General features: G+C 44.8%; 2 protein-coding genes across 3 annotated transcripts; both read left to right on the top strand.

Moving 5' to 3' along the window:
- Positions 1–24,676: 24,676 nt before the first annotated feature.
- SLC22A15 (solute carrier family 22 member 15) lies at positions 24,677–68,572 on the top strand. Its single transcript, XM_075106944.1, has 12 exons — positions 24,677–25,011; positions 37,866–38,078; positions 41,143–41,275; positions 42,277–42,441; positions 43,455–43,584; positions 45,351–45,566; positions 46,871–47,011; positions 47,826–47,911; positions 51,577–51,697; positions 52,652–52,724; positions 56,050–56,238; positions 59,297–68,572. Exons 1-12 carry the CDS (start codon positions 24,925–24,927, stop codon positions 59,381–59,383), a joined length of 1,641 nt encoding a protein of 546 aa, XP_074963045.1. The 5' UTR covers positions 24,677–24,924; the 3' UTR covers positions 59,384–68,572.
- A 7,446-nt stretch (positions 68,573–76,018) lies between these two features.
- MAB21L3 (mab-21 like 3) lies at positions 76,019–104,016 on the top strand. Of its 2 annotated transcripts, XM_075106957.1 has the most exons (7): positions 76,019–81,351; positions 90,274–90,414; positions 92,540–92,611; positions 95,210–95,501; positions 98,471–98,652; positions 99,437–99,631; positions 102,776–104,016. In XM_075106957.1, the coding sequence occupies exons 1-7, from the start codon at positions 81,304–81,306 to the stop codon at positions 103,007–103,009; spliced, it is 1,164 nt and encodes a 387-aa protein (XP_074963058.1). In that variant the 5' UTR covers positions 76,019–81,303; the 3' UTR covers positions 103,010–104,016. The 2 variants fall into 2 exon arrangements, with proteins under 2 accessions (XP_074963058.1, XP_074963067.1); XM_075106966.1 differs by lacking the exon at positions 92,540–92,611.
- The last annotated feature ends 39,289 nt before the right edge of the window (positions 104,017–143,305 follow it).

The raw sequence follows: 143,305 nt of genomic DNA on the forward strand, positions 1-143,305 counted from the left end.
TCATTCTGGGGACTGCAACTTGCTAGTTCCTCGTGACCACTCGAAGGTGGATTTATCTGGGAAAGAAGAACCCAGGCCATTCAGCAGCTCTGTAGAAGGAGATATTTCTCTCATCTTGGTGATTAGGGGAATGAGGCTGAGATGGCAGGAAGGCATCCCTCAGGGAGAAGAGGACCCTTAACTGACAAGGGGGTGTTGCCAGCCTCCTGTCCCCCGGCTTGTGCCATCCCCACACTGCGGCTCAGGACTCACTGCCAGGATCAGCGTTTCTGGCTCCACAGGCAGAAGACAGGGAGACGGCATGTGCCACAAATACCCGAAGGGATGAGACTCAGATCTTCATGCATGTGGGAAGTGTGTGGGAGCATGGGGATGGGGTCCAGGATGGGGTTGTGACAGGAGGGTGGAGAAGGCGTGGATCAAGGGGGAAAGGCTGGTTAAGGTGGGACAGGGTAGGCTGAGAGGGTGGAGGGACACAGTCCCTCCAATATGCTCCTTCCATCAGGAAGAGGGTCTTCTCCAAGTGATGTGGGACAGGAGCAAACAAGGGAAGCCTTACCTGGAAACATTTTGAATGAAGAAAGAGAAGAAAGCAAAGCCCTTTATACTGCATGGAGTATGGAGTAAGACACTATACACCTGCCTAATACCCTCTGAAAGAGCTGATACACCCAGAGAAGCACCCTTGGTTCAAGAGCTCAACGCTTTCCATGAAAGACAGATTTGTGTTTGTTAGGACCACGAGGAATCTCAAAGCTCATGCACTCACAACAGTGGGACAGTCAGTATTAAACCCTGTTCCCGAGGTGAATTCAAAGCCTGTAGACCCTCCCACACTAACGTGATGTCTCTCAGTCCTCACTTCCCCACCTTTGCTTCACTTCTTTACTCCCAGGTACATCAAGATCTTCCAGAAATGTGTCCACAGCCCATCCTTTCCCCCTTGTCCCTGCTCTGTCTCCCACAATGTCCTGGAAGCACCTCAGCGTGACTCCCATCCCTGGCACTTCCCGGCACTACTGCACCACCCAAGAGCTCCTGAGGCTGGGAGCTAAAAGCAACATGGAAGGAGTGATGAAAAGAGACAGTGCTGGGAGGAAGAATGAGCAATTCTCCTGCATTACATGCAAAAACTAAAAGTAAAGCAGTTTTCCATGTTACAGACAGCCACGGGAAAACTGGTTACCAGTTAGCAGCAGTAAGATTTTTCAGGGGATGTTGGGAGTGAGCGCAGGGCTCAGCTATCCTTCTCATCTCAGTATCCCCAGCTTGGGAGGGAAACATGCCCCGGCTGTCACTTAAGTGCAGGTGAATGAAGAGCAAGGGCAGCCTCAGCCCAGGTCTTGTTTCTGAATAAATGAAACGTGTATCTTCCACATGGTCAGCTGGGAGGGGGAAGCCTGTCTCAGGAGTGACGGCAGGTGCTGCCGAGCTATTTCCATTTTCCAGCTCTGCAACCTCAGGAACCTCTTTAATCCAAACCACCCACCAAGCTCCATTCACTGGCACTGAAGATCAGCCAGTGTTTTTGCATTCATTTTTAAGTCTGTCTTTAATTTTCTGAAGTACCTTGCTGGTGGATTTTTGGTCCCACCTGTGACTCCAGATGAGATTTGCAAATCTCATTCTCAATTTTTCAGTCATTTACAGGGACACATCACACCAAGAATTTAGGCTCTGCTTTTAATAGAGGGAACATGGGGTAAAGGGGTATGAAAAGAAAACCAGGATGCACAGAAATGCTTTGGCGGATTTGTTAGAAATGAAAATATTCTTTATCTGATTTCTGCATTCCCTGGGGCAGTGAGGGGAACCCATATGCAATTGCACTGAAGTAATATATGAGAATCAGAGAGTGAATTTGACAAGAAGCTTCTCCAAACTCACCTAGAAGCTCAGTGAAGTGCAAAATGTAAACCTAGCAGAGTAAAGAATGGCGTAGCTCAGGGGCAGGATTTCAGTTACCATGTTTTAAGGCATTAGTAACAGGAATAGAGCTAGGAAAATCACAGAAGATACAACATAGGGTAATTTTGCTTGGGGCTTATGTTCCACAGTGTTGAAATCTATTGATAGATGTCAAAGGTAGATAGTTATTTTTTTTTCAATCATGGTTTTAGTCAATCATGCAATTTTTTAGTGAATACGTGCTTCACAAGCACCTATGCACGCATACACGCACAGACACTTGTGCGCAGCTACTGGTCCAAGTGCTTTCTGGTGTCTAGCTTGCTGAAATGCTTTCAATTACGGTTTGGAAAAGGTTGACTCAGTCAGCCTATGCGACACTTGCCAAAGACAAAATTAGTTTTAGTCACTGCTGTTTTCCTTCCAAAAAGACAAAGCCCCACTCTCCCTTTCTCTATTTCCCTTATATTAAGTAGAGAGTATTTCTCAGATAGGTGTTTAGCTGATTTTTAATGTCATGGAAACTTCATCTGCAAATTCGTTAGAAACTCTTTTAGTAAAGCAGCCTAGTAAAACAGATGATTAATATTGGTAAGCTCCTCATTTGCATATTAATTAGTCTCTGTACTCAACTAATTAAAACAGGGCTGCCTGTTTGTAGACTTTCTGAATTCCAGATTGTTGCTATTGCTCCCATGTAAGTGCATTTAGCACAGCTAAGGCAGGCCATTGATATTACAAACCAGCCACTCCAAGCAGTGGTAGCAACATTTTAAGGCATTTGAGGCTATAAGGGAGGTACTTTCAGCATTTTCTTCAGAGAAACAAGACCGATGCTTGAAATGGCAGGATGTAATGATTAAGCAGTGCTCCTGTTTCCCTGTGATGCTCTTGGGGAGCAGGACAACCACAGAAACCAGTCAAATCCAAGGCCAGAGGGAGAAGAACATTGCAGGGCACAAACAAGCCCAGGCTGAGCTGCCCTTAAGCCTTGTGGTACTTGCTTTTGTCCAGAGATGCAGCCTAAAATCAAAGCTCAGCCTGATGACTCAAGCCATGGAGATTCAAGGTTAACTCTGACCTGTGTTGCTCTGGCAGAGCTCTGTTCAGCCTTCCCAGGCTGGGGGTAGAACTGGGACTTGGAGACCCCTGCACGTCAGCCAGAGCTGCACTTGCAAGCCCACCTCGTGGCCCCACATGCTCTGCAGAGATGCCACGGAAGCCAGGCACTGGCTGAACTTTCATAGGTAAAGAGCTACCCTTCCCCTAGCCCTCATTTCCCTGCCAGCACTGGCTGGGTAGATGAATTACAAAGAAATTCCTCTGGTGGTTCCTTGCCTTCAAGCTTTAGCACACAAAAGGCAGCCCTCCGATCACCCGCAAAGACCTCCTCAATCACAGAGCCAGCCAGCACCGGCCTCTCCAACAGCATCCTGCATCCTCCTCCCTTTGCCTGGCTGAGGACACACTGTTGCCCCCTCTTCCATCCAGGCCACAAGGCAGCCCCCTCATGTGCTTCTCAGCCAACACACCTGTGGTGGCCATGACCCTCCTCTGTCCTCCTACCACCCCTTCTAGCTCCTCCTGCTGTTCTTGCTTCTGGACCTGCTCCTTGGCTCTTTTTCCTTCTCCTTCCCCTCCCCATGCACCTGTTTTCCATTCCTCCCAGCTGTCAGCATTCCCCACTTTGCCATCCCTGCAGTAGTGCAGGTTTCCTGTAGAAATGCAGGAACTGAGGATAAAACGCTGTAGGCTGAGTGGCACTCTATGAATGTATATTTACTGCTGGAAAATATTTTGCATGGCAGTGACAAGTAGGTTTTCTCAAACTGTCTGTGCACAAAGGGTTTTTCCTCACCCTAGCTGCCAATAGCAGTTTGACAGGTTTTATTATACTCCATTATTCACAACAAGCCAGGTCGCTGTGCCATATGCTGTCCAGCCCTGCTAAAGCTAACCATGTGCCCATGTTGGCTGCAGATGAAGGCTGCTTAAAACCTGCTCCTTTTTTGCATGCTATTTGTTTGGAAAGAACTGGAGGCAAGGAGTTCAGGTCAGGTGCTCCAGTGTGTCTTATCACACAGTTGTGCTCACCCTCAGCAGCCCAAAAGCTGATTTAGTTGGAAAATCCGGGGTCCTGGTATGGTTTGGACCTGAGGTTCTTCTAGAAACTTGCCTTGTCCTGGGGCTGATGTAGTTTGAGGCAGCAGGAGAGCCTTAAATCTCTCTGGGGCCACTGGCAGTCAATTCAACCTGGAGTACAGCTTTGAGATGATTTCATGCACTGTTTAGAAGGACACACAGCAAGGAACAGTGCAACATTTCTAAGACTAAACCTCTGCTTCACTGGAAACAGCTGTTTTAGAGGCATTGCAGCTACAGCAGGCGTTGTACCTCCATGTAGCTAGACAGACATCCCAGGGCATCCTCCAAACTCTAGTCTCCTCCAAGCCTGTGCTTACTGCTCCATGGCCCATGCACCTTGCTATTACCTCCCTTTTAACTGCTTTGGTTGCTCTGTTTTGTTTGAATGTTTGCTGGCTTGCCATACCCTGTGGTTACCAGTGCAGAGCCCCATGTAGAAAGAACATTTATTACTGCCTTTCAAGTTTGCCAGACTTTGAATCCCTCTCTTACCCTTTTTTTTTTTTTCACACTGTTGCTGTTCTCAGGGGCCCAGTTTCCTTCCTCTTGCTGCATCCACTTTGCTGATCCTTCTTGCTGCTCCCACAGCTTTTTCTTCCCAACTCTCCTATGCCAAGCAAGCTCACAGAAAAGGCTACTTGTAAGTACTCCATTTCTGGATATGGCTCTTTTTTCTTTGGGTGTGCTGTCTGCTGCTTCTTTTCTATTGCCTTTGGTTGGTGTTTACCCCTCTGTCCTGAGACTACAGCTACCCTAGCACTTAGATCTCACTATAGCTCAAATTGTTGCCTGCCGCACACCCTTCATGTCACTACTTGGTATCTGAAGCAGACCTACTCCTGAGCACAGTCTCAGACTCTTTTGCTGTACTGCTGGCCTGCCTATCTTGATAGCCCTTTCAACAGTTCTGCAACCCACATGTCATTCCTGCCATGGGTTGCAGGAGACTACTTTCAGGTGAATAAGTGTTGCTCTTCTGGCCACTAAGTCTTTACACTGGGTGATTCTGTTATGTGAGGATGTTGTCCCGTGATGGTCTGGCTTGGCGTTCATCCCTTTCTATTCCCTTTGCTTTCACCGTCTGTTGCTTGGCTGCCTTCACTATTGACCCTACCTTCCCACAGATTGCTGCGTTTGAAAGGGAGAGCATCTGGAGCAGGGGTTCCCAATTAGTGCTGATCAGTCATGTCTTGCACTACTTTCTGAGTAGTGAGTAAGGCGGGTCTGGTACGCCAGCCCTTGCAAAACTTACTGTCAACTTCCTGATCATGGTACTTGCTTGAGTAACTTTTCATGATCCTGTTACTGAAGAGTGAACAGCCCCTCTGAACCTTTTTAGAGATGGGTTGGGGTTTTCAAGTCTACGTAGAGTCTCCTTCTCTTGCTAGTTGTTACACTCTTCACTCAGTTTACACATCTCACAAGTATGGCCACCCTGGATCAGATGAAACTGTACTCCAAGCCCAGTGTCCTGCCTTCAGCAGTGGCCAGCAGCAGTTGGCTAGGGAAGAATGTAAAAACCAAGACAAAAGAAAGAGGGACTGCTTCCAGTGTCACTACTTTAGGGATCTCTTAAATAAAAGTCCCAGAAATCGTAGCATTTCAAGTTTGATTCCTTCCACATGATTTCCTTTCAAAAGTGTTTTTGCAGCTCCCTGGCTATTCTCACACTGCTTCACTGATTATGTCTATGTATTTTTGGGAAATGAGCAAAAACTCATTCTCCTCACCATGCCCCATGCATGTACAGCACCAGCCTGTGACTCCACTGATCATGTTGTTGTAAGGACATTCCAACCTTGGGCCACCTGCGAATCCCAGGGGTCATTTGTGGTGTGTGGCACTGTAAGGAGCAAACAGAAGTCTTGCCTGCCCAACACTGTCCATGTGATATCACTGATATCACTGTGATGGTACATATGAGTCATGGTGGCAGCCTCAGGCTGGAAACAGTATATCCCCCATTGCCCACACTGAAGGCAGATGCGGCTTAGGTGTGTGCTGCCAACATGAGGTAAGTTTGATTTTAAGTGTATACCCAGATTTGCACTTGAAATACAGTAGATGCACCTACAGTATGTGGCCTGATTCAGAGGCTTGTACACTTCTCAGTGGTGTAGGCAGAATCTATTAATCTCTTCTCATAAGTTCCTGGATTCCCATCACATCCTTGTATGTATCTCAGTTTCTAAGGGTCCAGTCATTCATGGAAATTATCATTTTAATGCTGTGTATGGTCATGAACTCTAGGCATGTCTGTGGTGGACTGCATACTCCATTTTCACTATAAGACCAAGGCTTGTCTTGCTACTGGCTTTTCCTTTTTGTGTTGGCATAAACAGCCTATAGATGTGGCTCTGTTCTTCGTTGTTTGCTGGACTGACAGTTAAGGCCAGCAGAACTCCATGTTTCAGTAGCCTCACAGGTGGCACAAAGGTGTCAACATCTGACTTTATCTTAGCCTCACAGGGCTTTCACCTTCTTGAAATATTTTGCTGCAGTGCTGGATAAGATTTACAGCAACATCTCCATCCTTACACACAGGTGAGGATGTTCTGGCATTCCACCATGGTCCTATATCATAAACTAAGCAATAGCATCTCTTGTTTCCTGAGGTTTTAAAACTGAAAGTTTTAATTACTCACTGCTTGAATAAGGGTGTTTCTGTGTGCTATTAGGGCCTTGAGAGCACCAATTAACTTTAAATGCCCTGCCCAGCCCCTATTAGGCTCTCCACCAGCACACCCTCTGCCCATAGGACCAAGGACTCTATATAAGCTCAGGGCACAGGTGCCCACATCTATCCTGAGCTGCGTCCTCCTGTCTTACTGGCTGGTTTTTCAAGGCTGGGTGCCAGACTTGTGTTGTAAGCAAATTTGTTCCAAGTCCTGGCTCTGACCCTGTCTCCTGCTGCTCCTGATTGGGCTCCCTGACCTGACCCATTGCTTCTCCTTGTCTGGGACTGTCACTGCTCTGCCCTGCTCAGGTACTGTGGGACTGTGCTGTGTTGGTGAAGGTGCTGCTCTGCTTGTGCTGAGGTTCGCCTCAGCTCCCTGCCTGCCCTCCCTCGCAGTGTAGCTCTTATCATGCTGCTCCTGGTCAGGTGCCACATTGGTTCTGTCAGACGTCCTGCCTGGTCAACTCCATGGCAATAAAAGGCAGTCAACTTTCTGGTCCTTTCTGGGAGAAATGGCTGAATTGCTGTGACAGATCTAGAGAGGCAAGGAAGTTGTCATGCCTACAACCTTCAGGGAGATGTTGGCACCCAGATAAGCTTGCTTTAGTACACTGCACACATCAATACTGAAATTCTTCCCACTGTTGTGGTTTTGTTCCTGACTTTTGAGGTGTGGTTGTGGCCTCCTTTGAATTCTTCCTGAGAGCAGAATGTTTTTAACTGTCTGAGGCACATAGCTGGTTGCTGTTTCTTGTCAGAATAATGCATTTCCTCCTATGAATTGCATTTGCCCTGCACTGGACAATGCATTATCATCAACACATGGATGTATTTCTCCCAGCATATTTTCCTGCTTATCATTCTTGCTAGTATTACACAGCAGCTGGGTCTGCAGTCCAGCAGAAATCAAATTGGTCGTTGGTCTTGGAGCAGGGTTACTACAATGGTAGTTGAATGGCTAGCAGTCTTCAGAGATGTGCCTAGCATGTGTGAATCTCCCTGGCTCTGTTAGCATGCTACAGATATCATCTTCACTGGAGGTTCTGTATCATGTACCAACCACCCATTACGCAGCTGTGCTTTCCTTCTGCAGAGACTAACCCACTGGGAGGTGAAATGGTGCTCTTTCTCCAACATCTTCCACACCTGTTCATGACCTGTATGCTATCTACCTTGTCTCTTGAATTGTTTCTGTGGGGTGTGCACTGGACTATGATTTATTAGTCTGCTTTTCTGCTTCATGAAAACTGTTAGCTGGGGCAAATATGCTTGTTCTACTGTAGCAGCCATTGTTTTGATGCTGTCTTTGGTTCAGTTTAGCCCTCCTTGCTACTCTTTCCCTAGACCTGGGTCTGTGTGTCTGAACAAACTGGAGTTCTCTCAGTTCAGAGGTGGGATCACTTACAGGGATCTTCAGTAAGTCTCAATGCCAGTGGTGGTGTTGCTGTAAGTATATGTTTCTACTTCTGTGTATGTTTCTTCTGCATTATATGTCTGTATAAGTGCCAACACATTGTAACTTCCCCGAAAGCAGCACTCCAAACTCTCATTTCCCTGGGATCACTGTACTCACCAAATACATTGCAGGTTTACCTATGTGGATGTGGGGGTGTTTACCCACAAAAAGTGTATCTCTCTCACTACTTAACCTTCTCCAGTGAGATGTGAAAGGGGTAGCTTTAACTTTTGTGCCCATGTGCCCCTTGACCAACAGTGTTAGCACCAAAGCAGGAACATTGCTCTGCAGGCTTGGGCACAGGGTTTTGAGACTGGATATAGAGCCTCCCTGCACCATTTCAGCAAGTTACTCTCCTTCCATGTAGTCTCATTCTTGCTGTGGGTCTCGCAGAACTGCAGACAGTCGTCATCATCTGTATTGCCACATGGTCACTGGGTAAGAAAGGGCTCCATCTATTAAAGTCTCCTTAGGGATGAAGATGTCTCTTTATAATGATACGGTAACCAGCATTAAAATAAATGTGTCTAGACTGACTTACTAGTTCCCCCAATATTTCCTTCCCACTCCAATACAGACTCAGAAAATTCACCTTTTGCTGGATCCTCAAAATCACTGCAAATGAAGTCCAAGGAACTGTGAGCCCTGAGCCCCAAACAATAGATGGGTAGGTTTCAAAGGCTGGAGTCTCTACTTTGTTTACTAGTCACTTTGTTAGTGCTGAGCAGATGATGGTTTTGCACACACCTGTTGGAGTCAGTGTCTTTAATCCTGATAGCTAACTATTCATCTGTGGAAGGAGTCAACAGCCCGGGTCTAATAACTCTGAGACAAATCAATGGCTTTGGTATATCACTTGACAGACAGAAATAAGATGTTGGCAGCTTCTTGAAGATATCCTAGGCCACAGAAACTGAAATCTTAAATATCTGACCCTCAAAGACAGCCCCTGAGGATGAATGCTGCAGCACACTTTTGTAGCAGGATCTGAAGATGAACTTGCTGATTAAGCAGATCATAGAAATGTGCCCTGAAGCCTCCTGATTCCTGACTTTTGTTTGACCGTAAATGCCGTTCCTCTTGCCCAGCCATGGGAAGTAGTTTGTGAGAAGCAGCAGGATTGACTTTCCCTGCCTTCCCACGTGATGCGGTGCACTTGGATGAGGAGCACTGCTGAAAGCTAACGGGATTCTCTGCGTGTGGCACCTCTTCTCAGCCAGAAACAAAGAAATGTCTCTCATGGCTGGTGTGATTCCAGAGTGGCAATTCAGACTCGGGGACTATACCTCTGTCCTGATTTGACAAGCAACATTACAGGGTGTGAGATGCAAAGAGCTAGCTGAGTCTCGCATATAGGTCAGTGCTTTTGTTTAGACATTCAACATGCTTCTTCCAACTGCCTGGCAAAAGGAATGTTTTCAGAGGTGTAAATGATTTTGACAATTCAAGTGCTGTGTGTTAATATGCTGATCGAAATGCTGAGAATTTTCAGGTCAGGGCGCATCTGTTCATCTCGGTGATCTTGTTAAGAGGTAAACTCGTACAGCCTAGGAGACACTGAGGAAATGTTGCAGGATTTTTCCATCTGGCAGGATTCTTTTCCAGTTTTAACTAGTGCTGCATCTTCACCACAGAAAGGCTCCCATTAGAGTCCTGAACATTAAACAGAGACCTTGGCAGATCAGTGTTAAACCAAATGGGACCTAAAAGGCCAGAAGTGCCTCCACACTTTCCCAGCATCAGCACTGACAAATGGCCAAAGCTGACAACCATTCATCAACACAACTAAATGAATGCAAGGAGTTTAGATGTTGTTAAAAGAAGGAGCAGAGTCATGGAGCCAATCTGCAGGGCTACTGTCATTCATGTGAGGTTTGGGTCAGTTCCCTGCCCATACTACTGATTCATTAGGTAAATCTGGGCACTTCTGAGGCCAATGGGAGGTTTCCTGTTTTCTTCCAGGAGTTTGGCTTTATATTGTCTTTACCTCCTCTTCCCTACTTAGAAAATAAGGATACTTTGGGAAGGAGCTTCCCTGGTGAGCAGTCCTGCACTGCCTGAGATGTAACAAAGCTAGATGTCCTGTGGCTATTAAACTTCCTAGGGTGCTAGCCCCACTGCCTGGGTGCAGTGCATCTTGCCTGTCAAGAAATGTCCCTGAGATTAAATACTTTTGGTGAGTTGCTACACTTCATTCCTAACACAGGAGAACAACATCCATTGCAAGTTGGTTGTTTTAGAAGACAATAGGTGAAATCTGGAGCCTGACACTTGGCTTTTGCTATCTGTTTTCTGTGGGAATATTGCCAGCCAAAGAACTGGCTGAAGATGGCATAAGATGCACTAGTAGTAACACAGTGCATTTCTACGGTGCTATTTGTCCAAAGACTTCAGAGTGTATTTATTAACTAAGGTAAAACCCAGGGAAATCAGATTAAATCTCTGCATTGACCTTAAGCAGCTTTTGGATCAGTGCCAAAATAAGGAAATATGCAGGTTCTGGAAAATCCTGGCATGTAGGCAAGACAAAGAATCAATTTCCTTTTGTGGGACTGGGGGCAATGGAGGCACAGAGGTGAAGTGGCTTGTCTGGTGCTGCTTGGATAATCTGAGATTGACACTAGGTCAATAGATATGTTTTAGGAAGTACTGACCATCGGCTGAGGATGTTCAGTTGATGTGAAATGGGCTAAACTTCAAAGTGCAAATTCAAACTGCTTCAAGACACATTTCAATTTAAAAAAAAAAAAAGAAACCAAAGACTCATATGGATTTGGTATAGCATGAATTAAGGACAAACTTCTTTTAATTGAATCCAAAAAGCTCCCTCGACTGTTCTGTCTTCATTTCTGTCTTCTCCATCCTTTGGTGTCTGTGTAGCAGTTATGTTTTATTTACAGATATATGGAAATGGAATAGAAACTCATTCAGTGAGTCCAACTGGAACTCCAGAGAAATTGGCAATTAATAAATGTATACTTAAAAGTTTTGCTTAGAGGCAATGATGATGGATGGATGGGGTGGCAGCAGGTACATTCTGGCACACGGGGTGAAAATACCTTAGACTATCCAAATCTGGCCCCAGCTTTTCCTGGCTTAGCGAAAAGCTGGATCCTCCAACCTAAAACCTAGGAACTGACTTCCTCAGGTGCTGTGGTTTCTGCATAAGACTGACCTGGCTATGATCACAGCTCTCAGTTTACTCAATTGGCAAGTCTCTATTGACCTTCAAATAGCTGAAAAACTAGGTCCCCATGTGAATTGTGGAGTGTGGTTCCTATTTTTGTATTAGGAATATAACTTAACTAGTGGTCAAGATGGGCCAGAAGGGAACATAGGACTACTAAAATCACAGCAGGTTTTGAAGAAGGGGCTGTTCAGTTCCGCCTCCAGTCTTGCATTTCCTTTCCCAGAAGCTGTATCACCTATGCTGGTTGATGGCTAGTTCTTCTCTCCTCCCCATGGTCAAATCTGGGGGTCCCACCTCTTGACTGATTCCTTGCAAGTCTAGCAGCGCATCCCTGCCAAAAAAAAGCCTCCATTTCCATTTTGACTTTCCCCCCTTCAGTCTACATAGACATATATGCATGTTTTCCACTTCTTTATTAGCCAATATTAAACTATAGAGAAGTTTGGTTTGCAGTCCATACGGTGCCTATGATAAAGTTGTTCTAAGTAGCACTGTGGACTAATAATTTCCCAACTATTCTCCACTCATGAGGAGCAAAAGCTGTCTTGCCTGTATTCTTAGCAAATCTTTCCTTGCTTGTATTGGCAATGTTTCTGTTTTGGCAGCAAACTGTCAAGTTTAGAGCTGGCAACCACAGGGGCTTTTTTGCGTTCTCAGATGAAACGTAGGCAACATGTTTTCTCTGAAAACACCCTTCCTACTCTTCATTACTGCTTCCAATGTTATTGTTCTTGGTACAGAAAGCAAACACTAGTAGCTTTTCCTCTCCTACCACTGTACCTTGAACTGAACTGACATGAGTTTTTGACTAGGAAAAAATGTCCCATGAATAAATAAGCCCCTCTCAGCAAGCCCAGAATGGCTAAATCTGCCAGACAAGAGGGTGTCAAGGTCTAGAGTTGTAAGCTGGTTTGAATGAGCTGGTAGGTCCATGATTTGCTATGCAGAAATACTTGATTTAGGGTACTGGAAATGCTATGGCATGGTAGCATCCATGTACCATGCTCCATTCATGTCCCATGCTTCTCTTTCAGCTCCATAAACTGACCCTTAGAAACACATTACACAGGAAGCAAAGCAAGTCAAGTCCAAGAAGTCGGTTTTCTTTTTCCGCTCTATAAAAATCATAGCATGCATATGAGGCATCAATTGGATCAGGATTGTCTTTGCTTGAGCTTGTCCCTACAATCCCTGTTTAAAACCCTTCTGGCTTCCTGTGCATCTCATAGATTATTTAAAATCCAATCTAGGGTGGGATTCAGATCCTGATACCCACACATGAAGATCTTAAAAATAAACTCTTGAGGCAGTGAGGAAGTTAATCTCTGCTGAGAAACTTGGAGCCCTTTCTCTTGCCCACCCTGGGGTTAGGATGGATATCCCAGCCCCAATGAAGAGTAATGCAGCTGTTCACACTTGCGCTTTCTTTATCCCTCCTAATGGAGTCTCTGCCCCCTTGAAACAACTCACTTCAGTGACTGCAATCATTAAAGGCATTGGAAATAGGGTCTGAGACTTATGCAAACTCTTGCCTCAGGTGTCATGACCAATGAAGTGATCAAAAATGCCAGCTCCTCTTAGAGTGCCATCCCTGATTTCATACCCGATGGCAGATCTGTCACACAGTAGCCAAACATGTTAATACAGCTGAAGCCTTTAGGTGCACTTGTACCCTCAAAACTCAGTGGAGTTGCTGTCATCCTCCAACTGTTCAGTGGCCTAGATGAAATTAGTTAGAAGTCTAAATGCAGCTGCTAATAAAGATACTGTCTTTCTGCCTCAGAAAAGGCACCAGCTCTCTCTGCTACCAGATGTCCTCTTTGGCAGTTTGAGTCAATGAGGAGCTAAGTGATGAAGAATGAACCTCGTCTCCAAGAGGAGGCCTCGGGCCCTGAGTGGCAGTGGTGGAAACAGCAGAAGGGAACTTCTCTATTGCTGCTGCCTACTGGGGCTTGGAGTTGAAGTCAGCTCCTGCTAATGTTGCTTGTCACCAGCATCCAATAGAGCTGCTTGTGTGAACTGTCTCCTGCTCAGACTTCTTCCCTTTGCTCCACACAGGTCTCCTGGAGACAGGTCTGGGAGTGGTTGGACAGAGGGATCCCAGGAAGAACTGCAGGGTCTGGCCCCAGCTGACAAGTACAGCTTGTGGATGTACAGATTTTTGCCTGCTTGCTACTATCAGACAGTATTAGACGGGGAAACCAAACTTGGTTGGATGGACTACCCTTACAATCCAGAGCTCCCAGAAGGAGGAAATGGAGCAGGAGCACTGCTTGCAACCTTCACTGATAAGTCGGTAGATATGAAGGGTATGTGTAGCTTGAATTCGGCACCACCGCCGCCTCTGGCAGCAAAAGTGCTCTCCAGCTTTCATTTCATTTATAGCAACAGTCCTAAATCAGATTTCTCCAAATGGCCAGCTCTGGACTGAGCAAAGTACTGTGGGAACTGGTCACAGAAAATCACACATCTGAGAACCTCTTATGCGCTTTTTCCCCTACGTTTCCAGCTAAGGAGTTTTCCCCAGGAAGTTCTTCTGCACACTGTCCTAGAAGAATAGTGGGAGATCTAGCAGTGCTCATGAAAGTTTATAAAGCTACAAGTGGCATGGAGGCTGTGAACTCTCCTCCATGTCACCAAATGAAGAACATGACATTGGCAGGTGGTGGGTCCTAGGATAACAAAAGGAGGTCCTCTTTCATAGTCACACAGTGGAAATCCTTGCCACAGGACACAGTGAACAAAACAGTTGGCGGGACTTCCAAAGGGGTTTGGGCAATGGAAGAAAACCTGCCTGGACCTACGAAGCATAAAGGAATCAGCTGTGGCGGAACCAACCACGTGTTGCAAGATGACTGGGAAAGGGGGCTGGGAAGTCTTGGGGTATACTTTCTCTTTTTCCTTGATACCTGCAACTGGTTAGTGGTGGAGACAGTTCTGTTCTTCGGTCAGACCCAGTACAGCTACTTTTGTATGAAGTACATACCGATGATACTGGTAAAGGTGAATAGGACTAGGCAGGTCCTAGAAGGAGCTCATTTCAAAGTCAAATAGCCCACCCTGGCTAACATGGATAGAGTATGCCTTCCCTGTGGCCATAAGGCATTCACAGGATCAGAAGTGCAGGCTTTCATGACTTTTGACTCTGGATTGAGTGGGATGTTCAAACTTATTCCCATGGAGCTGTGTAAAAACTTTTAGTGAAATCCACCCAGAACAGCAACACTAAGTTTTGGAGAGACCATCCATGTTTTCAGCAGACCTACTGAGAACAGAATCTGGCCTGGAATGTGTGTAGCAGAGTCGCCAAGTTGTTTCAGGGAATCACCACCATTTTCTAGGATAAAAATATTAGTGGAATTAAGATCTCCCTTTTCTTTATCATACAAATCCAGAAGGACCAGAAATTTGGCTGCCTCTTGCTGAATGTATTTTAAATTCCTCTAGAATGCATTCTACCAGAAAAGCATGTATTTTTAATGCGGAGATATCCTTCTCCTTTTGGAGGACAAGGATGACTCTCTCAGATTTCAGCATCATCCAGTTTTTCCAAAAAGTTTTTGAATTTGCTGCACAAGACTTGGTTTCCCCCATTCCAGTTTTCTGGGAGGATTTCTCTCATTTAGCCTAAGCTAACTCAAAGAAGACAAATTTGCTTTTGTGCGGTAGCCCAGAAGCTAAAAACACAGCATGCATTTACTTACAGGAATCCAACTATGTGATTTAGACTTGGAAGAGCCATGTTCTCCCTCTGTCCCTTTCCTAGGTTTTGCCATCCTAAACAAATTTTGCAGATATTCTGTACCTGCTATGGTAATTTAATATTTCCCAGCAGTCTGGAAATGTGACTATCATGGCCGAGTGACCAATATGCTGGGAAGCTTGGTACTTAACATTGCCATGTCGAGTAAGTTAATCCTCTGTAGAGCAGCTGCTTCTCTCATCTCCGGTAGAAACATGTTCTTTGGCTTTTGTTGTGTATTATAGCTCTCTGCCTGTACAGCGTGGTACAGTGATGGGCATGGTGATTGATAGTAATAGCAATTAAGAACTAGATGTTTACAAGTCAATGGCAAAATTGTGTACCTTTTGACAGAAACATCTGACGAAACTGCCTTCATATTCTGACAAAGATTATCCAGGCTACAGCATTCAAAGGCAGATTTCAGACATGCCAACATTGTCATATTTAAATAGCGTATTTAAGCAGGAAGATGTGAAAGTTGTTGTAATGCCCTATGCGACTCCTGCTTCAGGAGATGTGCCAAGAGGACTGATGCTTGAATACTGCTGCACATAAGCAGTTTGCAACCAACACTCGTGTGGCCGCAGAACTAATTTCCAGTGATTAAATAAAACGCGTAGTGAATTGGAGTTCCTCCTCGCTCCCCACTGTGTTTTCCGAAGTTCAGGGTTGAACTCGGACACGTGCAAAAAACGTGCCGGCTGAGGGAGAAAACCTCTCCCGGGGATATTGGGGACGTTTAATACCCTCAATGATCCTCCCGACCGCCACAGGGCCCGGGCCGGCTGCCAGCGGGGGGCGCCGGGGCCCGAACCCGGATCCCAGCCCCAAACCCCGGTCCCGGCCTCGAACCCGGTGGCCGCCCCGGCCCCGCGGGCGCGGCAGCGCTCGGCTGCCCCCTGCTGGCCCCGGCCGTCGCCGCAGGCGCTCTTTGTTCCCCAGCGCGGAGGGACCCAAACACAGCAGTTCGTTTATTTCTTTTCCCCTCCTGAAAAGTGATTTAGACATCATCTTCCGTTCCTCTGTCCGGCCCCTTTGCTGGTGGAAGGATTCCGCCCTCCCGCGTCTGTTTCACCTGCAAGCCTCGGGGCTGGGAGGGAGCCTCGCCCCCACCTCGGCGGGCAAGGCTTTGCTTTCTGCCTGCCCAGGTCTTTTTTCAGAAGTGTGAATTGCTGAGGATGCTGACCAGGAACATGAGAAACTGCCCTGTACAAAAAACGACACTTACCCTGCCTAGCTGAGTTGCAAAGCCCTGTTCTTGGGCCTGTCTTAGGAATTACTTCAATGGTTATGCTCAACTTTGGCGTTTGGGTGATTTGAGCTTGTGTTAAACCTGGTTGTAACTGCACAGTAAAAAAGAGGTGAGACCGAAGCATTTTGAATCCAGAAGTTCCTTCCCAGGCTCAACAAATGGCTACTAACGTTCAGACTATGAGCAGTGGGACAGCCAGCCTTGGTACAGATCTGACCTTCTCCAAAATTCAGATGTAGCCACGCTGTTTCTTCGTACAGCCAGCTGAAAGTTTTGATCCCAACTGGATGTCCATCCCATTGCAGTTGGTTTGCAGGTTGTCCTGAACCAAATGTACTGGAAGGCCCCAGCTGAGACCTCCACGCTTCCTGAAGTCCTCAGCAGATATAGGCAGCCAAGCATCTTTCCTGCTGTAATATCAGCTGTCACGCCGTCTGCACTTTCATATCCAGGATATGTAACAGCCCCTGCCATTGCCTCTGATGGAGAAACCCCATATAGTCCAAATTCACTCCATTTGAAAGCCTTCCTCAGGACCTTTGTCCACTTGAGTGCCTGTGGAAATCCGCCAGCTTCTATTAGCTGTAATGGGCAGTTCAGCGCCAGCGTATTTATCTCATTTGTAGTGTACCGTTTCCCTAGGTGGGTGCTAAAATCCATTGCCCCATGTTTTCTGTGTCCAGGTAACTTGTGTATTCAGGTGGGTTCACATTACTGCCTCCCTCTTTCACTGTCCCTCATCGCTCTCATTGGCTCATGTCTTGCACCGGACTCTAAATTTCTGAGGCAACAATCAACTCTGGAAAATAAAAACTAGATTTGTGGATGGCTGAGAGATCCTTCTGACTGTCGGTGTCCAGGAGCTGCAGGGCAAAGCCAGCTGTTTCTCTTGGATGCTGTGCTGGATAAGGGGTTTGTTGTCTGTCTTTTCCCCACATACCAGCTGGAATGTCTGAACACAAATGATGACTTGAATCCTCCTCTTTCCTTGGTTAATGGGAAGCACCTGAAAGTCTCCTTTTCCTCTGCCTAGCTGCACAAGCTTTGAAAGTGTTCTTTGCTGTGAAACCCTGATTGTGTGCACTGTCCCTTCCTGGTATTATTGGGTGAGGGTCTTCCCTTGCAGACATCCTTTGTAGATGCTCCTACATGATCCCAAGATCACTTTGAGAACTACAGCTCTTTGGAGAAGTAAAGTCCACAGGATCTTTGTGTCTTGGGAACTGCCCCAAGGTGCAAACCTGTTTGCTGGAGAAATGCCCTACTACTACCTACAGAAAACCTCTGTGTGGCATCCTGATTATTGACATAATGAGTATCCCCTGCCTCCCACGTCTAGAGCTAAAAACGCAGAATCCCATCACCCATGGATGCTTTCTCTTCTTGTGCAGAAGCCTGAAGGTATGTCTGTACAGGTCAGCAGATGATACTTCAGACAGCCCTGAGCTAGTGCCAGCCAGTGCCTGGCAGTCCACGCAGCACAGCTGGTGCAAACCCATCAGGTCAGACAAGTAGGGCCTCATGAGACTTTCCGTGTTGCTGCCACGGTGCTCTCAGGTCTCCAAATTTCTGCTACTTTTGCGTGTGAGCTTCTACCTGACACCCAGCAGCACCTGTCTGATGTCTGGCTGTCTTTACACCTTAATTTCTGAGGGGTTTTCCTAAGTTATCTCACTTCTTTTGCAAGGGCAGGACAGGGCCAAAAGCCTTATTTTGCAGTTTGGAGTTGCTGTTGAAGGAGGAGTTATTCCTGTGATAACCTGCAGCAGCAGCAATTAAGAAATTTAATGGGGGACAAACATACTGAGCAGAGTACCAGTACTGCCCTACCTGGCACACCTGGGGTAGGAAGAGCTGCTGAAATCCATGTGGTTGTCCTTGTTAAGAGCTTTTTTGCATTTTGAGGGCACTGTGAGGAAGCTACCACTGCCAAGGGCTGCCCTCCAAATCCTCCAAATGCCTCCAAATCCAGAGTGCTGTTGCTTCTGGCAGACAAACCACCTCTGTGTACTTCCACGGGATCTTCATCAGTCTCCAGAGTGAGAGATGGTTCAAACAAGTCTTCTGTATGCTGGTGATGAGGCAAAGAATGAAGGGTATAAATATCAAGATTATGAGCACTAGTCCAGCCAAATGAGGACTGCTTGGAAAGAGAAGAGCCTATGCAGAACACAAGGGTTCTCTCAAAGGCAGTGCGGCACAACTGTTCAAGAGAACCATTTTGAGATACAAGCACTCAGCTTTATGTTCAGCATTGTCACTGCCGGGAGACCACAATGGCCAATCCTGCCTCTTAGGACTACATTAGTTTTCTTTTTTCTTCTTTTTTTTTTTTAATCTCTAAGTTTTTAGTATGTTTGAGCACAAAAAGTGTGGTTCATAAACTCCTTTGATCAGCCTGAAACCCATGAAGGTGTTTGTGGTGAAACCAGAGCCCCTACCCCAGGGTGGACACTGCAGGTAATGTCTAAGTGATGGGAAGCTGAGCAAGATCAGGACAGTGGTTACAGACGCTGTTGGCCAAGAAGGGTGTTGGATGAAGGTGTGCACCTTGGGACATGATGAGGGGAGATGTCTGGAGAGTGACTGTCCACTGTCAGAGGTATGTGATGTGTGAGGAAGCTCAGATCTCTCTGGAACCTGAACTGGAGCTGGTTTGCAACAGACAACTGTCCACCTAGCAAGGGTTAGGGAATCAGCTTGTAACATCATTCACAGTAAAGACAGAAATTCAGCATCCCCAAGTCTCATCTAAAATCGGAAAGTGCCTCCAAAGGAATTGTTTGTTGCTTTGTTTGCAAAAAGTGCAAATGGCACATCAGAGAAGCAAAAATGCCTTGGTGGATTGTTTGGCTGAAGACTTAGTCAGGGTATATTGTAATGAGCCATATGCTAGCTTTGCATAGTATTATCGGGTAAGCCAGCTGCAACGTGCAGCTGATTAGTCTGGTTGGAAAAATCTTCATTTTCCATAACAGGAGGTCAGAAAAGCTGAGCATTCTGGCAGGTACCATCAACTCCTCTGATGGCTCCTGTCATCTTGCTGTGGATCAGATCAAGCTGGGAGAGCAAGAGAACCTCTGCTTTGTTTTCGTCCTAAAGGAGGGACTGTCCTTTAGCCCTAGGTTTGTTTAATAGTAACTGCTTTTATGAACCATAACCCTTTCATTTTCCTGACGGAAGAGGTTTCTACTACCTCTCCCTGTGGCTACCATTCTCGTTGCCTCAGTCAGAGCTCGGTCATTCAGCTTAGCTGATACGCTGGAAACTTCCTGAGGTAACGGGATGGAGGTCAGGAGGCGATGGGAACCTGATGAAGTGCGAGATCACAAAAGTGGCTGTGCAGCATGGGAGCAAACGTCCTTTTTGCCCCAAATCCCATCTCCTGTTGGGGCCAAAAGCCAATGCCCAGGCAAGAATATAAGAAGAGAGAGGGTAAGTAATTCCTCCAGGTATCAGCTTTGAACAATTTGTGTCTCAGGGACGTTTTGGAGCCAGAGGTGTTTCCTCTTTGCATTTGATAAATGTCAGTGGACTTTCCTTTTGTGTACTTTTCCAGCCTTCCCTTGAATCCCCTTGATCTTCTGGCATCCGCAGCGGCCTGGGCTAAGGAGTTTCACAGCTTGCTCACAACATCCGCCACTGGACAAGCTGAAACTTCCTCCATCAGGAACAGGTCTTTAGATCTCGTCTGCATTAAGTGCTGAACCAAGGACTTGCGTGGCCACCCTTTGAATGGGTGAGAAATCCCCACCTAGAAGGTGAGAACTTCAATAGTTCTTTTAAGACCTTTTTTTTCAAACTGTTATTTGATGTGTTTCCAAGGCAAAATTAACAGCCGTGTCAAAATCTGCTACAAATGAATACAACAAGCCTGGAAACACAATGCCAATGAACCAGAATGAGTTTTTAGCTCAAAGATATCTGATTTAACTTTTTTTTGAGAGAAACTTAGCTTAGGGTTATCCCTTTGCATTTACATATATATAGTGCTTAGAATGCTCTGGGTCATCATTACCTACAGACAGAAAGGGGCTGAACATATATGGAACTATTATTTCAGAAAGGCTGAGAAAGAAGCCATGCAGCTGCCTCGGGTTTGGGGTGCCCATGTGAATTTGACATGTAAGCCTCTAAAAAGCAACAAAACCACAAAGCAGTAGTAACAGAGTGGGGGTTGGGAGCGATGTGGGAAAACCTAGGGGATACCATATTTTTGTCTGAGTAAGAAGCTTGAATCCGTCTCATCAAAAAGAAAAATTCCCCACAGACAGGATTGTTAAGGCTATTCTTATTTGACATGGTTATTAATGAGGAGGAGGAGGGAGCAAATTGCACGTTAATGAACTTCACAGGCAATAATATTCTGGGAAGGTCTGAGGGCTCCAGTGAGGAGAGATCAATCAGCCAAGTGGAGTGCAGCGCTGTCATTGTGTCGACAAAACGCCAAAACCTCTGAACGTTGCATCCAATACTTTCCAAAACCACTGGCCTCACAGGGCAGACACCTTTCATTGTCAGTGAAAATCAGGAAGATGAAAAAGCCTGCTTTCCTCTAAATACACCGTATGGTCATTGCAGAAGGTGACATGAGGTAACATGCACGGTTGGGATTTAGGGTGACCGTTAATGGGCATTTTTACTTCACGCAGCCAGTTCTTCCTCTCTGCCCTCTACACTCCACCCGGGTTCCTTGCTTCACGCCTCTGGTCAGCATCCCACGGGTATGCTCTTTGCACCCATTCTTGCCAAGTCCCATCCTTCAGGCTGACCCTGAAACATGACCTTTCTGCCAACACTCAGGTTTTACTTCAAAAAAGGAAGAGCCAAATGCCTACTAATATCAGGCTGTTTTGGTGGTGTGACCAAAATCTGTCAGGTTTAGAATTAAGTGGAAATAATGAGAGACGCAGTCATAGCCAGGATGTGCTAGCTAGAGAATCACAAGGTGGCTGAGGTTGGAAGTGACCTCTGGAGATGACCTAGTCCAACCCACCTGCTCAAGCAGGGTCAGGTACAGCAGGTTGCCCACAACCATGTCCACTTGGGTGTTGAACATCTCTGCAAATAGACTCCATAACCTGTCTGGGCAACCTGCTCTAGTGTTTGATCACCCTCACAGTAAAAAAACAAAACCAAACAAACAATTTTAAAACTATTCTATTCAGATTGAGTTTAATGCTTTTTTTTAAAAAAAAATTGTGCCCATTGCCTCCTGCCCTGTCAGTAGGCACCACTAAGAAGAGTCTGCCCCCTCCTCTTTGTTCCCTCCCATCAGGAGGGAACATCAGGAAATTCCTCCCTGAGCTTTTTCTGCTCCACGATGAACAGTCCCAGCTCCTCTCAGCCTCTCCTCTCACAACAGATACTCCAGTCCCTTCATTATCATCATGGTCCTCTGCTGGACTCTGTTTGGGAACCCCCATATGAGAAGACAGCTCCCCGATAGCTGTTCTCCCCAGGCATAGTGCGTTGCTGCCTGGTATGAACATACTGAGATCCAACCCGGTAACTTTGGTACAGTCAGGACCGGAGGCTGCGGGAGGCGGAGGTGCCATCCCAGCAGAGCCATGACAGGAGCAGAGCGAGAGCATCGTCTGGAAGGCAGCACCACACGGAGGTGAAGACAGCAGAGAGCTGCCAGCTCTGACTGCTGCCCAAGCAGTGGGCAGAGCCTGTAGATTAGGTGGCTGTAAGGAAGTGGAAGGAAAGAAGGAAAGGAAAGGAAGGAAAACTCTGAGGCAGGGGTGCTTGAGGTCCCAAGCGAGTGAGAGGAAAAGAGCCTGGAGGCTGAAGGGGGCGCAGCAATTTGGGAGGCAGTATCCTCCTAAGGGGGAGCAAGTTCCATCCCCTTCCCCTAACTCTGCTCACCTCGACCCCAGAGTCGAGGAGGGGCTGAGAGCTGATGGCACAGGCAACAGCCCTCCCTGGCGTTGGGCAAGTTGGAATGAAGCTGCAGTTGCCCTGGAGTGCGGCTGAACTGACTGGGAGGGCAGGAAGGGCGCAGGGGAGAGGAACGTAGAGTGTCCTGAGCACCAGGACACCTCCTCTGCATCTTAGCCGAGTAATAAAATGAGACAAGTGCGGTTGGATGAACACCAGAAAGGTCCTGACATTTCAGAAATCCTTTGCTGTTTTGCCTTTAATCAATCTGCACTAAGCCTCAAATATGAAAAGAAGTGCTTAGGGCAAAGGTGACTTTCGTATTAAGAGTAAATTGCTTTGATGCTTGTCAATTTGCCAAGATTTTTACAGCAAGGAAATGGTATTATTTCCCAGGCTCCTGGCATGGTCCTAAAGGTCACATGTCTTCCTTTTTCTCCAGCTGTTGTTCACACAATAAAAGCCACAAGCATAAAGATGTTGCTGCTGCTTTTTGGTACCACCAGGTAAAAAAGTCTAAATGATCTAAGTTATTTCATGTTCTTGGAGCTTTATTGTAAAGGCGGAATGAAAATGGACCGTGAAAAGTTCATGACCACTTTGCATGAATATTATTATTTCACAGACATATTTATCTCCCTTCCCTTCCCGCTCAGTAGAGCTCACATTCCTTCACAAACCAGCCTCATTATTTCTAAGTGAGAACTTCTACCACGCGTTCACAATGAAGGCTTTCTAAATAAATGGCAAATACTTTTCATAAAACACATGACAAGCATTAGAGTTTTATGAAGACAGCTGTAAAAGAGAGAGGCATGTCCTCACTAGGGATTAAACCACGAACAGCAAGATTTATGTAGGTCCAGAACTGAACTCTAGTGGCACCTACCTAACAGTATCATGCCAAATTTTTTTTCTTCAACTACCAGCAGGTATGCTATGAAATATGATTACAGAATATTCCACAGTTGAGGCAAGTCAGCATTTAGGGGTCCTGCATGAATTTACAGAACTTAAGCAGCATGTACTATGTGGGTACAGCTTCCCAGAAACAGGGCTAACACTGTTCAACGAAGGTACAAACCCACTGAGCACAGACTCTGACTTATGATGAAACTGGATCAGAGCTAAGCTGCTGCACGGAGAATGCCATAAAACCCAGAACCACCTTGCTAGCACGGACCCAGAGCTGCCTTCTTGCCAAGCCCGCAGGGCCAGTGCACTGCCTTGCCCTAAACAAGGTCCAGGGTTAATACCTCTTTACCCCTCCCCTGCTAAACAACTGTAAGGACTTCTGTAAGGCCTTTGACACGGTCCCCCACAGCATCCTTCTTTCTAAACTGGGGAGATACGGATTTGATCCTTGTGGGTCCCTTCCAACTCAGGATGTTTCATGATTCTGTTCTATGATTCTATTAAGGGCTCAAGAGCAGCCCTGTGGAGAAGGACTTGGGGGTACCAGTGGATGAAAAGCTGGACATGAGCAAATGATGTGTGCTTGCAGCCCAGGCGGCCAACCGTATCCTGGGCTGCATCAAAAGAAGCGTAGCCAGCAGGTAGAGGGAGGTGATTCTGCCCCGCTACTCCGCTCTGGTGAGACCCCACCTGCAGTGCTGCGTCCAGCTCTGGAGCCCTCAGCACAGGAAGGACATGGAACTGTTGGAGCAGATCCAGAGGAGGGCCACAGAAATGATCCAAGGGCCAGAGCACCTCTCCTATGAGGACAGGCTGAGAGTTGGGGTTGTTCTGCCTGGAGAAGAGAAGGCTGCGGGGAGACTTTATTGCTGCATTCCAGTACTTAAAGGGGGACTATAGGAAAGATGGGGGCAACCTCTTTAGCAATGCCAGTTGTGACAGGAGAAGGCGTAATGGTTTTAAACTAAAGGAGGGTAGATTTAGACTGGATATAAGGAAAAAATTTTTTACAATGAGGCTGGTGAAACACTGGAACAGGTTGCCCAGAGAAGTGGTAGATGCCTCATCCCTGGAAACATTCAAGGTCAGGTTGGACGGGGCTCTGAGCAACCTGATCTAGTTGAAAATGTCCCTGCTCACTGCAGGGGGGTTGGCCTAGATGACCTCTAAAGGTCCCTTCTAACCTAAACCATTCTATGATTCTATGACTGGAGTTGCTCCACCTCATGAGGACACCACCCCCCTCTGCCTAGAGCCCATCTCCCCAGTCCTGTGCCCGCTTGCTGGAAGCAACCTGGCCGCTTAAGGCACCTGTGCTGCCTCCCAGACACCCCTCACACATCCCCTCGACCCTCTCGCACACCTCTCTCACAATCCCCCTCCCCGCCGGCAGCCAATGGCAGACCGAGGAGCGCGCGAGCCTCCCTTCCCCCTCGACCCAGTTTAAACCAGGATCGTGCGCATGCGCTAACGCTCGTAACGACAGTAACGGCGGCAGTTACGTTTCCGCTTCCCTGGCGGGTGCCGGGAAAACGCTGCGCGTGCGTCCCTGGACGGGTCGCTTTCCAGCTGCTCGTCCTGGCGCCTGCGCGGCGCCTCCCGCCTCCCGCCCTTTCCTCCTCCTCCTCTCAGCCTCCGCCGCCGCGAGGGCCCGGCCGCTGCTCGGCGCCCCGCCCCGCCCCGCCCCGCCCCGGGCCGGGGATGCGCTGCTCGGCGGCCGCCCGTAGGAGCTGCGCGGCGGGCGGGGAGCGGGATGGAGGTGGAGGAGGCGTTCCCGCTGGTGGGGCAGATGGGACCCTACCAGGTGTACCTGTGCGTCCTGCTGGCCGTGCTCCTCCAGGTGAGAGGTCGCCTCCCTTTGCCAGGGTTGGGGGCGGGTGGTGGGTGCGGCGCCCTGACTGGTGTGGGAGCACCCGTGGGAAAGGCAGTGCCGGGATGGGGGTGTCCCCGCCCGGACGATTCGGGTGCTGTGGGCAGTTGCCTTCTGGGGTGGTTGGGATGTGCCTGCCTGGTGCGAAGGGTGGTGTTGGAGGTCTTCTGCTGAGGGCCACCGCTGGTGGTAACCGGTCATCTGCTCTGGATTTAGCCTGCAGCAGTTTGCTGTGCTGCCGGGGCAAAGGTGACCTCTGTCCAAAGGCAGAGCGAACTTCTGCAGAGTGAATTTGGGGCAAATGGTTGATGCTATCTGTGCCACGTTGCCTGAGGAGGTATATGCCTTGTGTCACTCAGTGAGCAAATTGGGAGTATTCAGTTTTTTTCAGGTGAAGGGGTGGCAGAAGTGAAATTAAACTGAGATTTCTATGAGCCAGGCTGGAAGGTGGTGAGTTCTGTCAGAGGCTTTGCTGGGGATCCTACCCAACCTAGAGTTGATGGCCTACGCTAGTGATTTCTAGGTTGCATGTGGCTTGTTTGAGGTGGAAATGTTTGAAAAGCTACAGGTGATTGCTGACACCTCTGTGTGCAAAAAGCTCTCATCTAGTCAGCTGATAGGCTAAGATTGCTTATGGTACTTTGATTTGTCTTGACCTAACTCTTAGAATGTAGAGGGAGTATCTCTGTATTAGGTATTTAGCCTAGGTATTAGGCTCTGCATTTTTGGGTACTCAAGTTTGTATTTGGTGAGATAGAAGACTGGAACTCTCTTAAGTTTCATGATAAAAACTGAGTCCAAAGTAACAGTGGAGTGCTAAACACCATTCAGAGACTGCATGACCAAGTGATGTGCTCTGCAGCCGGGTTTATCATCTTTACTTCTTGCTTTGCTTCATCTTTGTACCTGTTCACATGGGGGTGAGGAGGGGAGGTGAGGATAATATGTGCACCTTCACAGTCAGGCCTAGGCGTAAAGTATAGTTTGAATCAGACAGAAGTTTTGTTTACTCCACGTTAACTCTTCAAAAACTTAATTCTAGTGAATTCAACTAGGCTGACAAATGCTGGCTTACTGCCACTGTGGAAACTTACCAGCTGCAGGAGGGAAGAGGGGAACTTGTGTCATCCCTCCTGCCTCTGCTGACCAGTATTTTGTAGTAAAGAGCTTAGTTGTGAGCCATGAGGCTAAGGATGTCTTCTCCTGGAGGCTAAGGGGATGACAGAAGTATTAAGAACCATTGTAAGATGACCAAAGAAAATTCAGATGCCCAGTCCTGTCAGCTGGAAGCTCTCTACTTGATTACAAAGCTATGACAATGAACAAAAAAAGCTTTGTAGGCTTCTGTTTCCTTGTACTGTTTCTCTCTTTTTTTTTTTTTTTAACTGATTTAGCGGAATAATCCTTTAAAATTAGATGTTGCTTAGAGCTTGTTCTGCTGGCTGACTGGCTAGAAAATTTGTATGCTCACTGAAGATTAGGGATTAAGGAAGCTATAGTTATTTTTCTTTCCAGTGTGGGTCATGTTCTGGAACAAACTGCAACCATGACAAGTGCTCTGTATTCCCAGAGTTTTAAGTAGTATGGGTCAGCTGTTCTGTAATGCTTTTGTGTGTTCATTTTAGTTTTTAATAGATTAACTTGCATTTCTCATGGGAGAACTAAACAGGAATATCTTTACAAATCCTGGAACTAATTCAGAATAACTAAAGAAAAAAGGTAGCAGGTTTGCAGGTCTGTTTTTTCTTCTCATGTTATCTTTAATCCTTCAACTTTACCAAAAGGGATCGTACACAGACTGATGTATCTTCTTTGCTTCGGATTGTGCAGGCACAGGAGTTTGTAAGGGATTTAGATCTGAAGCTTGTTGTCTTTCAGTCTGTGAATAGATTGGACTTATACAACTGATTCCTGCTTGGGAGGTTGATTGCTTTCTGTGTTCCTTTATTGGTGCCAAGTTATGTAATGTGTCACTGGAATGTGCAAGAGTAAGATTGAAGGCGGGTGCCACAATTGGCATTAATCTTTTGTCTGGTTTATCATCAGCCTTTGGAGGATGGACCCAAAGGTAAGTAATGTATCCAGTGTGTGTGCTGTAGATTTAGGTAATAATGGGCTCCTTTAGTGGATTAGATGCAGCATCTGGCTGCAGAATGACAACTCCTGTTAGTCTATATTACAGGCTCTGCCATGGGCTTATTCCATTTTATGGCTTTTTTTTTTCCTCCCCCGTCTCTTCCCATGTGCTCTTTCAGTTAGCTTGTATTTTCACATTGGCCTGTGGGTATAAAAAATATTTCTACATTCTTAAAGATAAGAATACCAGAGGGCAAACTCTGTTTTTCTCTTTGCTGTGTCAAGTGCCTTCATCTCTGATGCAAATATACTGAGCTTAAACACTCTGCTTTCCCTGCCCTGTAGTATTCCCAGCAGATGTTCTTGCTTTCCTTGTAGGCTTTTGTGCTTTTTCATCTCTGCATGCTTCTGACCTCTTGAGTTTCATACTTTATAGGTGTTTTTCCCTCATCTTAGTGTTTTCCTTCTCATACAAATTTCTACGGTGAACTACTACTACCATGTAGTGTTACTGATGTGCCAATGTATCTGGTCTCTGAATTCTAATTACATAGTTTAGCTCACAGAACTTCTTTGAGGCAAGTTGAACCAAACACTTATGGCTGTATGAGTGAGACTTTCCATGTGGTAGTCAGTTTTCATGAGGCCATGAGTGACCTGGCACTCAACCTGTGGAATGAGCTTACTGACACTGCCAAAAAACCTTCAGGTTGCTTGTAGTCCGAAAAACATTTTTGTATGTCCTCAGTGTAACACTAGATTAAGTGTAAGTGTCGTGGACTGCTTCTTTCATCATCTTCACTTCTTCACTGATTTGTATTATTCTTTTGCTACCTGCTGCTGTTATTCATTAACTTGTTGAGCTGTTAATGTATTAAGGTGTGCCTGGCTTATTCACTACCAATTTAACAGGACTTTGGAAGACTTTTAAGGATGTTCTGTAGCAGTGGTTGCTAATTTTATAATGGAGTGATGCCAGCTAATGTAGAGAAACATTTTTTTGCAAAATTTTTGGGATTGCCCAAAGACCAAACTTACCTGAAGAATGCAGGGATAGATGAATGATGTGAATTTGAGGCTGAATTAGTCTTGCATTTCCAGTGTATTTTTAAGAGAGTGAGGGAGGAATAAAGGGAGCTGATAATTCTTAAAGTATTTAGGACTTTACTTTGAACTAAAAGTAATTGCTTGACACCAACTGATTACTAGAAAGGTGCTCACTACCTTTTGAAGAAATTATATTGGAGCATTAATAAAGAATTGTGTCTTTTGGTGTTTGTTTAGTGCGTGTAGCAACACCAGCCAAAACCTCACATTTTGATCCAATGCTTGAGAGCATACAAGCATATTAAAAAGAAAAAAAAAGTTTCTTGGTCCCTTGTGGCTCAACATACGTGGTTGAAAGAGGTTTGCCCTTGCCAGTGAATCTGAGCTACAGGATTGCCCAAGTCCAAGCTGAACCTGCAGAAGTCTGAGAATGCAAGCATGTTGCTACTATATCTCTATTAAAAGGCTTTTTAAAACATGTTTGAGTTTAAAAGGGAGGTCTTTTTTGCACAGCTGAAAAAGGCTTTGCCTAAATTTGGGTAATGTGCATTGCACAGCAGCATGGATAATTAACAAGGGTGGTGTTTCCCTCCATCTTAGGGACTTACTACTAATTGAAGGGAAGATGGAAAAACAATTAAGATAGTAACATTAAGTTCCTTGAATAGTAGTTTATTTTAAGGAGAGGCATAATGAGTGGTGCTGCTGTCTCTTGGCCGTTGGCAGCAAGATCATGTATGACTTGTACCATTAGACTATCCCAATGAAGAAAGCTGCTCTTCAATCAGCCCATCTGTGCAAATGTTTTGAGGGGAAGCAGATTCTGGGACATGTGGCTTAAGTAAGGCAGGCTCATTCCAAATCTTTAGAAAATTCAAATGTAGCGTCTTCCTTCAGATAGGATACAGATGTGATTCCATACATAACCTTGTTTAACTCTGTTTCTTGACATCTCTCTACCCCGTGTACACATCCTACCTCTTCAATGGCATGAGACATCACACTCTAGTTGTAATGACAGAAATGAAATACTTTGACAGAGAATCTTCTTTATAATACTTGTTTGCTTGAGTCTATTAAGCTGTTCTTTGAACTGGCCAGAACTGATCATAAATTGGGCAGCTTACCCCCAGTCCTTGGTGAGGTGTGCTATTAGGACTTTATCTGAATAGAAAGTGCAAAACAGATCTGCAATATAACAAACAATTTAAAATGAAGGAAGGAGATAGGTATTACACACATTGCACTACAATCGCTGGTATGGGGTGCTGAAGGTGTTCCAGGGCCTTCATGACAGGTATGCTGTTTACCCAGTTACTTGCGCTTACTTAGACGTAGTTCAACTCTAAGTATCTGTAAGGTACGTAAGCAAGGTGGCAGGTATGAAAAGGATTTATGGAATTGTTGTGTAACCTTTCTTCACTTTGATTACCTCACTGTTTGGCTTTTTTCTATGTCTGTGGGAGAAGTAAGAGTTTTAAGTCCCTCTGATTCTTAAAAAAGCAGTTGCAGAATGTGTGTCAGACATGTGCAGCCACTTACATGGAGCAGTGGTTTCAAATGTGGCATGAATACAAACATAAAAAGTAGAGGCCCAAATTCTTATTTCGTGAAGTAAGCTTACTCCCACATATTTGCCTGCATTGTATCTTACTCAGAACATGCTTATGCTGAAGGATAGTATTGCTTTCCTTTTAGAAGTGATGAAGGCTTTTAGAGTAGTTGCATCACTAAATAAAAGTCATTGTTCTGTTATAGCTTATTCCTGCCTGGGAATAAAAATAAACTAGGTGGGTGTAAGTATGTAAATTAATCACAGAGAAAGATATGCTGCTACTCACTTAGCTAAGAATATTTCTGCCTGAAAGTTGGTGGAACTTCTAAGTGAAGACCGATCCTACCATTTGCTCCAGTTGGGTGGGGGGAATCTTTTAAGGAAAAAAAAAGTAGTTCTTTGGTCACATGTTACATTTCATTTCAGTGATTTAAATGCTAACCAAGACTCCTTGATCCTTTAGCAGCCTTCTGTAAATAAAACATAGCTGCTAGAAGAATCAGAAATATAGTCAAGGCCCAGTGTTGTCTGTCTTTCTGTAATTACTTCTTTCAGATCCTTAACTGTTCCTTAAAAGAAATAATCACTTATCTTTTCTGATATTATAAGTATAATCTTAAAAACGTGAATGTAGATAATGCAGACATTGGGCTATGTTCTGCAGAAAACCTGAAAAAATAGCACCGAGTTGTGACGTGATTCATTAGTGGTGGGGTCCTTAACTCTCAGATATAACACAGAAGTCTAAATTTGAATAACTGCTTCCTTGCCGATTACTTTTGAATAGCCAACTTGCTATCGTGTTTTCCAAAAATAATCTTAAGTGGAGGGGAGTCATGAGTACCTTATCAGCTGCCTACATCTCTGTTTTCCCTCAAAATTATGTTGTGTCTTAATCCAAACCAATGCATCATTCATACAGCTAAGATTTAAATTTATGCTTGTGTGCAGGGGAAAAGTATGGTCAGAGCAAGCTTGAGGTATAGAAGAAACATGAGCTGTAGCTTTGAGACCTTCCATTCTTTAGCTGCATCTGCACTGCAAAGCATGTGTCACTGAGCTCATATTTAGGTGGCTCTAAGTGTCATTCACAATTACCAGGTCTTCTTGCTCTTCTAATGATCACAACACTTACTCTGACACTGAAACCATGTATTCTGTGTTCATGTATCCATATAAAAACATCTAGTCAGCTTTTGCAATTTAACTTACAAGGCTGACTTCAACTTCTGTGCAGTTCAGTCCTAGGAGATGCCTGTTCAATGTGCTGTTGTAAAGACCTTAACAGAACTATTGCTGATGGGCGTAGCAAGAAGCATGAGTTTTAGGAAAAGCACAGAGAATTAGACATTCTGAAGGCCTAGCAACAGAGGGAAGGAAGCAGGTTGTCCTGCCTATTTAAAAAAAAAAACCCAAACCAAACAAAAAAAAAATGCAAAAAACCCAACAAAAACCTAAACAACTTTTTTAAAAAAAGTGAAGGCTACATGCTGTGTAAAGAGCGAAGTTGTCAGAAGGAACTTGCTCTGGGGCTCTTTACTGCAGCTGTGGCTGAATGCCTTGCTTATTGCAACGTCTTTTTAACAACTGGGAATGGAACGTGCCTGGGAGGCACTGTGTCAGTGGTGACTGGCATCTTTATATGGACTGTGGGTAAAAGTTATGGGGAGATGTTTTCAGATTAACGATAAAGTTATTGTTACATAGAATATTTTGTGCAATGGGATGGTATTTGAATTTGGTGGGAGATAAAGCAATGCCATCTTCTGCTGTAAATCAAGATGGCATTCAGCCTGGCAAATTCTGTTGGAACAATCCATCTAGCCAGTCTGTCCTCTGAGTACCCTCAGAAGGTGAGCCTGGGAGTTGACAGGCATCATTCTACTGGATAGCAAAGACTGGATTAAAAATACTTGTATTATGACACATTATTTCCCTTTCTTTCTTCCCTGACTGTGTGTACACAGTTTCTAACTTCCCATGTTTTGTAGGCAATAAATTACCTGTATTTTTCCATTAGCAAGCCACATCAACTGGGTTCTCCTCACTGACATGTCCCCCATTTTAGAGACTTTTAATTTCCTTCTCTCTCAGGTGGTAGAACTGGTAGGTGTGTAATTGAACTCAGAATAATTGTTTCCAGCTTGCATGTGATTCTTGCTCTTTATTTCTGACCCAAATTTTTGTGCTCTCACATGACTTTTTTTTTAGCTGGAGTAGTTAATATAGCTATTTCTATTTGTAGGTAGTGTAGTGTTCCATCTGTGTTATATGCATTAAGTAAAACCTCTGCTTGCTTTTTGTAAGTACCAGCCCGGTGGGACTGGAGACCCTCTGGAGCAATCCCATCTGTTTTTGAGGTCTTGTCTGTTAACAATATGATCTCTGACTAAGTTTGGGACTTAACCTGGTGAAACATTGTATTTGTGTTCACCTGGTCATTTTCCTAATCCTGGTGGGCTTGGGAGGAAAGGGTGTTAAGAATTTGCCTTGGAAGGCACAGTGAAGCTTTTGAGATCCTCAGGTAAGGAAAGCTGGAGAGAGTTGTATGTATAGCTTATTCCAGCTTACTGTTTGTGTTAAGCTGTCCAGTTATTGGTGTCTTAAAATATATATAAAGACAGACCAGAACTCTTCAATACCTTCCAATTTGCAGACCCCCTACAGACTTCCCACTGAATATCTTGAATCCCTGTACAGTAAATTTAAGACTGCTGACAGCCTTGTGTTTCTTAACTATTTTCCCCCAGAACTTTAAGAAGTAATTCAGGGAATTCTGAGTCCTGTAGGCTGTAAGTTGAAAAAATCACTGATTTAGCAAGTTCCACCACAAAATTGGAGAAATCTGTTCTTTCAGTTCTGGAGCATCATTTTGCTCTGAAATAGCAGTAAACCCAAGGCTTTTTTAATTAAAACCAAAACACCCTTCCCTCCCCCCCCCCAGTAGATCCAATTGCTTATCCTCAAGCAAGTCCTTGAAATGAGTAAATGAAGGAAAGCAGCTTATTCAAACGTGAGCAATGTCTTAGTCTGGATACTTCAATAGCAGAAACATCTGAAGTAATCAGTGTATGCCTTTATTGCATATTTTTACTGAGTTAAATGCTTTAGTCATTTGGTAGTGAGGAAGTCCAGGCACAGCTGAGAATGTGCTCATCTCATAGCCTTAGCAGAACTCCTTCTGCAAGACCAAGAAACTCACCCAATATCCATTGGCAGTGTCCCAAACAAGTGTGCTAAGGTGTGAACTTTTACCTCTTACAATACTGGCTGTGACTCAGATACATTGATAACCAAAGCAGGCTGGAAGGTACAGAGAGAAAGAGGAACAAAGATGAAATGCAGACTCTGACATACACTCTGTCTTAAGTTCATCGACAATAACTGAGAAATCTAGAAAGGTATCAATTTACCTAGAAATACTGGATCTCTAGGATGGCATGAGTGATAAAAGTGCAGAGCTGAAAGTATTTCACTAAATTTTGCTGGTAAAGATCACTTCTGCATGTTGGCAGAAAAAGGATAGATTCATTTTTTTGTGATAGACTACAAAATAGTTGTTAAAGCAACTCAAACTGAGGAGGTAAGAGCCTAGGTATGCATCCTGCAGTCCTATCACCAATGCTGTAACTGATTTTGGCATCATTAAGTAGGCAGGAGTACAGGTACAAGGTGTGTGCTGTGTTCCCATGGCCCTGTCAGGCAAAGGTATGTATGTACGCAGGAGTTGGCTGCTATTTGGACTGTCTTTGCAGAAAACGTGTGCAAGGAAGTTATTTGCTCTTGAGACTCAAATGTTTGCTTGTGTTGATGGGAAGTTAAGGAGGCTTTCCCTGTGCCTGTGCTGTTTGATTGCAGCTGTCACCTGACTAGTGGGCACACATGTTGGCTGGCAGTCTGAGCAGAAAGAGCACCAAGCCCCTGCCACTGCCATTGCCCACCAAAATGATACTGAGCATGAAACAGAGTTGAGAGGTGTGTGTTTTGGATGTATGGAACAGACAAGAAGGGGAAGGGGATGTTTTCCACAAACCTGTAGGAGATAAGGCTCTGAGTTGTGGTGTAGTGTTAGATTTCAATGTAGATGATGAAGAATTTCTAGAACAAAGTTATGTATGGGTTTGGACAGACTGGACTTTTTTCTGTGGATTTTGCAGGCCTGCATTTTAAGGTTGAAAAACTGAAATTGCGCAGGTTTTCTCAGTTTCTCTACAGAAAGTTCCTTCGAGTGTGTGGTTGCACAGGTACTAATCAGCAGTGGTTACATTCTTCATGGGGAATATTTTCTGTCGGAGTGGGGTTGGGGTTGTTAAGTGTCTGAGAGATTATATCATGTTCTTCTGCACATGGTGATTCTTTGTAACTACAGTAGCCTTTCCTTCTGTCTCTCTTACTGTACTATCAAGGGAGGAAATGCTTTGGTGGAAAAGCATGTTGTCGGCAGCAGATAATTCTGCAGTAGAAAAGTTTTAGGGCTTTTCTACATAGAAGAGTTACTGAGGGGAAAAATCATGTGAATTTAAAGGCAAGTCATCCTTCTGAAATAACTGAGAGCAGATGAGATCATCAGACTTTCAAAAATAATGTGGCCCTCCAGCTTTGCAGCTGCTTGTCATGTGTTCAGTAGAAATTACTCTAACCCTAAAATGTAGCCGTCTCTTCATCATAGGCTTCTGCCAGAGCAAGGTCAGTCATTGTTCTTCCTTAATTTCTGTCTTTCCTCAAGGTGCACTTTTGATGTTTCTGCATTTGAAAGGTCAGATGTTAGTGGCTTACTCATTATTTTGTTCAGATGTGAATGCTTCAGCTGGTACTTGTCCAGAATGACCAGTCTGGTTGTGAACAGTTGATGAGCTGATTAGAAAGATTGAAAGCACTTCTTAGTAGAAATTAGTCTTGCTTCCCTCTTTCATTTGTGCTTCATAGTGGGTAAATCATGAGGTCTAAAAGAGTTTCTTAAGATATTTTTGTGTGTGTGTTTTCATTATACACAAATGAAACTATTGAAATTCTTCCTCCCCCTCCCTTGCTAGTCGTACTAGAGATTCTCCATTTTTCTTGGAAGTAATGTATTATGAAAATGAACATCAAGAAAGCTGGTCAAGACATTCCAGGCATTTTTAGTAATTTTAAAATGTTAATTTTAAGTTAATTTCAAAACCTGTTAATGAAATAGCTATAAATAGCTAACTAAAATTCCTTCTACTTAGCAGAGAAAGTGAAAGCTTACAGGTTAAGGTGTTGCCTTTTAGTAAATCTCCTTACACCATAGGCTTCTAATCTAGACAGACTATAAAATTTTAAGGTACACAGAATATAAACAAACAGGAGCAACTTCACACTAACAAAACTCTCAGCATTTCATCATCAGTCACTATGAGCTTCTGCCTCTTTCTCCTGTGCTTGGTATTCATCTTGATTAATACAGATCAGTTCAGGGAGTTTGGTAGGGAACTGTTAACATCCACATAAAGCCAATATAAATGTTTTATGAATAGGAGGTGTACATTAAATGACAAATTTGACTTGACTTGGGTTACAGAACAAATTAAAAATGAAGGGCTTTGTTTGCCACAGTGCATATGATGTAGCCGTTTTATACCTTGTAAAGTTGTTATATTTCTATTTGTTTTGATAGTGCTTTATATTGATCACCAGTCTATACAACTATGTTACTGCTAAGTGCAAGCATTTAGAATTCATGTGGGGGAGTATCCAGATTCATTAATGAATTCCTGCCTCTTGCTTGAATAATAAAAACTGTATTTTGAATTTCTTTAAGTCTAGAGATTACCTCATTATGTTTAAGACCGCTTCTAGAAAATGGTTCTGGTCTTCAGAATAGTAAATGAATTTTGGAGAGGGGTTTTGTTGTTGGTTTTTTTGTTTGTTTTCTTTTTGCAATGAAACCAAGAAGGTTTACCATACCTGTTACCCAAAGTACAAGGCAGATGATCACTGGGAAAAAGTCTTGTGTCAGCAGTGACTCCAGTGAACTTGAATATAGAACAATATTATTTGATAACATCAAAACATGTCTCCATTTTCATACATTTTTCTGATTCAACAGGTGAATTGAAAATATTTCTGTCTTTGCTATATCCTTGCTTGCTGCAGCCATTAGGATGCTTAAGGCTGATTTTTTTCTTTTTTTAAAAAAATATCTTTAGTGTTTCTTTGTGTGCCTGCAATCACTTATTTTTTCAATTTAGTTTTCTGTAGCTGGGATGGGCTTCACCTAGAGCAAAAATGAAAAGTGTTATGCTTTCTTTCTCTAAACCAAATGCCTTGAGGATGTTATTTCCTGAACTACTTCAAAAATGTTTATTATTTCACAAGACAAAAGCAAAAATTTACCACTTAGTCCTGACGCGGAATTGTCTGAGTGAGTCAGTGTACAAGGATGTACCGCAGATCATGACCTGTAATTCTCATTTCTCAGTAATTTCAAACTGTTCTTGAGTACCGTATCCACATATCCCTAGCAACGTGGCCACTCAGCTTTAACGCCTCTTTCCCCATGTAATCTTAGTCATTGCCTTCTTCCCCAGATGAGGCCTGTTACTTTTCATTGTTGTCTATGTAGAAGTTGTTGTTTAGCTTAAGTAATGACATAGTTAACAGATTGTGGTTTTTTCCCAAATTCCTTTTGATATTCAACAATTTTATATTTAAAAAATGGAGAAAGAATGATTTCTTAAAAATATTTATTTACTGCCTGCCACTATAGTATAGTTGGTCATGTAGAATACAAAAAGGAGCTGATAGAAAGAAAATGCTTTCAGGTAATAACTCGGGGTCTCTGTGTTAATTCAGTAGTAATTCTGATTTAGTTCTGGGTGTAACTCCCAAATGCTCAGCTGTTGTGCAGAACAGAATAGGATTACCTGGTGTTGCTTGCATCACGATTTGGAAGTCCTCACACTTATTTTTTTTTGTGCCTATCTAGGGTCTTCCCAGTTCTGAGAATCACTTGTGTAGCAGCCTTCTGAGAGCACTTCCTGTGGCTATGTTCTTCCCAAGAACATAGGGAGGAGAACCTGGGAGCAGAGCAAGGACTGTATTCAGGAGGTGGCTGAAGCAGGGTTTGAGGAATGAGGTGGCATGGCTGAGTGTTTGGTGTGTTTTTGGTTTTTTTTATGGAGGAAGTAGTATGCAGGAGAAGCAATAGGATCCTTTTTTATTGTCTTGTCAGGAGGTACTGTGCTGAGTTACTGTTCCCTCAGTGAGGGCTTGAGACGAGGCAATTTTATTTGGAGGATTGGGGGTGGTCTTTGTGGGGTTATCAGCAACTTTTTTGTGTCTCAGAGTTTATCATCTGTCTTCTATTGCAGAACTTGTAGCAGGTCTATGTTCAAACAGGTCTAAAACCACTGGGTTTTAAGATGGAGTTGTAATGTAGACTGTTAAAGCACTGGCCTGTGAATGTTATTCTGGGCAAGCAGCAGTGTCCCAGCTCTAGACCAGGCTTGAAATATCTGTGTTTCCTGCAGTTTTATTTATTATTTCCTAATCAAAGCAAGGTGTTAATCACTGAATCTAGACCTTCTGTGTCTGTATAAATGTGTAGATATATAGAAAAATGCATATATACTTTCACAGGTGTGCCTCTTCTTTTTTTTTTTAAGGGTAAAAGAGGTTCACAGAAGATTAAAATATAGGAAAGAATTTTGGTAAAACTGGGGACGATTAGATATGTAACAGCGAGGAGGAAATTTATTCCAAGTATTGAATTAGAGGAACGAACAACACAGGTGGAAGGAGAGGATATAATAATGTACTTGCATTAAATAATAGTTTTATTTTGTCTCTTTAGTACTACTAAAAACTTTTCATGCATCCAGGAAGCGTACTTGTGTATGTGTATGTGTGGGAGTTGGGGGCCTCTGACTGAAGGAAGGGTGCCAGGAGGAGAACTTCTTTTCTCTCAAATAACCAACAGATAAAGTGCAAGAACCACCGTGTTGAAGTTGGGGTTCTCTAGTGTGTGATATGTGGTAGATGAGCGCTATACATGGCACCTTATAGTGATAGAAGGCAACTATAAAATAGGAATATCTTTTAATACTGATTTGATCCAACTGCAGAGGAAGCATTGTTTGGACGTATGTTTAGCATCTTTGATGTTTTTCATCTTTCATGCCAGCTGTATGTGGCCACTGAAGCCATCCTGATTGCATTGGTGGGCGCAACTCCTCCCTACCACTGGGATCTCCAAGACCTCTCAGCTAATCAGAGCCATAGCAACCAGTCAGTGAGTGAGCAGAGAGCTTTTGGGGAATGGCTTCTAACCGCCAATGGCAGCGAGGTGCATAAGCATGTACACTTCAACAGCAGTTTCACATCAATAGTCTCTGAGGTAAGTCTGAAACATGTTTTCGCTGCCTTGGATGTGAGTAGTAAATCTTATTGAGTCAGTTGCAGGGGCCTGGTTGTACTGCTTCTTTCTTCCGTACTAATACATGTTTTGATTGGCAAATGAAACAGGTACTACCTTCAGGTAGAGAACAGGTAATCATATCTCTACTGGCAACAAGAACCAGCTTTATTTTGCTATTCAGATCCTGACCGAAGTTCTGCTCCAAAACTTCCCACCTTTTCTATGTGGAAGTTACGTATTGGATCCTGTAGCCTGGTTCCACAACTGAGCTGGAGTCATGTCATTCACTGTAACAATGTGCTAAAATCCTTTATGGACCCTGAGCTCTTTCAGGCCGCCACTTGTGATTCTCTTGCGAAGGTCAAATGTGTGTAGTGCATCCATCATGCGGTGGAGGAACTGGAGTGGAAGTGGCTCCTGCAGTGTTTGCAACTCCAGATATGAGGGAAGGCATGAGCAGTGGGGAGTGAGGTGGACAAAGCAACTCCCCCGTTCTATCCCAAAACAAGATGTAGCTTTATTGGTGTGGCCTCTGTTTTGCAAGTGTCGTCTTTTATGGTCTAGCTACAGCCCCTACAGAAATTATTCCAGACTCCACACTGATGTGTACAACACCTGTCCTTTCTGGGCCTTCAGTATTTGTTAATGTCAAATTGTTCTGTGCAAGAGCCCTATCCAAATGCATCTGTTACAAGAATTGAATTTAGAGCTACACAGTTGAGTCAAGTGTAGTACCACTTGATAATTAATGGCTATTGTCCAGAGGCATTAATGCTATCTGATTTAGTCCTGTAAAGCACTTAACTTTATTGGTTATGAGCATATTAATAAAAATGGCCAGCTTTGGAATAGTACCAAGCAGTGTTGTATAGGAGGCATGCTGCTTATTCTGGTAATAAAGAAGATACGCCTCTTTAGGAAAAGTGGCATACTTATGCCACTATTTAAATTGAAATCCTAATGGTCAGTGGATTTTTTTTTTAGCATTATTTAAAGCTCAATAAGGTTTTCAAACTTTATCTGGGCTTTTTCTTTTTTGCTTTTTAATTTATTCAAGGATCTTTTATTCTCTTAAACTTGACAAGCCAGACATATTTGTAGAGCCTAGCAGTGTTTTAGGATATAAATTTTATAAAGATTCTTATGCATTTTAGTTGCATAGATAAGAAATGCAGGTAAAGAATGAGGTTCACTTGAAAAAAAATACAAAATTTAAAAAAAGGCAGCTTGTATAGATTCTGCTTTGAAGTTCTTTAACATGCTTCTCAGTAAAGGCCCATGTATATAAAATCTTGTTGATTCTCCTATTTTTTCCACTGTTAAAATACATTTTTTCCAGAATTTTAGTTGAATGTGTAGTATATTTGCAAGCTAAATACAAAGAATTTAGTGATACCACACCTATTTAGGGAATATCTATCACTACCTAATTTCATTACTGATGTGTAAAGAAGCTTTCTCTATATTGGAGGAAGATGTTTTTCATACGTGTCTTGTGGCATCACTTACTAATAGCATCACCATTGCAAATTTACACTGAAAAATATTCTGATGTAAAAAACTTGATTCATGAATATCAGGCATATATCTGTAGCATGCTTTATGCAGAGCCCTTTAAAGGGCTGCTTAGCTGGTGAGATTAATCTGCAGAACAAATTTTGCTTCACAGCCAAATTATCCCTTAATCCCTGAATGATGCAGAAAGCATCTAATGTCAGTGAGTTTCAGTGTGGGCAGCTTTTTTAATTTTTATACCAAAAGTTAGGGCATGATTCTTGTAGCTCTTATAAAACAAAATGACCGTGTTACTTCCAGATAAAATTAATATCATATGCTATTATTATACAAATGTGTTTTTCTGGGATTTGCTCTTAAATTTTAGAGAAGCTTCAAAAGCTGATTTGTGGTCACGTGGATCACAAAATTGAATTTTGTCAGTCTTGATGCTTTATGGACACATTATCTACCATATCAGTAAACACCTCACCATTAAAGTGACAACTCAAAATTGAGCATATACTGAAAACAAGTTATTTTCTTGGAGCTTCTAAATGATTTTCTTTTGTTAGCTCCCTTATCTTGGTGAGGTTTAATTGCATGGCTCTGTTCTCATGATGAGGTAGTTTATAACTGAGCTTTGAAATAATATAAGCTTTGCTAGAAAGGATATCTAATGGGGTTTTGGTAGAGGAGGAGAAGATTAGAGTGTTATTGCAGGGATAATGACATAATCACCAGCTTACCAGCACAGGAAGAAAGGTTGGGTGTCACTAAGAGGGAACATTATCTCAAGATGCAAAAGGAGTAGAAAAAAACAAGACGTAGAGTTCTTAGAATAAAGGAAATAACTTTTGAACAGTGAAAGCATGACATATTTTCATTCTGCAGTTTTGTGGGAGAGAGAATTTCCTGTCAGGTTCAACCTGAGACATTAAGTCTGTAAGAAACAAATGTATTAAGATCAGGTTTGTATCTGTAATTGAGAAGAACTGGAAATGATGCAAAGTGGACTGTAAAAAAGATGAGTATTTACAATACCAGAAAAGCTGTCTAATGCTACCAAAGTGTTTCTCAGTGGCAAGACAGTTCATATGGAGGAGTGCATGCAGGATTATCTTTGGCCATAAACCGCAATTTTTTTTTGCATAGTATACCTACCCACTGCAGTGACATATGTCGAGGTAGGACTGACTGTATTTAAGCTAATAAATTTATGTGAGAAAAAGCAATAAAAGGGAGAATGGGAGGAGGCTGCGAAGATTACAGTATTCTGTGAGGGATCTGTCCTTGATTTCAGAATCAGAGACTGCACGTGATTTGGGGGAATGGTGCAATTGGCTAGTATCACCCAGTGGGTCTGGGAGACAGCAGTTGTGTTTTGGTGCCTGTCTGACTGACTGAATGTAATGCTTAGGAGATTTATGCAAAGTTTGATCTTCCTTCAAGTATGTGTTGTTCCCCTCCAACTATTAGCTGCTGGTGAACTGCTTGGATTCTGGTTAATTCTTCTGTTTCCTTTCCTTCCCCACCGCCCTCTATCCAGTGGTTTTTAATTGGCAGCACATCATACAAAGTCAGTGCGGCCAGTTCTTTCTACTTCAGTGGTGTGTTTGTTGGAGCAATCTCCTTTGGCCAGCTCTCGGATCGCTTCGGGAGGAAGAAAGTCTATCTAACAGGTAATCACTGCCACCTAACAAAATGAATAAAGTGGAGGTGTCTTGTCGCTGACGATCATTGACAAGAGCCAGTTTCTGCTGAGAGCTTGATATGCAGCAGTGAATAATGTGCTGTGACTTTTTTTTGTCTTTCCAGTACACTTTAGGAATATATGTAGGGGCAAGAAATTAATATTTGACTGTTCAGTCAAGGTGTTCTGGACTTAAGAGTTACACCATACGGGCTTACAGTCATGTGTGTCATGCTTATGGGATCTCCACAGGTTGCAATTAATATTTCTAGTAATTTGTTAGCAACGTTCTTACAAGTATAGCCTGCTAGGAAATTGTTGCACCTCTTATCTCCTATCAGTATGGTTTAATTTTTATGTATTTGTGATCCTCATTGTGTGTTAAAGCTCATAAGCTTTTTTTACAGTCCCCAGATCAAACAACGTTTGGAACTTTGTGTTTGCTGTGTGTATTTATAAAGTTGTGTGTCAGTGGATGAGCATGTAGCATTAAGACAATGGATAACTTTTTTTTTTTTTGAGGGAACAACATCACTCAAAGCAGATAAAGGCAGGCCTGCTATGCAGTGCAAACTCACCATGTAGTGTCCCCTGGTAACGTTTTTCTTCTCTAGTTTGTACGGACTACTTTCCAAGAATGAAGGGAGATATTTGGTCATATATTTAATCTGTGGCTTCTGTATAGGGATAAATATAAAGCCATCTTAACTGGAACCAGACAGTAGTTCTGATGTATGTGAAAAAATTGTCTGCCGTGAACTGAATTTGAAGGCTTAGTACTGCAAATTATGTATCAGGAACTACTCCTTTTGAATCTCCCCTGTTATGATGTTGGCTTTAGGTACTTAAATTTCTGCCCAAACCTGTGGTATGTAGCAGTGTGTTGTAGTTGACTCTGATACCACTGAACATTAAGTCAAGATACTGATTAATGCTTCTGTTTTTCTTCAGGTACTCTTCTGAAATGGAATTTTTTTCCTTGTTTTCCAGGTTTTGCCCTGGACATCTTGTTTGCCATTGCAAATGGATTCTCACCCTCATACGAATTCTTTGCCATCTCTCGCTTCTTGGTAGGGATGATGAATGGTGGGATGTCACTGGTGGCCTTTGTTCTGCTGAATGAGTGTGTGGGTACTGCCTACTGGGCCCTAGCAGGTAAAGTTTGAGTGTCAGTGTCTTTGCCAGAATTCATAGATTTCAGCATCACACACCACAGCTAACACTGTAGCGGTTGCAAATTTAACTCTGAGGATCTGTGTGACCACAGTCTTTGATCCCTGCTTTGTTTAATATGAACCTTAGACAAGCACAGTAGATGACTTGGGGCCATTCAGATTTCTGCATCACTCACATTGACAAAGGTCCAGTTGAAACATCCCCTTTGAATGTGCACAGCTAAATAATCATCCAAGGTTTGTGATAGCTAAGCTCTATCCATCAGAAATTTGGACTCTGCTAAACAGAACTTAGTGTCTGTATGCTAAACTTCAATTCTTTCATTCCTGGCAGTTCTCAAAAGAAATCAAAAGTTGTTTTATATAATGGAAAAATGAGACAACTATTGCTTATATGTTTAAAAAAAAAAAGTTGTCCCATGTGCTAATCACCCTTACAACAAAAGATACAGACACCCTTTAATGTCTTGGTTGCAAGTGTTGAGGCTGTTCTTCACATACGATGTATATGAATAATACTGTTACAGCTCCGGGGCCTTACCTACCCAGTCTGTGACAAATGCCAAAGAAGTGCAGTGCTGAGACTGTTTCATAACAGGTTATCTTCCAAATCATGATACAAATTAATACTATATATTCCGAAAAAAACCAATTTTCCAATGGCTTGTAGTATTTGTTTTTACACATAGAAAGCTGAAACATTATTATACTTGGAATTGCAAGACATAACTTCATGAGGTTTTGCTGGCTGAGGAGGATGTAGAATGGTGCTTTTTGGACTTGTATTGATCTTTGCAAGTAGATGTAATACTTCTGCCCTGCATGGGTGAAGGACAGAATGTTCTTTGGTCAAATAGCTGTGGTTTTGTCTGTATTGCTCAGTGAATTTTTCTTAATGAAGTGTTAGTTTCTGTCTGATCCCATGTGTTGAGAGTTAATAGTGTTCCTTAAAGGAGTGATAATGTTTTGTTTTGTTTTTTAATTGTATATTAGGTTCTATTGGCGGCTTGTTCTTTGCTGTGGGAATTGCCCAGTATGCTTTATTAGGCTACTTCATTCGTTCCTGGAGGACTCTGGCTGTTGTGGTTAATCTGGAAGGAACAGTTGTCTTTCTTCTCTCTCTGTAAGTTACTTTTCAGACTGTTTCATCAAGATAGATGTTAAAAATAAGAAAGGGGGGTGGGTGGGGATGGGATGACAAAACCAAAAATCCCCCTAAGTCAAGGTGTTTTTCTAGGATGGTATGAAATGGTGTGACTAAGGTATTTCTCCCAATCTCTGCCACCCCATGTTCTGTGCTTTCTTTCAATAGCAGTGCTGCAGTATTTGAATATATAAGTGTACATTGTACTGTATGTGCATTGTTTTGGTAGATGGAAACAGTCGCTAGAGTGGTGTAGAAGCACATCCTGTTCTTTAACTGGTATAGGTAGATGATCTAAACTCATCTGGTATGCTATGCTATAGAGTGTAATACATATATGTATACATATAGACACTATATATACATGTTAAAAGATACATAAATGTTTTTGTGGTTATGTGATAACATGATGTTTTTCTTACAATTGTGCTTATACAGAAGGAACAGCACCAAAATTGCCTGCACATACGGTCTTAAAGGTGACATGCAAAAGAAAAAATAGGCAGCTTCCTTCTTTATTTTTCAGATTTGACTAGGAAAGAATAGGAAGAAGGCTTCTTCATTAGGATAGTAGTGGGTCTGTGTTTGTGGACTTCAGCACTGAAAGCTATACAATGTAGTATGCTCTTTTCCTGTATGCTTCCTCACGGCAAAATCTCAGTAACTGAAAGAAGAAAATAACTTTAGCTGCTGTCTAAACTTAAGGCTTTTTTCCTTCCAACATCTATTTAACTTCAGTGACTAATTTTTTGAATAAAGCTCTTTGCTAAAGAGTCAAAATACCCTTTCAAAGGAAGCATCAGAACTCAAGGAAAGGTCTTGAAGGCTGTTCATGAGGTGAAAAGCAGAGATTACAAGTCTGATATTTCAAAATTTAAAGTGGTGTTTAGGCCTTTGGCGAAAACTTTTAATTTTCAGATTGATACGTACAATTTTTTGAAGTGGTTCATGCTTGGGACTTCAGAGCTGTGCTCAGAGGCCTATCTTACTGTAAGAAAGGATTTTTTTAAATTCCAAATTTCACACTGCCTCCCTCCCACATAGCTTAAAATTACTCTGCAGAAAATGTTATCAGGGTGTGGGTTTTTTTTTTATCATGGGGAAGAAAACATGTTTCTTTCTAAGCTCTTTTATGAGATCACAGAATCACTTTCTTTTAAACTTAAAGGAAAAATGCCACTTTTGGTCAGAGGCAAAAACCTTAAGAAGCTTCTGGCAAAAGACTAAGATTTAAATTAGTTCTGGGAATCAGAAAGTAATAGATGATTAGTTTATTAGGCTGTGTTGGAGTTACAGACCTATTAAGTGAACAGTGCACATTAGGAGCAAGAGCATGACCTTTGTACAGCTTCTGCTTTCCTGTCTACAGGGGAGAATTTGGGAAAAAGATAGAAAATGAGGAACAGAAGACAACCAGTTAGTGTTAAAAAACATCCTATGATTACCTGTAGTAATGTGCCTCCTTAACTCTGAATTCTCTTGAGAGTCCTAATGATACTGTGATTTGTAGTATTGTGTGTATATACTCAACATAATTTCTTGGTATCTAAATTACATGTGACTTATGTTCCATTTCTTTTCAGCATGCTTTGTCTCTGTTTCAGTAAGTGAATTCTGTACCTGAAGGGTTGTTTGAAAAATTCTTTGTTATACTGGAATGTATTTGAACCTTATTTCCATAGACAAGTCCAGCCTTGTAGAAGAGAAAAGCCCTAAAGGTGTCTGTGTATGTATGTGTGTTTCAGATTCATTCCAGAATCCCCTCGCTGGCTGTATTCACAAGGCCGACTGAATGAAGCAGAAGATGCCCTCTACCTCATTGCAAAGAGGAACCGCAAGCAGAAGTGCACTTTTTCATTAAAACTCCCAGTAGAGAGGAGCTCCAGAGAGGCTGGCAGCTTCTTGGACCTGTTCAGATATAAGATTCTCTTGGGACGCACCTTGATCATGATGTTTACCTGGTACTTGAAATGCTTTACAGGCCCAGCTGTGCTACTCTTGCTTCTTTGAGAGAACATGTTGCTGAGAATTGGCTTATCCTGCAGACTGTAATTAGTCTCAGCCTGCATTATTAGGGACACCGTACCTAAAAAGGATCCTTGTATTATAGTATTTTCTTAGTGCATTTCTAACATGAAGCCACTTCTACAATCTAGTTCTAAGGTGCTTTACCTTTGCATTTCTGTCATGCTTTTTGAGCCTCGGAATAGGTGAGAACTCTCCCTTCCTTTCTGACCTTCAAAGGCTGCTGAGATTAGTTATGCTGTCCTCCTCTTTGGCCCAGTGCTATGTGTCAGTACTTTCAGTCGCATGGGTTATTCTTTGGTTTGTGAATAGGAGCCCATTAGCAGGTGGGTGGTTTACCTTGTCTAATGAGTGTCTGTTATTTTATTAAGAGAAAGTGCTGCCTGTGCTAGCAGTTGCTGTGGTAAGGAGCAGGAACTACCTCCACTTACTAGTAGAAATTTACCTCTCCAAAAGTCCTATTTTGTTTCAGATAGCTCTGCTAGCCCTGAAGTCTTTTCCTGCCACTTTGAAATAAACTTTATGTATGATATGATATGTGAGTCCTCTGGCATTACTGTTCATACAGTTGCTTTTATAATGCATATATCTGGAGAAGATATATTGATTAAGAAAAATAGCATTGTTTTGTCAGCAGACAAAACAGGTCTGTTTTCCTGTTGTTTTTCCAAATGCTTACTGTAGGTTTTTCTGTTCCTTAAATGAGGAATGATGATTTCCTGCAGAATGAATTAGTGACTTTTTCCTTTCCTCTCTGTGAATAAGACAGTCAGTCAGGGTTACAAAAGAAAAGTAAAAAATCAGAATTGGAGAATGAATGAAACTGGACAAGGGTGTAGAAATTGAAAGAGGGCAGAAGTGTCATCTGAACTGTTTAAGAAAGGGTTTACACACGATTGGAAAAGTATGGACTAAAATGAAACCTGATGAAAACAAAAAGGACCAAGACATCATTTCTCAAGTCAAATAATATAATCCTGATCATATTTTAACTTTACTCTGGTTTATGCACATTCTTCTTACGTGTTGACTTAAACTTAAGTGATAAGTCGGGAATTGGGTCTGTGCAGAGGCAAAACGGTTTCTTTACCTAGAAAGCATCATACACTTGCAGAGAAACATTTTAGACCTATCTTGTGAAATACTACATATAGTTTATAGTGTTTTGTGCCAGACCAGTGCTTTGATTTGGCAGGCAAAGCAGCAGCTCTGATTTTTACTCTTTTTCTGTCTTTCGCAGGTTTGTGTGCAGCTTGGTTTACTATGGTCTTACCCTTAATGTGGGTGACTTAGGTGGAAGTATTTATGCCAATTTAGCCCTTTCAGGGTTGATAGAAATCCCAGCGTACCCAATCTGTATTTACTTGATTAACCAAAAATGGTAAGTATGAAATTTCTTAACCCATTCAGGGTTTGGTTTTGTTATAATTTTTCTCGAAGATATATTTCCTGTATATTGCATGTCCTAGCTTATATTTGTTGTGCGGGGCTTCCTGCTTCAGTGTTACTACTTCATTATATTCCTCTGGGAAATGCATTTTTATTTGAAAGTGCCATTAATATATCTTTATGTCAAATAACATGTTTAACTTGATCTCAGTAGCTCACTTATTAATGAGCCGTTTAAATTGGGCTCAGAGGTGAGGCTGACCTCTATCAGTCAAATCTAGCTGTGCTGATTCCATGCTAACACAAGATGGCGTTCTTCCTGCCTATGTCTTGTAATCCCCATTCTCACTGTTACGTCAAAGCTATTGCAACTAAACTCAACCGAAGCTGTCGTGTGGTTTCGTGTAATAGCTGCTGTGTGCACTGGTGTGTGAGCAGAGCTGCTGATTCAGCTATTTAGCCTTTTCCTGAGCCATGATACTCTGGACAATGTCTTTCACTTTTTGTAGAATTCACCTCCCAGTATCTTCTCTACACGTTTCCTGAGGAGTTTTACAAACGTGCACACACAGTGGGAAGCAGATCAAAATCCTAGAAATTGTCAGCCACTGCATACAGACTTCTTGATGCTCATTTTGTTGAGTGCAGTAGAAGCTTGTTTAAAAACGGTGTGAGAGGAAGTGTTTGTGAGATGGCATTCAGAATTTCCAACTGCAAATAAAGAGGCAACGTGAATTTAGAGGACTCATTGCTCTGCAAACTACAGATCTAATGCAGAATAAAGCTTTGTTATCCTTGCACATCAGGTTTGGTCGGAAGCGAACTTTGAGTGCATTTCTGTTCCTGGGAGGATTGGCTTGTCTTATTGTCATGTTTCTTCCTAAAAAGAAAGGTAAATATTTTCTTTTGTTTCTGGATTGTGTGATAAGTTCTAAACACAGCATTCTACGGCCTAAGAATTTGGTAGTTGCCAGCAGATTAGGCTCATACCACATGCAAGTCTTAATTTTTGAAGCCAGAGAAGCTAACTCACAAAAAGGATAAGCAGCAACCTTCCTAAGACCTTAAGGAAAGTTTGTTTAGAAAATTTTGGATTCTGCCCTTTACTTTTGATCTTGTCGCTCCTTTCCAGTGTTTCTGACTTAATCCCAAAGAATTATGTTTTTTGGGGCATCTCCACTAGTCAAATGATAGGTCAGTGTAAGTAGTACCTATGCAACTGGTATGTATATCTCCAAGTGAAAGTCCAATGACAAAAGGTCCTAAGAATTTAATCTTGGGGCAAGTTTCCATCTTTTCCTCACTGCTCTGTAATGTTCAAGACTGTGATTATGGTCTTAGTAATGTGGCCACATAACTTATAGTTCAGAGAGCATTCTGAAAATTTTCTGAAGCAAGGGGTCTTGAAAAAATGTGAAATGAAATATGTTCTTTGTAAAGGCACACTAATGTTCATTTCTTCATTTTTGGATGTTTTTCAAAATGATAGAAACAACTGCACAATGAAGAATTTTTCCTTTGAAAACTAGTACATAAATTAATCTCAGCTTGTAAGTTTTGTGCATGTATAACACCTGTCATGAGGAGAGAAAATGCTTCAAGCATTTGAAGCATGATTCAAAAAGATTGAACATTTATGATGATAGTATGCATAAGTTGCTCTAGATGGCAATGAATCTAACAGGTAAAACTTCAGTTGCACCCCTTTTAAAAAAAAGTTTCGGGAAGTATTCCAGATGCTAGAGCCCAGACACTCAGAGATATTCTGGTTAGGCTGGGACCAGTCATCAGGTAGTGTTTGCATATCAGTCCAAGTATAACATGGGAAAAGAAAGACTTTCAGAAGATAGAACCACAAGACACCAGGGAATCAGCTGTGTGCTGAACTGCCAAAGTCAGCCAGGAGCAAAGTACCTTAGGAAGTGAAATGGATGACTGGACAGAAACAAGCACCTGTCTCTACTGAGTGTCACTTGTTCAAAGCAGTAATGGCTTATGCTGTAGCCTTCTTTGGTAGGCATTTAATGCGTGTTCCGTTGTGCCTGGTGTAAGTGAATAAACATAGGCCATTCTGACAAAACTGAGCTGAATGGCATATTTGGTGTAGTTCTTCACAGCAGCTTCTTGTCTTTTGCTTTTCTTCCAAAGTAATAATGGTAGAAGCATGTTATTGTACTATGGAATTGACACTGAATAGGGTTCTTGTTACTAAAACAACTTGCTCACTTTTGACAAATGTATCCATTATTCTTTTCTTCAACTTACACACAGAACTAGTTTAGTATTTCCTTAGTGGCAAACTCAAAATGTTGAGTTTTATTTTCAGCTTTTACTATATTTATAGGATTTTTATCTAAATTTCTAAAATTTTATGTTCTACTAGAGCCTTAATACAGGATTTTAATGATTTAAAGGTGTCATTTATTGTAAGACTGAGGACAAGGAAAGGAAAAGTCAGTTTCTGTTTTTTCTGGTATTGAGCAATAGTTCCATTCTGTAGTCTCTGGGGCTGTTCAGTCATGTAACCCAGTCTTTCTATTGGATTATATTTAATAGAATGAGAGAAAATCTGGAGAAAGGAAGACTTCCCCTTGGTTGAGGAGGATTGGGTTAGAGATCACTTAGGCAAACTGGATCCTTACAAATCCATGGGCCCTGATGGGATACACCCACGAGTGCTGAGGGAGCTGGTGGATGCTGTTGCTAAGACACACTCCATCTTTGAGAAGTCATGGAGGAGAGGAGAGGTGCCCAAGGACTGGAGGGTAGCCAGTGTCACTCCAGTCTTCAAACATGGCAAGAAGGAGGACCCAGGAAACTATAGGCCAGTCAGCCTCACCTCCATCCCTGGAAAGGTGATGGAACAGTTCACTCTGGAGGTCATCTCCAGGCATAGAGGAAAAAAGGGTTATCAGAAGTAGTCAACATGGATTCACCAAGGGGAGATCATGCTTGACCAACCTGATAGCCTTCTGTGATGGCATGACAGGCTGGGTAGGTGAAGGGTGAGCAGTGGATGTTGTTTACTTCAACTTCAGCAAGGCTTTTGACACTGTCTCCCGTAACATTCTCACGGACAAGCTTAGGAAGCATGGATTAGATGAGAGGACAGTGAGTTGGACTGAGAACTGGCTCAACAACAGAGCTCAGAGGGTTGTGATCAATGAGGCAGAGTCTGGCTGGAGGCCTGTCACTAATGGTGTTCCCCAGGGGTCTGTGCTGGGTCCAGTCCTGTTCAGCATATTCATCAATGACCTGGACAAAGGGACAGAGTGTACCCTCAGCAAGTTCGCTGATGATACCAAGCTGGGAGGAGCGGCTGATACGCCGGAAGCTGTACTGCCATTCAGTGAGACCTGGATGGGCTGGAGAGCTGGGCCAAGGGGAACCTGATGAAATTCAACTAGAGCAAATGCAGGGTCCTCTACCTGGGGACGAACAACCCGTGCGCCAGTACAGGTTGGGGGTTGACCTGCTGGAAAGCAGCTCTGTTGAGAAGGACCTGGGAATGCTGGTGAACAGCAAGTTGACCACAAGCCAGCACTGTGACCTTGTGGCCAAGAAGGCCAAAGGTATCATGGGGTGCATAAAAAAGGAGTGTGGCCAGTAGATTGAGAGAGGTTATCCTCCCTCTCTACTCTGCCCTAGTGAAGCCACACCTGGAGTACTGCATCCAGTCCTGGGCTCCCCAGGTGAGGAAAGATGGAACTACTGGAGAGGGTCCAGGGAAGAGCTACAGATTTGATCAGGGGACTGGAGCATCTCTCTTATGAGGAAAGTCTGAGAGACCTGGGTTTGTTCAGCCTGGAGAAGACTGAGGGAGATCTTATCAATGCTTGTAACTCTCTAAAGGGCAAGTGCCAGGAGGATGGGACCGGACTCTCTTCAGTGGTGCCCAACGACAGGAGAAGGGGCAATGGGCACAAACTGGAACACAAGAAGCGCCAGTTAAATATGAGGAAAACCCTCTTTACTGTGAGGGTGACAGAGCAGTGGAACAGGCTCCCCAGGGAGGTTGTGGAGTGTCCCTCTCTGGATATATGCAAAACCTGCCTGGACATGGTCCTGTGCCCCCTGCTCTGGGTGTCCCTGCTCAGGCGGGGGATTGGAGGAGATGATGATCTCCAGAGGTCCCTTCCAACCCCTACCATTCTGTGAACAATTTTGGGCTAGTAGGAAGTCTGCCATGAATTTAAAATCCATTTTCTCAGTTATTTTTTTCAGTGTATTGCATGGAGAGTTTTCTTCTTTGTACAAATTTGATTGCATAGGTAAAGAAAGGTAATAAATCTGTAGATACAGAATATAAATTATGTTGGATGATTTCTGTTATTGCAGCCTAAAAGAAGGCTCCTTAGATTCTCTTGAGTTTTGAGAGTTCTCCTGAAGGTACAGATCACCTCTGACAAATGCTGTCCTCTAACAGAAAAACACTTGGCTTTTGAGCAGATTCTTCAGTAGGTTCTTTTTCACTCCATACTATTGTGGGATTGAAATGATTATGGAGATGTATTTGAGTGCTTGAAAGCCTTACGAGGGTCACATTTTCTCTTTCAGATACTGGAGTGTTTGCAGTAGTGAATAGTCGCTCTCTGTCGTTGCTGGGGAAATTGACAATCAGTGCTGCATTTAACATTGTCTACATCTACACATCAGAACTTTATCCCACAGTGATCAGGTAACACAAGTTAATTTTTAAGGTCTTCATTTTTCTGGTCTCTTGCCTGATCACCTTTTACTTCTCTATTACTTTTTTGTATTAACTATAATCTTCCAATTGAGATTCAGTTACATGTAATGATTATCTGTAGTTTTATATGCTAAATTTCTTCCCTTATCCTTTTGTCACTTCCTCTTCCCTCAAATTTCCAGTGTTCTCTTCAGACTAACCATATTATTTATGTAATAGTAAAATAGTCCTTTGGCTGCTTGGTATGCTGGCATCCTTCTCTCCATTAATGAGGATAACAATAGTATTACTGATAATTCTTTGATATCAAACTTTTTCAGTCCTTTATAAACCACACAACTCTAGTAAACATTCATACTTACTTAACTAGGAACACTGAAGATGACTGGTCAGTAAGCTTTGTAAAAGTAACTTGAGGCCATATGTAAGCAACGGTAAGGCTTCAGTTACTAGAGGCAGAAGTACCCTGTGCTTGTGCTGACAGAGCAGACAAAAGCACTTATCATATGGGCACAATTTTTAATAGCTAATTTAACCAGGTATTATTTTTTATGATCAGCCACCGATGAAACTATACTGTAGTGTTTTTCATTGTTGGGCAAATATGCTGATAAATAGGATTTGGATAAAGGAATTTAGCCAAAGTTTCAGGCAGATACAAGATGCATTAACTGAAATTGCACTTTTTTTGCCTCTCTCTAGGTGTGTGTATGTTAGAATTCTGAATGTGCAGCGGATTTTTGCTTCTCTTTAAGCACAAAGCCTATGTTTTCGTTCCTGTCTTGGGATGCTTTCAGTTAAACTTGACTTTTCTTTGTCAGCTAATGTGGTCAGGGTCATGACTAGGATTTTTTTCTTTTCCTTGCTAAATGGCACTTTTCAGAAGTCATAATTTCTCCTATGCAAATGTTACTGATTAATGAATTTTTGTTTTCTTCTTAGGAATGTTGGAATGGGTGCCTGTTCCATGTTTTCCCGTGTTGGTGGAATCATTGCTCCTTTCGTCCCTTCATTGGTTTGTTTGAAATTCTCACTGTTATGCATATTTTTGTATTGTGGCTCTGAGGTATCAGAGGCTTACAGAGGTGGGAATGTATTGGATAAATTATGTGTATAAATTGATTTGTAAATTGCATGTCATCACAGTATTGTGGTAGGCCAAAGGTGTTGGGATGTAATCTGTGTGATTAGACAAAAACTCAATGTTCAAAAGGTGTTTAGCTCTGTAAGAATTTTGGGACTTAAATTGCTAAAGTCCACAAGCTACTAATTTCAAATTACCAAGGAGGTGATGCCCAATTTTAAATCCCAGGAGACCAACAGCAAAAAATGCACATAGTTAAAAGATCTACTGCATCAAGGTAAAGCATATGGGCTCAATAATTCATGTTTCTGAGAATAAATTAGTTTTACCATCAATGTACTTCATTGAATATCTATGGATTATACTTATCAGCAAAGTAGTTTATATTTCAATGAATCAAGATGAGATGTGGAGACCTGATATTCCAGCAAGGCTTTTTGAGTACAAACCCCACAGCAGCCTGTCAAGACAAAGCAAAACTCTGAAGAACAAAACATGGGGATGATATAGTTATTTTCCTCTATGTTTGTAGTCTTGTGTGTATGCAGGTAAAAGTGTGCCAGTTTTTCACACAGACTGCTTGCAGAGGTCAAGTCACAGTTCCTTTAATGTGACAGAATTCATCTGGAATAACTTTTCTCTCTGCTATTTGCCATCTTGTTATGTCAGGCAGAGGGCTAGAAAATGGGCAGATGAGCACAGTGCGCCTTTTAATCTGTAGAATGAAACATTGGGTAGGTGAGAGTGCAAGCACCTCTGGGCTACAACAGGCAAAGCCAAGACTGGTGCAGGTCTCCCAGGTAGATTTAACAGGCAGCTTTTATGTAGCAGTTGGGGCATCCATTACGTTCTGTCTAGCGGAGATTTGGCACTACAGGACACACAAATCTTGGAACATCATGTTTGAAGGGGTCCCATGAAAGTGAAAACAGCTCTGTTTAAATTACAAATGAACATTGATTTGAGGAAAGAATTAAATATTTCTGTGTTTTGGAATTTCTTCAACTATTTTAACGCATTTGCAGTCTTTTGTCTGGGGATCTTATAAAAAGGGTGAGAATGGGAAAAGTTAATAGCCGAGATAAGAGATGAAATGTTGCTTTTGTATTTGATCATAGCAAGCTATTTTATCAATTAAGAACTGCTCTTTATGGTACAGTGTAAGGTTTTTGAAACAAAGAGCTAAACTCTTGCTTCTTTCTTTTTTTAAATGAGCCTGCTTTACTGGTTGCCTGAAAGTGAATGTGTACATTTTGGTGCTATATTGTAGGTGACTCGTATTTTTGCACACACCTTTCCCCAGTGTAGTGTTGCTGTAATAAGCCATGTGAAAACAGGGACAGGCATCAGAGGAGTATAAATATTGCTTGGGCTGTCAGGGGTGATGACAGGAAGGCCAAAGCTCAGCTGAACCTAAAACTAGCAAGAAACATAAATAGGGGTTCCATTGGCTAAAGGATATCTAGAGAAAATGTTTAGCCTGTTGTTGAATGGGATGGATGTCCTGTTGGTGGATGAGATAGAATAAGCTGAAATACTTAACACTTTTGCTTTAGTCTTCATAGGCAAAGCCTGACCCTAAGACTCTGTGCATATCAGCACATTTGAGGAAGCAGAGGGCCAGCAAACAGTGGAGGACCAATAGGTTCAAGAACACATAAAGCTGAAAACTTTCCATTCCATGGGATAGGATTCTATAGGAGGTGGTAAAAGAGCTGGCTGTGATAGTGAGGCAAGTGTCCACGATCTGTGATAAACCATTTGTTGTAGAGAAAGGTCACTGGTAACTGCGGGGAGCGGTGGGGGGAAGTTAATGCTATGTGCATCTTTAAGATCAGAAAGTGCATCCAGGGAGTTACAGGCCGAGCAGCCCAAACTCTGTCTCTGGGAAGATCATGGGACATGACTTCTCAGAGTCTGTTTCTGAGCATGTGAAGGCCAAGAAGCTAATCAGGATCAGTGAACATGCGTTTACTAAGGACAATTCATTCTCGGCTAGTTTGATTTGATAGTCAGCCATTTCATCACAGACAGTAATATGGATGAGGAAAGGGAGGAGAGCAGGAAAGGCTTTTGTAAGGCTTTTGACACTGTCCTTCAGTGTTCTTGTTTGGAAGCTGAGGGGGCGTGTCCTGGATGAAAGGAATATTAGATTTGAATGTTGCATGCACCACAGGGCTCAAAGGGCTAGTAAGAGGCTCAATATTTGGTGGCTGGTGACAAGTGGAGGATAACACAGAATATAGCCTCCTTATAATTTGTAGAGGATACAAAATAAGGAGTGATTGGCACACCAAATGGTAGGTCTTGAGTCCAGTGGGACCTTTTGGACCAATAGAAATCCCATGGAGGCCAACAAGATAAAATTATCTTTCTGACATGGACTAATTACATGGTCAGTACTGGCTGAATAGTAGCGTTGCTGGAAGAGATCTGGGTACAACAATGGATGACAAGTTAAACGGGAGCTAGCAGCATTCTCTCATCACAAACAGGCAAAATTCATACTGAGCTACATCAGGTCCAATTCAGTATGTGACCCACAGATTAAGTTCCCTCCCAGTTCTAGAGGTATGTTGAAAAATCTGGGGAGGGTTCAGTGGAGGGTAACTAAGATGGTCAGGGGCCTAGAGCACATGACTTCAGATGAAAGCTTGAGGGAATATTGCAACACTGATCTTCCCAGCAGTGTGGAATAGTTCAGCAGGGGTCGATGGCCACAAGTTTTGGCTTGGGGGTTAGATAGGAAATTTGGAAAACACTCTTCTTGAGGCGTAATGCAGCTGTGGAACAGTGTACTCGGAGGGGGAATCGCCATCCTTGGAGTTTTTTCAATACTTGGTTACGCAAAGCTATGATTGACCTGGTCTAGTGTTGGCTGTAGTTGTGTTTAGAGTAGACGTTTGACTTGGATGACCTCAAGAGATCTCTTTCAACCAGCATGTCTGTGATCTCTTCCCTACTACAAAGTGATACTGAGTTTGTTAAACAGTACATATATTATGGGCAAGAATTGAGTATAAATTAGGCAGGCATTTCTTTTAAAGTCCATCCCAAAATCTGTGTGGATCTAATAGAATTGAAAAGGTACAAATGACAGTATTGGTTAAAAAACCCCAGTAGGATTGGTAACTTTTATGCTAAATATGAACACAAACACTTGCCAGATGGAATGGTTGTAAAGGTTAAGTGCTTTAACATGCAGTATGAACTAGAGGGAACCAATCTCAACCTAACTCTCTGTCCTTTCTTCCAGAAATCTGTACAGTGGTCTCTGCCTTACATTGTGTTTGGAGCAACTGGTCTTTTGTCTGGGCTCTTAAGTTTATTGTTGCCAGAGACCTTAAACAGCCCTTTGCTAGAAACTATTTCAGACCTGCAGGTATGCTCGTACTGGAGGCTGGGTGATGAAGCTATGTCATTGCAAGCCCTAGATGGCTCACAGGTATATAACTTTTTTTTTCCCCTAGTACTTTTCTGTTGTGTTTATTTCAGCTGTCAGCTTGAATATGCCACTCTAAATAGATCAGTGATTCTTGGCCTGTGGAGGATAAGCCCCAAGGAGATACAGAAGATTAGTAACCTTACCATCATGTCTGAAATGTCTGGAAATGCAGGCTGAAACATAGCTGGGTTAATTCATCCCTTCAAGGCCAAAAGCTTACAATCTTTTCCTTTGGGATAAAGGACTTGATGGTGTTTGTGCCTCTCTAATCTCTAAGACAGATTGCTGCAGTGTGCTTTGTGCGAGGCTGACCTTTGAAGTTTGAGAAGTCTGAGACGTTAAAGAAAACAGAAGCCTGTTTGTGAAGGGCTTTTCTCAAAGGCCGCACACCGTACTTCTGCCCTGACCTGCACTGGCTGTTCTGCAGCGTCAATTGTTAGGTCTACCCTAGAGAATATTTAATTCAGTTAAAGCTAGACTAACCTCTGAGATCTGTACCGCTGTTGATTCTGGGAAACCGAAAACGTTAAAACTACAAAACTCCCAGGCATAAACATAAATAAATGTGGCAGCAGGATGTTTTTCAGTGAGGTTTCCTTGAACATTGTTTGTTTTTTTTTTTAATATCACTTTATACTTCATTTTGTCAAACTCCCGGACACCTCTTGATGTGTACATCTTCCAGTCATGTGGAGGTTTTTTACACAACTGCTCCTCAGTGAATGGTGTGGGATTAGAGAGAAGTAGCTAGAGAGCTAGAAGTGGGTGTCTGAATTTGGGTAAGGTTTGAATGTTTAACTCCTGGTCCCGAAATGTTAAGTATCAATGGTCTAATAAATATTGAATAACTGTTCAGAAGACCTGAAGGGCAACTCATAACAAAAAATATTAGTTGTCCCATTAGGCTGAGATGCAACAGGATCCTCATAACACCTTTTAATTTGATTTGAATAATTTTTGGTCAAGCAGTCTGAGATTCACAGGTGGTGATAAACTTATTTTCTCAGAAATCAGGAGGCAGAGTAACATTTATTTCTAGCATCAGACAGTTGCTTCCTTTCAAAGCCTCAACACGTTGCGTTGTTTACCAATTTTAGCTGTAATAATTCTTGACAGGACGGCACAGTGTAGTGACAAAAGCACCCTTGAAGAAAGCTTGAAAGAGGCAGCCCTGTAACAATTAATTTTATACTTTAGCTACTTTACATGCACATTTTGTAAACATTTTTAACCATACTGCATAATGTGTTATGGCACCACATTCTTGCTGGCTGCACAAATCTATCATATACATTTACATCAGGTTTACACCAGCTGTTGTTTTGGTAGTTACATCATTACTGCATCTTAAACGTGCAGAAAGCTTACTAACAAAAGGGAGGGAAGGTCACATTTTTATTTTCTTTTCTAACCAAGTAAAGTCAGTATTGCCCTTTGGGGTGACAAGTATTGTCTGTCTGTCAGTATTTGCAGAACTTTGTTCACTTATGTCAAGTAGTCTTCTCAAGTTTAAATCTTCCCTGCTTGCACTTCTGCAGGCTTCTTAAAAATCCCAACCTGAACTGGAGCCACAAAAGGGCTGGGGGGGAAGTTGTGAACGTTCTTCAGGAACGCTTTCCCCAGTTGAATTAGAATTATTGAATCCAGATGAAAAATAAGTTGTTGGTTCAGGCCTGAAGTAATCATATAACTTCAGTGATGTTATATCTGGAATGTCTGTGACACACTAGGAGCTTTATTTTAAAGCTTACAAAGAAAGCGCTGATAAAATGGAAAGCTGTTAAACATTAACCCTGTTTGACAAGGCCATGGAGAGGTCTTATGAAGCTGCTGTAAGAAAGATGTAGAATTTATTTGGCATACCCTGAATTCCCCCTGTGGAACTCATTGTCCTTTTCTACCACTTTCAGGATAACATGCTTTCTGGTTGCCCAGAATGGAGGTTTTGTCCCCGTTAACATACATGAATGATATTCAATTTGGACAGCATCCAGTGATAGCCTGACTTTCCTCAAATAACTTTAGAAATACAGAAAAAAAGCATAACATGATTCCCTTTATATCTTCTGACAGATCTTAGTGCTCAAACTGTTAGAAACTCCTGTGCAGTTAGCGCATATTGCTGTAGCAAAAACCTCTGAAGACAAATCTAAAGCTACAGATTTTGCTTGTGTGGTACTGTCAGTCAGGAACATGATTTCCATTTCTCTTTTTCACCATCTCTCTTACCCTTCTTTGCATATGACTAGGCAGACTTCTGCCTGCCTAGAAGGGTATATAGAAGCATACTGGGGAAAAAAAAACCCTAAATACTCAAACTAGATGGAGTTTATACTAGCAAGAGAGTCTTTTTAACTGGAAGAATTTGTATCAGGTCCATGGAAAAATGCTCCGCTGGCCAAAGAAAAATCAATTAGTTGTAATAGCTGACTTTAGTTTGCGTATATGATATAAATTATGTTGTTAAAAGGACTCTGGCTGGAGTAAGCCTATAATAGGGAGTTTACTTGCTGAACATAAGTAGGAGGCATGTTTTTTCCCTTTTCTTTAACACCTTTAGTTAGTATTGTAGGGGGATCTTTTTAATTAAACTTGCACAGGAAAATGCCCGTACTACACATGGAGGAAATAATAATTCAGGATTGAGAAGCTTTTACCTAATCAAGTAATCTGTGTGTTCTGAGCCTCTTTTTCCAGTAGCTCACCACGGAGTAGGGACCTTAGACTTCAATTAAGAATGATGAGTAGATTATCACTTCAGAACCATTCTAGCTGGTCTCTGTCCTACATATATTCTAGTGTTCTGGTGGAGCAGAGGAAGTCCATCCACTAGAAGCCAGTATCTTCTAAGGGGATTCTGAAGAACCAAGGACACAAAGAAATCTTAATTCACATAATGTCTTTTATGAGATTTTAATACAGAGATTTGACCTGTCTTTTCTCTTCTTTCTTTTTTTGCTGCCAGTGTTCCAACAGAGGTATAATGGTTCATGCTTACATATTTGGAGATTGATTTAGTGGCTTCTGCACTAACCAATGACTTCCTTTTTGTTTCTAGTCTGGGGACAAAGACAGTTCTGCAGGGAGTGGAAGTGAAGATGAGGAGTTTTATGATGCTGATGAAGAGACTCATATGATCAAGTAATGAAGAGAAGAAACACTGGCCTATTTTATGCCTTTTCTTACTTGTCCAGTCAGTCCAGGTATAAGACGAGTACTGAGGACCTTGCCTGTCAGGGAATGTAATTGGGCAAGTGCCTGTGTTTTTCCTGACTAGGAGAGGGGTTTGAGTGCTGCTCAGACTAATTACACCACTGATGCTCTCCGTATGAGACAGCCCGTTTGAATTCTTGTAGTTCAGAATGACAGCACACAGACTGCATTTGAAGCTAGGTGAGACAGTGAGGGTGGGATCATGTATTTCTGAAGCCTAGGAAATTACCTAGGCTTAGACAGATTTGGACAGGTCATCAATGGACATGTTTGTTATTTTATTTTCAAGGTGGTTGGTTTTGATTCAGTATAAACTGATGAACTTGGAAACATCCACTGTTTGTTTTCTGCAGAGCATAAGTGGTCACAGAATGTGCTCTGTGCTACTCTACTGAGAACAAATTCCTGAAACTGTATGTTAAAAGGGCTTCTGCTTATTGAATAGGGTAGAGGCAACTATGAACATACAGTTTCTCTCTCTGCACACAGACACCTGTGTGGAGTTAGAGTGCAGCTGGTCAGTCATGAGCTGTGCATTAACTTCGTGATAATGGAAGGTTGAGAGGAAATACTACAGAAAAGAGCAACCATAATGCCTGCATACATGAAGGACTACTGATTTTTTTTTTTTTTCTTTTCATCCACCAAGCGTTTTCTTGGGCTGTCTTATGCATACATTTGCCACATGTTCCCCACATCTCAGCACTGCTGTTTTATAGCTTTGCCTACTTTTACCTTGTCCTCACGTTGCCATAAATATTGAAGTTCAACAAGTTCTCTCTCTGGTGAAATAATTCTGTGAAGGATGTAATTTCATGGGTGGGACATAAGTGAGGTATTTATCACATACTGTAGGTGTGAGGTGTGTGTCAGAATATATAGCTCACTTTTTTGTGGACCTATCTGTGTCTTTATTTCTGGAAGAAACTTAACTCTGAAGTGGTAAGAGGAATTATGGGTTGCTGTTGCCAGGAAGCTGCTAGTATTTATTTTAAATTCTTGTGTGTAGAAAAGGTCTAATTTAAAAAACAAAAAAGGGGGTGGGCAAAACTCTTTGAGACAGCATTTGGTTACTTGACATTGTTTCTTAACCAGGTGCTTGCTTAAGCACTTGGTTATTCGACCTTTTTGAGGAAGACAACTTCCCTCTCCTGTTTACACTGAACTTTCTGTACGTGCTTCATTAGAGGAATATGAAACCTCAAGATATGAACATACGAAATATAGATGAGGCCTTACAAGGATTCAGTTCTCTTGATTACATTGTCATCTTCATCCTCTAACCTGTGGGTTTCTGTTTATTAAGATTGATTTCCATAGAATGTTTGTTAGTCTTTATACTTGGAGTTCCTAGCAAAGGGCCACACAACGGCAGCAAATATATCGTCAAGCTTCCTAGCCATTTTTGTGGATGTTAGACTAAAATTATTGTATTGAAAAAAAATTAAATAAAAAAGCTGACTGCTGAATAGTTTCTGATTTAAACTGGGCAGCTCCTTCACTCTGAAAGGAAGTGAAAGTAAACAGCATCTGAAGTTTGCAGCTAGCTGCTTGAACTTTGTTCACTGGGAACTGTAATGCTGAGCAAAGTACAGCTACCCTGGTTGCTGCAGAGGGCAGCCCAGAGACTGCAGGTTCATGTGTGCAGTATTCCCACTTGGCCCGAGCTTGATCCAGGCACTGACTGTAAGCAAAGTTGGGAACTTCATTCCCTATGGACAATGTGTCAGTATTGTGATTTTTGCCTGTTATGAGCTTCAGTAGAATTCTAGCCTGCCATCTTCACTTTGTTTTTTCTGGGTTGTTGAATAGTGTTGTAGATGTGGCAGGGGACTTTCAAACCCAGCTGGATACTCTTTCTGCCTCATTTGGCCCTTTTGTATGCAAGAAAATTGCATCAAATAAGTTACTTAGAAATACTTGGAAAGGTTGAATCTACTTGTTTAAAGAATTTTTTTTAGTTTTGTGTTCATGGTTTGAATTATAGACAGCTGGAAAAATTACTTTGTTGCTGATGGCTTCTAAATAAATAAAACCTGCTGGCTTAGAAGCAAACAGTGATAAGCCTGGTGGTATTAACATGCTGCCAAGACCCAACAGGTTTTTTTAGGTGTTTGCTGCCTCTGTCCCCCTTTGGATGGTAGGTAGAGTATGTCACCTGAGAGGCAGACAGGAACTTGTTATCCTTCCTGCCTCCATAGTTTTACTGACATTATCTGTTACTGGCCAGCCTGGTCATGCCATGGGACACCTCAACATAATTTTCATTAGAACAGTAGGGTGCTATAATGCTTCAGGTGGAAGAGGTCACTCTTTGCAGGATCTGAGCAGACTTTTGTGACAGTACTCAATTTATAACTAAACTTACCTCTCCACTCATGCACTTTGATATTATAAGTATACATATGTAAAATTGCAAAAATGAATGAAGAAAACATCAGTATTTTTTTCCATAAAGGTTGCTCTTCTTTTAGCCTTAAATGTGTCCCATGTTTGCACCTTTGGAATTTTAAAGGGCAGCATCATTTTTGTGTGAGCCATAGGAACTCTCTGTTGTTACTTTCCTTGGACAGTTAATTCAGAAATTTTATAGGAGGGAATCCCTCCAGGAGAAGCTCAGCAATGTACTATCAGGCTTCTTACAATTACTTGCTCTACTGCTTTGTGTTCTGAGGTCCAAATATCTTAGGTGCATTAAGGTTCTTTTCAGAGAGGTTTGTTTTATAAGAACTGGCCTTTTGGTACAGAAACCTGTAGGACCACTTTTTTCTTACTCATAGAGTGAAATGCTTTATAATATTGAGACACTTGTGCTATATGTAGCAATCACTGGGGAGAGATGCTGCAGAGTGCTTTGTAGCCTATGTGGTCAGCATTTTCTGTATCTAGATAGAGCGTTACTGCTAAGCAGTAGTTCTTCGCTAGAACAGTACCTGCTGTTGTGGGTCTCACAACCATGTTACCTGAAAGCCCAAATCAGAAGGTCAGAGAGAACTTGTGTCTCTGAAGTTGTGTGTAAGCGGTCTGCATAGGCCCAATTAATAAATCTCAGTGTTCGGGCAGTAAATTTTCCCAAAGGAGCTACTGGAGAGCAGAGGCTGATACAGTACTAGATATATCATAGTTCATGACATACTGTAATGCTAAGAGTCTGAGACCCAATATCCTTGCTATAGTTGAGTGAAGTGTGACAACCTTATCCCACATTTTTTTTTTACTAGAGTAGCTTTGTATACTAAGCAGCCTGCACTTGTAACTGGTTTGTGCTGTGCAGGAACTAGGTACCTATGCCCAAGATGAGAATTCCTTCCCTGGATTCCTTTGGGTTTGTAGCTCTTACTTTTTTCAGCTGGCTCACTCTGGGATTATGCTAGGGATGAGAGGGGCTGATTAGTCAGATCTTATACTGTCTCAGGTGATGGATGTTTGGGATTCTGATATATGGGGACCTCACAAGTGATACTTTAATACAGCTAGGAGTGAAGGAGAGTGATAGGTCATATGAGACAGCATGAAGGAGAATTAGCTGGAGGGAGTCGAAAGAATAGAGGATTCAACAGAAACACTTTAGGGCAAGTGAAAACACAAGATAGTAGACATTGGGTGGAAATACCCTTCTTGGTGCTTGTGTTGACTTGGAAGATTCTTCTTTCAGAACTAGCATTGGTTCCAGGATGTCCTGTTGAGAACACCAGTTTCCTAATTTCCTTTTCAATGCCAGCTTTTGTTCAGTACTAATGCTTTAGTGATGAAACATTTCTTTTAATCAATATAAAATGTGGCATGCTTCATTCTTGGACTCAGCTTTTCTGTTAAATGTCATGTCACTAAAATCATTAAAATTTGTAGAGTCCTCTTTTGGAGGATTTTTTTATATAAAAATAAAAAGACTTTTATATAAAAATAAAGACTTTTGCTTTATTTGCCAGCTTCCCTTTAGAAAGGTAGGAAGATTAGAATTATTTGATGCATTTTTGTCACACAACTTCTTGTGAAGTGATACTTCAGCCTTCTAAAAGGATTTTACTATCCTGTCTATTTTTGATAGGCTGAAAAGAATAGAATAGGGAAGCGATTTGACAAGTCTCTTTTTAAAACTATGTCCCCTGAAAACAAAGCTTTCCATTTAGGGATTGGGAAAGTGCTGTTCAGAGACTCCCTGACAGACCAGAAACTTAGAAGCCATGTGTTAAAGGAGGGTCACAGGTGACTTGGTGTTCAGGTCAGGGTTCTGGGTGAAGAACATGTCCAGAGACGCCTAATTAATGTGGAGCAGGTTGTAGCTAGTGACCACCTTTGTTACCGTCGAGGCTTTAAGGATTGCAGCCATGTGCTCCTCTGCTCACAGTGCGCAAGCCATGTGAGGGTTTCCAGACAGTATGGATGTACTGAGGTTAGCAGAATATCCTCTGCAGAACCATGGGGAATGCAGCTGAGCTGTTAGTTTTCCAGCCTATTTCACCTGAGCATATAAAAGCAGTTCACAAGAGAATGTTTTTGTTGTACTGAGGAAAAGGAGAAAGTGAGAAACAAACTCTTCTTGGAATGTGTTAATAAACATTTGAGCTAAAACTCTTGTTCCTGAGTCTTCTGCACAATCACCAAATGCAGATTTGTTTAGTAGTATTCTGTTTTAGCTGAAGGATGGCGTTCTATGTATGCTTTTTCCCACCCTGTTAGAGCTTCTTTGACTGTGCTCTTTGTCACAGCTGAATCTAGGCATCTGTGCATTCAAGTTGTGAGCCTTGCAGTAAATATGTCAGAAGAGCCCAAGAGCGGTGCTGTCACTTCATGATAGAAGTTAGTCTGGCCTGACATACTTAATGCCTGTGTCAGAAATGTCTATATTCAACTGTTTACCAAACAGGCTTAGGGTATACTGTATTTTGAGTCTCATTGCTTGTATCTTACTACAAGATGTATTAAGTGAAAAAAACATACCTACATAAGAGAACCTATGTGACAGATTGAAATGTAGGATTGGAGGGTGAACAAATTTATACAGAATTTTTCCATGCTATATATTTTTAATGTCTTGTCCAGTCTATTGTAGCCTTCAGATTTTCCAGGTGCTACCGTTATTTCAGTCTAATAGAGCTGTGTAAACCATTCACCCTGACAGTATGAATTTAGGGAACTCTCTCATCTTACTTTTGGTACTACTTGCTGTTTCTGTCATTGTGAAAAAAGCTCCTGTATTGCCTAATGGGGAGCAGGTTTTTCTGTTCTAATTAGAAGTGCCTGTTTTATAAAAGTCATCTTTAATTTCCCCAATCAACTTGATATGGGACTGTGTGTAAAGTAACATCATAGAATTGGATTACTCTAGTGCCAAAGACAGTTTTTGCTGGACAGCAATGGTCCAAAACTAGTTGTAGCTGCATTCATTTGGAATTCTTCCATGCAACCTGCTAAAACTGGTATTTACAAGTATCTCCGGAGCTTTAGGGGACAGAAAGAATGTTACCTTTGTTTGCTTGTCTTTCATTCCTGAGTTTGCTTAAGTAGCTTTTGTTTCTGAGAAACCAAAGAAATTAAATGAAGGATTTAAGATAAAGTGTAGGTTTTTTAGAACATGCAGAATTTGTACCACGTAGCTGTTAGAAATCTGCAGAGCCTGTTTGCTTCTGAGTTGCAGATGTCAAAGCTTACTCTAAGACTGATAAAACCTGGTGAAAAACTGCACATTGGAATTTGTTAGTTCATTCATCAGCCTTACAAATTAGCATTGCTAATAACAGCTTGCCTGGAGCTTCACAGGATCTAACAGATTTCTAGAAAATGCAGTCTGTCTGAGGCATTGGTAAATAATAATGCCTTTACTTTAAATCCCTATTACAACTAAAATTCACTGTAAGTCAGCCCTATCATGGCTACTTGTTTGCCAGTAAATAGGCAGGTGGCTAAAAGTTTGTGCAGTGAGAGCTGGCTGCCCTAATAAGAATGGTTTCAAAGAAATAATCTGCTTTCTCCGGTGTGTATGCAGGATGAAGCGGGACCATGGGGTGTAAGGGTCCTCTCATATACAGCAAGCTTATAGAATGGAGTATGTTTAAATAAGTATTTGCCCACCCTCATTTACAGAAGGGTTGTAGAGGAAACAGTTCTTTAGCATGCATGTCGCTGCTTCCCACCAAGACATCTGAGGTGCTTGTGTTATGCCTACTTTATCAGGAGGCAGGCAAAGAGTATGGCAGTAAGAAAACCTTTGCCAATACTGAAAATTATATTTACTTAAAGGTGTCCCATGAGAGGTATCTGGCACATCTGTGTTCAAACAAAATGTTTTTAAATGATGGAAACATGATTGGGAGACCAGCATTTCTGTTGTTAGTTTGTAGGGGGGAAAAAAAATAATCAGTGTTGCACACACTGATAAAAATTGTTACAGAGCAGACAACTGCTGGGTGATTTTGATAAAAGAATTTATTGTGGTTGCTGTGATTTCAAGTACACCTCTGAAGGACTGGTTTTGAGTACTTGATCCTTGTCACTCCTCAAAGTCTAACCCAAACTTTACTTTGTTCTTGTTTAAATTTAAGTCATGTAGAGATTGGAAGAATATTTTTCATATGGAGACTTCTATTGCACTACTTTTCCTTCTTGAATCTAATAATATTTTGATTTTTTTAAGCTACCTCTTTATGTTGAGCTTTTTTGTCAATTTTGTATTTAATTTTTAGGAAAATGCAAAATAGTTCCTTTTTTTATTTATGTGGGAATCCATTACTTCAAACAGAAGGAAGGCTTGTGGTCTTTAAGTTTTTCTTAAAGGCCTTTTAAATTTAGTTAAAAGACTTACGCTTTTAAAGGAGCAGAATAATGTACACACAGGAGAACCCATGTTCTAAGTGTGTATGTTTGCTCTTAGAAGGGTCAGAAAGCCCTTAATTTTACCCTAACCTCAGTTGAGGGCATGACTTTTTGGTGGGGGCAATAAGAAGTTTTGAGTTGAGTTTTAATTTATTGCTAATTAAAGAGCTTTTAGTTACTGGTTCTGGTATTGAAAGAAAAAAATAAACAAAACACTGAGAGAAAACACTACTCCTCTCTTCCAGACACCACTCCTCCCTCTCTCCCCTATGCCATCCCCCACCCCATGGGGTCTCCAATTCCTTGGCTGCATGTTATGCTCAGTCCCTTCAGCAAGGCAATAGGCAGCACAGGAGACTGGGATCAGTCTGTTGTGCTTGCTGTTCTTTCACTGCTCCTTGTTTCTTACTCAACTGCTCTTGTGTGGGTTTATTCACCAGCTGCAGTCCCTTTAGAGTTGTAGCTCTTGCTGAGTTTACTCTCAGCCTCTGCTCAGGCTATGATTTTCCATTGGCATTCCTCCTGCTCAGCTGTCTCTCCTCTCTGCTCCTCTTGTGCTGGCATGCTCTTACCCTTTTTTTCCTCCTACTGCTATAGCACTGTAATCTCTCTTTCTTGGCATTTTTGCCCTTTCTTAAACATGCTTTTGCAGAAGTGCCAGAAACTCATCTGACAGTGTTTAAGTGCCCACTGTGCCTGAGAGGCAATGGACACTAACTGAAACACAGGAGGATCCATCTCAACATAGGGAAGCACTTTTTTACTGTGAGGGTGACCGAGCACTGGTATGGGTTGCCTGGAGAGGTTGTGGAGTCTTCATGCATGAAGATATTCAAAAGCCATCTGGACATAGTCCTAGGAAGCCTGCTTGAGCAGGGGGGTTGGACAAGATGACCTCCAGAGCTCCCTTCCAGCCTCGGCCATTCTGGGATTTCTGTGCTGCCCATTTCTGAGCTGGCTGGGACCAGCATGGGACAGTCCCTGGCTTCTTCCCACACAAGACTCCCTGAAGCCCCCTTACTGCCAAAACCCTGACAGTTATGCTCAATATGTGTCTGTACAGGGTTTTCTTGTAAATCAAGTCCTTATAGTTTGGGCTGACAGTTTTTGTGAGTGGTAGTTGGTACTGTATTCCCTTTCTGTGTTACTGTGGTCTTAGGTCAGGACAATTAAACTCCTAAGGATGTAATGAGACACCTATGGCCAAGTTCTGTGTCTGGTTACACTTACATCCCTGCTGATTTTAGAAGACACAACTTCAATCTCCACTTGACCAGAGGAGCAGCCAAAGGGGTAAACTACTTTCTTTCTGTTCAAGCCTTCATCATCATGAAAACAAATCTTTGTATAGTCTCTGTATCATGTGGACTTTATTGCTTCCTTATGCCAGTTGAATTTGAACCAATATTCAAAAGTCCTTGCCAGTTGAGAGTTGAGTAACAGGAAAGTGGGAGTAGAGGGGAATAGATTCACTGCTTCAAATAAAAATCAAGTTGTGTATAGTTGGTGTGCGTATTTTTAAATATTTGATTTGGATTACTTGAATACTGAGTGTTATGAGCCTTCCCACGTTAATATGAGGACTGATATATTTCAGAAATACTTTGTCTTCTTTAAATGTATTAGTGTGCTGTTGTTAACTCAGAATTGTGCTGCTGAAAAGTCTGTTTTTAAAACACTTGATCTGAGAAGTCACAACTAAAGACAGCATAAGCTTTTCCACAACAGACCTTTTATGGTGGTATATTCATATGTTCTGTGAACAGCTGTTGGATCCATCTTCTTAAGATGTTCTTTGCCGTAGGTGAGGGGCCATAACAAATATTGTAATATTCAGCATAATTGCACTTATCTATTCTGTTCTCTTAATGTATTTCCTATGCATACTGCCTTACCTGTATGTACTGTACTTCACTGGAGGTACAAAAGGTAAATATCAGGTTCTTAATTTATAAAATATAAATGAGTTTTAAATAATTCTGTAATATTACATATTTTCCAGTGTTATCTGTCTTCTAAGAGGGTGATGGTGGTAAGCCCAGGTGAATTTAGTCAAAAGTTAATATTGGCAGTCTTTACATTCTCACTTAATTTCTGAATTATTTTAGTCATTTGAAATATATTTTTTGTTTTAAGATTTTTCTAGAGGCTACGCTGTGTTAGTAAACCAACTTTCAGGTGATTTGTAACACCTCTGATACTGCCTCTGACTCATAGAATTCATATAATGTGTTTAACTTATTTTGTGCCTTTGCTTCCCCTGACACAAAATCTCTCAATAAAAACAAGCTCTTTTGCAACACTGCAAGCCTATTTTATTGTACTGATTTTTTTACTTGCCTGACCCCTTTGTTTTGTTTTCTGGAGGGGGCTGAAGCTCTCATAATAGAATAGATATTTATAACGGACTCTGCGGAAGAAAATTGACAAGGTGGAAAGCAGGTCATTTTGGAATGGCAGTGCTACAAAGCGCCTGGGAAACTGGGACTGTCAGTACTAATCAATATATTCCACCATATCTATCACAAATCATTTCTAACAAAAACCGGCACCAGTGGAATGTGAGAATCAATTTACTACTGGCTTCAGTTGTGCTGATTGATGTTGAAAGACTGGGAACACTTGGGGTGGGGGGGCGGTTTAGCATAGCAAAATGTTTGTGATGGTGTTACTAACATTGTACTGGGAGAGTTCCCAGCACCGCTAGTTGGTACTTAACACCCCTTCTTTAAAGTGTTCCACAAATGCACAAAAACATAGTCCCTGTTCTCAGGGCTTCTGCATAAACATCTGGGCAGGAATGGCAGAATTTGAACATTTGTCTGTATTATCTGGAAATTAGGTGATAAATAGCTTGACTGCATTTCCTGTCCCCTGTCCAGTGACAAATATTGTCTGAATCTGAAAAAAAAGTGACTGTGGGAAATAGGGATCAATGCTCTATGTTTTTTTAAACTGCCGGGTACCAGAGCTTTCATACCTCTGTATACGCTTTAAAAGAAACACAAAAAAAAAGTAATTTAAAGATTCTCCTTGAATAGCTAGTCCCTTGAGCAGATGACAGAGCACTTAATCTATCAGTATTTTCCAGTGTACATACTAGAGACAGGTGGTCTACATTATAGATAATATTACCAGACCTTGTGTTATGTTGCATTTTACTCTTCCCCAACAAGGAGCTAAGAACAACAGTCTAACCCTGTTCATGCTTCCTGGGCACAGATGGCTGCAAATGTTATCCTTTACTCTTGTATTGCTTACTGCAAAAGAAAAGTGCAACCATGTTAAGTATCTTTTCTGATTAATCTGTCATATGTGCATTCTAGAATCTCCTGAAACTTTAAATAAGGGATTTTGAAGTCTTTTGAGCTCTAAGTGTTTTTATTAGCAGCCTTCCTAGAATTAGTAATTAGAATATATGAAGCATCCACCAGCATCCAAAATCACTTGTATTGTTCATCCCTTGATCTGAAGTTATGAGACAAAGGCCATCTTGTTCTTGTTATTACCAATTCTTGTGAGCCTTAATCTTATTTCTGGTACTTGAGATACTTAAGATTTTACTTTAGTTTTCACTTTTCCTGCTGTTTCACCGTGATTGAAGGGCCAGTTTTTCAGATGTGTCTAGTTATGTGCTCAGCATAGTTCCGCCCTTAGCCATTCAGATTTGGTCCCTTCTCTACTATGTTTCAACTACACACTGCAGGGAACTACTAGCCTGAAAGAGTGTTTTGGTTGTCATCTACATGAGGGTAAGGAGTGCTTCTGTGAGCAGCCATTGGGTATGGCAGTATGATTTGCTGCACCCAAGGGCTGTTTTACATTGATGCACCTTTCTTTTGAAGCTGAGTTGTGTTAACTTGGGCTGCTCTTAAATGCAGCTCTGCTTGCCTGTGCTTTGTCTGGGAACTGGCTTTATCTTGCTGTAACTGGAGCCTATTTGACTACCAAGCCATAGTGTTGTACTCTATGTTGGGCCAAGATGAGGAAAACCAGGGTGAGACACCAAGAATGGGGAAAGAGGCCACAAATTACACATGGGAAGGACTGTAGTTCGTGTGGCTGTGAGATTTTTTCTTTATTAGTCAGTGTAGCTCTAATCTTTGCTTTGTTGTGATGCTTCTGCTGTCAGTAATTTTTCACACTGACAAGAGGAAGACACCTCTGGAAGGTATCAAATGGGAGATGTGGAACTAAAATGCCACCCCATGAAAGCAGGGACTTTTTGAGAAATGTGCTTGTCCCTTGCCAATAACAGCCAGTACTGGTGTTGAGATGGCAGTGGTAAGCGTTGCCTACCAGCTGCCAAACAGCTATCAGGCAAAATTACTCAGTTTTTCCGAACTGCACCAAGCTCAGATTTAACAGAAGTTACCTCACTTGTACTGGACTCAAGACTATTTCCAAGCAGTGCACTTCTGAGAGAGGCTCAGCTCTGCCTTTTGCAGCATTGTCATCTCACATCTTGTTGGTTACACAGAGTCAAGACAAATACTTGTAGTTGAATTCTCTTGTCTTGATGAATAAAGGTCTCTAATCCTGATTAAGAGTACCTTCAATGAACTATCCTTGCTGCAGGGAAGCTGGGGGAACCTCAGCTTATTGATCAAACTTGGTAGCAGCATGTAATATAATGTCATACTTGGAAAAGTGGTTCTTGGGTGACTTATTCTTGCCATTTCTTTTTCTAGTAAAGATGACAAAGATGGAACTGATCAGATTTACCTCCATCTTGGGGAGGAAGTAATATGCTCCAGAAAAATTGTAGCATTCCTTTTGATCTCACTTTCCCTTCCACACTTCTGCTACTGAAAGGTAGCTAAGATATGACAATCCTGCAATCTGTTCTGGAGCTAAAAGTGGGCAATTTTGTTCATTTCTCTGCACTTTGTATAATCCATGCAGTAGCTTGGCAAAACTACAGAGGGCTCGCTGAAGGGAAGGCTGACTGATCCATGCAGATGGGATTACTTGGAAGTTTGCAGGTTCAGTAACAATTAAAAATCTGGTTCAGCTTTATTTTGATTCAGCTATGGACCAGATCCATAAAGATTGAGACACTGAGCCATGGATCAGATCCCAAAACTCGAGTGCTCTATTGTGGGTTGTTGTTTTTTTTTTATTTATTATCTTTTTAGGATTGTTGTTAGCTCTCAGATCCTGCATCTGGCAGTATGAGGCTCCTGATCCCTGACCTGTCTTCCAGCTGCTCTGCTTACCAGACATACCAGGACAAGGCAGTGCCTTTGGTAACATCATGATGGAGCTGTCTGCTGGGTGTGCTGAATATAGACACAGAAACAAGCATAAGCAGCATTCAGGTGCCTTGTGCAAGTAAAAATTACGGATAAAGGAAGTTGTCTGGTGTAGGGTAGTTCCTCTCTTGATTGACTGCTGCTTCTTCCAAGAGCTCCTGTAAAGCTTTGTCACCTCCCAAAGCTATTAGTAGCACTTGGATTTGGTAGAAATCCTCTACCTCATTTTGGATGGTGAGTGCACCATATAGTAGAGACTACCTCTGCACAAGTCCTAGAAATTAACTGACAGTTCCTTCCTCTTCTGCAAATATGAGGTGCTAACTTCCAAACTCTGGGCTCAGGTAAATGTAGAAGCTGTTAGAGGAAGTATTATGTCTACAGTTACACCAAGAAGCCAAGTGTGGGTCAGCGCAGAGCTCCCTTGTGTGGCAGGAGGGCAGCGGGGCTCCATCCTTTGGCATGCCTCTGCTGCTGTTTGTAAAGATCTGCCCTGCCAGCCTGAGCCTGCAATGCTGCTTTTTTTTTTTCTTTATGGTGCTGCTTTCCTGCTGTGCAGTCACCCATGTTTTTCTGTAACAATGGAAGTGGCTGCTTGTGCTTCATGTATTGGTGTTTTTCCTGCAATTTTAAGCCTGCATCAAGGCATCTCACCAGCTGTGTTGTATATCCTGACCCATGGATACATTTGCAGTGGGTACCAAACACCCATCCTGCTGTATATTAGTTCTTAAATAGCACTGGGAGTCTTGCACTTGCACAGGCCCTATTCTGTTTGGGTCAAGCACTCTTTCTGGTTTGTTTAATACTCACTTTGGAAGGTTTGATTAAAGGAAGCAGAGAAAAATCCTCTCAAGCCCCTGCAAGCCCTGTCAATGCACACGCTACCAATGCAGTGATTAGGACAGAACCTTTTGAATACTACAGCTGAAATTGGCACCGGCTCTGTGTAAGTCACTTTTTTTCACCAAAGTTTGTTGCTTTCTTGAACCCTCTACTGCTGCTACCATCTATAAAATGGAGACATCACGGGTTATGTTCAGTTAGTGTCTATAATGACGATGCTGGGCACAGTGCATCTCTGTTATAAAGTTGGCATGAAGATGTCATAGAGAAAAGCTGAAAATTCCTAGGAAACTAAATTTTTAATGCTTCGATCCTTGCATGGTACATAGGGAGGGTAAACTTTTGGGCTGGCCTATCTTTCAGAAACAGTATGCACAAGGGCAGGAGAAAGCAGTGCTTACACAGTGTCCCTTTCTCAGGCATATTGGGTTGTTTGAATTGAGGGTCCATTATCTTCTCTAAAATTTTTAATTACAGCTGTGGCTATTTGGTCTTTTTCTCTGCTGGCCTTTGGTTTGTTAGAGAGCAGTGAATGGATTAGACATTCACTCAGATGAGATCTTTGTTGTCCGTGATAGCAGGAACTGGACTGAATGACCCTGTGTTCCTGTGAATGCTGTTCCGTTTCCTCTTCCCTTCTAACACAAATTCAGGATTGTGGAGAAGAAGTCCTGCCCTCTCCTACCAGATGACTGGTAGCTTTATTCACTTTGATTCCCCTCCTAAATGCACACACGCACACACATCTGCCTGCCCTCCCCTTCTACGAAAGCCCAAGGAGCAAAGAGAAGGCTTGCTCCTTCATGCACTAACCTGGCCAAGCAACTTGTTCTGCATATTCTCGGGTTTTTATTCTGGGATTGTTTCTCCTCCCCAACTCCTGCTTTCAGTGCTCTGAATCTGCATTTAACTAGTTCTAGCCCTAAATATCTACCCTATGTCCTATCACTGCCTGGAGCAGATGCGGCACAAATGATTGACCCTGTCCCTTTGGCAATTTGGTTTTGACTGCACAAAGCAGCCAATAAAGTGGAAAGGGCTGGGCAGTTGATTACAGGGATTAGTTTGAAGCTGTATAGTTTTATAGTCTAAGATAGAGGAGGAAGTGTTTGCTTGAAGAATGCAATTGCACTCCTTCTCCTTTCTCCTGTTGCCCGCTTTTGACGATAAGTTTTTAGAAGTTGCCGACTAAATGAATAACACATGTATTTGCCAGACACGGTTTGAACTGGAGGCTGTTAACTCATTTTCCAGTGACTGAAGTTGGAGTGTGTAGCAATGCAGGTCATGATCTGATCTGTCTAGAAATTCTCTGAAAAGACCTGACTGAAGCCTCTGTTGAGATTGTCTCTCAGACAAGGCTGGTTCTTACTAGTTTGTCTACTGAATCTCTTGATCTGCTTGGTGCTTTGGTACATATATCATACTTCTAATAAAGAATGTCTCTTCGCTCACTTCTGCTGGTGCTCTCATTCTCATCTGTATAGTAATTGTTCCCTCATGGCAATTGTTTTCCTTAGGACCCTTGCAGTATAGAGTCTTAATGGTTCTCTCCTCCCCTCCTTTCTTCCCACCCAAAGCATGCAGTTGTCTGGCCCATTCCCTGTGCTTTTCTTGATACACTTCTACAGGTTGTACTGACACGATCTTCCTTTATCCTGATTTGCTGCTTTAGCTTCAATGCCATGTTAGTCTCAGAACACAACACAGTGTCCAAGTTGGCATATCCTAGGGATCACCTATTAGTTGGAAGTCTGATATCTGTTACCTCTGTGTGTGTGAGGTGACACAAGCTGAGAAGTTTGATCAGACAGCTTTTACAGTAAATTGGCCATACTGCTAACCAAGATCATACAAAACTACAGCTGCTTTGATGTGGTTCAAGCTCTTGCAAAATGTGGCTGTCCAGCCCTCTTCACACTGTCTTGTTTTGGTGGGGTTTTTTTGTGGTTGGTTGGGTTTGTTGGTTTGTTGGTTTGTTTTTTTGTTTGGTTGGTTTGTTTGTTTGGTTTTGTTTTTTTTAAAATCTCACTTCCCTCCCATACAAAGGTATCTCCCAGCACTCAGAATTAGCTCCCAAGGATCAGGCTTTTTGGGTCTGGAGACCCTTCTCAACTGCTTGCTGAAGCTGACCTCCAATAACTATATCTTCATCAAGAGAAAGCAATAGATCTTATGGGTATGTAGCTGTCATTGGCCTGTGAGATGAGACACCTAGTTTCTAGTTCTGGCTCCAGTGAACACTTGTACATTTTCTACTAGTCAGTCACTGGATGAAGCACAAAAACAGGGATCCCAGTCTGCATCTTCTGTCTCCCAGGTGAGTGTGTGTTGAAGTGACTAGTCCCACTTAGTGCTGGTGATTTATTCAATTTGCTTCAAACTGCCATAGACTCAAGCAATAAGTTCTGAATAGGGTCAGTTTGGACAAAAAGCAAAGTGTAAAAATAATACAAGCTAACATTGTTTGTGCTCTGGAGGGCAGCCATAATAAAAATACCAGCTCCTGGAAATGCTGTGGTCCAGTCTGATTCAGCCCCTCATACAGCATCATTGCCAGCACGCTCCTTGTTTTGGCTCTTGTAAACCTCGGCGGTGGTCTGTCCGTCCCAGAGTTATCGTGCCTCTAGATTTAAAGTCCTTTTCTTGGCAGCTGAAAATAATGTCTACCAAGAGCTGAGCAAACCTATGCTGAGTTCAAAAATGAGGCAGCTTTTTCTCACCTGCCAAGACTTCCAGTGCTTTTTCAGTGTTTTTCCAGTTCCACTGTGCTCTGCCAAACATGATGTTTTCTCCAGACGCCGTTCTTCTAACCATGTGTTTAAATAAGTGAGAGCTTCTTGGTATTAAGTATTTCCTTTTTGGCATTCAGACCATTTACCTAGGCGTATAAATAGAAGTGCTGGAAGGCTCCTGTTTTTATGAATGTTGGCTACAGGTAGTTTTTCAAGATGTTCCAATCAGGATGTCCCTCCAATAGATCAGTGGTTGTAGTTTAGTGATGGATGAAACATCATGGTAGAAAAAATAACCTTTGCAGATGCTTGGAAATAGTCTAATGAAATTTTTTATGTTTAAATCATGATGCACTGAACTTGTACTATTTCCGTGAACTTTCAGAGGACAATACATGGATTTAGAACTGAAAATGCCAATTTTCCTGTGCAACATCTCAGTCAAGTTTCCCGGGAACCTCAGAGCTGATGCAGCCAGGGCTCCCAGAGTCATCCACCCCTGCCACCCTCTGAGCTGACCATTATGAACTTGGAAATTTCCAGGCTCTTCGAACAGCTCACCACACTAGGTACCAGTGATCCTGGCAATACTAGAAGCCCTGCTATGATTTATGTTTGCTACCCAGTGGCTTGCATCTTAACAACAGCTACAAAACTTGACTGGATTCTTGTGAATTTGCTAGTTGAAGCTGGTCAGTGGTGGGTAGCAGCGTCATAAACTCAGAATTTTTCAGGATGTCCTGCATCCTCAGCTAGTGATAATGGACTGATCGCTCTCTTTGGAAATGCTATGCTGCAGCCTGAAAAGATTCAGGTTGTAAACAATTTCGGATTTCAAAACTCTTCCCAGGTTGAGAGAACTTGTTTCTAGCAAAAGCTATCTGCCTTTTTCTGACATGTCCGGTATGGCCACAAATGAAAAAAAGATATCAGGCTTGATAAACCACTGGACGTGAGCCAATGCAATGCTTAGTTTGGAAGGGATATAAACCTTTAACTTACTTGATATGAAGTGCAGGCCCAAGGCTAATGTGAGAACATGTGGCAGTGAGAATAAGCAGCATAGGCATTTGGAGTGTTTCTGAGCCTGCCAGGTATTGATTGGTGAGGGGTGGGAATGAGTGGAGAAGCATTTCAATTTGGCATCCATATGTGATTCTGATGCTGTCACAGTGAATTAGCAGCGCTTACTTTTCCCTGTAGTCCATCGCAGGCTTCTGTCATTGAAGCATCCCCTTTCCCTGTATCCACTCGTTAAAAGACAAAGTGAGAAGAACACAAACAAATTCACAGAACTTGTGCCCCCAAAAAGCCTGATTACGTTATGCTAGTATCCTCTGAATGGAAACGCTGAACAGTACTGAACCATCACTGCTAAAGACCCTTACAGCACAAATGTTATAGGGGATTCATGCTACAATTACTCATTTTGTACAGTCATTTAATCCACTAATGGGGAGAAATGGGGCAACAGTTTAAGAAGGCAAGAGAACTGTCAGAGATTATTAAATCTACTGGGTTGATTTGTTTTGATAGCCTCTCTTGACCCAAGTGCATGCTTCAGCTAATGCAACAGACTTAATGCCTCTGGTAATTAGAGCAAGAAGTGATGGGTCATCATTAGCAGCTGCAGATTAAGGGTTGTATTTCATCTGGAAGGCAGCATCTTCAACTGGGCTTATTTGTTTCTACTGCAGATCATCTGTGAGTCACAAGTGGTTCATTGGACCAACTCATTTGTGTGATTTAGTAGAGGCTTTTTAATACATGCCTACTGTTCCATATGGGTAGTTTTTCTATAGTTGCCAAACAGAAAATGCCACAATATTGGACTTCCCCATAGAGTTAATACTACTGCTCTTATTTACAAGATGTTGGTGATTTTTTTTATTGTACCGTTCACAGTTCGGATGATTTTCAGTTGTAGATTTCAAATTTATTTGTCATATCTCTGAGACTGAAGAGTGAGGAAAGCAAAGCCAGAGAAGCATGGCAAGCATTAGTATTTGGCAGCTTCAGAAGATACAAGAGCCAGTCTAATACCATTCAAGATATACAGTCATGGAATACTTTTATGTGGGTTTCACAGATCCACAATCATATTTAGTTCTGGATATTGCCAAAGGCATGAATGATGATGATATATTGTAGATTCAGTATCTTTGCAGATACTAGGAAATCCCTAAATCCTCTTAGAAGACTACTGATAGACAGATGAAGGCACAGGTACAAAGGAAAGTAGCCACAAACTGAACTCCTTTAAAAGGTGCTATGAGGTGGGCAATGAAATAAAATAAATGGGGGGATGTAATATAGCTGAATCATTTCAGATGAACTTATGCGGATCAGCAGGCAGGGAACTACGACTTGAGAAGACCAAGATATTGAAGCGTGGCTTGAAAATGCTTGGGAACAGATGGATAAACCAATGGATGCTCATCAGGCAGAATCTGGGGGACTGTCTGTGGTCAGATACCTATGTAAGTGATGCTGATAACCTCCCAAGGGATGCAAAAGAGGCAAGGAAGGTTGCAGTGCCCTCAGCAAGAACTGACTGAAGGTGAACCTCCCTGTCAGAAATATGCCCAGACCTCAATGGGGGCTTAAGCCTCTTTCAAAAATCAAGAGAAAAGACAGGGATTTGGAGGTGTCAGAAGGGTAGCCATTCTCAGCACAGATGGGAATCTTCTTAGAAACAAGTATTCTTGGGGAATTTACTTTGTTAAATTAACAAAGCTCAAAAGCTCTTTAGAGGGCTCAGATCCATGAAATCTGATGGATTGTGAGCTAACTAGAACTGAAGAGGCCTTTTCTGTTTCTGTCTTCATGTCATTGCCTGGCTTCAGCAGGGTGCTTTGTATCTCCATGGAGCAGTTGTGAGGTTTTCCCATCTGTCTAGTCCATGGCTGGCTTGGCCGTCAGGCTGACACTTGAGGGAGCTGGATGAGAACACATGGCCTCGGCTGATTCTTTGTGAAGGCACATTTCTGTGGCAGGCCATGGCCTCCCCTGCTCAGGGAGTGTTAGTGGCGCGTAAGCTGCTCAAAAAGCAACAGTTAGCAAACATTCTCCTCCAAGGAACAAGATATGCCTGATCCTGGAGAAAGGAGGTGAGTCTAAGTGACAAGAGGGGTGTTCTTTCCTTCTGTGTTTCTCAAAGAGTGAGGAACAAGAAATAGCCTTTCTTCACTCCCTCTTGCTGGTGTGCCTGGGGCATATTAAGTTGTAGGTTCAGAGGAAGTGTTTTCTCAGGAGATTGTGTTTATTGGCCTTTGGAGCTTGGGTCCAGCTTTGGTTTTCTCCGTTTGTAATCTTACTTTCCTATACAAGCACTGTGAGGATAGATGCTCCCTGAGAAGGACCAGCCAGGAGCATGGGTTTGCTTTTGTAGTTTGGGTGGTTAATTGGAGAAAAAAAAAAAGGCAAGGGAGAAATCCTGAGCTTTGAATGGGGTGAGCTGCAAAAGCCGTGACTGTTGGCTGAAGATGGATGAAAGTTTCACTGCAACAACACTGCATCAGTTCAACAGATGTCACTGGAGGAGCCTGGATTCTTCCCACTTTGAGTCTATGTCCTCTTTTTTCTCTGCAGATGTTTCTTTCTCTGCACTCCCTTTCTCTGTATTTTTCCCGTCTGATGCAGGTTTTTCCCACAGTAATATTCCCTCCTCACACCTGACTATCTGCCCCTACTTTCCTCCTGTGCTCTGTGCTGTCTGGTCCTCACATAACAAATGAGAGTCCTTGAGACGTCTGTTTTTCTTAGCGAGGTCAAGACTGGCTGCTGTCTCCCATACCACCATGCTGCTTTTCCCTTTACAGAAGGGCCTGTGGCTACTCTAAACTGTACTGTATTTTGCTGTTGGTGTAAGGGCCTTTATTGGTTGCAGTATTTTCTGTCCATCAGATAGCACTCTTCTCATCCTGTAAGTAGCATAATAAAATCCATAGGCACTTGGTGCAAGTTGTCTTGTCTGCTATGATCTCCTGCATCCAATTCTTGTAACTGCTCTTCCTTCTTTCTTTCTTTCTTTCTTCAGATTCATTGAAGTCCAAGGAAATTATGAAGCAGCAAATTCTTACAGCTGGAGCAAGAAGTTTTCGGAGTTGAGAAAGACCTGTGCTTGATGTTGCATTTGATACTGGGTTTCTTGTTGCTTTTGCCTCAGCATCTCCCCTTGTACCTCCTTAACAGTGATGGTAAAGGAGAGTTATTTATTCTCTCCTGATGGCAGGAGAAGGCAGGAACTGTTGCTCAGATCCTTGGACTTCAGCAGAAACTTGGGCTTGAACTTAAATATGCTTGAACATAAACCAAAAAGACAGTTCTTGTCCAAGACTTTATGCCACCTTCCCTCACCATGAGGAGAGGAGCCAGGGACATTTAGACCCTCTTGGAGAAGTGTTTGCCAGTACAAAAAGGGTTATAAATATAAGGTGTGTTACTGTATACAAGAAAAAGGACCAAAAACACATTCTTCATCTGTCTGCCAGCACCTGTGACTCTGGACAGCTGTCATGAGGAGAGACCTTACAGGTGCATGACAGTGAGATCCTTAATCTCCCCTTGCTTCCTAACACACGTATGAGTTTCTGGGTATTAATGTATGGTAGTGTTAAGGAAGTTGTCTTCTGTATGTACAGCTAGCTGCCTGAGGAGGCACAAGGGAGTTAATGTTTTAGAAACACACTTCTATCAGAATCTGACCATTTAAAAGGCTTGTTCTCCTCTGTTACACACCCTGCTTGGACGTACCCCCATCCAACCTGCCCCTGTGAGTCCTTGCTAACGTGTTGTTCCACTCACCTTCTTTCAGATCCTGCCTTTTGTCTGACTTCCCCAGCAGAGCTCGCATATGCTGAAAGACAGCCAGTAAGTCTTGAAGTGAGCCAGCATGAGGTATGGTTCCCTAAAAATTAGGGGGCTTATCTTTTCCAGTTCTCAGCTCCTATGAAAGCTGGTTTGGGAAGTAAATGCCTACACATCTTTATGAAGAAGTCCCCAAGTCCCTCAGCAAAAAGATGAAGGCAGATGCCTGGGAGGCACAGAGAAAGGTTTGATTTGTAGATTCTGGGGAGTCGGATGTCCTGGAGGTATTGGTACTCCATTAACATACTTAGTATTTGGCCATTAATAAGGAACAACATGAAGGATAACTAGCAACAACGGTGCCTGCCCTGAGATAGCACCCAGTGCCTACCCAAGTGCTACCTTTTGCCAGCTGTTGTAGAAGTAATAAATCAGCCAAGGGATGTCAAAGTTCAGTTTCCAGGAGGAAATAATGATTTTACTCAAAAGTGGAGTGTGCATTCCTTAATAAGGGACACTTAGCAGCATGAGGTCTCATCTCTATACTCTGTCACTCCCTTCCATGTGCTGTTGTACCCTTTTTTCTAAAAGTCACCAACCCTCGCTGGATCAATGAGGCCTGATCAATTGTTTTTCCCTCTGAATTATCCATATGGGGTTGTTAGCTGAGCTGCTGGCAGAAAACGAGAGACAGCTTTCTGTCTGTTTACTGTAAAGAAAGCAAAGCAAACTACAGGAGGGGACAGGCTGCAGTATATTTACTGTCAATACAGCCGGAGAGAGAGGGGCAATATAAGGAGAGGGGAGGGGAGAGGAGCAGAGGCTGCAGACTGCAACCTAAATGAATGATCTGGGTGTAAAAATACCCATGCAGTTTCAGACGGAACGTGGGTGGATTGAAGTCAACAAGGGATAGCTGAGAGTGTTTAACAAATGGTTTAGTGAAGCAGGGAAGTACTTGTGGCACACAGAATAATAATGTTGTGCACGAGCATACTGAATCTGCAGTGCAATCTGAAAGGCACTTCCAGATCTGCCCTGAGACAGAGCAGTAGCTGGGATATTTTTGTGTGTGCCTGCATGCAAGACCCACCAGTTAAAAGTAACAAGATGAATAATAATGATTGAACTTAGAAAACAATAATTGGAGCTAGTTTTCCAAAGCAGCTGGATGTCACCATTGTTACTCAGACCAGAAAATAATATTTTTTTAAGTAGGCATATTTCCTTGCTTCTCTCTCTTCTTATTCATCTACAGAAGAATTAGGTGATCTGAGCTTCACAGGGCAAGAAGGCTCTGAGCAGCTTGCTTTGAGGGTCCCTCTACTTCCAGAGGCAGGTGGGCAAGTGAAGAGTGAATTCACACTTTAGAGAGCAGCGAAGACCATCTTGCCATGAAACCATTCACAGATGAAGATGTAGAAATCTACATCCAGAGCAAGGTAAGGCTTTATCTGTCCAGATTTTCTGTCTCCCACACTAGGTGTTGATTCTGAAGGGTGCCAAACTTGACAGTTAGTTACTTGCCTGCTGTCTTCATTTCTGAAACAAGACTGGGTGAAGTTCCATGAGAACTGTATTTCTAATGAGATTTCTAGGTTTCTGTTGCAGAATGTTATCAGGGATCTCAGCTGGTAGCCTACTTTTTCAAGGTGCTTGTCCTCTTCTTCTTCAGATATTCTGAATTTTTGCTCTCAATCTGGGATTCCAGGTGTGAGACTAGCTATAATCGCCAGCATTTAATCTAAGGACAGGTCCTTGCCTCTCTCCTTGTCCAGTGGTCTTGGCTTGACAGAAACAAGACCAAAACCATACCAGGGGCTGCCTCTAAGAAAGATGCATGTAGGTACTAGAGAGACAGACATATATTGTTAGACTTCACCCATAGGTCTGTCACCTCAGCTAAGGATACATCTCTATATACCATGATTAAAATAACGTGCCTCATTAACACGTGCAGGCTGGAACCACGTGTTCTATTTTATGATATTCCAGCATTTGATTTTTTTCCCCATTATGAAATGAAGTAATACTGTTTATTAAAAGTGACTCTAAGTGAGCCATAACATTTTTTAAAGCTGACATGTTTCATCACAGTACTTAGCTAGTTTCTATTTTATAGTCTGCTTTCCCAACAAAATGCAAGACACCAAAGCAAAAAATATTTCAAAATGGAAAACTGTAAGGTGTTCTTTTTTTGTAAAGGATGAAATATTCTAGTACCGTGGAGGGGCTGGTAAGAAAGGTTTGTTTTCTCTATGGAAATCTTTTGGTGACAAGTAGGTGTATTTCTGTTAGAATTTTCATTTTCAGACACACAGTGTTGTGCACTGGAAAAATCATTCCATCAGAATCTGTTCAGTGAGCTATAATAGTGAACACTTCTTTGAAGATTTATAAAGTGGGGCTACAAAGGAGGGAACAGAGGGAAGCCATGCACAGGAAGATGCTCATATGACTGCCATAGGTACAGGGAACAGAAAGAGAGTGTAGTTAAGTGAGGCTCATAGTTGCCAATGTTTTAGGTTCTACTGAAAGTCTGTTTTCGAGCAGCCCTCTAGCTCTGATGGATTCCTAGTTTCTGCTTGCTCCTGAATCTCCTGCGCAAGTGAGGCTGCCTAACCTTCAGGCAGCCACAGTTCTGCTGGTAAAATGCTGCCTGTGTTTGAAAATAGGTCAACCACCTGGTGCAATGAATGTCTATGATACCAAAGATTTCTTCCTTAAGCCACTCAGCAAAGGACGAACTCAAGTGCATATGGAGTGGGTGTGACTGGGTAAATAAGAACAAACCTAAATGTTCTTAACAATCCCCAGTAAATCTCAGTCTCGTTTCCTTCCTCCATAATAAAACCTTAATTGACATGTTGTTCTGGTTTTGTGCATTTGTTTTGGCATGATTTCCAAAGTTAAGACCTGGTAAGGGGAATGCCAGTAGGTGGTAGAAGTGGCTGTCCAACAAAGAACTTATTCTGTCTCTTCTCACATGTCCACGCTGGTGCTAAAGACATGTGAGATAAATGCCTTGGCTCTTCAGAAGCTGTGTTCACTCACTCATGTTCTGTCTTCTGATTTTTATGCCCTCCCTTCTATATGAAGGTTATATCTTCCAATAGCATGATTAGGAGCTAATTGTCATTCACAAGTTAGCACATTCCCTTTAATCTTTTATCCCTGCCCCAGTGATAAGGAGTACATGTAGAAAGAGGTGTTTTGTGATACCTTTATAGGGTTTTTGAGAGTCTATGCTGTCTTAAAGATTTCATGACAACTGCTATAGCGTAGCCAGTAGATGATGAAGGCACAATTAAATGGGGTCAGGCTGGGTTGGAAGGATTCTCCCAGGATACTGGAGATGGCAGAAGGTGTTTCTAGTAGGTGCCCCTTAGAGAGAACATAGCATGAGCAATGCGTACAGGGGCATTCTTAGACCTCTGTTTGAGCTGACCCACAGTGATTGTACTTTCAATAGTAGTAGTCTGGGGTTTGTGTCTAAAAGCTCTCACAGGTGGACAACTTAACCACTCATACCATTTGCTTGTTGGAAAAACCATTAGGTGTCTTGTTGAGCAAGTCAAATTTATTGGAGTGCTCTGAGGAGTTTTGGATAAGCAAAAACATGGCAGAGAAAATAGCTATAGCTACAGATGGAGAAGTGCCATAAATGAAAGCTGAGATGAGGAGGTGAAAATGAACGTGGACTAAAATTCTTCAATATAAATTTTCTTAAAAAAAAAAGTACATGTAAGCTAGCTAAAACTGGTCTCAGAGAACAAGGATGAATTGGAATGAGGAGGAGGGTAAATTATTGGGGAAATTAAAGGGTATCATATAAACATAAGGAACTATGTGTTGTTAACAAAGATTCAGGATCAGGAGGGATAGGCAGGGCAGGTGAGGGGGGTTAGCATTGTATGTAGTGGAGGAGCAATAATGCATGGAGCTTGCAGTTGGTGATGGCACAGTTGAGAGCCTCTGGGTAAGGATCAAGGGACAGACCAATAAAACGGGTGTTGTCATGTGAGTCTAATATAGGCCACCCAGCCAGAATGATGACACTGATGAGTTATTCTTTAAGGAACTAAGGGATGCCCCTAAGTCATCTGCCCTTGTCCTCACGGAAGGACTTGAACTTGCCAGATGTCAACTGGGAATACGGCACTGCTGGTACAAACAGGTCCAGAAGATTCCTAAACAATCTGGATGATAACTTCTTGGTACAGGTACTAAGGGAACCAACTAGGAAAGGTGCCTCCCTCTATTTGTTGCTTATTAATAGAGAGGGTCTAGTGGGAGAAGTGGCGATTGGTGGCTGCCTTGGCTAAAGAGACCATGAAGCAGACAAGTGTAAAATCTATGGTGACAGGAGGAAAACTGCCAGCAAGACCTCAACTCTGGGTATGAGGAGAACAGAATTCAGGTTGCTCAGGGAACTACTTAGTAAGATCCCCGGGGGAAAAGCTTTTGAAGGTGCTGGGGTCCATCTGTGCTGGTCACCTATTAAGTACCACCTCCTAAGAGCACAGGAGCAGGCAATCCAAAAGTGTAGGAAGTAAAGCAGCTGATGCAGAAGGCCGGCTTGGTTGATCTTCTAGAAATAAGGCAAAAAAAGAAAGTATATGGCCAGTGGAAGCAAGGTCAGGCAACATGGGAGGACTACGGAGATGCTGTTTGCCACTGTAGGGAGGAAATTTGTGTGGCCAGAGGTCAATTAGAGTTGAAGCTGGTCAGTACTGTGAGGGACAATAAAAAGGGCTTTTTAAAACACATTAATAGCAAAAGGCAAGCCAGAAATAACATTGGCCTATTACTTGATGACAATTGTGTCACCTCACAAACAGGGGCATAGACAAGGCAGAGACATTTAATGCTTTCTTCACCTTGGTCTTCAACACCGATGATGGACCCCTAGACCCCAAGGCTAGAGAGCCATGACTGTGGGAGTTATAAACTCCTGATCGACCCCGAACTTGTGCGGGACTTGCTGCTCCAGCCAGATCCCTATATGTCGATGGGGCCTGATGAGATTCATCTGAGGGTACTTAAAGAGCTGGCTGATGTCATAGCGAGACAATGACTCTTCAGTGCTCTTGGGAATCTGGGAGGTCCCAATTGACTAGAAGCTGGCAAACGTCCCAGTCTTCAAGAAGGGAAACAGGGATGACCCCGATAACTACATGCCTGTCAGCCTCACTTCTGTGCCTGGCAAAATTATGGAGAAGACTATTCTGGGAGTTATTGAAAAACACCTGAAAGACAGCACAGTCATTGGACCCAGCCAGCAAGGGTTCATGAAGGGAAAGTCCTGCTTAACAAACTTAATTTCCTTCTATGACGAGGTTACACACCTATCTGACCAACGGAAGCCAGTCGATATAATCTTTTTGGATTTCAGTAAAGCTTTCGATACTGTCTCTCACAGTATCTTCCTGGGCAAAATGTCCAGCATACAGCTGGATAAAGACGTAATGCAGTGGGTGAGCAATTGCCTGAAGGGTCGGGCTCAAAGGGTTGTAGTAAATGGGGCTGGTCACTAGTGGGATTCTGCAGGGGTCCCTCTTAGGGCCAGTACTCTTTAATGTCTTCATAAATTACTTAGATGCAGGACTAGAAGGAATACTAATTAAGTTTGCTGATGACACAAAATTGGGAGGAGCAGTTGATACTCTGCAGAGAGGCCCTGCAGAGAGATCTAGACAAACTAGAGAGCTGGGCAGTCACCAACCATATGAAGTTTAACAAGGGCAAGTGCTGGATTTTGCACCTGGGGCACGGCAACCCTGGGTGTACATACAGACTGGGGAATAAGAGGCTGGAGAGCGGCCCCGCAGAGAGGGACCTGGGGGTTCTGGTTGACAGCAGGTTGAACATGAGCCAACAGTGTGCCCTGGCAGCCAAGAGGGCCAGCCGTGACCTGGGGTGCATCAAGCCCTGCACTGCTGGCTGGTCCAGGGAGGTGATTGTCCCGCTCTGCTCTGCACTGGTGCGGCCTCACCTCCAGTGCTGTGTGCAGTTTGGGGCTCCACAGCACATTAAGGATATAAAGCTACTAGAGACTGTCCAGAGGAGGGCCATGAAGTTGGTGAAGGGTTTAGAGGGAAAGCCATATGAGGAGTGACTAAAGGCACTTGGTTTGTTCAGCCTGGAAAAGAGGAGACTGAGGGGAGATCTCATTGCAGTCTGCAGCTTCCTCACAAGGGGAGGAGGAGGGGCAGGTGCTGATCTCTTCTCTCTGGTGAAGAGTGACAGGACCCAAGGGAATGGCAGGAAGATGTGCCAGGGGAGGTTTAGGTTGGATATTAAGAAAAGGTTCTTCCCCCAGAGGGTGGTGGAGCACTGGAACAGGCTCCCCAGGGAGGCAGTCATGGCGCCAAGCCTGACAGCATTCAGGAAGCACTTGGATAACACCCTCAGACACATGGAGTGAATCTGGGGGTTGTCCTTTGCAGGGACAGGAGTTGGACTCGATGATCCTTGTGGGTCCCTTCCAACTCAAAACATTCTATGATTCTATGTCAAGGGTAGATGAGAGCCCAGCAAAGGGAATATGATACTGCTGTCTGATATATTTTCTGCTTGCAAAAACTATTCAGGCTTAGTAAAACTACTGTTAACTTAGTTGGGGGGGGAGGTATTCAAACTCTGCTTATCTTCAAGTTCAGTGTTAGTCAATTGCTCTTCATTGGTTAACTGATCTTAGGCAAGCACTAGTCCTTTTTAATGCATTGTATGGTCCATTGTTGTGAAGAAGTGCAGCTATTTGTCACCTCCCAGGTCTTGGGACACATTTCAACACACTTGAGTGTTTTGTCTGACAGTTCAACATTTGACATAAAGGTGTCCAAATGGACTTTTAATGAAGTGCTTGTCAGTGGTATTTTCTGACAGGGAGAAGAGCATTGCTTAGATGCTGAAGCAGATGCTAAGCAGGCAGGGCACAGGAGTCTTGGAATAGAATCACAAAATAGTTTGGGTTGGAAGGGACCTTTAAAGATCACCTAGTCCAACCCCCTTGCCAGGGGCAGGGACATCTTTCACTAGATCAGTTTGCTCAAGCCTCCATCCAATCTGACTTTGAACACTTCCAGCAATGGGTCATCCACGCTTTTTGTTTACAAACAAAGAAGGACTGGTGGGAGATGTGGTGGTTGGAGGCCATCTTGGGCTTAGCGACCATGATATGATAGAGTTCTCCATTCTTGGTGAAGTAAGAAGGGGGGGCATCAGCGAAACCAGTGCCATGGACTTCTGGAGGACAGACGTTGGCATGTTCAGGACACTGGTTGGGAGAGTCCCTTGGGAGGCAGTCCTGAAAGGCAAAGGAGTCCAGGAAGGCTGGGCATTCTTCAAGAAGGAAATCTTCAAGGTGCAGGAGCAGGTTGTCCCCACGTGCCGTAAGACGAACTGGTGGGGAAGATGACTGGCCTGACTGAACAGGGAGCTTTTGCTGGGGCTCAGAAAAAAAAAGGAGTTCACGGCTTTTGGAATCCCCAGGTTATTCAGCCTCCTGAGCTGGAAGGCAGAGACGGACTGCAGAACAAACCCTCTGTAATCCAGGAGGAAGTAGTTTATGACCTGCTGAGCCACCTGGATGCTCACAAGTCTATGGGACCAGATGGGATCCACCTGAGAGTACTGAGGGAGCTGGCTGAAGTGCTCACCAAACCACTCTACATTGTTTATCAGCAGTCCTGGTTAACAGGGAGGTCCCAGATGACTGGAGGCTTGCCAACGTGATGCCCCTTTACAAGAAGGGCCATAGAGAGGATCTGGGGAGCTACAGGTCAGTCAGCCTGACCTCGGTACTGAGGAAGATTAGGGAGCAGTTTGTCTTGAGTGCGCTCACCAGGCGTGTGCGGGACAACCAGGGTTCAGGCCCAGCCAGCATGCGTTTATGAAAGTCAAGTCCTGCATGACCAACCTGATCTCCTTCTATGACAAGGTGACCTGCTTAGTGAATGAGGGAAGGGCTGTGGATGTTGCCTACCTGCACTTTAGTAAAGCGTTTGACACTGTCTCCCACAGCATCCTCCTGGAGAAACTGGCTACTCCTGGCTTGGACAGAGGTACTCTTTGCTGGGTGAAAAACTGGCTGGATGGCTGAGCCCAAGGAGTTGTGGTGAATGGAGGTAAATCCAGTTGGTGGCCAGGCACAAGCAGTGTTCCCCAGGGCTCAGTTTTGGGCCCAGCCTTGTTTAATATCTTTATCGATGATCTGGATGAGGGGGTTGAGTGCACCCTCAGTAAGTTTGCAGATAACACAAAGTTGTGCAGGAGTGTTGATCTGCTCGAGGGCAGGAAGGCTCTGCAGAGGGACCTGGACAGGCTGGATCAGACTTGGCGAAGAGTGGCTGGAGAGCTGCCTGGTAGAAAAGGACCTGGGGATGTTGGTCGACAGCCAGTTGAACAGGAGCCAGCAGTGTGCCCAGGTGGCCAAGGAGGCCAACAGCATCCTGGCTTGTACCAGGCATAGTGTGGCCAGCAGGAGTAGGGAAGGGATCGTCGCCCTGTACTCAGCACTGATGAGGCCACTCTTTGAATACTGTGTTCAGTTTTGAGCCCCTCCCTGTGAGAAAGACGTTGAGGTGCTGGAGCGTGTCCAGAGAAGGGCAACGAAGCTGGTGAAGGGTCTAGAACACAAGTCGTATGAGGAGCAGCTGAGGGAACTGGAGTTGCTTCACCTGGAGAAGAGGAGGCTGAGGGGAGACCTTATTGCTCTCTACAACTACCTGAAAGGAGGTTGTAGTGAGGTGGGTGTTGGTTATTCTCCCAAGTTACTAGTGATAGGACGAGAGGAAATGGCCTCAATTTGCATCAGTAGAGGTTTAGATTGGATATCAGGAAAAACTTCTTCACTGAAAGTGTTGCCAGGCATTGGAATAGGCTGCCCAGAGGGGTGGTAGAGTCACCATCCCTGGAGATGTCCAAAAAACCTGTAGATGTGGCACATCAGGGCATGGTTTAGGAGGCATGGTGGTGTTGGGTTGGCACTTGGACTTGATATCTTAGAGGTCTTTTCCAATCTTAATGATTCTATTATTCTATTGTATAACTTCTCTGGGCAACCTGTTCCAGTGTCTCACCACCCTCATTGTAAAAAATTTCTTCTTTAAGCTTACTTCCTTTTGCTTTGGTCTTTGATAATAACAAAAGGCTGTAACTTGATCATTCATTTTAGCTAGCTGCTAATGTTCTAAACACTCTTGTTTCATGCCTGCAAATAGCCCAGCTGGAGTTTTAGTTCTAGCTTCAGGTGGGTTTTCATTTTCTGATGTAGTCCTTTCAAACCTCATATCTGGTTTTGAATTTTGTTCTTGCCTCCAAACAGTGAGATTTAGTAGAATATGATGAGAAAAAAGAAAAAACTTAAATTAAAGCAAGAATTTCAACCAAATGAGATAAAGCATTAGATGCAAAAAAGCACAGTAAATGGTCTTCATATCTCATGTTGCATAGGTAATTCTGGATAAGTAATGAGGAATATTTACTGAATGTCATTAATAGTATCTGAATCTCTTCTTCGCTTTGGTAAATATGTAAGGATTCGGGAAATATTTAAATGTCCTTTACTAACATGGTTCCTCCATGTTCCTCCTGTTGGATGTTCTTGTTCAGATTTTGACCATTCCCTTATGCTCTGTTCGTTTTTAGTAGTATGTGGAGCTTCGGGTTCATCTGTATTTTTCTGAGTCGTCCATACTTCATCTTAGTCCTTCCAAGACTCAGGCCTTCCACTGAAATAATTTTTAATAAATAATTATGCTACTGCTGCTTGAATTGAAGGACTATCCATCAAGTCACAGAATCATCTAGTCCCCAGTGGGACTACCTGTGGAAAGATACGTTCTTTCCATCTAGGAATGGACTTTCATCTGTACTTCAGATATGAAGACAGTATGGATATCTTCAACGTATTATGTAGGCATCTAAATGCTATTGCACAGGGTATCCTTAATTCTTGAAGTCTTGTCAGCTCTTTGAATGAAACATATCCTGGCTCTGAGAATGGCAAGTATATGCAGCAGAATAGCTGGGTATTCAGCGTCAAAATGGGTAAAGAATGAGACTGTAGCTGGTTGATAGGAAATGTATCCATGAAATGAACTCCTTCCCTTCCATCATTGGTATTGGTGTGGAAATATCAATTAATCCATGGCAGTCTTGAGTATTGGCCCTTCAGTGTTCACAAGCAAGAGCTCTGCTTCATGGCAAGTTGGTTGTAATTTTCAGGGAACAATAAGTTTTATTCCCAGCGCAACCCAGGCACAAATGTTTCAGGATGCTTTAAGTCAATTATCTGTTTTCCACTGGAGACAAAGACTGCAGTTACCTGTAACATGAACCGTCTGTCTTGGAACTGACAGGTGGAACAGCGACATTATCTGGTTTCCAAAGCAGTGGAGGAGGTGCAGAAAATCATCCAGCAACTGACTGTGGAAATCAGCTATAAGGCCGCACGATTCCAGGCTATCTCCAACTCTGGCATTCACAATGAGAATATTAAGGTATGAACAAGACCTCTAGTATACCCTCTGGCAGCTTGTGGGCAGTCAGTAAGTGATTTTTTCATTGTATAAGTGTCTGTGTGGACAGGTACCCCACCCAAACCACCATAGACGATGCACTGTGGAAGTTCTAGTAACTGACTATGTAGTAGGGACCTACTCGTGGACATCTTACAACAAGAGGAGCATCAGAGAGGGCCAAGTAAATCACGCAGAGCCTCTTTTTACAGCTGCTGCTTTTACAGAGAGAGTCTATTGCCAGACCTGTCAATCTGTAAGCAGAAGCCAAAGCTCTTCGGGAGACAGAAAGGAAAACTTGTACAGCAGTAACATAAGAAGAAAAAAATGCTCATGCCTTCATGAGCTATGACTCATATTTTTCACAGGTGGAAAACCTGTCAACTCACTAAAAAAAGAAAAAAAAAAAATCCAAAATCCTTCTTCCGCTATGAACATTAGAAAGCTCCTTCAGAAAAATATGTTTTTTATTGGTCACAGATTGGAACTTCTTTTTGTCTGGGAAGAAATGTGCTTATTGGTGGGAGAGGTTAAATGCCTCCCCATTTTAGACCATCAAATATGAAAATAATAATGTTCTATCCCAGCTGTGACAGGAGAAGACTGGGTATTTCCTGTGACTACTTAACACAAGAACAGCTAGAGTAAGGAAATAAGAAACTATCATAGCAATGGCAACTTCAGAATGAAAATTATCTTCTTCATCTGAAGTAGTTTACCTACTCTAGCTATGTCAACCCTTACACTAGAAGGCAGCCAGTTACGGATCAAAACACACCAAACATGTAAAAGCATGAGGCAACTTTTGCAGCTGCCTGGGATCGGAAGGGGAGAACTCTGTGTGTATCAAGCTGCTGAAAGGATATGGAGGTGGAGGCAGAATATACTCATCCAGTCTGAAATGTGGCTATTGCTCTGGGGACAAAAACATTTAGGTTTATAACTTTTCTGGAATTTCACATATCCCAGGGCATGTGGCCTTGCCAGTAGGAATGACTGCGGTGACGTAAAACGGTGCCAAATCCTGGTCCGTTGTTCCTTAGTGTCATAGTCTGCTATCCACCTCTCATGCTGGAACAAACCTGCTTGGCTAATAAGCACCCTAAGCTAATAAAACCCTGATAAGACCAGGGTCAGGGTAAAACTGCTGTTCTGGAGAACAAAGCAGAACAAAACCAAGGCAATCTATTCTGAGCAGTAATTTGGTATTATGGTAGGCTGATCTGAACAACCTCTGCTTAAAAGGAATACCCAAAATTTGTTTTCTTTAAAAGTAGCAGATTTGTTATTCATACTTAACTGAACCCGGTGCTATAAATCTGTGGTAGTCACACTAGGAGGGCCTGAGTAACTGTCCTGTAGGTATGGGGCAGAAAAACTGGGTTAATAATAATTTTTTTTTTTTGCTTTGGCTGTTCTGCTTCCAAAAAAAATAGAATCTTTAATATCGCTGCTGACATAACTCAACATAGAGGAGACTTGTGTCAAGGGAAAACCAATTTATTAACTATTGTGTGTTTAATTTTGCAACATCTTTTTTCCCATCAATTACACTTACAGGAACTTTTCAGAACTTTCAGCTTCTGATTAAAGGACTTAATTTAACATGATGAGGAGTCTAGATTTGTTGAGAAGCTACAAGCTTCCATCTAAATATGCAGGGCTTGGTGGGGAATATAGAAGAAAAGACTTTAAATATTCATTGTTTTTCTGTAACCCGGGGGCAAAAAGTCAAAATCTTTAATACAAAACTCACATAAAATTCAGATAGACAAAATGGAATATTTTGTTTTTACAATTTTAAGTGTTTGGTTTTAGTTGTGGCCTGCCATTTTTGCAGCTGTCAACTGTGCAGGGATGATGCAAAGGCTGTGGAAACTTCAGTAAGGTGTAAAAGGCAGGTTAGCATCCAGAGTAACTACTAGTACAGCACTGCCCAACAGCATTGCCAAGCTTTTAACTCTGTAATTGTGGTGGTGGAGGGGTGGATTTTCCGTTAACAAATAGGCTCAAAGGAAGCTTGCAGCTTTGCTCTGTGAATGTATGACCTGGCACACGGTTTCTCTCTGTTCTGTGTACTTCTTTTTTTCCTTTCTGATTCTCTCAGGATCAACCAGCTTTGCTGGCCAAGTGGTCAGCTATGCTTCGGGGGAAGCGCCCATTCCACCCATCCATCCAGGTACAAAGCCTTCCTGCCACGTGGTGCCTGCCAGTCCAAGTGCCTGCTTCCTCCTCACCCACCCTCTTCTCCAGACAGCTTCACCCACCTAACCAATCCTCCCATGACTAGTTCAACCTCTCCGGCATGTTTGCTCAAAGTGTAAATATTTTATTTCTAACCTAATGCTTCTGCCTCCCTGGGATATCCTGGCCAGGATCACAAGAATGAGGCTGTATTTAATTTGCCCAGCATACTGCAGGCAGGTTTTTAATACAGCAGATCTGGCCGCAAGTTACACATCCCGGAATCTGAGGCTCTTGTTCAAGCCAGTGACTTGCTGCGGCCCATGGTCTGCATACGGTGTGTAAGACCATCGTGTGACAGAGCATAGGTGTGGGACTGGGATTTGTTTATGCCAAGAGGACACCAGCTGCCCAGCTTTACAGTGCCATCTCCAGCCTTGGGATTTCTGGTGTTTCCTGGTAAGCCCCAGATGGAGGAGCCTTGTGACTTGTATGTGAAGGCACTCGCATAACACCTGCAGCTCTTCTCTTTAAAATCTGTTGGGTGCCAGGGCATACAAGTCAGCATCTTGGTACGGGAAGGAACGGTTGTTTATCTGCAAATGTGGCCGAGGCAGTGAGATAAGTAGTAACTTCATGACAGCCATTGTATTTTTTTCCTTATAAAGCCTAGCACTTCGTTCCTGAGTCGCTCACAGGATTTCTCAGCTCCACCAAATCTGACTTGTGCAGGTCATCTTGGTCTGAAATGTCATCCTTCCAGTATCCTCCTGCGTTTAGGTGGTTTAAATTTGACAAAAGAAGGGCCTTCTGGTGTTTCCTTTGCCATTTCTCTGCTTCTTGCTGGCCATCTTTTTTATTTCAAATCTTCCCAGGGAGCAGTGAAGACCAGCTGCCTCCTGTGGGAGAGGGAGCCAGGAGGTGAGCACAACAACATGGCAATGCCTGCCCCATGGTCCCTGAGCGAGGCAGACCTAGGGAGGGCAGCTGTGAACAGCTGAGAGTCTGGATCATCAGGCAAGTCTGTGCTGATAAGGCAGGTCTGAGGTCAAGCCAGGAGCACTCGTCCGGGTCAGGATCAGGCCTGATGGCAGTAACCAAGGTCAGATGCAGTCTGTTCATTGCCAGGCAAGTCCACAGTAGCCAGGTAGGTCTGAGGTCAGGCTGGGAAGGCAGTCTGCAGGTAGGACAACAAGGTCTATGGCCCAGTACAGGCATAGCTGTCACATGGCTGGAGACCAGCACTCCTACAACATAGCACGGTGCTGAGCTGAAATGGGGGTCCCAGGCCCATGGGCAGAAGGTATGGGTAGAAGTTCCAGAAAGGCTGCTTAGGGCCATCAAAGCCTGTTAGTGCTCTCAGGACCCTGGCACCTCTGCAGTAATATTTTAATTCAGCTGAGCTACCAGGAAGGCTACCAGAATGTTTTTGATTATTACAGGAGAGTGAGAAGGGCATTTCATTTACCTTGAGATAACCACTTAGCCGCAACAGCTGTCACTTCACATCCTGCTTGTGCAGCAGCTTCACCTTATGAACCTCTATGTAAGTTAGGCTTGGTAACAAGTGGGGTTCAGAAGCTTCTGAGTCAACATGGTAAAAGCCTGAAGGAGTTTGAATGCCCTCTCTGAATACCTGGAGCCATGATTGTCAAATGCTTCCAAACTAGTGTTTGGAGATGTCTGGCTATGCCCTGTGCCAGTACGAGGTTTCATGGTATTTGCGTCACCTTATTTACTCTTTGCAAATACTGGTTCAGCACTGGTTTTATTGGAAAATGGTCATTTCCACAGTGAAACCAATTAATTGGCTTGCAAACAAGCCTATTTGAGGGTTTGTTGTCCATTGGTTACTATTTCCATCCTTACATTGTTTCTGGCTTCTGCTGAGCAGGAGATGCAGGTTCATACAGGACAGCTGGCAAAGACCTGCATTTATTTCTGAGAGTACCACTGTCTGTGTAGGCTCAGGCATGTCACTTGCCTCACATCTCTGGCTCTTAAAGGACAGTCATGCAGAGTGAAACACTTGTAAAATGAATGGGCCATAGCCTTAATTTACTAATGTCTGTAGTGGACTTTGAAAGAGATCAGAAAAGTCCACTTTCTGCCATAGTTATTACTACTATTGAACTCTAGGCTTATCTCTAGTAACAATTCTGAGGTAATAACTTGCACTTTTTTTGTTTCCCTTTTCTGGCTCTCAACACATGCTTTCTGATGTTTTTCCACTCCTTGGAAGCTGCTAGATATTATATCTCATACAATTGCAGACTAGAAATAACAAGGAATGGGGGAAACCATTGCAAGTGTTGTGACAAATAAGTCAGTGCGCTCTCGTCTTCTATGGGCCATGGCTGTCACATCAGACTCCTTCTAAGACAATTTCCTTTTAGTTTGTGTACCTCCAAAGTAACCCTCAGACAGGCATGGAACAGGTCCTGGCTGTAACCAATTGCTCCCATCATACCATGGCTTTTCCTTCTCTCCAAAGCCCCCAGTTTTACCTTTCACTTCCTTAACCCTCTTTTCCTTACTCCAGGCTCATGGATCTGCCCTGGTCTCCTCTCTCAATCTCTCTGCACTCTCCTAGGTCTTGGCACCCAGCCAATTCCTCATCACAGTCCCTCTGCGCGGCCTGACCGGCTACAGGGAATGCCAGGTACGGCACTGGCGTTACTACACCGTGCATGGAGCCAAGCTCCTCTCCTCCGTGCGGGACCCTGAGGAACTGCATCAATGGCTAGAGGTGGAGCAGTTCTCAAAAAGCCTTCCGCAATGGCATGAAACGGATGTGAACATCGAAGGAGATCTGGTTCCAGCCAAAGTCCTTATCATCTTCCGGGAGCTGGTGGAGAAGTCAATTATCTCCTGTAACCTCTCCAGTGAGTTTAGTGGGGACAGGTATAAGGGGAACTGGCTGTCTTCTGCAGTTGACAGAAGGGAAACTGTCACACACAGGAAGTGTTTGTTTGGTTGACATGCAACAAGCCCCTCCAAAATCAGGGACCCCATTTCAGTCATGCATGTAGACCTGCACTGAGGATAGAATTAAGTAGTTCTTTGCCTCTTTATACCCAAGATATTGCTCCTTTCTTAGGAATTTGGGTAGAGTCTCCAGCAACATCACCCTCACAGTTCAGGCAAGATGCAACACAGATTTTCAGAACATTTAGGAATTTGTTGAGAAAAATCTTTTTTCTACTCCATCAGCTGCAATGTATCTAGACTAGCAAGGAAGATATTATAGGAAAATTGGATACAAGGAAGATGCATAAGTCAGAGAAGAAAGTACTTGAAGATGTTTATAAGGCAGATAATACTCTGGGGAAACCTCAGCTGCCCATAGCTTTCCAGCATAGGGTGGTGGGAACTACGTGGAAGGAATCCTAATTAAGCAAAGTCTGTTGGACAAGTACTCTTTTCCCCAGCACCCAGGCTACTCCAGTTCTCTTCTGCAGAACTGGACGCAGGAAGTTTGCTTTCAGTAGTGGCGCTGATCCCTCTGTGAGCAATCCAAAGTGCCTGTTTATTTCCTGTCACTATTTATACTGGAAGTGCTGATCACTGACAATGCAATCAGTAGCATGTGCAACATGCCTTCATAGCTGCAACATCTGTAGCAAGACGCTGCCTGAACAGCAATCCTCATGCTTAATTCTTAGCATCCTACAGGCATGTTATAGACTTCAGTTAATGAACACATGGCTTGGTCCAAGCTAAATTGTCCTTGTCCATCTCTACATATTAAGATACTCTGACATGACCAAATCCAGACTGTGGTTCCTCTTCTGTGGCTTGTTTCCAGGATGACTTTACTCGTCAGCAGCCTGATATGGGTCTTCTGTATTCCAGAGAAATAGGATCAATTTTCACTCATCTGATAGCACTCTGAATTTTAGTCACAGGAGAAAACATAGAATCATAGAATCTTTAAGGTTGGAAAAGACCTCTAGGATCATCAAGTCCAACCGTCAACCCAACACTACCATGTCTCCTAAACCATGCCCTGAAGTGCTATATCTACACATTTTTTGAACACCTCCAGGGATGGTGGTGTTGAATGATGGTGACATGTTGAAGTCAAGCTCAGCTAGGTCGTTGCATTCTTCCAGGAAAATTTGTTATCATAGAAATGGAAAGGTTGATGCAAATAAAATTTCACCATTGAAAAGACCAGATGGAATGAGCTTGCATCTGAGGCTTTACTTATGTGAAAGTCATTTTGTTGAAGTGAAAACCTGTCATTGTGTCTAGCAGCAGTACATCAAGTTGTTGAGCCAGGAGAGGTACTTCCAAGAGGCCCAAGGCGTGATGTTTGGTCTGATGATTCTGATGCCTTTTTTGTAAGGCCAGCTGGGAGGAGACTGAGACAGAGGAGGTGAGCTAAGATGAGGTCAGGAGGAGTAATTACCATTTTTGTTTGTTTCTGTGAAGAATGAACTTCCTTCATCCCATAGTACAACTAAAGTTACAGAATAGTTTCCCTGATTTCACTGCTTCCCTGTTTATTAACTCTTTCAGCACCAGCAAAACCAGTTTTTGCGGTGTGTCACTTTTCATTGGTGGAAAAATAGGTAGCACAATTACATTGCTTTTGGAAATACTATGAATGTATTTACATGCTGACACAGTGGTTGCTCTAGTGCTTTTCAGCTGCTAGGAATCCCTGCTGAGGGCTTGGGAGCAGTACAGTTACTGTTTTGGTGCCAGGCTTGGCTCAGCAGGGAAATAACATACAGATTTTACTGAGGGTAATGAAGTTCTGGTTGGGGCAGCCTTCACTATTTGCAAAGTGATTCACCCCTGCGCTTCCCAGAGGAGATGCTAAATTACCATTGGGAGGAGGCAGATATTTCCTCTGTGAGGGTACATGTTCATCACTGTCCCTTCAAGTCTTTTGTGTCGGCTCCTTGTGAAATTACTCCTTAGCCCGTGCCAGTCAAAACGAGGTGGGTTAACACAGTACTATTTAACCGGCGTATGGTAATCTGCTCTTTTACTTCAGTAGGTGGAGCATGATCACACAATTTGCTCAAATGGCGAAGTTGAAGGGACAGTGATCCTGCCAGAATGACAGGGAAAGCTGGACCCAGAAACTTCTTCCATGAGCACAGCTGGACCAACAGGAAACATCTCACTAAGTCCATTATTTGCAGCTTTCATTCCTTTCTGCTCTCTTAGAGCACATTGTTCCTGGAGATGAGCCACTCTTCTTTCACCGAGGAAACTTCTTTCTTCCAAATCACCATGGAACTAACTCTTTTTGACACTCAGCTGTCCCAGTGAGGCAATCAGTTAGCCCTTTTTGTATGACTGCTCTGCATAACAGGCCATAAATTCTGGCATTGTTTTCTGTGCAAACACATCTCCAGAAACAAAACTTATGGATACCCCACAGTACATTCTGAGTGACCAGCAAAGATAAGTCATTTGGTCTGATCATGGGTTCTCTGAAGGAATAAGGAGATCTTCAGATACAAAGTGTTCATCTGGTCCCCTCTAATCTGTAGTGATCTCCTTGTTGTACTGTACTATTAGAAATGTTATGTTGCATCAGTTGTCTGTATTTTTAAGAAGCTGGTCCTAGGGTTGGAGGGGACCCACAGAGGAAAACAGAAGCAAGGAAATTGAGTGTAAAACTGAGAACTTAGTTGTTCCTTCATCTTCCTCCTGTTCTCATTCCCGAGGGTAGATTAAGATGATAACTTTTTTTCTTGTATTCTGCTTATGGCACTGAAGAGAAAGTGTTAAGACAGAACAATGGAACTGCAAGGCCCTAGACAGCCCTTTGCTTGGCTTGTGGAAAAGGACTTTTTCCTCTTGATTATCGTCTCTTGCTGTTCTTTCACAGGTAAAGTGGCAGTGCTGGAGAGCTTCAGCTCAGTGGTCCGGGTGGCTGTGGAGACATCAGAATCCCAGGTCGAGGTGGAGCTGGTCCCTGCTGTGGAGATTCCAACTTGCTGGCCTGAGAAAGCCCGGTGGCCTCGTTGCCTTAAACGTTGGCCTTCCCAGGAAAAAGTGCAGTGCATCAAGGTGAACAATGTAAAAAGCACTACTAACTGCCAGAATTCACCTCACAGGTGTCTGACGGTGCTGACAGTGGTTTCCCAACTGAAGGACTGCATGGCAGACAACAGCATGGTCAGAAGGTGTATTCTGTAGAAAAGCGATATTTCAAAGCGTTCTGTCAGATTTTATTGGGATTTTTTTTCCCCCTTTACACTGGTGAATTCTATGGAACAAAAACAGAGTTAACTGTTTATTGCATGAGTCTCTCGCACACAGCTCTGCCTGTGTAGCTCAGTGCTGATGTGCATCGTTTTTGCTGTCCTGCTCTGCCTCATATAAGCCTTCTGCAAATGGGCTTCTGTCTTGTGGTTTTCCCTCCGGCTTAATCCCATCTTCCCCTACAAAACTCATGGCTGGATTCTGGCAGTCCAGCTCAGCCCCAGCTGCCACATTCCTGCAGGTCCAGTTATGCCTTCCAATCCTGCTCACCTCTCATGTACGACCTGCTGCTCCTTGGCAAAGTGCCTGCAGAGCTCTGCCTCTGCTTTAGCAGCACTACTGGTACTGCACCTGGTGCCTCTAGGGCTGGATCTCCTGGAAATAACTGATGTCAGCACATGAGGAAACAAACCAAATTGCACAGCCATTTGACTAGGAATTAGGATGGGAGCATGACCCATGTTTGCTGCCTCTGCTGTGTTTGGAATACACATTGAGAAATGCCATATATCCTTTTTGTAACATCTCTCTGCGTTGCTCAGAGAAGTTTGCCTCTAATCTGGTGTCACACTTCCCCTTTTGTCTGCAGTCACTTGGTTTTGATCTTTTGGCCCGCTCCAGTTATCACTGGCAGCTGTGCTTCTCCCGGGCTGAGCATATACTTATGGAAGGTCTTGATGAAGATGGTGGTTGTCGCATGAAGTGCTTCAGGGTCATGAGGCAGATGAAGGAAGATGTCTGGTGTGCCGGAAATAAGCCTGTCATCACAGCTTATCACCTTCAGGTAGGCATCACCATGATACCAAGGTATGGTCTCAGTATCTGTTGCAGGGGCTTCCATCCAGTAATGTCAAAATATTATGGCATAAATCACTGTAGTGTCTATGTAACTTCTAAGGTAACTGTCAAAACTGCAGTACCATTTCATTGCTTTACAGTGGCAAGAAGTTCAGTAAATATACATTCCAAACTTCAAGAAGAAGAAACTAAAGCCTGTAGGAACATTATGACTGCAGCAACATTTAGGACAAGAGGAAATGGTCTCAAGTTGCATTGGGGAGGTTTAGATTGGATATTAGGAAAAATTCTTTACTGCAAGAGTGGTCAGGCATTGGAACAGGCTGCCCAGAGAAGTGGTGGAGTCACCATCCCTGGAGGTGTTCAAAAAACGTGTAGCTGTAGCACATCAGGGCACAGTTTAGGAGGCATGGTGGTGTTGGGTTGGGGATTGGACTTGATGATCCTAGAGGTCTTTTCCAACCTTAATGATTCTATTATTCTGTGAACATAAATATGTTAGAGATAGGGCTCCTGCTCTGTTTTGACTTCACATAGGCATCGTAATACTGTCTTTAATTGCATGGTTACCTCCTGCTTTTTTACTATCCCAGCCACCCATATCCATCTATCTGTCTGGAGGAAAATTGTGCATTTGTCTTTGTGGAACTACACCAAACAAAATTCTTTTAGGTGAGCCTTATTTCATGAATGAGGTGCAAACTTACAGTTCTAGTGGTGTTTCACCTGGGATGGGAAGGGAAAAAAGAGGAAAAGGGGCCATAGCATCCTACCTGCACATGCTTCAGGGTTCAAGATAGCTTCAAACAACATTTGTGAAGAAGACAGAAGGCTGTGCTATAACTCCATCCCCACATCTGACAGCTGCAGACACTGATGGACCACAGGCAGAGGCATTTATCAGACAGTAGAGCAAACCTGTTTTCTGAGCCTCCATCCTCCTGGAACTGCCAGGGAGAGGCTGTTCTTCTCCCACCATTAAGCCTCAAGCTGCCAGGCTTCCACAGTAGTTACTGATTTTTTGGAGTCCAAAACCAGATGCAATGCCAAGATTTCTCCTAAAGAAAAAGTTGCAACCATCAAATGCTATTATAGTCATGGGACTAATCTAAGTCAAGATAGAGTTAAAAAAAAAGTTGATGAGGCTGGTTACAGCTTAGCAGAATGCAAGACTTCTTGGTGCCTATAAGAACAACCTGGTGGAAAAACTGTCATAGGTAGGAGAAAGGGGAAAACCATTTAACCATTAATAACCATCTCTTTCTCTGGCTGAAGGAGAAGAGGTGCAGGAAGTGCTGTTGCAGGGACTCTTGATCAAAATAAAAAGCTCTTTAGAAGCTCTTCAGCTCTTTACTGTAACCATACTTCAGGCTTTTACTGCGAGAGAGGATTTGTTTACCAGACAGAAGGAATGCTTCAACATTACTTACATTAAGAAAATTAAAAAAAAAAAAAAAGAAAAACAAGAGAGAAAGAGTCAGTGGATAAACCAGCAGTTGAGTAGAGGCTTAGTGTTTCTTCACATTATCAGTTTTCCCCTGTCAGAGGTATCCAAAATTATTATTAAACAAGGCACCACATGAAAAAGGCCCTCTATGACAGAGAAAATCCTTCCCCCAGAAGTTGCAAAAGCCTCAGAGGACCCAGTAAGTGCACTCATTATGCTTACCTCCGTAGGAATGAAGTTCAAGATCAGGAAGCACGAAAGACCTAGGTACATTTTGAAAGCCAAATCTATGCCTCTAGTAGACAGCTAGCAGTTAGAGATGGTTCAGTAAATGCTGGGCATAGATCACCTGTTTGTCACCTGACTGGAAGAGCATGGCTATTTTCCTTCCCTCCAAAATTATCATTGCAAGTGCTGCCCATAGATCTTGCTGAAGTAGTTTTAGTGTGATGAAAGGTAACTGCTCTGCAAGTCTCCAAGGAGTAGCTCTCATAGAGTTACAGCTTGAATACCTCACTACATCTTTTATTCCCTGGCAATGTTTAAGAAGAGTCTTTGTGGTTATTGCAGCTGTGAACAAAAAATTGTTCACATTTGAAAAGCTGTCTGAGAAGAAATTTGTCAGTGCTACAACTATTGCAAGGCCTACCGGAGGAAAAAAACAAACCAGGCAATCCAGAAGAGTGTGGCTTATTTTGATGAAATTCTGCCTCTGAAGAAACAGAGGAGTTGAAGGCTGTAGTTCGGCTGCATGTCACAGTGTCTGTAGGTGTCTTTTTGGGTCGCTGAATCTGCAAAATAAAATTGGGGTTCAGATGACAGGAAGGAACTTAGCAGAATTACTGAACCCAAGATGGGTGACTTTGTACTTTAAAAACTGACTTCAGGCTGACCAAGTCAGTCAGTATGACTTTTTTTGGTACAGTAAGTGTAAGTACCTCGAGAAAATTCTTCTCAGTCATAGGAAAGTCTGAAAAGTGCAACATGGGCAGTGTGAAAATAATACCATATAAGAGCAATAATCATATGTGTTTTGTTATTTTAACTATGGATTTCTTAAATGTGAAATCATATAAAATAAACATGGAGGAAGAGAACATAGCACATGCTGGAAGTATCACATGTCAGAAAAAAACAGGCTGCACTTGACCAGAAAGCATGCCCTGCACCTGCAATAGTTACTTGGTACCTCAATCTGTTTGGGATGCAGATCTGTGCTCATCTTCAGCACAAATACAGCTGAAGCTAAAAAATAATTATGTTGATCTGATTATTTTTCTCTCCTTCCTTGCACCTACTGGTTTCTACACTTGTATAATAGGCCATTTTCTACATTCTAAAATGCCTGGCATTTCTACAGAGGCTCCTGCTGGAGGATGACAAATAGGCTAAGATTATTTTAGCAAGACCATTTTCCTTGGGTTTTTGGCCCAGTTAATGGAGAGGGGCTCCTCTGGAGAGAGATCCTAACCAGGCACATCAGAGTTGCTCTGCCTCATCCCCAGAGGAGGCTTTAGCTGTGACCCCTCCATCGCAGAAATGTTAACATAGGGAGATAGTAGTGAGAGTCTCTCTGATTTCCAAGGCTGTCAGCCATTTACCAGCACTAAAACTGCCTTAGTAAGCTGTGTGAGCCCTCGACAGAACCTCTAACACCTCTTCTCTCCCATCTGCTTCTTGCAGACAGTGCTATTCTGGACGTGTGAAAAATACCCACGCACCAAGGATTGGCGCTGCTTCCCCGAAGCCTTTCTGAGGCTGGTGCAGAAGCTGCACAAGTGTGTAAGCCAGCACTTCCTCAAGCATTACTTTGTCAAGAACACCAATCTGCTCAAATATGCCAACACCAGTGACCTGGACCTGGTGGCCAGCAAGCTCACACTCTTCTTGGAGAACCCCGTCTTCTGCCTGGACTAAGGCAGGAAAAGGCCTCCTCATCCCAAACCTGAGCCAATTCCCTGCTTCCTCTCCCCACCTGTGGTTGTTCTTTGTGTCCTTCCAGTAGATGTTGCAGCTGGCTTTATAAGACAGTTGGCACATGCAGTGTGAAAGAGAAGTGTCAAGCTGGCAGCAGTGGGTGGTGAAAACTGATGGGAGGTATCGCTTGATGCCCAGCTGATCTAATTTGCTTTCAACAGTGACAGCCTGCCTGGAAGCTACAGCCAGTGAAACCCAACTTTCTGTGTCAGTTAGAGCAGGCACTGCCTTGTTCACTATTTCCAGTCTTGTGGCACCTAAGCAGAAAAATGGTGCAAAGAAGTCTCGCTCTGCTGCCTACTGGCTGTGTAACCTAGCACATGTATTGTTGCTGCCTCCCCGTTCCTCGCAAGGACAGAGGGTTTCATTCCCTGCTTGCCTCACAGGCCAGCTCTGCAGAAGAGCAGAGAAACATTTCTGAAGTGTATTGAAGCTGGAAGCTTTCTCAGAGGCACGGTGATGCCTTCATCTCCAATTAAATGGGATTCTTCTCTAGTATGAAGATAACCTTGCTGCTAGTGTTGAATAGCTCAAGGGAAGGAAGAGGAGAAATGGTGGTTTTTGCTGCCTCTTCCTCATTTTTCTCTTCTCCACTTCCATTTTTCTTCCAGTAGCTTCAAATAAGTTTTCTTCATGTTTGCCTTTGCCAGTTGTGTTAGTGCCATACAACCAGGGGGCTTTGCCAGAGCAGATTTCACTCCCACCCCTGGCTCCATCCAGCAGGCTGGAGGAGGAGCAGGTCTTTCCCTAGTTGTTAGCACCCACGTATTTTGGGGTGATGTACAGGAGAATATTTCTGAAAGGCTGTTAGCTCCAAAACCCCCAGTGCTTTTAATACTATGGATGTTTAAAGAGAAAACCATTTTTAGTGTCTCAAAAGAAGAGAGTTCTACAATGAGTATACAGAATGTTGGTTTTAATGCTATTAAATCACTGAAACTAAACCGAAGTGGGCTTTTTTTTTCTTTCTTGGACCGGTGCAGGAAAGTAAATAAGTACCTCCTTTGCCAAAGGAGGTGGTAGAGAGGATTTGCAGCCCGTACTCCAGGGAGCTGCTGCAGTGGATGGCCTGCAAGATAACCATCCGTGGCAGAGCATCTCCCCCTTGTGTCAAACTGTGGTGTAACCATGCATCTTTAGCACAGCCTCTGCTTTTTGGCTTGATTTTGTATGCGGGAGTACTGAAGGAGCTAATGGATGTTACAGCAGGATCCCTCTCAATCATCTGCCAAACGTCTTGGGAGCCTGGGGAGGTCCCTGGGGACTGGAAGTTAGCCAATGTTATTCCAATCTACAAAAAGGGCGTGAAGGAAGAACCCAGGGAACTACGGACTGGTTAGTCTAACTATAGTTCCTGGAAAAATTATGGAGAAGATTATACTGGGTGCTATTGGAAGGCATTTAAAGAAAAATGCGATCATCAGGCACAGCCAACTTTGCCACAAAGGCAAAGTCCTGTTTAATTTGATATCCTTCTACAATAAAGTCACCCACCTAGTGGATGAAGGGAAGGTGGTGGATATAGTTTTTCTGGATTTTAGTAAGGCTTTTTCATACTGTCCCTCACAGCATCCTTCTGGACAAGTTGTCCAACTGTGGGATGAGTGGGTTCATGGTGCAATGGTGAAGAGCTGGCTGAAGGGCAGACCTCAAAGTGTTGTAGTGAATGGGGCTCCATCTGGCTGGTGACCGGTCACTAGCGGTGTTCCTCAGGGCTCAATTCTAGGGCTAGTTCTGGTCAATGTATTTATGAACAATCTGGATGCAAGAGTTGAATGCACCATTAGCAAGTTTGCTGATACCAAACTGGGAGGTGCTGTTGACTCTCTTGAGGGACAAGATGCCTTTCAGAGGGATCTAGATAGATTGGAGCATTGGGCAATGATTAATGGCATGACATTTAACAAGTCCAAATGCTGGATTCTGCACGTGGGACAGAGTAACGCTGAGCCCAAGTATAAACTGGGAGAGGAGGGGCTGGAGAGCAGCCCTGCAGAAAGGGACCCGGGGGTGCTGGCTGACAGCAGGCAAAATGTGAGTCAGCAGCGTGCCCCGGCAGGCAAGAGGGCAAACCGCATCCTGGGGAGCGCCAAACGCAGCAGAACCAGGCACTCAGAAGAGGTGATTTTCCTGCTGTATTCAGTGTTGGTGAGGCCTCACTTTGAGTGCTGGGTGCCGTCCTGGGCCCCACCACCTCAGAAGGATGTGAAGGTCCTTGAATGCCTGCAGAGGGGGTAACAAAGCTGGTGTCAGGGCTGGAAGGCACGTCCGGTGAGGAGCAGGTGAGGACTTTGGGCTTGTCTAGTTTGGCCAAAAGGAGGCTGAGGGGCAACCTCGTTGCTCTCTACAGCTTCCTGAGGATGGGGAGCAGGAGGTGCTGAGCTCTTCTCCCAGGTACCCAGTGATAGGATGTGTGGGAATGGTTCAAAGCTGCACCAGGGAGGTTTCAACTGGAGATTAGGAAACATTTCTTTACTGGGAGTTTGGTCAAACACTGGAACTGGCTTTCTAGGGTCAATGTCCCAAGCCTGTCAGTGTTTAAGAGGCATTAGGATGACACCCTTAATCACATGCTTTTAACTTTTGGTCAGCCCTGAAGTGGTCAGGCAGTTGGACTAAATGATCCTTGTAGGTCCCTTCCAACTGAAATAGTTCTGTTCTATTCTGTTCTATTCTATTCTGTTCTTTTGCTTCACCCAAGTATAGGAGAAGGCTTTCTCCTACAGTTAATTCTTTAGCAGAGAAGATATGGGTCAGGCAGGATCCTGACTTCATGGTCGTTCTTGCACTGGTCTCCTGCATCAGATCCTACTGTGTGCAGACCTGACCCTGCCATGAAACTGGCACCCTCTTTGCTCACAACCTGCAAATACCCTCCAAGACGCCTTTCCACATGGGTAACACCATTGTGTGGAACTGGTCTGAACAGGTAACTTCTCTTGCTAAAACTTTGTTTGCTGGGCTCATTTATAAATAGGGCACAAGTGGCAGTTTCATAATGACCCCCCCCCCCATCCCCTGGTAACATGTGGCTTTCCTGTTTCTGGCCAGCAGAGCTGTTTTGGTAAAGAGCAAAGAGATGCTAGTCTGCCAAGTAGAGTCAGGCAGCTGTGACTATAAAGTAACATCTTCTGTTTGGTCTTAGTTTTGTCTTGCAATTGAAGAGTTAGCTTCTGAAGTTGCAGGAGGACAAAAGCGTTTGAAAGGACAGTGAAAAATGCTCAGGGTCTTAATCCCAAGTTTGATATTTTAGGGCCCAGATGGATGATCTTTTTGGGATTTAGTTGTGGCTGTTGAAGAATTTGTCTCCCTTTGTAGCCAGGGGGAAAAGTATTTTAGTGGTGATACCTTAAGTTAGCTGCAGCTGCGTATCAGAGTCCTCAGTGGCTGCGGTTCACAGGCTGCTATGAAGTGAAGTTGTGGGCATACACCGTGTGCTGCAGAGCCATGAGGTGGAAGGTTCTGCCGCTCTGCCTGGGTGGCAGCCTCTCACAGCCAGGAATGAATCAGCAAAGCCAGTAAGCCCAGACAGAATTTAGATTCCTGCTTTGAGCCAAGTCTGATCAATTTTTTTCTCTCTTCTCTTGTTGTTACTCAGGCAAATGCATCAGCTAGCATATGCTGCCGCAGAAAATATCATTGTGACCATATAAAACTAAAGATCTGCCCTGAAAGGTATGTTGCTACTGACCACAAAGGCACAGGAATCATCCCCAGCTTTTTCTCCAGAACAGCAAGACATGACACAGCTGGCCACTAGCAAAGGGTGAGGGAAAAGGCTTTGAAGGAAGAACTTATATATTCATTGAAGTGGTTGAATACAAGAAATTATTCCATCTCAGAGATCGGTGGGGGCTATACTACATACCATCTCATATCATCTAGTGCAGGTCTGGTTGGGTGTGTGTGGGTTTTTTTGCGAGGCAGTTTTTTTTGTGGTGGTGGAAGAGTTGTGCAGGAGGTCTCTGATAAAAATCTTTGCCAAATGTACTTGTTGCATTTCTTATCACAGTAAACTTTCTGCAAATAGCTTTTCACTGAGACATCCAGCCTGACTGCAAAATCATGCCCTTATCGCAAGGTTTTCCCTCAAAAAAAAAAAAAAGGATATCATATTGTGTTTTGGCTACAGAGTAAGTTTTATGTTTCATATTTTTAATTTTTCTTTAAAAAAAGCGAGCACCTTGACAAATACAGACTTTCCTGAAGTACGTTACATTTACTGAAAAGCTCTATCTTTGTTCAGAGCATCTGGAAGGAATGACCATTCATTCTCCCTCTCTTTTTAATTGCTTTCATGAGTATTTGCTCTATCAGGGAAGGAAGGAGAATTCTTCACTTTCATCATATCTTTATGGTTGGCTGTGACTTTTTGCTTACCTCTCAGTTGTGTTTTCTCTCCTTAACTGAATTATTGTCTTTAAAACAAGAAGGGGCAAACAGTGGCCAGAAGGGAACTGCCTTGCATGCATGTGAAGCACAGCACTCAAGAACAACGGGCATTCCCAAAGCATTCACATAAGCAAGAGAGGGAGAAATTAAAATGCAACTTTGTGACAAGACATGGGGTGCAATGTGTGTTTACAGAAATCCTCTCTTCAGGAGACGTGAAACAGCAGCTATGAGAGAATTTCCGCTGAGTCATGGCTGAGCTCTTGGCCATCGTTGCCTTTGCACAAGGTGATGGACTCAGACTGAATGCTAACTGAGGGTGTTTTCCAAGGTACCCTCAGCTTATTGCTAGCTGCTGGCTGGGCAGGAGAGGTGTGTGTGATCCTTACTGTCCTGTTATGTGCTGAAGCCTTAACTGGGACTAGGGATGCTTTCTGAGATAGCTCATGGTGGGTGCTAAGGGCCTCCTTACAGCTACGGGGCATTCTCAGCCCTCACCACAAACACCATTGCTCCATCTCTCAGAAACCTCAATTTGAAATGTGTTCTGTGACCATATAAAACCCTACAAAACTCCTGATGTTCTTTTACACTGTCTGCCTTTAAGTCACTAGAGGGCAATGTCTCTCTTGAACATGCACGCTGATCCAGGCTCTCACTTGCTCTTAAAATCAGCATCTTGTTAGTTATTGAACTGAGACAAATGAACTCGATTAATTTAATGCTAAATTCTATTGCTAAAAAGGAAAGAAGGAAAGACACCATGTGAGAGCTTTCTAATAAATAGCAAGACTCTGGTAAAAAGTCTCTAAACTCTGGGAACCACTCCAAGAGCCAGATTATGGATTTATTGCTTTCTGCAGCAAAGGGTGGGTTTGCAGTAATACCCAACAGCCTTGTTTGGGGGAGAGCACTGACAAGCAAAGTGCAGGCAGGGTTCTGCAAAGGAGGGAACTTGAGGGAATAGCCACCACCCTGCTCCTTCAAAGCATGCGTCCTGCCCTCTCTCCATGGGGTTGGGCCATGGGCCTGGCAAGAAGGCAACGTGACCATGACTCCCATGTGTGCTTACCTCCCAAGCACCTCTTCCCCCCTCTTTTTCTCTGCTCTCCCTCTACCCCCAAGAGATTTTTTCTCTGAACAGGTTTTCTGATGCCACCCCTTTGGCTCTGTTGGGAATGGTTATTTCTGAGTGCACATTGTCTCTTCTTTATGTCACAGGACCCAGGTGTACACAGAGGCCATTACAGACCCCCATCTTATGCTCCATCTTTAGTTTGGAACGATGCCCAGTAAGGAAGTTAGAGCACCTTGCAAACTACATTCCCAGTGGGAGCAGCCTGACCCCTCTGAGCAAAACTGGGGCATGGATAGTGATAGATGAGATACCAGGCTAATTCTGCTTTCACGCTAAATGTTTCTTCTCCTACCAGTGCTAGGATTGCGGTTTTAAAGATAAACATTGTAGTAATAGTATTTCCTCCTAGGATTCTCATCCAAGGCCCTTGCAATGTCAAAACATGGTGAGATCCCACCTGCCCTGCCAGGCCAACTTCTGACACGTGTGCATGCAACTCCCCAGCATCGCCATAGCACGTGTGTGGTGCCCTTGATCTCTTTGGGGTCTGACTTCTCTGGCTGGAGGAATATGTGCAGTTTCAAAGAAAATTAAACAGCTCCAGGTAGCAAATGTATTTTAGCCTTTGTGTTGCAGCACAAAGAAATGGAGAATGCTTTTCCCATGACACAGGTATTTGTCAGTTCTGCTCCAAGCAATGACTTTGGTCTGAAAGAAAGGACAGGATCAGAGCCTGGTTTTGAAAGCATCTCCTTGATGGGTGATGGGGAATGCACAGATGCTACCAGAGACCAGGCCTGTGGAGACTGTAGAATGTATTTTCCACAGGAAAGATTCTCTAATTTACATTTAGCATCCTCACAAATAGAAATTACAAGGAAATGCATCAAGGAAAGAATTAATCAGATTGAAAGGCTTTGTAGTAATTAGAAAAAAGAATGGCATCTTCTCAGGCTCCCCTGGGTGGTGGTAATTACCAGCTGCACAACTGTAGTTTGTGTAACTTAAAGTTTTCTGGATTAAAAAGCTAAATATCTTCTTGTTTCCTTTCTTAGAGAAGCTACTCTTGGGATCAGGCAGCTACACAGGCCAACAGCTCAGAGAAACGTGCATCAAGCCTCTGTCAGCCTGGCAGGGCACCACTTTAAATGCAGGGTGGTCCAGAGCCTGATCCCAAGCCATGGCCCAGTTGTACCTGGCCTATCAGTTTTTGCTGTTGCCTTGGAGAGACGGGTACCATTTGTTATCCAGCAGCCCAAACAGCCAAACCCCTTCTGCCACAACTGCAGGCAGCCTTAGAGCCATGTACTCCTGCACCACATCCCAGCAGCAAAGGCCAGGTCATAGCCTCTTCTGATGCCGATGCTGTCACTGACATGTCTGGGGGGCCTGAGGGGCAAGGTTGCATGCAGTGTAGCTCAAGGGGGCTAGGTAAAACTTTCCAGGGAAGTAGTTTTATTAATTCAAGAGAGCTTATGGAAGTCCTGTTCCAAGCTAGTCATGAAACAAAAAGAATATGCAGCTCGGGGGAAATAAAAAAAAATCCCTCACAAAAAGAATTTTTAAGGAAATGAACATCAAGTGGTGAATTCCTGTGATCCCCTTTTAAAAGGTAAGGACAGGGCTGGGAGGGACCTCATCAGCCACTGAATCCATCCACTGCTTTTTCTGGTCCTTTCCCCCAAATGAGACAAAATCTGTTTCAAAGGTAGTTAGATACTGTGCCACCCTGCTCTTCAGGCAGGCAGACTGTTCCAGACCTGCACAGATCATTAGGAGCTTCCTTTGTACTTTCAGCTTACATCTGTTCAGAGCCAGCGTTGGCTGGTTTGTACCAGTACAGGCTCAAGCTGCTGTTCTCCCTCTGTAGGGTTTGCTGTCCATGCCACCATACAAGAGTAATCGTAAGCTCCCTTGGATTTAGCTGAGCATGACTAGATATGCCAAACCATTATGGTCTCTTTTTCTATGATAAATCTTCTGTTACAGTCCTGCTTTGCACCTTTGCTGGACATTCTTCAAGATGGAAATCTTAAAGACACAAGAGCTGGCCATCCCCATGTGCCAAAAGATGAGCCAGCAGGGAACAGGACTGGCTGAACAGAGAGCTTTGGCTGCAGTTTATGATCTTTGGAGAAGGGGCAGGCCACTCAGGAGGACTATAAGCATGTCATGAGGTTATGCAGGGAGAAAATTAGAAGGGCCAAAGCCCAACCAGAACTTAATCCGGCTACTGCTGTAAAAGACAATAAAAAATGGTCCTATAAATACACTAGCAGCAAAAGGAAGATTAAGGAGAATCTCCATTCTTTATTGGATTCGGGGGGAAACATAGTGACAAAGGATGAGGAAAAAGCTGAGGTACTTAATGCCTCCTTTGCCTTAGTCTTTAATAGTAAGACCACTTGTTCTCCAGGTACCCAGCCCCCTGAGCTGGAAGACTGGGATGGGGCACAGAATGAACCCCCCATGATCCAAGAGGAAATGGTTAGTGATCTGCTACACCACTTAGACACACACCAGTCTATGGGACCAGATGGGATCCATCCAGGGGTACTGAGAGAGCTGGCAGAAGTGCTCATCAAGCCACTTTCAGTCCTTTACCAGCTGTCCTGGCTAACTGGGAATGTCTCAGTTGACTGGAAGTTAGCAGATGTGACACCCATCTGCAAGAAGGGTGAGAAGGAGGATATGGGGAACTACAGACCTGTCAGTCTGACCTCAGTGAAGGAAGGTTACGGAACAGATCATCTTCAGTGCCATCACATACCACATACAGGATAACCAAGTGATTAGGCCCAGTCAGCATGAGTTTATGAAAGTCAAGTCCTGCATGACCAACCTGATCTCCTTCTATGACAAGGTGACCTGCTTAGTGAATGAGGGGGCTGTGGATGTTGCCTACCTGCACTTTAGTAAAGCGTTTGACACTGTCTCCCACAGCATCCTACTGGAGAAACTGGCTACTCCTGGCTTGGACAGAGGTACTCTTTGCTGGGTGAAAAACTGGCTGGATGGCTGAGCCCAAGGAGTTGTGGTGAATGGAGGTAAATCCAGTTGGTGGCCAGGCACAAGCAGTGTTCCCCAGGGCTCAGTTTTGGGCCCAGCCTTGTTTAATATCTTTATCGATGATCTGGATGAGGGGGTTGAGTGCACCCTCAGTAAGTTTGCAGATAACACAAAGTTGTGCAGGAGTGTTGATCTGCCCGAGGGTAGGAAGGCTGTGCAGAGGGATCTGGTCAGGCTGGATCGATGGGCCGAGGCCAACTGTATGAGGTTTAACAAGGCCAAGTGCCAGGTCCTGCACTTGGGTCACAACAACCCCATGCAACCCTACAGGCTTGGGGAAGAGTGGCTGGAAAGCTTTCTGGTGGAAGAGGACCTGGGGGTGCTGGCTGACAGTTGGCTGAACAGGAGCCAGCAGCATGCCCAGGTGGCCAAGAAAGCCAACAGCATCCTGGCTCGTAGCAGGAATAATGTGGCCTGCAGGAGTAGGGAAGCAATCATGCCCCTGTATTCGGCACTGGTGAGGCCGCAGCTTGAATATCGTGTTCAGTTTTGGGCCCCTCAGTACAAGAAGTACATTGAGGTGCTGGAGTGTGTCCGGAGAAGGGCAACGAAGCTGGTGAAGGGTCTAGAACACAACTCTTATGAGGAGCGGCTGAGGGAACTGGGGTTGCTTCGCCTGGAGAAGAGGAGGCTGAGGGGAGACCTTGTTGCTCTCTACAACTACCTGACAGGAAGTTGTAGTGAGGCGGGTGTTCGTTTCTTTTCCCTTGTGATAGGATGAGAGGAAATGGCTTCAAGCTGCATCAGGGGAGGTTTAGGTTGGATATTAGGAAAAATTCCTTTACTCTAAGGGTTGTCAGACATTGGAACAGGCTGCCCAGAGAGGTGGTGGAGTCACCATCCCTGGAGGTATTTAAAAGATGTGTAGATGTGGCGCTTAGGGACATGGTTTAGTTCTGGACTCAGGTGGCCAGTCCTGGTTAACTTGGACTCGGCGGTGCTGGGTTAACAGTTGGGACTCAATGATCTTAAAGGTCTTTTCCAACCTAAATGATTCTATGAGTTTCCAAGAGTAATTCATCTCAGCATGGATAACCAGGGGGGTTTGAAGCATTCCAAATGGGGTCTCATCAGTATCTCTTGTAACAGCATGTCCCATAGATAGTACTAATCCATGCAGTACATCCCCTATGTTGAAGAGGAAAGAACACCCAAGGGCCAAGTTCCCTTAAAAAATAACTGCAACTTCAAAGGAGGAGCGACTATCGTTAATGATTTCCTTTGGCAAACCAGGTTAGGCTGGTTGAAAGGCTTACCACGGTCCAGTTGTCTTGGAAGTGAACCGAATTCCCAAGGCTGTGAGCCAACAGAGTCATCATCTCCGTGAGACCTGAGCTCAGGCCAGATTCAGTGAGTGTGTTTCAGCTTGTTCCTCTCTGCCCTCCCCAGGTGCAGCTTTCTTTGGGCTGTGTTTCTCCCCCGCTTCTTCCCCTCAAGTCAGTGGTAGACACTGTCCCTCCTTGTAACACAAATCTGGCTTTTTACTGCTAAGATGAAGAGTTTGGCTGTTTTCTAGCTGTGTCATTAAAATAGCATAGACTGAAGAGGCAACAGATCAGTGACCAGAGCTAATAGCAGCAAAAAGGATTAAATGAACAATAGGTCTTGAGTGTAATTTATGAATGCCATTAGCTGCTGAGAGGGAATTACGTTATGGCTGCAGTTCTGAGGGGGAAGGGTGGGTCTTATCTAGGCAGGAAGAAAAAATAATTTGTCTACATTTGGATTAACAAACAATGATATCAATTTGCCATGTGATATGTCTCTGGCTCTTACATTTAGATCAGATGGAATAACATCTGCAGAAAGACAAACTGCATTTTCTGTATTTTGCGTTCAGACCCCCGTGGCCAGCAAACGTTGTGTTCGTGTCTCAGGGCTGCCGGTCACACAGCATCCACCAACCCTGCCTGGTAAAGCACAGTTCTCCATCAAAACTCTTGCAGAAAGGCAGGTTTTCTTCCTTTCCCAGGTGCGGTGGTCTCTAAGAGGCACAACATTAGTTGCACAAGTGTTTGTTTGCAGCCTGTGTACCATGTCCCAGGGATGGGACTGAACAAGCAATGCCTTTGTCTGCAGTATATCCTCTGCCTTTCATTTGATAGCCAACATAGTATCTCATTAAGCTGCTTAGCTTGGTAGCTGGGGCCATTTGTTATAGTGTGATATGAAGGACCGTAATTAGATTAAACCTCAGGATCGTATTGTGGAGGGAGAGATTAGACTGGAGAATAAAGAGAAAGTTTAATTTTGTGTGACAGTGCAGAGTTGCCTCTACTTGGGGTTGTGAGGAGGGTAGAAAGAAATTGTGGAGGCTTGAGCTGGGGAGGATTTGTTTCACTGGCTCCCTGCTCAGTTTTGAGCACAAGGCTTTTGGCATCCACTTTGAAATATGGGGTAGCTCCGCAGCCACCAGCCCCTCACAGGGTTGGTTCACTCTGCTTCCCAAATGAGGGCTTGAATAGAGGGATTGCATGGGGAAGGAGGTGTAAATGATGCAAGAAGCCAAAGCTGCATGTGTGCTGACGTGCGGTACTTCTGGGAGGGGGATGCCCTTGGCACTAGCCACTTAATTCTCATCATCTCTGTGCTGAAGTACCAGGGCCTTGAGTTGAACTGCTTTTCCCCAGCTCCTTCCCACTCCAATGCATTTCGCACAGCGCCCTATGAGTCCTCCAGCAGTCTGGGGACATGAGACACCCTCCGAAAGCCAGCAGGAGCCCCGTGATGTGGATATACAGCTAGGAGGTCTTCTGTGAGCTCCTCTGAGCTGATTTGGCTAGTATTAAAAGTAGCAATGAGAGGAAAGTTGGCAGGAAAATGCAGCATGCAGATGAATCTCTGGCATCTGCGCCATCAGAGAGAAATACGATCATGGGTCAGAGCAGCTCCAGTCTGTCCTCAGCCCATTTGACAGGCATGGAAAGACCCCAGCTACCACCAAATTAAAAAAACCCATCAGACATCTGCAGCTCTCTCCATGGGCATTGCAATGAGCAGCAGGTATCCCAAACCCTGCCAAAAGGATTTTTCTTTTAAATGTGGGCTGCCGTAGTGCAGCTCGGGAATCTCTGTCCTGTTTTTTCCCATTAAGTCAACCGGCAGTTAAAATCAAAGAGGGGGCAAAATCTGTAGAGAGAACTCCTTTGGCTCAGGGGAGCTCCAGGTTCAGAGGAGGCGCATGCATTCACATAATCACATGCATGTTCCGTCATCACCAGCGGGAAAATAAAAATATATCCACTTTCAAAAATGGGGGCTAGGCTGGGTCCTATCCCAAATGAAGTAAAGAGCTGTCAAAAAAGTGGAGATAAAAATGGGTATATACATTTTTTAAAACTGTACCTAAACCCATTGCAAGCTCTGTTCCCACACTCCCTCTGTTACTTGCTCTGGAGATACACTTAATGAATAATATATTCTCTCATCAGCTTGATCTTTTGCTCAGATATTGTACCCTCTTCCTTCTCCTTCGTCTGCTCTCCATTCCCTAGAGACTAAGTACTTTAGGACATAGTCCTAAAGTCCATAGCCTGGCATAGAAAAATCTTCAGTTTCATTGTGCTTCCTGAAACTTAATACAATGAACACCCCTAGCAAAACCTCAGAGTAATGGAGGAGACCCTGATCTAAAAAGCTGGAAAGCCACCAGAGCCTTTCCAGCCACCCAAGACGCCTTACCAGGTGATGAGGAGGCACTTGAGGAAGGGACCAGATGGACGAGAAACTTGCACCCCGCTCTGCCTGAGTGCTACAGCCATGCAGATCACTAACAATGTCCCCTGTTTTGGGATGATGAAGTGCCAGCGCACAGGGGATGGCAGTGCCAGATGCTCAGTATGTGGCTTCGGGGAACTTGCATCCAACATTAACAACCAAAAAAAGACGGCAACAGATTGTCTTCCCCTCCTGGTGCCTGACAAACTGAGAAAGGGCACCCACACAACAGGAAAGCATAAATCTAGGCATGACACTCTTTAACCTTGCAGCAGGATGGGAGGACGCTCACTGCTCCCCCTGGGCCAGCTGGAGTCCTGGGCTGCCCCCAGGACCTCCATGCAGGATGTTGACTTTAGGCAAGCTCCTAGACCCATGAGGAGCTGGGGAAGCTTGCTCCAGACGCAGAGCTCTTCAGCAGTGCTTGGATGCTTTTTTTGCTCAGGCCACAGCAATGCTGGGAGTAGAGCAGGGGCAGAAATCCTGCTCCAGCTGGCCGAGCCTGCCTTGGGTACAGTGGCGGTCTGAGCCAGTGCTGCACAGAGGGCAGATATGGGCCCTCAGGAGCTCCTCCCTCTGTGGTGCCGCATGCTCCTGAAAGCATCCCTGCTGATGAAAGAGGTTGCTCTCAGCAAAGGCATCTCAGGTCTTGCTGCAGGTTTTAATAAGCGATGATGATCATATGCAATATGGATACGATATATGTTATATAGTGTATGTACCAATCCAGCCAGCCCTAGGCTTTATTTTCCTCCAGTATTCTCTATAGGAATATGGGCGACATATGTTAGGGACAGATCCCAGGCTCTCTCTGCCTGTGCAGCCAGCTGGAAACGAAGGCAGCTGCCCCTGCAAGCACAGTGCAAAGCACACTGCTGAGAGGAGGAGACTGACCCTATCAAATGTTGTTCCCCTGTTGCCCTGGTGAGTTGGTCAGATAAGGTAGCCGGTGCCCAGACACTGCCTGTTCTTGTATTAAAGGCTCCTAAAGGCAGCGATCCTGCTAAAGCCCCCCCACAGAGGCCCCAGTCTTTGTTATGCCTTATGGAGCTGCTGCAACACAAGAACTTATTTGAAAATGGCTTCAATTAGGTTCACTGTTCCCTGAAAATGGGGAATCTGAGGCACAGCGGTGAGACATCAGAGGTGGTAAAGTCAAACCCCATGATACACACAGGCTTGGGGCCTATGAAAAGGGGACAGCAAGATGTAAAAATATGGGTACCAACCTTCTGGCAAATAAAGTACTTCAAGAGTTGTTAAAAAGACTCCAAAACAAGAGCAAAGACCTGAGATGATCCCTGCTCTGTGTGCGACAGCCACATGGTGAGCTGGACTGACGGAGGTTGGGATGTGAAGAGGGTCAGGAGGTGAGGGCAGTTGGGATGAGAAAGGGGATGGGATATGAAGGAGGTTGGGACATGGAGGTGGAAGCAACCTCATCAGGCAGCTTGGGCAAAGCCATTAAAGTGATCACAGAAGCTGTAGCAGCTGGTTGCTTTTATTTGCTAGGATTTAACGAGAGCAGAGTTTTTCCATGTAAAGTGGAGGACCACATCCCTGTTTGTGTTACAGTATTTAACTTTCCTCTTTTACTTAGGAAACCACAGCAAAGGCCACTCTTGGTGTTCTCAAATTGAATCTCTTTGAACCTTCAGCCTACAATCAAAACAAGAAAACAGAAAACAATGCTTTGACAAATAGTCACTGTTTACATTCAAAATATATGTAATTTATGAAAAACATGCTAGCATCCAAACCCAGTGTCTCCTCACTGAGCCCTGCACAGCACGTAGTTAGTGAACAGGAGGGCACTGGGGTCCAGGTGTGTTTTTCTGAACAGGAAATATCTCAAAAAGGAAACAGAAATTTTGGCAATACTTGGTAGTTAAAAGCAGTCTGGGAGAGCCCTAATACGTTTTCATTTCACCCTGTATCATGGGCACTGCAGGTGTAGCCCTTTGAGAGGCTGGTCAGGTACCCGCAAACTTCCCATGCTAAGCCTACACTGAAATTTTGCACAAAACTCAGATGCATGAACAGGCACATCTGTTTCTCGGTTCACAGAGAGACTGGTCTGGTCTGGGACCAATAATAAAGGAAAACTATAATATGTGCCAAATTCTGTGGCTTAATAGACAGAAGCACTAATGTCTGCCCAGCAAGAGTCACAGAATCACAGGTTGGAAGGGACCTCAGGGATCACCTAATCCAACCTTTCCAGGAAGAGCAGTCTAGACAAGATGGCCCAGCACCCTGTCCAGACGACTCTTAAAGGTGTCCAACGTGGCCAAGTCAACCACTTCCTTGGGAGATTATTCCAATGGTTGACTGTCCTCACTGTGAAAAATTTTCCTCTCGTGTCCAATTGGAATCTCCCCAAGAGCAACTTGTGTCCATTCCCCCTTCTCCTCTCCATGGGACTCCTTGTAAAAAGGGAGTCTCCATCTTCTTTGTAGCTGCCCCTTAAGTGCTGGTACATGGTGATGAGATTCCCTCTAAGCCTCCTTTTCTCAAGGCTGAACAAACCCAGCTCTCCCAGACTATCCTCCTATGGCAGGCTGCCCAGTCCTTTGATCATTTTGGTGGCCCTTCTCTGGACCCCTTCCAGCCTGTCCACAACCTTTTTGTATAGAGGGGACCAGAACTGTACACAGTACTCCAGGTGTGGCCTGACAAGCGCTGAGTAGAGCAGGATGATGACTTCTTTATCCCTGCTGGCGATGCCCTTTTCGATGCAACCCAGCATCCTGTTGGCCTTCTTGGCCACAGCAGCACACTGTTCGCTCATGTTGAGCTTCCTGTCCACCAGGACCCCCAGGTCCCTTTCCATGGAGCTGCTCTCCAGCCAGGTGCATCCCAGTCTGTGCTGGACTCCCAGATTATGTTTTCCCAGGTGCATGACCTTACACTTGTCCTTGTTGAACTTCATAAGGTTCTTGTTGGCCCACTCTTCCAGCCTATCCAGATCTTCCTGCAGAGTGGCTCTCCCTTCTGGAGTGTCTACTTCCCCACTCAACTTGGTGTCATCAGCAAACTTCATCAGTCTACACTTGATGCCATTATCCAGATCACTTATAAAGATGTTGAATAACATTGGGCCCAATATCAATCCCTGGGGGATTCCACTAGTGACAGGTTGCCACTTGGAAAAGGAGCTATTTACCACCACCCTTTGGGTGCGGCCTGTCAGCCAGCTCCCCACCCACTGCACAGACCACTTGTCTAGGCCATAACGCATTAATTTCTCCAGGAGGAGACTGTGGGGGACCATATCAAAGGCCTTGGAGAAGTCCAGGTAGACAATGTCCACTGCCCACCCCATATCAACCAGTCAAGCCACTTTGTCACAGAAGGCCACCAGGTTTGTCAAGCACAATCTGCCTTTAGTGACGCCATATTGGGTTTTCCCAATCACATGCTTCATTTGACTTGTGGTGGTCCCCAGGAGGATTCGTTCCATAACTTTCCCAGGGATTGAAGTAAGGCTGATGGGCCTGTAGTTACCCAGATCCTCCCTTGAGCCCTTCTTGTAGATAGGGGTAACATTTGCCTTCCTCCAGTCCTCTGGGACATCCCCCATTCTCCATGACTTCTTGAAGGTTATGGAGAGTGGCCTTGCAATGATGTCAGCCAGCTCTCTCAACACCCTCGGGTAGATGTCATCAGGGCCCATTGATTTGTAGGGATCAAGCTCCTGTAGTAATTCATATACTAACTCTTCCTTCACTGATGGTGGGTCGGTGTTTGGATCAATTGGCAATTTCTTTCCCAAAGCCTGGGACGCAACAGTGTTGGTAAAGACAGAGGTGAAGAAGGTGTTGAGGACCTCTGCCTTTTCTGCATCGTTGGTGACTGACTCTCCTTTTCCGTTTAATAGTGGGCCTATGTTTTCCTTCTTTTTCTGCTTATGGTTGACATGTCTGAAGAAACCTTTCTTGTTATTTTTCACGTCTACAGCCCGTTTCAATTCAAATTGGGCTTTTGCTTTTCTGACTGCATCTCTGCACACTCTGGCTATGCCCCCTGTAGTTCTTGGTGGTTAATCCTCTACTCCTCCATCTCTGATATGCTTCCCTTTTGGGTTTGAGTAGACCCAGGAGGTCATGGCTGAGCCATGGGGGCCTCTTGCTCCGCTTACTTCCCTTTCCTTTGTAGGGGATAAATTGGCCTTGTGCTTCCAATAGAGAGTTCTTGAAGAATTCCCAGCACTCACTAGCTCCTTTAAGTCTTGCAATGCTGATGGCGGAGCTACGGGGGCAATAATATGATGGTTCTTACACTGGACAACTGTTCAATCTAAAGATCACTCTGTAAGAGGCTGTAATTCAAACTTAGCTTTTATTAATTTTTTTTTCAGTGGTCTGCTCTTATGAGCTGGAAAAAGCCCTGTAACAAAACTGTGGTCAAATGACACGCAGGTGCTGGAGTCCCATTTGAAACACTTGTGGTGTAAGGCACATTGAAGTGCTTTGAAAGAAGATTAGTATTAAAATCACCTGGTCTCCCTCTTTTTCTTCTTTCCATTTTCCTTCAATTTATTGCCTGAACACCCCCAAAAGCATCCTCAGACCCTTTCCTCTCCCCAGTCTAGGCAAGATATGAACGCACTGTAAGCATCAGCCTGCCTCCAAGAGCCTGCAAAGACTGGGTAAGACTTGAACTGGATTTAGCAGGACTTTTGAGGTGAGTGAGCTGTAGATTTTCCTTCCAAGCACAGCCATTTGGCACAGGTAGTACTGTGCATCATTTTGGGAGCAGGGAGGATGGCGTGACTGCAGTACTGCATACTGTAGGCTTCTTCTTATATCAGTGCATGGGGTGAAAGTATGGCTGGTGGCTTGCCCAAGGTGATGCAGCAGAGGTTGGGAGGCAGACCTCGACCCAGACCTCTGGCCTAACTCCTTAGCATGTGCTGAGCTGAGAAAGTCATCTGTGACTCTATGGCTGCTCCTGTACTTGGAAAAGCTGCTGCTGGTTTTATTGGTGCTGTGTTGCTTTTTTCTGTTGTTATTTGATACTCTTTTAATGGTATGGTTTCCATTCTGTTTGTTTGTTTAAATCATTCTTGGTGATTATACAGCCACCTCTTGTCAAATTGCAGTGCTCTGTCTGCAACATTTCTTGTGCCTTGAATGTAAATAGATTTCATTAGTTTCAATAGTTTCTGGCTGTAAACACAAGAATGCCATGAGGAGAGCATTATACATGCTGCTGCCCTGGCCTCTATTTAAAAGGCAGTCCTGCAACAGGGCAGGAGTGGCTGGAAAGATGGTGTTTGTCAGACCGACCAGAAATAGCAATATTTGCAGTAATTCTGTTTCTCTAGCCTGGGCAGGATGCTATACCAGTATCTGGACCACTGTCACTATCTGCCCAGACACACAGTGGTAGCATGTGACTGGATGCTATCGCACTTACCTGCTGCGGGAAGGCAATACTTCTCTGCCCCCTCCTTCTGCTACCTGAACTGGCTGGCTTGGGCGAGAGCCCTGTCATGGGCCGTCTGTGTCTCAGCTCCACAAAAACACTGGGTGTCTAATGCTATATCTGGGGGGAGTTTTTGCACTGCAGCTGCATCTCGAGGTGGAGGGGGACCTCCCTGTATTTATTTCTCCCACATCAGTGGCAGGGCATCGCTCTGGCCCTGCTGCTGGCAGCTAGGTGCTCTGGTATCCATCAGGGTGACAGCGGGTGTGCAGTTCCTGCAGTTTGAGCTCTGCCCACTGCCTTCCAGGAAGAGCCCTCCCTGCTTATCACTGCCTCCACCATTCCCTGATCTTGGGGTCTGGTGTGTAGGAGCTGAGGAGGAGGCAGGCAAGTCATCCCTCTGATGCCCTCCACCCTGCATGTGCCTGCTTGCGCCCTCCAGAGTGCCGCAGTGCAATCCTACCGCCTCTTCCCCTTGGAGAGCTGTGAGCACTTGGAAGAAGGGGCTGGTGGGGCTCTAGGTTGCCTCGATTTTGTTCTCCCTTGCCCCTCACATCTCTTTGGGGGTGGGGAAGAAGGTGGTGTCAAGGGTCCTGCTCCATTTACTCTTATGTGCACATACATATGCCCTCATCTGCTACAAGCAGCCCCTGGCTCCCCAAACCTTGCATCCACAGTCCTTGTACAAGCTCTTCCTTAGGCTACAGACCTGCACTGTGTTGCTGGAGGAAGGGTGGGATGGAGGGGAAACTGGATCAGGGGAGAAGCTTTCTGGCACTAAAGCAGCCTTAATACTGAAAAGTCTTTTCTGAAAGAGGTACAGATGGTGCACAGAAAGGCAGAGGGCAGGCGTCCTCCTCCCCCCGCCCCCACCCCCCCACCCCGGGCTTCCTGTACAGGGCACCCGGGGCCTCAGTTTTCAGGGAGAATGGCGGCTGCTGGGGTGCACAGCAGCCCCACCATCCATCCTCCTGAGCAGAGGCTTGCTCCAGGCACCTGCAACTGCAGGTGGCGAGGTCTTGTGGCATCTCTCCTCCTCTCATCAGGATGGTCTAGGGCTGCTTGAAAACAGCACTCCATGCACATGTAAACCTCCTTCTATTCCCTCAAAACCCGATGTGGGAAATGTGGTCCTCTGGCAAGTGTACCATTAGGAATAAGCTCCACTTGTGGGGAGTGGCAGAAGGCCCCAGGGCAGGTAGAGCTGATCCCCCATCCTGCTACCTGTACTTTAAGCAAAGGGCTCCTGGATTCAGGGTAATGCAGCACCAGAGCCATCCCTGCCAGGGCAGCAGGGTAACTGCAGTAACTATGCCCAAAGTAAAACCTGCCCTCCCTGGGCAGAAGCCACAGCTGAGCGTGTCAGTGCCCCATGCCTGAATTTGCTGTTGCAGTCAGGTAATGCAAAAAGCATTGCCTCAGACTTGGGCAGCTCCACAAAAAAACTCATGAAAAGCTTCCCATGCCCTTTAATTTCATCCAAAGGTGCATGAGTTTTTTCCCTACCTGCTCTGATCCAAGCCTGAATTTTCCTCTGTGTTAGCACCACCAGCATGAGCAAGCAGGATCTCCCTGGGCAGCAAATGCACCCATTGCCCTGTGCCCCTCCTTGGCCCCAGCTTAGGCCAAGAACATCATGTACCTGCTGGTGGGTGGTGCGTGTCAGCGCCTCTACTTCGCTCTTATGTTTCTCAAGCCAACACCAAAAGTTGTCCTTTTTCTTTTTTTTTCCCCTCCTCCCCTTTTAAATGAGTGTGCTAGATTTATTGGGCAATGGAAACTTTCCATTCCAAATGACTCAAGTTATGCTGGAAACTGAAACATTTAAATATTTCTCAGCAGCCTTTTACACAGCTCCCTCCTGTTCCTTTTCTCCAGAAGAGTTTTTAAATCCACAGATGAGCTGGGGGCGCCGCTCATTGCACCCCTCTCCTTCTCCAGACCATGGTGCAGGCTCCGGGTTGCTGAGCACTGCAGCCCCCCTCTCTGGGAGCAAGGTCTCCTTAGCCAAGCATGAGGTCCAGATGCAGCCAGGCACTTCGGATGCAATTGCTACTCCTAACGCCAGCCTTTTGGCCTGCCAGTGCTGCGATGGTGGCGTGTGCCTCCTTAACAGCAGCATTATGTGCTTGTAATCAGATCCACTGGGTCCAAATTCCTTCCCACCCACCCAGATACCAGCTCAGGGAGGCAGCTGGTGCTATGCCAGGCTGAAGGAAAGTCCATGCATGAGGCTGGTGTGGAGGGGACCCTGTGCTACTTAGCAGATTTACTGAGTTACTTCTGCTTTCCCACTCTGATTTGGGGTGCCCCTGGGCTCCTCTAATCCCACAAAGCAGTCCAACAAAGCTGGGGTGATACCGTGTGGAAACTGTAGGCAGTACCTTGGTATCTGCTTTGAGCCTTATCCATCTCAAAGAGCTGGTCTATAAATGGAGTTATTGCAGAGTAGGGGAAAAGCACTTGCTCTTTACTCCACACATGGTGTTACTTAGAGTAATTAACATGCAAATGCTACTGGCATCCAAATCAATTGCTGAACAAGAGCATGCCCTGTGTCAGCAAGTCAGCCCAACCCTGAGTGACATGACTTATGAAGGCAGCATTCCCGGGGTTGGGCAGCTGGGGTGCAAAGAGCAGCAAGCTGTTAGTGTAACTCCCTTCTGGCACTCAGCATTGGGGATGGTGCCTGGCCTGCTGCTTCCCTGCAGTGTGCCCTGTCAGCAACCCCCCTCCCTGCTACCAGCCCCAAAACCTGCAGCAGCCCATGGGTGCAGCTGGGAGGGGGTGTCCCTGGCAGGGATACCTCTCCTCCCTTATGCCCTTACAGCACAGCAGCCAGCCCTGCCCAGTATGCAAGGCGATGGGGTGCGGGAAATACAATGTCAGGGGGGAACACCCTTACAGGTGCCCTCCACTCAAGGGATTGTCACAGAATCACAGAATGGTAGGGGTTGGAAGGGACCTGTGGAAATCACCTCATCCAACCCCCCTGCTTGAGCAGGGACACCCAGAGCAGGGGGCACAGGACCGCGTCCAGGTGGGATTTTTTAACGTCTTCAGGGAAGGAGACTCCACAGCCTCCCTGGGCAGCCTGTTCCACTGCTCTGTCACCCTCACAGGAAAGAAGTTTTTTCTCATATTTAAGTAGAACTTCCTGTGTTCCAGCTTGTGCCCACTCCCCCTTCTCCTCTGGTTGGGCACCGCTGAAAAGAGTCCAGCCCCATCGTCCTGGCACCCACACTTTAGACATTTATAATTATTAATGAAATCCCCTCTCAGTCTTCTCTTCTCCAGGCTGAACAAACCCAGGTCTCTCAGCCTTTCCTCATAAGGGAGATGCTGCAGTCCCTTGATATCTTGGTAGCTCCCCACTGGACTTGCTCGAGCAGTTCCCTGTCCTTCTTAAGTTGGGGAGCCCAGGACTGGATGCAGTACTCCAGATGTGGCCTCACTAGGGCAGAGCAGAGGGGGAGGATAACCTCCCTCACACTCCTTTTAATGCACCCCAGGATACTGTTGGCTTTCTTGTCAATAAAAAGTGTGCTCCCCTGCTGTGGCTGGCTACTGGCAGGGAGACGGGTACCTCTTGTGAGCATGCTGGTGGGCCCCTGATACACACATTTCCTGTCCCACAAGGTGGATGTGTCTCCATGGCACAGCGAGGTGCTTCCAGCTGCAGGCACAGGGACTGCAGAGGATGAGTGTGGCCCCATTTCAGCCAGTGGTGTGAGGATGGTCTACACAGCACCGGCAGCTGAGCCAGCTGCAGGGAGCCCAAAGCATTTGGCCATCACTGGTGTGACCCAATGACTCATGTCACCCTGGTTTTCCAAAGAATAACAGGCGTCGTCAGCAAGCCAGGGTGAGGCTGAGTCATTCTGGCTGGAGAGGGTGTATGCAAAGTGCAAGGGGCCATCTCAGATCTGTCCAGCAGCGTTCCTGCTGTGTAGTCAAATCCGTATGGCCGTGGACTGGGTGGGACCAGGAGCTGGAGCCATGCCGCAGCAGTAACAGCATCAGATCAGCATGCTGCCTGTTGCAGCGTGGCTGGAGACTTGGCTTTGAACAAGAGGTTAAAATAATCCCTCCCTCTCCTTCGGGGGGGTTAGATTTCCACTACAAGAAACATCAGATTGGTCAGATTTCTGACTGAAGCACTGCTTTGCTGCAGTTCTGCAGGGTGATGGAGACAGCAACTCATGCCTACTTTTTTTTATTCACATACAGCCCCCTTCCCTTTCCAGCTCTAGCACTGTGCATACCATTTGCAGTCTTCCCCTTAGTCTGCACCCAGACCTTCTGCATCCTGCTGGGGTTTTGTTTGTGTTACCTACAGGGAAACCTTTAATTCTGGGTCGTTTCTTTCTTGATAGCAATAATTTTAAAAAAAAGACTCCAAACCAACCCTTTTCAATTTGTACTGTTTTGTACATCAAACCTGTATCAACAATCACAATTATTTGTAAATCACTTCTGTGGTTTTCATATCAAATATTATTTCTCAGAGCGCTAAAGAGAAGATGAGAGACCTTGCTCTTCATCTTAAATGTGACGGAAACCTCAAGATTTCTGTGCAGGTGAATGCACTGGGCAGCACTGACAAGCACTTACAGTTAATACTTACTTCAGAAAAGCTCCAGAGCTTGGAGCCATGTAATTATGAAAAACACCACATTTTCATTTAAAAATAATAAAGTACCTTGCCAGGGGAAGGGGGGTGGGGAGAAGTGTGAAAAACGAGCCTCACATTTCTCAAAGTAAGCAGCAAATAAAAACCCTACAGATTCATTTATTAAAAAATTCTTGGCTTTTTTTATCCATCTTCATGGCACTTGAAAGCCTCACATATGAATTTTTTTTAACTACCATCCTTTCTTCCCCTCCTCCACCCCCCACTCCCCCCCCAAAAAAAAAAATAAAAAAAAGAAAAGGCTGAGGAGCTGTCAGTGAAAAGGCAGCCATTAATCCACCCATCAAGTGGTTCTGAAAATATAACCTGTGGCAATGTAGCTGAGCTGGATGGAGGTGCCAGGCTGGCTGTGTACATAGCCAGGGAGGAGCCCTTTATATTTAAAAGGCTAATATGGTGGTTAGAGGAGAAAATAAGACAAGTGAGTCTGTTAATTAGGAATAGAAAGCCTCAGTTCCTGCAGCTCTAGTATGCATCACACTTTCCTCCAGCCCTTGGCTTCCTCTCCACCCTGGTTATTTCATCTTTTCTTATTTGTCTTATATTTGATTATGACGTCTTGGAGCAAAGGCTTTCTCGTCCCAGCGCAGCAGAGCAGTCAGCTGTAACATCCTTTCCTACTCCTCAGGTCCCTAAAAGCGTTACTCGGTAACTCCCCATAAGTGGCAATAGCTCTCAAGTGCTCAGTGTTAGGTGAGATGCCTTTGACCTCAGGGTGCCACTTAATAGCAAAGGATCACCTAGTGCTAGTGTTAGCAACCAGAAGATGAAGTTTCTTTGAGGTATCGACTTCCAAAATTTTCCTGTGCCCAGTGTCATAGTGATGTTCTGCTTGAGCAGCCTTGAAATAGCCAACATATTTGAACTTCAAGATTTCAAAATCAATGAGTTTTGTAACTTGTGGCTGCATGTGGGACTAAAGGAGTCGTAACAAAATTTGGGAAAGCGAGCACTGCTGTGTTGGTTTTGGCTTGGTATTTGAAGCAGGAAGTGCCCGAGGTCTCAGGAAGCCAATTTCCACATATCCAGCCTAATTTTGGCAAATTCAGGAGGCTTGGAAACAACAGCCAGCTCTTACATGACCTTAATCATGTGAAAGCGGGAGGGTGGGAAGAAGTCTGGTTCCAGGGTATTTGCGGGTTTCCTCATTGCTGACAAACAGCCCAAATTTTACAGAACAAATGCTGCACACATCTGTCCCAGCCAGTCAGAGATGCTAAGCCTTGAGCTCTGCATGCAGTGCCCACTTGGACTTCTGATGTGTGTGAATCTTGCAAGCACTGTGCAAGGTGGTGATGTTCCCCCGTGACCCCATGTCAGGTATTGCTGTTTGCCCTTACCTAGTGCTCAGAAAGGCTCTTCCTTTGTAGGCTAGCAAGGCCTGTTTCCCTGCTCTGGTGAGACAGGGAAAGGCTGTTTTTGGCTCATCCAGCAAAAGAAAAGTCTGGATTGTGGATATTCTCAGACAACAGGGTGGGAGGGTGTATGTCTCCATTACATGGTCACTGTAATGCTCCCAAAGGATACAATGGACTACCAAAACTAGTAATTCCCTGGGGAATTAGTCCCCAACACTCCAGCTGCTTTGTGTTGCTCCACAGCTGAGAAACCATCCTGCAGCAATCGGGTGGTTTTCCATCAGAGGTCCATTCACTTAATACCAGCCATCTGTAAACCTCTCTGCTCCACCTGCAGCCTTAAGACATTTCTCCTTAATAATTCAGTGCTTTTAGATATGCACAGGAAAGATTTGGCTCCTTTCAGTGGGGACTTTGGCTCCCAAGCAGCAAGCAGAGGTGTCTCATTGTGGTAATGCTGCCCTTTCTCTCCGGGATGGGCTTGCCATGGCAGATGCTGGAGGCAGAAATGCAGCTTTCCCCTCGGTGCTGGAGGTATGCTGTCCCCACCTGAACATCCCTGAAAAAGCCAGTTTTAGCAAAGCTGTAGCCCTCCAGATCTGCTCTCCTGCTGTGATTGCTGGTCGAGTCCAATTTAGGGCATCCCAGGGCTTCCCAACAGCAGCCTATGTGGGGCTGCCCCATCAGTGTGGGGCTGATGGTACAGCCCCACATCCCTGGCAGCTTCCTATGGCTGGTGATGCTGAGCTGATTTATCGTCTGTGGTTCCCTCTGTCCCACAACTGCTCCTGGCTGTGCCAGCACCCAGAATGAAAGAGCTTGTTGTTCCCTGTGATGGGTATAGTCTTGCTGGGGCTATCACGTCCTCATTAAGGGAGGGCTGCTTATCTCCTAAGCCAAGGTGGCGATTGCAATGTGCCCTTGGTTGTGCCTCCGTCCAACCGTACAAAGCAGCTGGGGCTGGAGTCTGGATGAGAGGAGCATGGGGGTACACACACCCGTGCTCCTTCCCTGCAACTGGCTGAGGACTGGGTGACCTGCACACCCCTTGTACCAGCCTTCTGCCCTGAAACACAGTCATCTGAGGAAATTTAATTAGCAAGAAAGAAGTGGAAGGCACAGGGAGTTAAATGGGTGGTTAAGGGAGAGAAAAGCAGTGAGACTTTGGGGTTTTTTTTGGCCTTCCCCCATGGGCAGTGGAGATGGCCCCTCTTGCTGCTGTACCTGAGAGCACTTGCAGCTGCAGGAATCCCTCTCTTGACCTTTAGCCTTGGCTGCACTGATTTAAATTTATCTTACATCAGCTGCTGGTCATATGTGAGGAAAGGCCAGAAATAAGCTGAAAATCCAAGCTGCCCACCAGCTGATAAGTCCAATGGGAGCAGGAGCCTGGGACAGGGCTCCGCTTTGCTGGTGGGAGGGGAGCCAGGCAATGCCATAAGGCCCTCCATGTGGCTTCACTGCTTTTACTAAAGGAGCATCAGGAGTGCTACAGGAGAGGGAGGAAAAAAACAACCACACTTAAGTTAGCATGACAGCCCAAGGTAAAAGGCTAAATGCTGCTGCCCTCCCCTCCGGTGGGCCTTGCAGGCTGGTTGGCAGGTGGGTACCCCTGTGGGGAGGGTGGGATGTAGATGTGCATCTTGAGGTACCCAAGCAGAGGAACTGGCTGCTCCCGGAACTGATCTGGCCCTAGCTGTGGGGGGCAAGTGACACCTTGGAAAGCCTCGCAGGGAGGGCGGTGGCTGGTGAGCGCTGGGTCTGGTTCTGGCACCAGCAGGTCTGAGCAGTTCCTGGCAGCACAGCTTCTCTGCTGGGCGCCACAGCCCTTCTCACCAGCTCTCCCACCTGCCTGGTGTATGGCCGCATTTGTGACTTCTGCTGCAGCAGTTTTCCACTGGGGAACGTGTGCAAGGCTGGGTGTTTTCCAGAAAGTGAGAGAGACACTGACATCTTCCAGGACCCCCCCATAGTCATCAGCTGGTACAGCTGACTCATTTTTATCTCATTTTGAGGGCTGTGCTTGCCTCTATGCCTATTCCTCTCTCCCCACCCATCTGTCTCACGCCGGCACAGCTGCTGCCTTCCCTTCCTGCATGCTTGAACATCGCCGGCATTGCCAGTGCCCCAGGGTGGCTCTGACCACTTGTGTGGCATGTGCCACAGAGGAGGCAAGAGCCAGCCTCCTCTATCCCGCCTCCCAGCTACATCTCCATAAAGCTTGCCAGTCCCTCCTACCACAGGGTTTCTTGCCTGGCCTCTCTGCATCCTCTAACTTAGCCCATCAGGGTCCTCTGCACTAAGGTGCCCACAGCTGCTGCTGCCCTGCCCTTTGCTAGTGCTTTTGGAGGCTTGGTCCCGCCATGTTTCACTGCAGCATCCTCCCTCCTCATCCTCCCCCCTGCCCCACCACGCCTGTGGACAAGGTGAGAAAGTCCCCCACTGCAGGTGCATTGTGGTTTAGCCCCAGACAGCAACTCAGCACCACACAGCTGCTTGCTCACTTCCCCCCTCAGTGGGATGGGGGAGAGAATCGGAAGAGTAAAAGTGCAAAAACTTGTGGGTTGAGATAAAAACAGTTTAATAATCAAAATAAAATAAAGCAGTAGCAGTAGTAGTAATAATAATATACAAAGCAAGTGATGCACGATGCAATTGCTCACCACCTGCTGACTAATGCCCAGTCTGGCCCCGAGCAGCAATCGCTGCCCCACAGCCAACTCCCCTCAGCTTATATCCTGACCATATGGTATGCAATATCCCTTTGGTCAGATGGGGTCAACTGTCCCGGCTGTGTCCCTTCCCAGCTTCTTGTGCACCCGGCAGAGCATGGGAAGCTAAAAAAGTCCTTGACTAGTGTAAGCATCACTTAGCAACAACTAAAACATCAGTGTATTATCAACATCGTTCTCATACTAAATCCAAAACACAGCACTGTACCAGCTACGAGGAGGAAAGTTAACTTCATCCCAGCTAAAACCAGGACAAGGTGTGTGGGACAAAGTTTTAACCAAGACTCTTCAGCGGTATTTTCAAGCCAAGCCATGCAGTGCCAACTGCCCTTTCTCTGCAAGGGAAGGATACAATATTACTCCTATTTTAAATGGCCTTAATTTCTCACCCCACATTTTTCCAAAATTGCAGTATTTTTGCCTTGCATCTGCCTTTTCCAACCCCCTGCAGCCCTCCCCTTTCAGCTGAGCTCTGGTGTGCATCTGTGCCCCCCACCCTCGACCCCCATTAGCCCCAGAATGGTGGCAGCCTGGGGACACCCTCACCCTTTCCTGTCTGAAGGTGAATGAGCGCTGTGGCGCTTCTCCAGCTTGGTGGTTTGCAGCTCCACAGGCACCTAGCCGTTATCTTAATGAGCAGGCTTATCTCAGGATCTTTTCCATGACAGCAGTATGTAGGCAGCAGGAAGGTGGGCTGTCCCCTAGGCCTTTTCCAATAGCCCTTTTGCTCGCATCCCTCCATCTCGGCTCTCGGCTGGCATGATTCCAGCTGACTTATGCACACATGGCTAGGATGCACGTGTCTGTCCTGTTTAGCGCAATAAAAGGAGCCCGTGGAGGGAGATGTACAAATGCAAGCAGAGACGCAGGCAGGCGCTGGAAGGCAGACGCGGGGAAAGGCACACGAGCGTAACCGAGCAGAAAAATACAGATGCACATAGACATGCATGTAGCCACTAGGCAACCTGAGCGATTAAGAGCAAGACACGTGCTGGGGCTAAAGGAGACATGCAAACGTGGGTGCATGTGCAGGCAGGCACGTGGGAACAGGACATCTGCAAATGCCTAGGAAGAGACAGACAGACATAGCCAGGCAGAGAAATAGCAGACAGGTAAAGAGGGACGAGGATGGGAAAAGTTTGAGAGGCACCTGGTGAGAGAGAGCGAGCAGGAGCTGCTGCGCAGGCTGTGTGCACAGGCGTGTGCCACGGCCCCTTTTCCCAAGGGAAGGGGCAAGCGGCTAGACAAGTCTGGCCTTCTCCCTTCTCGCTGGCTGGATCCAGACCGTAGACAGCAGCTGCTTTCAGCACCAGGACCCACCCGGAGCAGTAGCGCTCATTTATAGACAGTTTTCTGCCCTTGGCTGCCTTACAAAACCTTGCAGGGAAAATTACGGTGAAAGAAGTTTTTTGAATGTTGAATGCTGACCTGCACAAGCCCAAACCCGACAGCCCAGAAATGTGGGCTCATTAATGCCTCCTTGCATAATAAGGAGAGACAGTAAAATCTTTACTCTGTTGGGAAATTTTGAGGCTGAGTACTCTCAGCTGGAGTACTTGCTTGGCAGCTCCAGCCTCTTGCTATAGACTTGACTTGACTAATCCTTCTCCTCTTGGCTCCTTGATCTCCCCAACCCATCTCCCCTCCCTCCCCCAAGAAGGAGAAGGATAACATCCTCATATCCAACATGAAGGTTTATGGAGCCCCCTTGTAACGGGAACTCCAGACTGCATGAGAGCGCGAACAGGGCTCTCCAGAGGTGCACTGCCCAGAGCTTGCCTTGCACACCTCCTCCTCTTGCTGCTCTGGCTCTGTGGATGGGAAACCAAATCCCTGTCGCTCACTCTGAGCCACCAGGGTCTGCTCATGGTCACTTCCTGGAGACACTGGCTTTACTCCTTGGACCAGTGGATGGCTTTTGGCACAGGAGCCAAATCAGTGAATGGAAACATCCTCCCTGCAAGCTGCAGTGACATCCTGCTATTGTTGGCACCCCTTGGCAGGTTTGTTCAGCTGCTTTGTACCAGTTCACATCTCCGGGCTTTCATCCGTGTGTCGGTATCGCCATAAGGTACATGGGCTTCCTGACCTAGTGCCCAAGGAAAGCCCTCTTCTCCTGTTTACAGTCAGGATGCAAAAGTAAAGGAAGTTGAAATGCTACTCAGGAATCCACTCCAGGCTTTAATCACTACTGTCACTGCTAGAAGACGTGGGGAACATTGAAAAATAATCACTGTGCTGTGTAATAGGATGCAGATGTTCAGGTTGCGATCTATCCAGGCACTGTGACCTCCTGGCTACTGGAAGACAAGCTCTAAACAAAACCCTGGAGCTGAAAAAAATTGCTCCACAAGCCTCCAAGAAATTTTGAAGAGCTTTTATGCATGATTAGTAGATGCACAGTGGCTTCAGCCAGGACTTTGTTCGGGGCAGCTCGGGAGAGCTGTGGTGGCCTCTCCTTGTTGTGGCATCACTGCCCAGAGGGGACCAGAATGAATCACTGCCTAGTGCTGGGGTTCCCCCCTGATCTCAGCTGTAAACATTCACTGATGCTATTTAGGGGATACAGAGGAATCTGTTCCTGTGCTGCTGGGGCATCCCTGGTTGCAAATGAAGGGATGGAAGTGACATTCCCACAGTGGCAGCTCCTTTCTCCCCCATGCTGCTCCCCTCCGGGCACAGCATAGGGCAGCCCACATCAATCACGGCTGGAGCTTGTTTGGAAAGGCCCCTGGCAAGACAATAAAATTAAAATTGTTAGTGTCTTGTAAGCTGTAGGGTATTAAGTTATGCACGTGCATGCATACACATAGGCATACACCCATACCTCCCTGTGGAGGGGAGCAGGTTCCTTTCCATGCATGGTGGCTGCGTTCACCCCATTGCTGCTCTTCCCCACACTGGAGCTGGCTGTCTGGAAGTCACCAGGGCAGCCTGGGAAGAACACAGGAGGAAACCGCCTCCTCCTACAGACTGATGTGGCCCTGCCATGCCCCTGGGAGGCAAAGTCGTGCAGTGACCTTGCCTGCAGCCATGAGAGAGCTGGGGTGGGGAGAGGAGATTAGGATGGCACCTCCACCTGTCTTACCTGTCCTTCTCCCCTCTCCTCCAATTCTCAGCACTCCTAGCGGCGTCTGTGCCAGATTTCTCAGCTGGGGACTGCTAAGCCGCAGCAGGCAGGTGGGCAGGGAGGACAGTGCTGCTCTCCGAGGAGGAAGAGGAGGCAGAGAAATTGGGGACCAGGACTCCCTTCTGCATCTTCCCGTGGTACCTGAGCCTTGCTGAAGCAACCAGTAACGACTAACACACTGGCCAAAAATAGCAGCCAAGCAGCACAGACACTTTCCCCTCCATACACACATCGTCATGGCAGACAGCTATGGCAAATCTGAAAAGAGCAAGGTTAGATAAATACAGAGAAGAGTCTATGAATTTCCAAGAGGGTGACAAACAGCAGTGCTTGCTAAGGAGGGGAGCTTTTTTTAACAAGAAGGCTTTTTCTTTCTGCAGATTCTTTCCCCACACAGAATAAAAGATAATTTACTTTCAAAGCAAAATGACCTGAAACTTGAAGACTATTTGACTGACAGAAATTGATGCTGGGGGCTGCACTGCAGCAGAAAGAAACTTTGTGGCAAATACATGCCTGCAAGACAGAGAAAAGCCTGAGCCTCAAGTTTTCTTTTTCACAGCTCCATCACTTTCTGCCTGTTGAAAGCCTGAGTGAGTAGCTATTTAGGAAGCACATAGGAAAAGAAATATGTAATCTAACTGGAGCAGGAAGCCGAGATGTTTGCTTTTTCTCCCAGCTCTGCTGAAAGCTTCCTGCGTGAGCTGGATAAATCACCTTGCTTCAATGTACCTGCATGGATACAGATCATGATCACTGGAGTCAGTGAGGCGCGTTCACCTGCCCTTGAAAGTCAGCAATACCTGGAAAACCTTCACGCACTGCAAACAGGCTGTTTTTAAATCAGTATCATGTCTGAGGGATATACATGAGGATCTATCTGAGGATAAATCTGAGGGATATATCTGAGGATCTGAGGTCATATCTGAGCCTTATCCTGTATTTGATGAGGATGAGGTAAACCCAAGGCCATTGTTGCCTGCTGGGGATGCACCGTCCTCTGCCGGTGCTCCCAGAAGGCGCAGGGGTGCAGCTGAGTTCGGGTTGAGGGGGAAGAGGGGCTGGACCCCATCCTCATTTTATTGACAAAGAGGCACTGGGTGCTTGCAAACATCCTGTCAGAGAAGCCAAAACTCCTTCCCAAGCTCCTGAGCTTTCCGTGGCCCGGCACTGGGACAGCCAGCTGCTGCACCGTGCACAGGGCAGCCCTGGGGACACTCGCCTGGCTGTGCCGCAGCTCGGCTTTCAAACCAGACCGGGCACACTGGGTGTACAAGAGACCCTGCCGGTGCCCCTTTCTGAAAGGAGCATTGTTATTCCACGGAAATGACCTTTGGAGTCCAAATGTCTTTATTTAAAATGAAACAAAACCAACCCTAACCACTCTTTAAGCAAAAACAAATTAGCTGTTATTGCTACACAGCTCTAAATATGCCACGCAGTAATCTTCCATGCTTCTCTCTCTGAGAGGTTGGTCAATACATCATGCTGCCTTAACTCATCGCTACCGCCGCTCCCACGCAGGTGAGAATGGCAGGAAAACTGGTAGGTCTCCTCCCTTGCCTTGTATTTATTTTCCCCTCAGAAAAAAAGATCTTAAAATGACCAGATGAGGAGGAAAACAGTTTTGTTGGTTTCACACTGCTGAGCAGGAAGCAAAAACCACTGCAAGTCTGAAGTATATTATTTGGTATTTAAAAAAACCCACTGTTGTCTCACTAGGGCTCTCCTCTTTCTTCTTTCCTTGCCATGAATTTCTGGCTCTTTTCAAGCATCCTTCTTTGCTGTCACTCCTGTGGAAGATCGCCGGAGCTCTGCTTCATCCAACTCTTGGCTGGGTGGTTGAAATGAACTGTAAAATTTGGAAACCAGACATTCTGGCTGCGCTGCTTGTTCACTTTCTTTTTAGAGCACCTAACTCTGCTTGGACCTTTATGTCCATAGACAGCAAAGAACAAAGAGTTTCCCAGCCAAGCTTTGTGGTAGCAAAAAAAGTGTGTGCTCCTGTTCCTTCTCTGCCTCCCTCCTGTTGTACAGCCCTGGCCAAACATGGTTGTGTTAAAAGTTTCTGACCCTTGCACAGTATTTTTTGAGCCTTTCCGAGCCAAATCCAGAGACTTAATTTCCAGGCAGACTTGAATTTTCCACTGGGGGCTGGATAATCGCAGTGCAGAGTAGGACCCTAAAACCAGAGCTTGTCCTTCAGAGTTGCGTATGTCTGTAGCATCCCTCATCCAGGAAAATCCCAAAAGCCTGCAGAAAGGCGCATTGCCAGCCCCGAGGGAGTTGGTTGAGCAACCCGCTTGCCTTGAGGATGTTGGTATTTGAGAAGCTATTTTGGGAGGTAGGAGGGGGCTTTCCAGGACAGCCAGGAGAGGAGGGCTGACCTGGGGAGGGGGCTCTGGCATGGCCATGCTGCCACAATGGTGGGCATGCAGCACCACTGGACACCTCGTCCTGGCACTGGAGAGAAAAGCCTCCTGCACCTCAGAGGAAATCTTCGCAGGTACCGCCAGCACCTGCCCTCGGTGCTTTTGGCCCCCTCAGGGTGAACGTTGAAGGGGGGCAGTGCGGGGGCTGTGCAGAGAGGCACGGGACAGGCAGTGCATTTCTGCACCAGCCCCTGTGCAAACCTGCATCCGTGGCAGAAAGAGACTTCCCAGCCCAGGCAGACATGCTGTCTCCTCTCTCTAATTGCAGCCTTGTGCAGGACTCGCGTGTCCCAGAGCGGGAACTGGCTCTTTCCCCTCCATCTCATTGTCTCTTCCCACAGCCCAGCTCCCATGGGGCTCACAGTTTTTCCTCTCCGGCTCCCAGCCCAGCTCTGTCTCACCAGCTCTGTCTCACCCCTCACATCTCAGCATTGTTTCCTCTCCATTCTCCCTCCTCTTCTCTTGGATTTTCCTTTTCTTAGTCCCCACCTCCCCGTCCTAGTGTCCTCCCTTACACTGTCTTTTGTGCAGAAGTCCAAAAAACAGTGGGGCTGCACAGGGGGAGACACAAAGGTGGGCTGCCCTCTCTGGAGGCTTGCCTCAATCCCCTTCACCTTGTCATCTGTGCTGCTGGGCCACAGAGGTCCCAACTGCCTGGTAGGGATGAGAAGTGCCTTGTGCAGCCCCGGAGCCCAGCCGGACAATAGCGGCACTGTGCTGGAGAAAGCGGCTCTGTCCAGCTGCCACCGCACTCTGCATCCGCCGAGCACGTGGGAGGGGAAGGGTGTCCCTCCACTCCCCTGCACGCTGCTTTCTGGGCAAAATCAGGGAGAAGATGGAGGGATCAAAGCCCAAGACCGGCACCACCCCATTCCCCCACGCACTGCAAAGGCTGGTGCTGCTTTGCAGGAGCTAGCTAGGGTGGCTCTGTGTTCGCCTGGCACTGGCTGGGTCGGACCTTGGACCTTTGCTCTGCTATAGACTCCTCAGGGAACCTTGGGCAGGTCCCGTGGGCCATGCTGATGCTTTGTGATCCCTGCAAAGCATTCAGGCTGCCTGGGCCAGCTGCACAGCTGGGTCTGTGCAGCTCCACACCTGAGGTATGGGTAAGGGAGCCCAGGCACAGAGACACATTGGGGTGCCCCAGCCCCGGACCAGCACCACACACAGGAGCCATGAGATACACCAGCTCAGGGGTCTCTGAGGCAGCCCCAAGCTGTGAGGGCAGGGGGACACACAGACTCTCCCTGCATCCTTTGCCCAAGTGGCAGTGGCGGGGACAGCAGCACAGCTCCACTTCATGAGTGGCATCAGACAGACCTTCTCCAGATCCTGGCTGTGCTTCTGACATTACTGCTGGGCTGGTATAAAAGGTGGCTTTCTCAGCCCTCTCCTCATCCATTAGCACCTCTAGCACCTCACAAAGCAATGAGTTACAGTAAAGGAGTGGGTGCAGCATCAAAGTAATATTGCTGCCACTTGCAAACTGCAGTTGCACCCAATGCCCCTGAAGAGGGCAGGAGGAGGGAGCCTCCTGCTGCAAGCCCAGGAGGAGAGCTGCTAGTGGCAGCGTGATGACAGAGCTGGGTAGGTGATAGGGGCTGGCTGCTTTGCTCCATGGCCATGCAGCAGCCCTGGGAGGGACAGGAATGCATCCCCAGAAGTGATGTGAGGACTTGCCCACATGTAGGCATTCCCAGCTGCGTGCCTCATCTAGAGAAAGAAAAGGCAGCTCTTCCCAGGCTCGCTGGTGCGTTACCTGCCATTGTCACACAGAAGAAATCACAGCTTGCTTCCTTCTGAGCTGTCCCTAAAGTGTAGTTTGTGCTGAAGGCAGAGGCAACCTTGAAAAGAGACTTTACCATCAGAGCTATAAACATCCTTTATAACTTGTCTTGGAAAACACTGAGGTTTCTTTTTCTTCCCCAAAGGTTCCCACCATAAAAAAACATTTGCAGAGCTCACTGCTTCACAGCTCAGGGCTGTAACATGGTACCGGCATTTTAGATTCACGAGGGTTGGTGCCATGCTTTGTTAAGCTGAGGCCCTTCCTAAGCACTGACCTTCTTGCTCTGGGTTGGCCAGGGAAGCTGTGGGTTGGTTTGGTGGTGTCTGGGAGAAGATATGCTGCTTGGTTATTGTAGGGCAGTTCGAGGTCCTGCAGATGGCTGACCTGTAGGTGAAGGTTTATTATTGCAGGCTTGCTCTTGAGCGTCACCGCATGCCCACTCATTTAGTGTGTGACAGTGATGGTCTGATGATGGCTGAATCACTGATACTGATCTCCCACATCTTCCTCTTTCCTTCCCACTTCCTAAAGGCCACCGCAAGTGTCTTTTGGAGAGCAAGAAACGCAAAGGGCTCCGCAAGCCCACGTCAAGGAACGAAGGGTTTGTTTGGGTTTCCCTGCATGCCCCAACTCCTTCCATGCCTCCTCTGCAAGATTTCTTTTAGCTCTTAGAGAGAGAGAACATCTCCTTTGCTTCTGTTCATGCATTGAATTGAAACTGGGTCTTCCTACTTCTTCCCTGTGGGGTCTAGAAGACTAGGCTGGGAGTTAGGGACCTGGAAGAAGTGGGAGTCCCGGGTGTTCAGTCCTGTCCCATCCCTGGGGCTACACTGGAGCCAATGCCTTGCAGCCACAGGCGTGTAGGGAAGCTCACTCACAGGGCCAGCACAGCTCATACTGGGACATCCCAGGGCCAGTCCTTCCTACGTCCTTATCAAACAGGTCCAAATCCAGTTGGCTTCCCGGCAGCAGAGCTAGGAAGAGCCTGAGCAACCACCAGGCTGCGAGCCAGTCACTTTGTGACTGTGCGACGCCTGCAAAGCTGGGTTCCTCAGCCCCAGCAAGCTCTCTGTCTGGGACAAAAGCCCCAAAACAATGGCCCGGCTTCCCAGCGGCCGGTGACCCAAAGGGTGCCGCATGCTGAGGCAGTCAAGCACACAAGGATTAATGACAGCTGGAGGAAGCTGCTTTCTGGCTGCACCGCCATGGGACTCAGCAATACAATAGCCAGAAGGAGCACGTGGGCTCCTCAGCTTTTTCTCAGGGCCTAGGTAAATAATCCCCTTCCACGGGAGCTGTATGGATTCCCATAAAGCTGAATAGCAAAAGCAGTTCCCAGGCTTATGGGTAATAATCATTGTTTCCCAGGCCACATAATTATTATTTTGACTGTCAGGAACCTGGGAGAGAGAGCACATAATATTTTCCCAATCAGCTCAGGGAGAGCAATTTAATTCTGCTTAAAAGGAGCCAGCTGTGGAACAGTAAGCACACCTCAACCATCCGGAGAGGAGCACGGCTGCTGCCCGTGCCCAGTGCAGCCCCCCACGCTGGCGAAGACTCGGGGCTAACAGCACATGACAGGAACCACATCTCCACATATCATGAATTTGTCTCAGGGTCTTGGATGCCACAAAAATGCTTTGGAAATTGCTGCAGGGAAGAGCAAAGTGGGGAGGGAGGAAAGAATGTGCTGAACCCGGCAGGGGAAAGCACGGCAGCTTCTGTGCAAGGACTAGGAAGAAGCAGGGAGCAGGGCCTTCTGCAGCCAAGGGCCAAATATTTTGCATGGCTCACGCAGGAGAATGCAGCTGATGGGCATTCATTCGCAGGCGAGCTGGCAGCGTGGGAAGCTGGGTCTCTCCTAGCAGCTACGTGGAGCTGGCAGCTCCAGGCTTTGAGCAAGAAGAAAAGGAGGACATGAATCCCACCAGCTCCGACATCTGTATATGGTGCAGAGCACCAGTTAGATCATGCTTCTTGATTACCAGCAAATCAATTTGCATGGCTGGAGAAAAACGATGCTGTGGGCAAAATCCTGCCTTTACAGGTCGGAGCAATTCCCCCAGCAGCAGGGGTGGGACCAGCCTCAAGGAGACGGGGCAGCTCGAGACTGTACAGCCCCACCACACAGCGGTGCACATGCCAGCGAGCCCATGCAAAGAAATAGGATACATGCCCCGCCACTCACATGTGCCAGAGCCGGCCTGCCACAGCCAAAACCTGCCCTTGGGAGCAGTGGGGCTCTGGCTGGTGGAGGAGCCGGCTCCGCGGCACGGCGCGGCACGCTTGCCGGGGCGGTGCATGGTGAGGTTTGCAGGCTGCACATCGCCCAGCACCTTCCCTGCTCTGCCTGGCAGGCCTCCTGCGTTTGCACACTCTCCCAGCTCGGGTGGCATTGGGAGAGGGAAGACATGATACAATTTGGTGAACACCTGGCTGACTTGGCAACTTTGGACACCGAACAGCAATGCTTGAAACACACACAGGGTGAACAGCATCTGTGTGTATCTCCTTTCTGGTGGCTTTTTGTACTCAGGACAGCTCTGGCTTGCCCCACTTACCGGCAATGCCATCACCTTGTTGTCAGATCTGTCCATGCTTCACGGCAGAGGTGGTTTGGGAGAGCAACAGCCAGGAGGGAGACAGTCACTCGAGTGGATTCATCCGTCTCCTCTCCCCGGGCTCCCGGCGGGTGTGTGGGTGTTCACCCCAGCCATCGGAGCCTCCCACCTGTATCTCCTTTCCAAAAGGTTTTCACCTCCTGGATATTGTGTAACTGCTTTCCAGTGCCAGCACCAATTTTGGCTGCGCAGGTTACAAGAGGTTTGCAAGAGCCTTTTGTAATAAAGGAGCAGCATTTAAAGGGGCACGGCCGCAGCCCCAGAGGGTCCGCTTGTAGCAGCACAGCTGCAAAATCTGCGGCTAAATGCAAAGACTGGTATGTGCTGGGCTTGCAGAGGAATCCATGTTCTTGGAGAATTAAAACAAGATTAGGAAAGGCTACTTTTAGCAGGTTTGAGGTGCAGGAAACCAAGGCAGTGACTTGCCTGAGGTTATATGCAGAAGTAGGGTGTAAATACAGCCTCCTCCCCAGCATTAAGACCAGTGTGCTTTTGGCTGCAGTCTGGTTCAAGGCGGTTCATGGTGACTGTTGTTCTCAAAGCCATGCTATGGAGGGAAGAAATGTTGGCTCTTCTGCTTCCACGTCTGAGTAAAGGGCTCTCCAGCTTCAAGACTTTTCTTGTAAGCAAGCACATAATTGCACTGAGACTTGTGGGATCTGGGATTCCCTCAGCCCCTGCAGCTCTGCCAGCAAAGGGGGAGCCAAGTTCAGGGGTCTGCCTTGTGCCCATTGCCAGGATGGTAACATTGCCAGTCAAATGCAGAAAAATAAATGCCTTTTCCCTGGATCCAGTTCTAGGGCAGATCGGTCATCGTGAGTCCTGTGGGTGAAATTCTGGCTCAAAAGGGAATCTTCTCCAAATAGATCTTCTCTGGGGATTTTCCTGGCATCATGTCCTCTGCAAACCTCTCTCAGTGGACCATGGTACTGTCATGGAAATGGGCAGCTGAAGTTTCTGGACAGTTGGAGCGGGGCACGGATAACCCATGTGCTGTAGCTCTCCTGCTGCACGCTGATAGAGGGAGGCAGGGGGTGTGGGAGAGCTGCTGGCAGGGAAGGGAAAAGCAGATTGCCTGATGGACACATCGTGTCCCTGAGCCCCACGCTGCATGCGTAGCCCTCAGGAAAGTAGAGCACGGCCCAGGTGGTGGCAAAGCAACCATGTGTGCTCCTTTGCAGGACAGGACCTGCCTGGACTGTTCGCTCCTTGGCCATTCAGCTGAGCCACATTGGACCAGTTGGCAAGGGCCAGGTTTCTTTAGGGGACGTAGATGCCAATGACATTCAACTTCTGCCAAAGATGATTTGGAGGTGGTGCTGCGGGAGACAGGCACCTTCTGTATGGCTTGAGCTTTGAGCAATGGGCTTGTTGATGCTTCACAAAGACACCCGGCTCCTCTGAGCAGCCAGAAGCTGCTCCCAGCAACGCAGGCGACAATAACATTCCTGTTGCCTTCAATTGCTGTCGTATTTGAGCCATTGTATCTGTTGACAACACTCTGTGGGGAGAGCTGAGGTGCTTCCAAAAACGTCTCTTCAGAGGCAGTCTGTGAGTGGTATAATTCTCTGGTACCCTGTTGAGGCACCAGTGCAAACATCAGCTCAGCACCCCAAGTGGCAGTAGGATGCTGGAGAGAAAGTGAGTCCAGGGGGAATGAAAGACAGAAGAAAGGGTGAGTAGAAGGATGGAGACTATAACCCAGACCTTCTTGCCTTCCTCTCTCTGACACCACTCCCCTCCTGTAGTACTTATGGTGAGAGAACCTGTTTTTATTTTGTTTCTGTTCTATTTCTCTCTTTGGGCTTGATAGGAAAAAAAAAAAAAGCAGTGGATGCAATGGAAAAATGAAGTGAGAACAGCAATGCTCCTAGGTCACCCTCTTTTTCCTTTCCACTGTGCTTGCCAAGCACAACCCATTTTGGTCTCTGCTAACAATGCTCCATGCTGCCCTACAGCGTGCTCCAGCCCCCTAAGGCATGAGCTGAGACAGAAACTCCTGGCAGCCCTGGGAAATGCAGCAGTGAGGAACTCACCACAAGGCTTTTACACTGAGTCCAAAGCTGTGGGTGTCACCGCTGTGAGGTATGTGTGTCAGGGTACTTTGTGAGGGTTGCAAATGGCCTAGGAATACATCCCATCCAGCATCTGAGCAAATGGCCAGCTACATCTCTGAGTGCGTGACAAATGGTGTGGCAGTTATGATGAGGTTGTTGATGAACCCCGGGGGATTTACATACCAGACAGTCATTGTTAATCAAAAAAATATTTTTTTTTTCCCCTCTCCTGTCCACAGTCCTCTCAACTCTCAACTGCTTGCTTTTTGGTCTGTCCCAAAAAAGAGCTTGAAAATACAAATTGCTTCCTGGGAGCGTAATCCAAAGTAAAGCCCCAGGCAATATCATAGAATCATAGAATGTTTTGAGTTGGAAGGGACCCACAAGGATCATCGAGTCCAACTCCTGTCCCTGCAAAGGACAACCCCCAGATTCACTCCATGTGTCTGAGGGTGTTATCCAAGTGCTTCCTGAATGCTGTCAGGCTTGGCGCCATGACTGCCTCCCTGGGGAACCTGTTCCAGTGCTCCACCACCCTCTGGGGGAAGAACCTTTTCTTAATATCCAACCTAAACCTCCCCTGGCACATCTTCCTGCCATTCCCTTGGGTCCTGTCACTCTTCACCAGAGAGAAGAGATCAGCACCTGCCCCTCCTCCTCCCCTTGTGAGGAAGCTGCAGACCGCAACAAGATCTCCCCTCAGTCTCCTCTTTTCCAGGCTGAACAAACCAAGTGCCTTTAGTCACTCCTCATATGGCTTTCCCTCTAAACCCTTCACCAACTTCATGGCCCTCCTCTGGACAGTCTCTAGTAGCTTTATATCCTTAATGTGCTGTGGAGCCCCAAACTGCACACAGCACTGGAGGTGAGGCCGCACCAGTGCAGAGCAGAGCGGGACAATCACCTCCCTGGACCAGCCAGCAGTGCAGGGCTTGATGCACCCCAGGTCACGGCTGGCCCTCTTGGCTGCCAGGGCACACTGTTGGCTCATGTTCAACCTGCCGTCAACCAGAACCCCCAGGTCCCTCTCTGCGGGGCCACTCTCCAGCCTCTTGTTCCCCAGTCTGTATGTACACCCAGGGTTGCCGTGCCCCAGGTGCAAAATCCAGCACTTGCCCTTGTTAAACTTCATATGGTTGGTGTATATCATGTTCAGATGCCTGATCCCTTGCACTTGGTTTTAAAGAGCTTTAATCTGAACTCTCTTCAACAAAGCGGCCTGTGGCCTGCAGACCCCTCATTTCTGAAAGGTCCATAGACGGTAATTAAGGAGAGCAAGTCTTTTCCTGGCCAGTTTAAATTCACTATATGGGGCCTGCGTCTTCAAAGGGAGAAAATCTTGTGAAGATCTATAATCAGAATGGTTGAAAGCCACCAGTCCAAGAAACTGGCGGCACTTATGGGAGAGATGGCTGTGCTGGATATGGTGTATCTTTTTGTTCCTAAAGGAGAAGTTTTGCCTGCTTTTAGAAAGCACTTCAGGATCTGGTTCTTCTCACAGTCCTCCCTTAAGCATTGGGTACAGAAATGGAGGATGTTTTCCTTCCCTGAATATCTATTTCCTTCCTAAATAAACCATGGTGAGTCTGTTGTTTCTCTTTTTGTGGGAGAAACACAAACCAGGAGGGATCTTAGAAAGCTTTTAATAGCTGCATTTGGTCCCTGGGTACTATGAGGCTTGGTGAAATCACTGAACACAGAATAGGAAAGGACCTTGGGATGGGCTAACCCATCC

Source organism: Phalacrocorax aristotelis, chromosome 1, assembly GCF_949628215.1.
Source record: "Phalacrocorax aristotelis chromosome 1, bGulAri2.1, whole genome shotgun sequence".
NCBI lineage: Eukaryota > Metazoa > Chordata > Aves > Suliformes > Phalacrocoracidae > Phalacrocorax > Phalacrocorax aristotelis.

What these genes read in the sequence shown, in the direction of transcription:
- SLC22A15 (XM_075106944.1), top strand. Translation starts at nt 24,925, where the DNA reads ATGGAGGTGGAGGAGGCGTTCCCGCTGGTGGGGCAGATGGGACCCTAC. An exon ending in GAAGAAAGTCTATCTAACAG is followed by an intron (nt 41,276 to 42,276) that starts GTAATCACTGCC and finishes CTTGTTTTCCAG; the next exon opens with GTTTTGCCCTGGACATCTTG. An exon ending in AAGCCCTAGATGGCTCACAG is followed by an intron (nt 56,239 to 59,296) that starts GTATATAACTTT and finishes TTTTGTTTCTAG; the next exon opens with TCTGGGGACAAAGACAGTTC.
- MAB21L3 (XM_075106957.1), top strand. Translation starts at nt 81,304, where the DNA reads ATGAAACCATTCACAGATGAAGATGTAGAAATCTACATCCAGAGCAAG. An exon ending in AAATCTACATCCAGAGCAAG is followed by an intron (nt 81,352 to 90,273) that starts GTAAGGCTTTAT and finishes TGGAACTGACAG; the next exon opens with GTGGAACAGCGACATTATCT. An exon ending in AAAAAGTGCAGTGCATCAAG is followed by an intron (nt 98,653 to 99,436) that starts GTGAACAATGTA and finishes TTTTGTCTGCAG; the next exon opens with TCACTTGGTTTTGATCTTTT.